This window comes from Armigeres subalbatus, chromosome 1, assembly GCF_024139115.2.
Source record: "Armigeres subalbatus isolate Guangzhou_Male chromosome 1, GZ_Asu_2, whole genome shotgun sequence".
Taxonomy (NCBI): domain Eukaryota; kingdom Metazoa; phylum Arthropoda; class Insecta; order Diptera; family Culicidae; genus Armigeres; species Armigeres subalbatus.
In genome coordinates this window covers 112,215,261-112,351,933 of record NC_085139.1, presented here as the reverse complement: position 1 = coordinate 112,351,933, position 136,673 = coordinate 112,215,261, and the positions used below count along the sequence as shown (strand labels likewise).

The window sequence follows — 136,673 nt, the reverse complement described above, 5'->3', positions numbered from 1 at the left end:
TGGCGCAACTTGCACTGCATCCGGATGGATCCCAATATTGGTTCAAGTACGGTTCAAGAATTATTCCAGATTCCGTTGGGGTAAGTTGTCCCGGAAAAAGTGGTCATTTACAAACTAAAGACAAATCAGGTCATGTGACACCTTCAACTTAATGATTCCATAAAGCAATAATGGGAATGATATTTTCAGGGTTCCTGGGCAACTCGGGTTCAAACCGATCACCAACATTGAGCCCAATGAGGACATTTACGGAATTGAACATATTGGTGCCGTCCGACGGCATAAAATTCGGGATTTTTCACGAATAAGCGATTGGATGTCATGCCAAGTACTTCCATGTGAGTTTGGTCAACTTCACGTGATAAACCTGGAGCCGGTTCCGGTAGGAGCCTAAAGAGAACATTTACGGAATTAAACATATTGGTGCCGTTTGATAGCTTAAAATTAGGGATTTTTCACAAATTAGCGAATGGAACTCATGCTAAGTATTTCCGAATGGTCACCTTCAGGTGGTCAACCTGGAGCCGGTTCCGGTGGGAGTCCGAAGACGACATTTACGGAATTGAGCATATTGGTGCCATTCGACGGCTCAAAGTTTAGGATTTTTCACAAATAAGCGAATGGAACTCATGCTGAGTACCTCCAACCCTCAGGTGGCCAACCTGGAGCCGGTTCCGGTGGAAGCCCAATGAGGACATTTACGGAAGGCTTTAGGTGGCTTTAGGCGAAGACTCTTATATACCGCACAGGCCACTTCGGCCTTAGTCTGAATAAATAAATAAATAAATTTAGGTGGCTTTTGAGGAATATCACATGAGTTTTAAAAGAAATTCTCGAAGTGCAGGAGATCACGAAGAAGTTTCAAGAGTAACTGCTAGTGGAATTTTTGGAATTTAAAATAATTTTCTGCAGGAATTTCGGAAAATTTCTTGAAAATTTTTTCGGAGGAATACCTGCAAAAACTTTCTGAGCTAATCTTGGAGGTTCTGGAACAATTTACGGAGCAGTTCCTGGGAAAACACAAGGAGGTATTGGTGAAGTGTTTAATGCAAGAATTTTCGAAGGAAATCGTTGGAGGCACTTTTGGAAGAACTTCCGAAGGAGCTCTTGCAGGAACTTCAGAAAGAATTCCTACAGGAACTTCCGGAGGAACTCCTAGAAGAACTTGCAGAGGAACTTCCGGAGGAAATCCTGGAGGAACTTCCGGAAAAATCCCTGGAGGAACGTCCGGAGCAATCCCTGGAGGATTGTCCAGAGCAATTCCTGGAGGAGCTTCCGGAGCAATTCCTGGAAGAACTTCCGGATGAATTCCTGGAAGAACCTCCTAGAGGAATTCCTGGAAGATCCTCCTGGAGGAATTCCTAAAAGAACCTCCTGGAGGAATTTCTGGAGGTACCTTCTGGAGGAATTTCTGGAGGAACTTCCGTTGGAATTCCTTGAGGAACTTCCGGAGGAATTCCTGGAGGAACTTTTGGGGGAAATCCTGGAGGAACTTCCGGAGAAATCCCTGGAAGAACGTCCGGAGCAATCCTTGGAGGATTGGCCGGAGCAAATCCTAGAGGAACTTCCTGAGCAATTCATGGAAGAACCTCCTGGAGGAATTTCTGGAGGAACCTCCTGGAGGAATTTCTGGAGGAATTTCTGGAGGAACCTCCTGGAAGAATTTCTGGAGGAACTTCCGGAGGAATTCCCGGAGGAACTTCCGGAGGAATTCCTGGAGGAACTTCCGGAGGAATTCCTGGAGGAACTTCCGGAGGAATTCCTGGAGGAACTTCCGGAGGAATTCCTGGAGGAACTTCCGGAGGAATTCCTAGAGGAACTTTCGGAGGAATTCCTAGAGGAACTTCCGGAGAAATTGCTAGAGGAATTCCTGGAGGAACTTCCGGAGGAATTCCTAGAGGAACTTCCGAAGGAATTCTTAGAGGAACATCCGAAGGAATTCTTAGAGGAACTTCCGGAGGAATTCCTAGAGGAACTTCCGGAGGAATTCCTAGAGGAACTTCCGGAGGAATTCCTAGAGGAACTTCCGAAGGAATTCTTAGAGGAACTTCCGAAGGAATTCCTAGAGGAACTTCCGAAGGAATTCCTAGAGGAACTTCCGAAGGAATTCCTAGAGGAACTTCCGAAGGAATTCCTAGAGGAACTTCCGAAGGAATTCCTGGAGGAACTTCCGAAGGAATTCCTGGAGGAACTTCAAGAAGGAATTCCTGGAGGAACTTCAAGAAGGAATTCCTGGAGGAACTTCCGAAGGAATTCCTAGAGGAACTTCCGTAGGAACTCCTAGAGGAACTTCCGGAGGAATTCTTAGAGGAACTTCCGGAGGAATTCCTGGAGGAACTTCCGGAGGAATTCCTGGAGGAACTTCCGGAGGAATTCCTGGAAGAACTTCCGGAGGAATTCCTGGAGGAACTTCCGGAGGAATTCCTGGAGGAACTTCCGGAGGAATTCCTGGAGGAACTTCCGGAGGAATTCCTGGAGGAACTTCCGGAGGAATTCCTGGAGGAACTTCCGGAGGAATTCCTGGAGGAACTTCCGGAGGAATTCCTGGAGGAACTTCCGGAGGAATTCCTGGAGGAACTTCCGGAGGAATTCCTGGAGGAACTTCCGGACGAATTCCTGGAGGAACTTCCGGAGGAATTCCTGGAGGAACTTCCGGAGGAATTCCTAGAGGAACTTCCGGAGGAATTATTAGAGGAATTCCTAGTGGAGCTTCCGGAGGAATTCCTGGAGGAACTTCCGGAGGAATTCCTAGAGGAACTTCCGAAGGAATTCTTAGAAGAACTTCCGGAGGAATTCCTAGAGGAACTTCCGAAGGAATTCTTAGAGCAACTTCCGAAGGAATTCCTAGAGGAACTTCCGAAGGAATTCCTAGAGGAACTTCAAGAAGGAATTCCTGGAGGAACTTCCGAAGGAATTCCTGGAGGAACTTCCGAAGGAATTCCTGGAGGAACTTCCGAAGGAATTCCTGGAGGAACTTCCGGAGGAATTCCTGGAGGAACTTCCGGAGGAATTCCTGGAGGAACTTCCGGAGGAATTCCTGGAGGAACTTCCGGAGGAATTCCTGGAGGAACTTCCGGAGGAATTCCTGGAGGAACTCCGGAGGAATTCCTGGAGGAACTTCCGGAGGAATTCCTGGAGGAACTTCCGGAGGAATTCCTGGAGGAACTTCCGGAGGAATTCCTGGAGGAACTTCCGGAGGAATTCCTGGAGGAACTTCCGGAGGAATTCCTGGAGGAACTTCCGGACGAATTCCTGGAGGAACTTCCGGAGGAATTCCTGGAGGAACTTCCGGAGGAATTCCTAGAGGAACTTCCGGAGGAATTATTAGAGGAATTCCTAGTGGAGCTTCCGGAGGAATTCCTGGAGGAACTTCCGGAGGAACTTCCGGAGGAATTCCTAGAGGAACTTCCGAAGGAATTCTTAGAAGAACTTCCGGAGGAATTCCTAGAGGAACTTCCGAAGGAATTCTTAGAGCAACTTCCGAAGGAATTCCTAGAGGAACTTCCGAAGGAATTCCTAGAGGAACTTCAAGAAGGAATTCCTGGAGGAACTTCCGAAGGAATTCCTGGAGGAACTTCCGAAGGAATTCCTGGAGGAACTTCCGAAGGAATTCCTGGAGGAACTTCCGGAGGAATTCCTGGAGGAACTTCCGGAGGAATTCCTGGAGGAACTTCCGGAGGAATTCCTGGAGGAACTTCCGGAGGAATTCCTGGAGGAACTTCCGGAGGAATTCCTGGAGGAACTTCCGGAGGAATTCCTGCAGGAACTTCCGGAGGAATTCCTGGAGGAACTTCCGGAGGAATTCCTGGAGGAACTTCCGGAGGAATTCCTGGAGGAACTTCCGGAGATATTCCTGGAGGAACTTCCGGAGGAATTCCTGGAGGAACTTCCGGAGGAATTCCTGGAGGAACTTCCGGAGGAATTCCTGGAGGAACTTCCGGAGGAATTCCTGGAGGAACTTCCGGAGGAATTCCTGGAGGAACTTCCGGAGGAATTCCTGGAGGAACTTCCGGAGGAATTCCTGGAGAAACTTCCGGAGGAATTCCTGGAGGAACTTCCGGAGGAATTCCTGGAGGAACTTCCGGAGGAATTCCTGTAGGAACTTCCGGAGGAATTCCTGGAGGAACTTCCGGAGGAATTCCTGGAGGAACTTCCGGAGGAATTCCTGGAGGAACTTCCGGAGGAATTCCTGGAGGAACTTCCGGAGGAATTCCTGGAGGAACTTCCGGAGGAATTCCTGGAGGAACTTCCGGAGGAATTCCTGGAGGAACTTCCGGAGGAATTCCAGGAGGAACTTCCGGAGGAATTCTAGGAGGAACTTCCGGAGGAATTCCTGGAGGAACTTCCGGAGGAATTCCTGGAGGAACTTCCGGAGGAATTCCTGGAGGAACTTCCGGAGGAATTCCTGGAGGAACTTCCGGAGGAATTCCTGGAGGAACTTCCGGAGGAAGTCCTGGAGGAACTTCCGGAGGAATTCCTGGAGGAACTTCCGGAGGAATTCCTGGAGGAACTTCCGAAGGAATTCCTGGAGGAACTTCCGGAGGAATTCCTGGAGGAACTTCCGGAGGAATTCCTGGAGGAACTTCCGGAGGAATTCCTGGAGGAACTTCCGGAGGAATTCCTGGAGGAACTTCCGGAGGAATTCCTGGAGGAACTTCCGGAGGAATTCCTGGAGGAACTTCCGGAGGAATTCCTGGAGGAACTTCCGGAGGAATTCCTGGAGGAACTTCCGAAGGAATTCTTGGAGGAACTTCCGGAGGAATTCCTGGAGGAACTTCCGGAGGAATTCCTGGAGGAACTTCCGGAGGAATTCCTGGAGGAACTTCCGGAGGAATTCCTGGAGGAACTTCCGGAGGAATTCCTGGAGGAACTTCCGGAGGAATTCCTGGAGGAACTTCCGGAGGAATTCCTGGAGGAACTTCCGGAGGAATTCCTGGAGGAACTTCCGGAGGAATTCCTGGAGGAACTTCCGGAGGAATTCCTGGAGGAACTTCCGGAGGAATTCCTGGAGGAACTTCCGGAGGAATTCCTGGAGGAACTTCCGGAGGAATTCCTGGAGGAACTTCCGGAGGAATTCCTGGAGGAACTTCCGGAGGAATTCCTGGAGGAACTTCCGGAGGAATTCCTGGAGGAACTTCCGGAGGAATTCCTGGAGGAACTTCCGGAGGAATTCCTGGAGGAACTTCCGGAGGAATTCCTGGAGGAACTTCCGGAGGAATTCCTGGAGGAACTTCCGGAGGAATTCCTGGAGGAACTTCCGGAGGAATTCCTGGAGGAACTTCCGGAGGAATTCCTGGAGGAACTTCCGGAGGAACTTCCGGAGGAATTCCTGGAGGAACTTCCGGAGGAATTCCTGGAGGAACTTCCGGAGGAATTCCTGGAGGAACTTCCGGAGGAATTCCTGGAGGAACTTCCGGAGGAATTCCTGGAGGAACTTCCTGAGGAATTCCTGGAGGAACTTCCGGAGGAATTCCTGGAGGAACTTCCGGAGGAATTCCTGGAGGAACTTCCGGAGGAATTCCTGGAGGAACTTCCGGAGGAATTCCTGGAGGAACTTCCGGAGGAATTCCTGGAGGAACTTCCGGAGGAATTCCTGGAGGAACTTCCGGAGGAATTCCTGGAGGAACTTCCGGATGAATTCCTGGAGGAACTTCAGGAGGAATTCCTGGAGGAACTTCCGAAGGAATTCCTGGAGGAACTTCCGGAGGAATTCCTGGAGGAACTTCCGGAGGAATTCCTGGAGGAACTTCCGGAGGAATTCCTGGAGGAACTTCCGGAGGAATTCCTGGAGGAACTTCGGAGGAATTCCTGGAGGAACTTCCGGAGGAATTCCTGGAGGAACTTCCGGAGGAATTCCTGGAGGAACTTCCGGAGGAATTCCTGGAGGAACTTCCGGAGGAATTCCTGGAGGAACTTCCGGAGGAATTCCTGGAGGAACTTCCGGAGGAATTCCTGGAGGAACTTCCGGAGGAATTCCTGGAGGAACTTCCGGAGGAATTCCTGGAGGAACTTCCGGAGGAATTCCTGGAGGAACTTCCGGAGGAATTCCTGGAGGAACTTCTGGAGGAATTCCTGGAGGAACTTCCGGAGGAATTCCTGGAGGAACTTCCGGAGGAATTCCTGGAGGAACTTCCGGAGGAATTCCTGGAGGAACTTCCGGAGGAATTCCTGGAGGAACTTCCGGAGGAATTCCTGGAGGAACTTCCGGACGAATTCCTGGAGGAACTTCCGGAGGAATTCCTGGAGGAACTTCCGGAGGAATTCCTGGAGGAACTTCCGACGGAATACCTGGAAGAACTGCCGGAGGAATTCCTGGAGGAACTTCCGAGGAATTCCTGGAGGAACTTCCGGAGGAATTCCTGGAGGAACTTCCGGAGGAATTCCTGGAGGAACTTCCGGAGGAATTCCTGGAGGAACTTCCGGAGGAATTCCTGGAGGAACTTCCGGACGAATTCCTGGAGGAACTTCCGGAGGAAATCCTGGAGGAACTTCCGGAGGAATTCCTGGAGGAACTTCCGGAGGAATTCCTGGAGGAACTTCCGGAGGAATTCTTGGCGGAACTTCCGGAGAAATTCCTGGAGGAACTTCTGGAGGAATTCCTGGAGGAACTTCCGGAGAAATTCCTGGAGGAACTTCCGGAGGAATTCCTGGAGGCAGTGTTGTCCTATACTCAGTGCAAAAAAATCTGCTCTTTGATTTTACTCCATCTAAACGATTTTATTGCCTTAACTAAGTAAGTTCAACAAATAGAAGGATATTTGAATTTTATAAATGTCATGTCAAACTGTCAAAAAAATGCACGCCAGAGCCACAGGAGCGTGCGCGCTGAAAATACACTCCAGTGAAAACACTGCAGTGTATTTTCAGTCCGCGCGCTCCTGTGGCTCTGGCGTGCACTTTTTTGATAGTTTGACATGACATTTAGAAAATTCTAATATCCTTCTATTATTTGAACTTACTTAGTTGAGGCTATAAAATCGTTTAGATTGTGTAAAATCAAAGAGCAGAATTGTTTGCACTGAGTGTAGGACAACACTGCCTGGAGGAACTTCCGGAGGAATTCCTGGAGGAACTTCCGGAGGAATTCCTGGAGGAACTTCCGGACGAATTCCTGGAGGAACTTCCGGACGAATTCCTGGAGGAACTTCCGGAGGAATTCCTGGAGCAACTTCCGGAGGAATTCCTGGAGGAACTTCCGGAGGAATTCCTGGAGTAACTTCCGGAGGAATTCCTGGAGGAACTTCCGGAGGAATTCCTGGAGGAACTTCCACACGAATTCCTGGAGGAACTTCCGGACGAATTCCTGGAGGAACTTCCGGACGAATTCCTGGAGGAACTTCCGGAGGAATTCCTGGAGGAACTTCCGGAGGAATTCCTGGAGAAACTTCCGGAGGAATTCCTGGAGGAACTTCCGGAGGAATTCCTGGAGGAACTTCCGGAGGAATTCCTGGAGGATCTTCCGGAGGAATTCCTGGAGGAACTTCCGGAGGAATTCCTGGAGGAACTTCCGGAGGAATTCCTGGAGGAACTTCCAGATGAATTCCTGGAGGAACTTCCGGAGGAATTCCTGGAGGAACTTCCAGATGAATTCCTGGAGGAACTTCCGGAGGAATTCCTGGAGGAACTTCCGGAGGAATTCCTGGAGGAACTTCCGGAGGAATTCCTGGAGGAACTTCCGGAGGAATTCCTGGAGGCAGTGTTGTCCTACACTCAGTGCAAAAAATTCTGCTCTTTGATTTTACTCCATCTAAACGATTTTATAGCCTTAACTAAGTAAGTTCAACTAATAGAAGGATATTTGAATTTTATAAATGTCATGTCAAACTGTCAAAAAAATGCACGCCAGAGCCACAGGAGCGCGCGCGCTGAAAATACACTCCAGTGAAAACACTCCAGTGTATTTTTGTGGCTCTGGCGTGCACTTTTTTGATAGTTTGACATGACATTTAGAAAATTCTAATATCCTTCTATTAGTTGAACTTACTTAGTTAAGGCTATAAAATCGTTTAGATTGTGTAAAATCAAAGAGCAGAATTGTTTGCACTGAGTGTAGGACAACACTGCCTGGAGGAACTTCCGGACGAATTCCTGGAGGAACTTCCGGACGAATTCCTGGAGGAACTTCCGGACGAATTCCTGGAGGAACTTCCGGACGAATTCCTGGAGGAACTTCCGGAGGAATTCCTGGAGGAACTTCCGGAGGAATTCCTGGAGGAACTTCCGGGGGAATTCCTGGAGGAACTTCCGGAGGAATTCCTGGAGGAACTTCCGGAGGAATTCCTGGAGGAACTTCCGGAGGAATTCCTGGAGGAGCTTCCGGAGGAATTCCTGGAGGAACTTCCGGAGGAATTCCTGGAGGAACTTCCGGAGGAATTCCTGGAGGAACTTCCTGAGGAATTCCTGGAGGATCTTCCGGAGGAATTCCTGGAGGAACTTCCGGAGGAATTCCTGGAGGAACTTCCGGAGGAATTCCTGGAGGAACTTCCGGAGGAATTCCTGGAGGAACTTCCGGAGGAATTCCTGGAGGTACTTCTGGAGGAATTCCTGGAGGAACTTCCGGAGGATTTCCTGGAGAAACTTCCGGAGGAATTCCTAGAGGAACTTCCGGAGGAATTCCTGGAGGAACTTCCGGAGGAATTCCTGGAGGAACTTCCGGAGGAATTCCCGGAGGAACTTCCGGAGGAATTCCCGGAGGAACTTCCGGAGGAATTCCTGGAGGAACTTCCGGAGGAATTCCTGGAGGAACTTCCGGAGGAATTCCTAGAGGAACTTCTGGAGGAATTCCTGGAGAAACTTCCAGAGGAATTTCCAGAGGAATTCCTGGAAGAATTTCTGGAGGAACTTCCGGAGGAATTCCTGGAGGAACTTCCGGAGGAAATCCTGGAGGAACTTCCGGAGGAAATCCTGGAGGAACTTCAGGAGGAACTTCCGGAGGAATTCCCAAGTCTGTTCCAAAACTCCCAAAAATGTTCCAAAAGTCCCAAAAATGTTCTAAGAGAAAAAATCGATTTTTTTCAATTTTTTTTAAGTAGCATCAGATCTTGACGTTTCATGCATTTTTAGGTTATTTGGCATCAAAAACAAAAATTCTATTTTCGGCTTTTCCCTTGATCCCCCCCTTGGGAAAATTTTCATGGGTAAAAATTTCAAAACTTTGATGAATTTTAGGCACCCCTAAATCATGTCCGATTGAGCTCAAATTTTGCATGGGGTCATATTTCGGGGTAATGAAACTTGTGAGCAATGTCGTTTTTTGAAATTCGATGACAATTTTTTTCCCATACATTCCATTGGCACCCTATAGAGCAGGTGCAGACGTCTATTCGCGTGAGCTGAGATTGGAACAGTCACACTCACTGGGTGAACACTGCACTGTCTTTCAAGCGGAAATATTTGCCATCATGTGTGGAGTGCAATCTGCACTGCAGCAACGCATTATGGGCAAAGTAATAAACTTCTGTTCAGATAGCCAAGCAGCTGTTAAAGCTCTCGCTTCGGCCAACTCAAGGTCGAAGTTAGCAATCGCATGTCGAACTCAAATTGAGGAACTGAATTCAGGTAACTCTTACACCTTATATGGGTACCTGGTCATTCTTCCATAGCTGGAAACAAATTGGCTGACGAGTTAGCTTGAAATGGAGCATCACATGACTTTATTGGTCCTGAACCAGCTACTCCAATATCCAAGTATTGGGTGAAGCTTTTGATCAACTCTTGGGCTGTCACTCAGCACAAATGGCATTGGAGTAGTCTGGATTCATTTCATCAAACAAAATTGTACATTCGGGAATCATCTCCGGTAGTAGCAAGCTATTTAGATAATCTGTCTAAACAGAATTGCAGTGTCTTAGGCAAGGCTTTGACAGATCACTGCCAACTGAACTATCACCCTGCAAATATTCAACGAGTTGAATCATCTGCTTATGATACTTGAGTCCGATTATGATACTGCTTATCATCTGATATGTAACTGCCCAGTATATGCGCAATTGCGTTTCCAAATATTTGGTAAACACTTACTTAGTGAAACTGACTTCAGAAACCTGAACCATCAGAGTATTTTGTTGTTCATGACCTCTTCAAGAGCCCTTTTCTAGACTTCCCCCATTGTTCTCCCATCCACATTCCTTTCATTTTTGTCGACTTCCTTTTCCGTCAATTGTGTGATGAAAAAGGCTGTAAAGGCGATGGCACAAATCTCCCAAATTAAGGTAAACGTGCCCCTGGAGCCAACGTTCTGATACCTGATTCCGGGAATCATGTTCTTTCTATAAAATGTTTGGTTTTGGAGCGAACGTATAGCCTTTACGTATACTTTGTATACGAGAAAGGCATAAAGAAAGAAGAAAGAAATATGAAGAGAAAAGAAGAGGGAATACGGAAAAATAAATATGAAAAAAGAAGAAGGCAGAATGAAAGTTGAAAAAAGATGAAGAAAAAAACAAGTAGGAAGGAAGAAAGGAAAAAAGAAGAACTGACTTCTCACTCCCCATTTTTCACTTACCGTTTGGTCTAATAACCGTTGGTCCTAATAACCATTTAGCCAATTGACCTCCGGCCTAATGGCATGCTACCGTACCCTGATATAGAAATCACAAACGTAGTCCTACGTCAAAAAAGATCCTACCAAAATTAAAAAAAGGATCAGGATTTAGTCTCTAATTTTCCCAAATATTATAGTAGCCTGGTAGTCTACGTATATGGTTCATACAACCAATAATAGGTCTGCCCCCTCCAGTTTTGTTCGATATTGCACCTGAAGCCGAATGTGCAATCAGAAGAACTGGCGTTCAAAGGAATGCTGCTATCATATCATCACATGGCCGCAGATGTTCCTGGGCTCGCAAGGCAGTAGTTGAGACTTTTAATACACTGAAAAACAAGACAACACGGATAGTCGCCACCATTATCTCTACGAAGACAACGTACATCTGGGGTCCCGTAGCGTAGTTGGCTACACGTTCGCCGTATAAGCGAACGGTCATGGGTTTGATTCCCAGCCCCTCCACCAAACCCTCGCCAGTCACCGGATCCACAGCCCACACGCTGGCGTTTTGGGGTACGCGCCTTACCATCACGCCTGCCTGTTGACGACTGACAACTTTTTCTTCTCGGAGGCATTCTTTCAACATTACCCGGATTAATAACGCCAAACAAACGCCAAACACACGCGACGCGACAGTCGCGACGCGATTCAATCGCTTGGCGACAGCGATTCTGTCGCCGGTGGTATGGAAGCGTAAATAGTACATTGCCTTGAAGAGTACGGTCCCTGCTTTTCTCACTTTTCCTTCGAATAGAAATACATCGACGTTACAATCCTACACTGTTATTCTAGAATACCACAACGACCTTCCTCCATGTGTAAACAGAAGGGAACTTTCCTTTATGGCACTTCACACTTTTCAATGGGAACACACGTTCACCTTCAGGCATATGAACAGGCAACTTCCGTCGTTGGGAACTAAAACTACCAACCGACACCACACTCTAAAACTAACTGACCCCCTCCGACTCTTCGAAAGTTCCTTAAATAACTTTCGAAATCAATAAGTTCGGTTCGATAATTTCTCATTGCATCAGCATACAAAAGAATTGCACATTTTGTATGCTGTTGCCGACCACTATGACCACCGCAGCAAATAATATGCCTCGGTCGAAACACTACACCGTCACCGGGTCATCGTGCGCGGTGCCGATTTGTTCTATGCCCCGCAACAGCGGAGACAGAAGAATTGAATTGAAGCGAATAAAAATCCCGACTCATGGGGTTTTCGTATGGTTGCCCCCAAGGCAACTATACTGCACTCCCAGCACGAATGCAACACTTGTTTCAGAACAAGTAGCATTAGGCATGAAAAAATGGACATAATTTTCATTAAGAAAATTATGAGACATTGCAGCCTGCAGCGACCCAACGATAGAATCGCGGCGACTAGTTGTCGCCGTCGTGGCGATGAAATCGCTTAGGTCTGGGGGAGCCTTTAAATGGCAACCGAACAATGCAACGATCATTGGATACACGACATGCACAAACGGACACAATGGACTCACGAAAAGATTAACTGGCAACGACAACTATAACGAATAATGGATATCTAAAAATATATTCTGTGTGGATTCTGTACAGCAGAATACCATAGTATATCACGGCACAGTAGCGGTTAAGAACACAGAGTGCCTTCCAAATGAACACAAAAAGAAAAAAAAAATAAAACAACGTACATGGTTGCGCGGATTGATTCAGAAGTAAGCATATGCGGTATTTCGAAAAATTTCGTTTCAGGTGGTTCGAAACGAAATTCCGCGGAATTTCGCGGAATTTGAGCATGGCGAAATCTGATTTATTGATTTCGTTTCGTAAAATTACAAAAATTTCGCTTGACTAGCTCATAAGGAAATTTAACGGAATTCCGCGGAATTTCGAAACAAATTTAGACTCAAACCATACTGTCTCGAAGGTCGTGCTTTATCAAAAATTTTGGCTGCGTTGCTGACAAAATCATAAAGCTATTTTCAAAACCTAATGTTATACAAATTGTTCTATCACCGCCTACTACAAAATCCCATTCAGAGTCGACAAATAGGTATTCAGTTTTCTTCTATAAAACGTCTCTGGTGTTTTGTTAGAGATGTCCAACAGAAAACGAAAAATATCTTCTACTATTCTATCCCATTTTTTCAAAAGTGTTCCTACTCAATATTTAAGACGTCAGGGTCAGAGTGTAAATGTAATAAGATATGAATCAGATCAGTACAAAGAGGCAAAGTCGAGGAGTGGATTTCCGAGCCCCTTGTGAAGTATTTTTAGAACGTCTCTTTTTTTTAGTAAAGGCCAACTTCTTCACCTCTTATGGCTCAAACCAGATTTGAGCGCATGACTAAGCGCCGCTCAGGGGTTAGGAAGTTTCTAAGGAAAATATTGAACGAAGCACATGATTTTGTGTTGGATTGATTTGAACCACGATTTTTGTCTTCGAGTTTTCAAAATCACTTCGTTTACAGTAAACATTTAATCGCTTACCATCAATTACCTTTTCAACAAATCAAAGATTTCTTTTCCGTGGCGCTTACGGAGATACAGAGCATTCCTCTTATAATCTTATAATAATGAGTATCAAAATAATTCTCCTCTCCTAATCCTAAATTGACTGTAAGGGCGTAACCGGCTCATACTGCTCGAGCAGCTGTTTCTTACTCAATTGAAGTCGGTTGAGGATGAAAATTCGACAACAATTTTTGCATGCCTCATATGCACAAACACATATACAAGGACAAAAAGACAATAGCTTGGTTCATCGAGTGGATTGTATATAAGACTATGGGTTTCCGAGCCTCTTATAAAAAGGTTGAAGGAAGGAAGGAAATGGTAGCCTTTTGGTACAACTTTTTGTATGAAAAAAGAAAAAAATATTTTTTTCATACCTGGCAACTGCTGCCGTAAAAACTTTGCGATCACATTTCTGAAATGCAATCTGAAAGACATATCTCGCTTAACTTTTCAAAAGGTCCTAAGTAACATTTTTTTCATGAATTAATTTGAATAGTGCAATCAATAGCTTTCATGTTGTTCTGTTGATTGCGCTATTCAAATTAATTCATGAAAAAAATGTTACTTAGGTCCTTTTGAAAAGTTAAGCGAGATATCTTTGTGCATTTTAAAAATGAGCAGAGGATTTATCTAGCGAGCAAATGTATGTTATTAACAATTCTCTATCTGCGCAGACTATGTTCTTATATTCTGGTTTTGATTTAGCTCAATACCATAAAACTACGCTGATTAATGAATATGAAGTATGCTTCAGCATAATCACATAAGTCTTCAATGGAATAAGGTTTTAAATAGAATTTAAATTAGAAAAAATTCCCATATTTTTATATACACACTACCCATATTTTTATATACTACACACGGGAGCACCTACTTCTGGGGTATTGTTTTATCGCTAATGGTAAACGGGAACACGGCGATGTATCACAGACTGCTTCTTCTGTTACTATAATTCAATTGGTCGCAAAGCAGTTATTTGACTTTGAGAAAATGAAATCAGAATTGCGTACATAATGTAAAATCAATACAATGAAAATTCCGCGGAAAAAAATTAAAATTTCGTTTCGTTTCGAAAAATTTCGAATTAAATGGACGTTGATTTCGTATCGTTTCGAAATTTCGAAAGTAAATATATATTTCGTTACGTTTAGTTTCGAATCAACACAGACATTTGAAATTTCGTTTCGTTTCGTTTCGTTTCGTTAGGAAAAAGTGTCTTATCGCATACCCTTAGTCAGAAGTAAACGTAGTGGCTTTGATGCTGAGGTAGTGCTTCGTGGGGATGTGTCTGGATTTGTAGACGAATTGGTCTACCTTTAAACGCTTGTGACACGTAACGTATCTTGTGAAGTAAAAAGACGTATTGTTATTAACGCTTTTGCCCAAAAGTACACGCGGTTCTCCTAATAAGACCCACCGCGTTTTTGCTTCCCGTATACTCGAGTCTTATGGGGGTACCGGTACCATTGCGACGTTTCCTAGGATGCGTTTGTTCCTTTCTAATGTGAAACGCCGCGTGGAAGCTTGTACAAAAACCGTTTTGCAAATATTACAACAACCGTGCGGCGTATAGTATTGACAGCACCCCAGAATCACACTCAGTTTTTATTTCTGCAGCTCGGCAAAAATCCGCACAGCCGTGTGCCAGCAAAATAAATAACTGATATTCCGGCAAAAATAACGTTCGTTAGCTGATTTTCGGCAAATTAATTGCTGATTATCAGCAATTTTGACAGAAATCTCGGCAAAAAACATGTTTGCTGGGGCGCGGCTGTGCGATTCTCGCTAAAAGTTCAACATTTTGCTGAGATCCCGGTAAAAAAAATTAAGTGTATACTAAGGCTTTTTTGGCTTACGTAACAAGCTTTATTCCAGTTACATGCGAATGTAAACCAAATCTGCTCTGTATGACACTTTGATTTTTCCTTTGGATCTTTACGGGGATATTGTCGCGCTTATCTTTTTTTAGAGTGCTGCGGCGGTCTTACGCTCGCAGGCTCGACTGCGAAGGTAAGCGTCAAGATAGCCGCCGTGTTAAAAGATAGGCAGAATTTTCCCGCTCAAAACAAAACCACGTGCTTTTCGCGAAATGACAGCAATGTTCGATTGTATTAGTGAGATGCAACCGGAGTCACTGAGTAGATGGAGAGTGTTTATCATGGCAAGTGCATACGGTGGGTGCGATTTTCATTGACTCTGTTGTTTTTAGTGACCGTTGCGATTACCTGTTAGGCAACCAGCAGGAAGCCGCAGTATTCTATTTTATCTCGAGATGCATAATAAGTAGGGAGTTTTTCCCAACACTAGTACAAAGTAAGGGCTGCTCCACGAATACACTGTCTGCAGACGATGAAATGGGATGCGAGAGCCCTAATAATTCTGGAAAAATTGAGAAACACTATCCAAGACTGTCTGTTTGAGTATTGTTCTTAGGAATGTTATTTATTTGGTACCAAATGAAAGTTCTTTCATACTGATTAAATTTAAACTAATATACTTCTGATGACAACAGAATATAGAGAAACATTTATATTTCGTAGAATTTTCTAGTAAGTGTAAGTCTTTGTTAGATTGTGTAAATTGAGTCCTACTAAGAGTAATTAATTGCAGTGTAATTTGAGTGAAGGCACAATTTGTTTGTCTTTCTCTACAGTACTCGCTAACGTCCAAATTGATTATTTTTTCAAAGATGCACTTTTTTGTGAACCACTGGGTCCTGCTTCCAGCCAGAACGTTTCCATCTCTCCTTTTCCCTAAAACGGTGAAATTGCGTTTAGTTTGGTCAAATGCTCTATAGAACTACATCCCCACTGTCTCACCTTAACAGACACTTTTCCACGGAAGCTTAGTGCATATCCATATTTCCTCAACTTGTTGGCAGTGAATCCGGAAACCTGGATTTTGTTGGTGTCGCTACTACTCTCCATTCGGGATGCCGTATTAACCGTGTCCCCAAATAAGCAATACCGTGGCACCTTCAGTCCAACAATTCCAGCCACGATCGGCCCTGTATGAAATCCGATTTTCACTCCAACTCCCGGCAGATTCAAGTCGTGGATGCTCTGGAGCATCCCTATTGCCAGATCGGCCGTGTGCTGTACGTGGCAAGGGTTCGCATCTGGCGCTCCGCTGACCGCCATATAGACCTTGCCAACTGTCTCGACCTTGTATGCCATCGGTGACTGTATCAACTCGTCGAACGCGGAGAAAGCCGCGTTCAGCGTGTTCACCGTCGTCATCGCATACTTAATCGAGTCATCGGACATAAGCGATTCCTGAATTTCTGCAAACAGGACAGTCACTTCCTCGAAACTGTGGCATGTCTCCAGAGGATTCTGCCCTTCTCGAAGCCGTTCGGCTATCGATCTCGGAATCATCGAATACAACAACTCGTCGCCCTGGCGTTTCCACGAATCAGCCAAGGCTAAAGACGTTTCCAGTTCCTCAGCTCGCTTTTCCTCACGTTCGCACATCAGATCTAGCCGGGAGTTGTGTGAAAATCCGGAAAATACCATCTCCCTGCTAAGGCCGTGGGTGTTCAAATCGTTCAAATACAAACCAACTTCACGAAGCTCTTCCAGGTTGTTGATTCTGGAACGGAAAACAAGAATTTTATATATCAATCTACTCTAACTTACTATAACAAAAGTTTACAGAGGACTGCAAAGGAAAACCAATGAATTAATGTCTTTAATGTAGCGCATCTCCCCTTTCAGTAGGATACTTCTCAATCCTTGCGAACCACGTCGTGCGATCGACATCAACTTAGTCGGGTCCTCGCTATCTGCGAGTGTAGGTTTCAAGTCCCCTCCGGTGCCGCTCGCTTCAGCGGTTCCGTTGACTGCTGCACCTTTGAGCAGCTGAATGTCGAAGTTCACCGTCTGGAGCCGCTTCATCTGAAATCAATCATGGATTTAGTTACCATGTTCTCGATGAAGCACAACCCAGAAAAACAACGTACATTCTCCCAGGTGAAAGTAATTCCAGTCGGCCGCCGAAGCTTGAAGTGGTCGGTCACCTTGGCACCCATCAGTTCCATTGGTGAACGGCTGGGGTTGTTGAGCATCCACGATTCGATGAGTTTTTCGCCTGCGGCGGTGATCCGCATCTGTTCGTTCAAAATAAGTGCAAACGGGAACAGCTCCAGCAGAAGGCTACTGCTGACGGGTTCCAGCTGCAGCTGTGACGGATGCGCTGTGATGTGTACACGTCTTTGCATCTGTGGAAAGAGGAAAGGGGATATCAACGGTCGAAAATCTGAAGATTGAGATTAAGGTTTTCAGAGGTCACTAATGGTGGAGTAGGTGAAATTTTATTAGGGTAGATCTACCAGTCGTGCCTACCCAAGAAACATTTTTAGTTTCAAAACGGTCATGAAAACCATTATTTGCTTAACATGACTTTGATAAAACCAGCATAAAACCAAAATGTTACTAGGGTATAACACCAGTTGTTGCACAAGTGCATTATACACCACGTTTTCTGATCTGTAAACCATATTCATATGACACCATAACACCATAAATCTCCTCCAAATCAAACAAAGCACAATTGTAAAAAAATATTTTAGCTAATTTTTGTTGTTCTTTGCACCAGTTGTCGAACTAGTGGTCCCATTATGACCAATCCAATAGGAAAACAATGGTATTTGCCATAATAGAAACAAAAATTAAGAATAGTGCCACAACTGATACGTTCCTATTATGAATTAAGCAATTTCAGATACAATCACGAATTTGAAAGCGGTTTTCAAATTTGTTCTAAGAAGCAAGAAAGGAAACCTTTTGCTTGACATTTGGATTTGGATTGGATTGGATTTGGATTGGATTTGGATTGGATTTGGATTGCATTTGGATTGGATTTGGATTGGATTTGGATTGGATTTGGATTGGATTTGGATTTGGATTGATTTGCATAGGATTTGGATTGATTTGGTTGGTTTGGATTGGTTTGGATTGGTTTGGATTGGTTTGGATTGGTTTGGATTGGTTTGGATTGGTTTGGATTGGTTTGGATTGGTTTGGATTGGTTTGGATTGGTTTGGATTGGATTGGTTTGGATTGGTTTGGATTGGTTTGGTTGGTTTGGATTGGTTTGGTTGGTTTGGATTGGTTTGGATTGGTTTGGTTGGTTTGGATTGGTTTGGATTGGTTTGGATTGGTTTGGATTGGTTTGGATTGGTTTGGATTGGTTTGGATTGGTTTGGTTGGTTTGGTTGGTTTGGATTGGTTTGGTTGGTTTGGATTGGTTTGGTTGGTTTGGATTGGTTTGGATTGGTTTGGATTGGTTTGGATTGGTTTGGATTGGTTTGGATTGGTTTGGATTGGTTTGGTTGGTTTGGATTGGTTTGGATTGGTTTGGATTGGTTTGGTTGGTTTGGTTGGTTTGGTTGGTTTGGATTGGTTTGGATTGGTTTGGATTGGTTTGGATTGGTTTGGTTGGTTTGGATTGGTTTGGATTGGTTTGGATTGGTTTGGTTGGTTTGGATTGGTTTGGATTGGTTTGGTTGGTTTGGTTGGTTTGGATTGGTTTGGATTGGTTTGGTTGGTTTGGTTGGTTTGGATTGGTTTGGATTGGTTTGGATTGGTTTGGATTGGTTTGGATTGGTTTGGATTGGTTTGGATTGGTTTGGATTGGTTTGGTTGGTTTGGATTGGTTTGGATTGGTTTGGATTGGTTTGGATTGGTTTGGATTGGTTTGGATTGGTTTGGTTGGTTTGGATTGGTTTGGATTGGTTTGGTTGGTTTGGATTGGTTTGGATTGGTTTGGTTGGTTGGATTGGTTTGGATTGGTTTGGATTGGTTTGGATTGGTTTGGATTGGTTTGGTTGGTTTGGATTGGTTTGGTTGGTTTGGATTGGTTTGGATTGGTTTGGATTGGTTTGGATTGGTTTGGATTGGTTTGGATTGGTTTGGTTGGTTTGGTTGGTTTGGATTGGTTTGGATTGGTTTGGATTGGTTTGGATTGGTTTGGTTGGTTTGGATTGGTTTGGGTTGGTTTGGATTGGTTTGGATTGGTTTGGATTGGTTTGGTTGGTTTGGATTGGTTTGGATTGGTTTGGTTGGTTTGGATTGGTTTGGATTGGTTTGGATTGGTTTGGATTGGTTTGGATTGGTTTGGATTGGTTTGGATTGGTTTGGATTGGTTTGGATTGGTTTGGTTGGTTTGGATTGGTTTGGATTGGTTTGGATTGGTTTGGATTGGTTTGGATTGGTTTGGATTGGTTTGGATTGGTTTGGATTGGTTTGGATTGGTTTGGATTGGTTTGGATTGGTTTGGATTGGTTTGGATTGGTTTGGATTGGTTTGGTTGGTTTGGATTGGTTGGATTGGTTGGATTGGTTTGGATTGGTTTGGATTGGTTTGGATTGGTTTGGATTGGTTTGGATTGGTTTGGTTGGTTTGGATTGGTTTGGTTGGTTTGGATTGGTTTGGATTGGTTTGGATTGGTTTGGATTGGTTTGGATTGGTTTGGATTGGTTTGGATTGGTTTGGATTGGTTTGGATTGGTTTGGATTGGTTTGGATTGGTTTGGATTGGTTTGGATTGGTTTGGATTGGTTTGGATTGGTTTGGATTGGTTTGGTTTGGTTGGTTTGGATTGGTTTGGATTGGTTTGGATTGGTTTGGTTGGTTTGGTTGGTTTGGATTGGTTTGGATTGGTTTGGATTGGTTTGGATTGGTTTGGATTGGTTTGGATTGGTTTGGATTGGTTTGGATTGGTTTGGTTGGTTTGGATTGGTTTGGATTGGTTTGGATTGGTTTGGATTGGTTTGGATTGGTTTGGATTGGTTTGGATTGGTTTGGATTGGTTTGGTTGGTTTGGTTGGTTTGGATTGGTTTGGATTGGTTTGGATTGGTTTGGATTGGTTTGGATTGGTTTGGATTGGTTTGGATTGGTTTGGATTGGTTTGGATTGGTTTGGTTGGTTTGGATTGGTTTGGATTGGTTTGGATTGGTTTGGATTGGTTTGGATTGGTTTGGTTGGTTTGGATTGGTTTGGATTGGTTTGGATTGGTTTGGATTGGTTTGGATTGGTTTGGTTGGTTTGGATTGGTTTGGATTGGTTTGGATTGGTTTGGATTGGTTTGGATTGGTTTGGTTGGTTTGGATTGGTTTGGATTGGTTTGGTTGGTTTGGATTGGTTTGGATTGGTTTGGATTGGTTTGGATTGGTTTGGATTGGTTTGGATTGGTTTGGATTGGTTTGGATTGGTTTGGATTGGTTTGGATTGGTTTGGTTGGTTTGGATTGGTTTGGATTGGTTTGGATTGGTTTGGATTGGTTTGGATTGGTTTGGTTGGTTTGGTTGGTTTGGATTGGTTTGGATTGGTTTGGTTGGTTTGGATTGGATTTGGTTTGGTTTGGATTGGTTTGGTTTGGTTTGGATTGGTTTGGATTGGTTTGGTTGGTTTGGATTGGTTTGGATTGGTTTGGTTTGGTTGGTTTGGATTGGTTTGGATTGGTTTGGTTGGTTTGGATTGGTTTGGATTGGTTTGGTTGGTTTGGATTGGTTTGGTTGGTTTGGACTGGTTTGGATTGGTTTGGATTGGTTTGGATTGGTTTGGATTGGTTTGGGATTGGTTTGGATTGGTTTGGATTGGTTTGGATTGGTTTGGTTGGTTTGGATTGGTTTGGATTGGTTTGGTTGGTTTGGATTGGTTTGGATTGGTTTGGATTGGTTTGGATTGGTTTGGATTGGTTTGGATTGGTTTGGATTGGTTTGGATTGGTTTGGATTGGTTGGTTTGGTTGGTTTGGATTGGTTTGGTTGGTTTGGATTGGTTTGGTTGGTTTGGATTGGTTTGGATTGGTTTGGTTGGTTTGGATTGGTTTGGATTGGTTTGGATTGGTTTGGATTGGTTTGGATTGGTTTGGATTGGTTTGGTTGGTTTGGATTGGTTTGGATTGGTTTGGATTGGTTTGGTTGGTTTGGATTGGTTTGGATTGGTTTGGATTGGTTTGGATTGGTTTGGATTGGTTTGGATGGGTTTGGATGGGGTTTGGATTGGTTTGGTTGGTTTGGATTGGTTTGGATTGGATTGGTTTGGATTGGTTTGGATTGGTTTGGATTGGTTTGGTTGGTTTGATTGGTTTGGATTGGTTTGGATTGGTTTGGATTGGTTTGGTTGGTTTGGATTGGATTGGATTGGTTGGTTTGGATTGGTTTGGATTGGTTTGGATTGGTTTGGATTGGTTTGGTTGGTTTGGATTGGTTTGGATTGGTTTGGATTGGTTTGGATTGGTTTGGATTGGTTTGGATTGGTTTGGATTGGTTTGGATTGGTTTGGATTGGTTTGGATTGGTTTGGATTGGTTTGGATTGGTTTGGATTGGTTTGGATTGGTTTGGATTGGTTTGGATTGGTTTGGATTGGTTTGGATTGGTTTGGATTGGTTTGGTTGGTTGGTTTGGATTGGTTTGGATTGGTTTGGATTGGTTTGGATTGGTTTGGATTGGTTTGGATTGGTTTGGATTGGTTTGGATTGGTTTGGATTGGTTTGGTTGGTTTGGATTGGTTTGGATTGGTTTGGTTGGATTTGGATTGGTTTGGATTGGTTTGGATTGGTTTGGATTGGTTTGGATTGGTTTGGATTGGTTTGGATTGGTTTGGATTGGTTTGGTTGGTTTGGATTGGTTTGGATTGGTTGGTTTGGATTGGTTTGGTTTGGATTGGTTTGGTTGGTTTGGATTGGTTTGGATTGGTTTGGATTGGTTTGGATTGGTTTGGTTGGTTTGGATTGGTTTGGATTGGTTTGGATTGGTTTGGATTGGTTTGGATTGGTTTGGTTTGGATTGGTTTGGATTGGTTTGGATTGGTTTGGATTGGTTTGGATTGGTTTGGATGGGTTTGGATTGGATTTGGATTGGATTTGGATTGGATTTGGATTGGATTTGGATTGGATTTGGATTTGGATTGGATTTGGATTGGATTTGGATTGGATTTGGATTGGATTTGGATTTGAATTTGGATTTGGATTTGTATTTGAATTTGGATTTGGATTTATATTTGTATTTGGATTTGGATTGGATTTAGATTTGGATTTGGATTGGATTAAGTAAGCCGCGTTTTAACCAGGTGCCTATCTGGCCCTGATTAATATTTCGACGAATGAATAACTGATACTACTATATCAAACTTCATAAAAATAAAGTGTTAAATTAGCAGGCGCATGTTTCATTAATTTATAATTATCAGGGAATCAATATTCGGGTAACGCCTAACAATATACTCTTTGTCGTCAACAGAGTTTGTTACTGACAAACGCACCTAGCGACAAACCTTTATCCGAACCCGAACACAATATGACAAGAATCATTTGCCTTGCATGCTCTTATATTTCCGAAAATACGATGCTAATTTTGTAATCATTGTTCGATTCTCCAATATTTCCATAAAAGCAGAAACTATGATAGCATAAAACCGAAATTAGCTGTAGAAATAATGCAAAATAACGGGATTTAAAAGTTAGCGACAAGATTGTCTTCTTTTTTGTTGCTGACAAAATTTTTCGGATCTTTGTCATTATTATCACCGACAAAAACAAAGCTTTTGTCGTTGGTTCGCCTTTGTCGCTTGTTTCGCACGCGCATTCCAGAAAAATTGATTCCCTGATAATTATTATTATTGAGGTTTCTTTTATATACTCACATACTCTCGATTATCGAAATCCAACCGATACTTGACAATCACCGTTTTGAGCCCTCCCTGAATCGATATAGGACCGGCTGTTCCTCCCGGAACATCATTCTGACTCTCCAGCACCTTGATTGTCACATCCATGTTGTACAATTGCTTCGCAATTTCCATCAGCTGGCCTCGCAAATATTTGGAAAACCCAGAACGAGTGCTCCTATACACCAACACGGCACCGTTCTCATCCACCTCGATCAGCTGCATCGAAGGGCTTTTCATCTTTCGGTACGTGAAACGCATCTGCAGATGGATATTATCCACCGAATGGAGGAAATCGCAAAAGTATCGCCCCGTGGCCTTGATCAGCTCATCGTAACCGAAATTACTGAAGAAGCGTACGAAACATCGCCCGAAGAAAACCATAAACTCGTCGATGCTTCTGCCGGTAATGGCCGACAGAGCCGCTGCCAGGTCTGGTATAAGGCTGTCCGGATATTGCTGTTGTGAGAAGACATTGAGAACACAAACAGAAAGTAAGAGTTGTTATACATATGATTATTACACCTACGGGCCATTTATGCGCCTGATCCATATGCAAGTACACTCTCGAAAGCTCACTCACCTGGTACGTGTTGAACACGGTGTGCTTGCATCCGGTCGTGTGTAACGCCTGCTTCCATACGAGTTCGCCATACTCGAGCTTGCCGAAGGGGGAAAGTCGTCATCGTCATCAGTTGGTTTTATTGGAGAATCGAAGAATGATAAAAAGGAAATATTGTTAATTCAAGTCGTTCAAGCTGCATATAAATCAAGCACTAAAGTGCAATTCAAAGCTTGTGAGGTCACGCATGTGTGTTGGGGCATTAGCCGTCGTATACCCTTGTCTGAACTGGTCCGAGCAGTATTCAGAGTAAAGAAAGGTGCGCAAACACGGTGGGTCAGTGGTTTTCAATCTAAATGCGGATGTGAATCATTCGTTATGTTTGGGACAACGAATTTTCTCAATGATATTAAAAAATATTCCTATGATTGGTTTGTTTCACTTGAAACGAAGCGTTTTAGCAGTGGATGCGTTAGTGCTAGATTGATAATGGCGCTGTATTTTTTTTAATCAACATGTATCAGACAAGTTAACGCTTGGTGTGTCAAATTTACTTATTTTCCACAGTGGATGAATTTTCATGCTGGAAAAGAAATAAACCAAAACATAATCTTGACATTGGTGGGTAGTTCTTGCCTAAGCCGTTTAGTATACCTAATGCCAGTTGGAATAATAATTGAAAAGTGGATGATTAATCCTTCAAAATCCTCATTTGGCTAGAATAGAGCTCAAAAATGCATGGATCTTTTTTATTATATATATTCAAGATGTCATTCGTTGGTGATTTTTGATCTCTGCTGCTGAAAATTCCAAAAATATAGGAAACTAGAGATTTTATTGCGAATGACTGTTTTTATTTCATAAATATTCTGGAGTCTTCAATAAAAGTAATCCATTTTCTTTTCTAGCCTTAAATCCACCAAGAATAATTTACTTTCGTTTCTCGCTTTTCATTATTCCATCTCATCCATCTCTTACCCAAGTCATATCATGGTTCCACCTGTCCCACACTGAAATCACTGTTGACGAAGGCATTTGACAAAAAAAAGATATTTATATGTGCATAGGTGAGAAGCGTGCTATGATGAGTGATGTTCGTCACGGATAATTGACTTTCAGCACTGATCCAGAGATACTGACGCACCTTTTTCTATCCGCAAGGAATCCGATTGGGAATAAATTCCAACCCATAACTGACATCTGGGCACGTTTTATTCTGGCTATAAAGGGTCAAGGTGCTGACGAAGCGAAGTGGAGCGACACTTTACTACCACCCACCTACCGTTCCGATTCATATTTTGGACATCCTCACACTACATCAATTAACCAAAGTTTGAAACGGAAAAACTCATTTTCATTAAAACAGTACTTTCCTATTGTGGTGGATATTAGGATGTTCAAAAAAATAAATGAGAAATGATTCTGAAATATGGATTGAAACGGTAACTTTAGCAAATAAAAGTAACAATAAAATCACACACTCGCTTCTGATTGTCTCGCTTTCAGGACAGTTGTAAACGTACATATAACTCTCACAGATGGACTGAACTGAATTCATAAATAATGAATCGGACCCGGTCGGAGGCAGCGGTGCCTCTTTGGAGATTCATAACTTAATATGACCGAAGGCGTGTACATCCAGTTGTAAGATTGTGGTTTCGAGAAGGATTTGCTCCACCATCGTCGTCGACCGCACAGTGCTCTTGTACGTTCGGTGACCAATTGCGTGGAAAAACAGGACCACAGGGAAGGTATATTAAGAGAAAACCGGTGAACAAGCATTTTCCGAGATTGATGTTGGGCAGTGGATGGTTGCCGCAGGAAATGTGTAGCTGATCGAAACGGATGCTGGAGAAGTAAAGGTAAGGTTTTTCTATGCTTTACAAAGGAGGACAATAGAATTGTTAAAAATAATTCGACACAATCTGGTAGAACATAATTTTTTTATTGATTTCAAATGTATTTCAGACACAATCAGCCTAATCCACCAGTGAAACTAATTATTGAACAAAAGGGAAATCAATTGTCCCACACCTATAACTTTTCTGAATTTCATGAGTTGCCGAGCAATTCTCGTAGCTCCGTTTTGAAATGGAATTGGTCATTCGCCCTCCGGAATTTTATAAGAAAACAGAAAAGACTCATAGTTTCTTCTTTTTGGAGTCGAACAAATTATTCAATGACCACACAGCTGGTTCCAGAACACAACAGAATCTCCAGTACAGGAGGCTCTCTCACGTGACTGCTGATAGAGAAGAATGTACCTTCTCGCCTCTATGCATGAGATCATCTGAGAGAAGAAGACCTGACCTGAGCCTCAAATCCCTCACGCGATTAGCTCAATTCACGCATTCGTCAATCGAAATCTTCACTACCACTTAGAACTTAGTTCGAGTCACTATCTGGAAGAAGTTGCAGTTGGTTTCTTGATCAATCGGCGAATTCACAAACAATGAGACTACCATGATTTTAACTAGCTCCAATGCCAGCAGTGCGTAGATTTTAAATATTGAATACGAGGTGTTTCTAGAGACGGCTGAGGACGCCAAACAATACACTCAAGACACACTCAACAAAGAAATGATTGGTTGCGTAAAGTGTTCAACGCCAGCATTACCATCGCATTAGATTGCCTGCGCTAAGGACTGAGCGCAGTCGCATTACCAAAATCATTAAAAAATGGTATGGATGTAAGAAATAGGGGTTTACCCAATACAGATAGCGAAAGCATTATTCCCCGGTTTATTCCGTTAGACAACATTGACTCGCTTTGTAGCTCTTGCTGAGAAGGGTCTGAGAACTCTCTAAAGAGTTGGAGAGCAGTGCTGACGAATTTTCGGACTATATCAGACTACCGTCGTACGGGGCTTCTTTTGACAAATCGGGGGCTACTTTGAACATTGTAAAACAAGAATTGTAACGTAAACTAATATCAAATCGACATTATTACCATTCGGGTGTCTTGTTGATAGTTAGATGCTAACTTTTTGTTTCAAATTTGGAATTTTTCTCGCTTAATTTTTTCAGAAAATTCAAAGTTGCCTCTGAGGTCAAAAGAAACCCACTCGACGATATCTCAGAACATAAAGTCCCAATATGTTAATAACATGAAGACATCGCACTGACCTAGTGTACCAAAAGTAATGGAATAATCTGCCCATCTATTCTATCTGTTTACTTCTCATATTCCAACACTCCCAAGTGACGCCACTCTGTCTATTTTCTATTTTTTCCAACATCCATCGTTTGTATCGGAAAGGTAATCAGAATTCTCATAAAAAGCTCCACATAGGCCTGAAATTCATTACTCAGGGGCCCCTGTGAGGAAGTTGAACGACTGTTGGACAGTACAACTAGTTCACAAACGTTCCGACTTTACTCCGACCAAACCGATTTTTGTTGGGGCGGAGTCAATGTTGTACAACATGTCGGAGCGTGTGTGGGGTCCCTTAGACATCCAAATTACATGGGCTTAGGGCAAATGTTTGGTCCATATGGCCAGAGCTATCCTACACTCCTTTCAAGAGGCCCGACAGTCTCCTTTCAAGAGGCCCGGAAGCCTCCTTTCAAGAGGCCCGGAAGCCTCCTTTCAAGAGGCTCGGAATCCTCCTTTCAAGAGGCTCGGAAGCCTCTTTTCAAGAGGCTCGGAAGCCTCCTTTCAAGAGGCTCGGAAGCCTCCTTTCTAGAGGCTCGGAAGCCTCCTTTCAACAGGCCCGGAAGCCTCTTTTCAAAAGGCCCCTAAGCTTCATTCAGTAGGCCCGGAAGCCTCCTTTCAAGAGGCCAGGAAGCCTTCTTTCAAGAGGCCCAGAAGCCTCCTTTTATAAGGCCCGGAAACCTCCTTTCAAGAGGCCCAGAAGCCTCTTCCCAAGAAGCCCGGAAGCGTCATTTAATGTGAGCCAGAAGCCTCCTTTCACGAGCCCGAAAACCTCCTTTCAAGAGGCCCGGAAACCTCCTTTCAATAGGCCCGGAAGCCTCTTTCCAAGAGGTTCGGCAGCCTCGTTTCAAACGTCCCGAAAGCATCATTTTAAGTGGGCCGGAAGTCTCCTATCAAGAGGCCCGAAAGTCTCCTTTCAAGAAATCCGGAAGCCTCCTTTCAATAGGCCCGGAAGCCTCTTTTCAATAGCCCCGGAAACTTCCTTTCAAGAGGCCCGGAAGCTTCCATTCAAGAGGCCCGGAAGCCTCCTTTCAAGAGGCCCGGGAAGTCTCCTTTCAAGAGGCCTGGAAGCTTCCTTTCAAGAGGCCTGGAAGCCTCTTTTCAAGAGACCCGGAAGCCTCCTTTCAAGAGGGCCGGAAGCCTCCTTTCAAGATGCCTGGAAGCTTCCTTTCAAGAGGCCTGGAAGCCTCTTTTCAAGAGACCCGGAAGCCTCCTTTCAAGAGGGCCGGAAGCCTCCTTTCAAGATGCCCGAAAGCCTCCTTGCAAGAGGCTCGGAAGCCTTTTTTTTTCAAGAGGCCCGAAAGACTCCTTTCAAGAGGCCCGAAAGCTTCCTTTCAAGAGTCCCGAAAGCCTCCTTTCAAGAGGCCCGGACGCCACTCTGTCCATCTTTTTTTTTTTTCATTTTTCCCAACATCCATCGATTGTATCGGAAAGATGATCAGAATTCTCATAAAAAGCTCCACATAGGCCTGAAATTCATTACTCAGGGGCCCCTGTAGGCAAGTTGAACGACTGTTGGACAGTACAACTAGTCCACAGACTTACTTCGACCAAACCAATGTCGGAGCGTGTGTGGGGTCCCTTAGACATCCACATTGCATGGGTTTAGGTCAAATGTTTGCTCCATATGGCCAGAGCTATCCTACACTCCTTTCAAGAGCCCCGAAAGTCTCCTTTCAAGAGGCCCCGAAGCCTCCTTACAAGAGGCCCCGAAGCCTCCTTACAAAAGGACCGGAAGCCTCTTTTTAAATGGCCTGGAAGACTCATTTTAAGAGGCTCGGAAGCCTCCTTTCTAGAGGCTCGGAATCCTCCTTTCAAGAGGCTCGGAAGCCTCCTTTCAAGAGGCTCGAAATCCTCTTTCAAGAGGCTCGGAAGCCTCTTTTCAAGAGGCTCGGAAGCCTCCTTTCAAGAGGACCGGAAGCTTCCTTTCAAGAGGCTCGGAAGCCTCCTTTCAAGAGGCTCGGAAGCCTCCTTTCAAGAGGCCCGGAAGCCTCTTTTCAAAAGGCCCGGAAGCTTCATTCAGTAGGCCCAGAAGCCTCTTTCCAAGAAACCCGGAAGCGTCATTTAATGTGGGCCAGAAGCCTCCTTTCACGAGGCCCGAAAACCTCCTTTCAAGAGGCCCGGGAACCTCCTTTCAATAGGCCCGGAAGTCTCTTTTCAAGAGGCTCGGCAGCCTCGTTTCAAATGTCCCGAAAGCATCATTTTAAGTGGGCCGGAAGTCTCCTATCAAGAGGCCCGAAAGTCTCCTTTCAAGAAATCCGGAAGCCTCCTTTCAATAGGCTCGGAAGCCTCTTTTCAATAGCCCCGGAAGCTTCCTTTCAATAGCCCCGGAAGCTTCCTTTCAAGAGGCCCGGAAGCCTCCTTTCAAGAGGCCCGGGAAGTCTCCTTTCAAGAGGCCTGGAAGCTTCCTTTCAAGAGGCCTGGAAGCCTCTTTTCAAGAGACCCGGAAGCCTCCTTTCAAGAGGGTCGGAAGCCTCCTTTCAAGCCTTTTTTTTTCAAGAGGCCCGAAAGACTCCTTTCCAGAGGCCCGAAAGCTTCCTTTCAAGAGTCCCGAAAGCCTCCTTTCAAGAGGCCCGGACGCCACTCTGTCTATCTTTTTTTTTTCATTTTTTTTCAACATCCATCGTTTGTATCGGAAAGGTGATCAGAATTCTCATAAAAAGCTCCACATAGGCCTGAAATTCTATACTCAGGGGCCCCTGTTGGCAAGTTGAACGACTGTTGGACAGTACACCTAGTCCACAGACTTACTTCGACCAAACCAATGTCGGAGCGTGTGTGGGGTCCCTTAGACATCCACATTGCATGAGTTTAGGTCAAATGTTTGCTCCATATGGCCAAAGCTATCCTACACTCCTTTCATGAGCTTCGAAAGTCTCCTTTCAAGATGCCCCGAAAGTCTCCTTTCAAGAGGCCCCGAAGCCTCCTTACAAAAGGACCGGAAGCCTCTTTTAAAAAGGCCTGGAAGCCTCCTTTCATGATGCCCGGAAGCCTCCTTTCAAGAGGCCTGGAAGACTCATTTTAAGAGGCTCGGAAGCCTCCTTTCAAGAAGCTCGGAAGCCTCCTTTCAAGAGGCTTGGAAGCCTCCTTTTATAAGGCCCGGAAACCTCCTTTCAAAAAGTCCGGAAGCCTCTTTCCAAGAAGCCCGGAAGCGTCATTTAATGTGGGCCAGAAGCCTCCTTTCACGAGGCCCGAAAACCTCCTTTCAAGAGGCCCGAAAGTCTCCTTTCAAGAAATCCGGAAGCCTCCTTTCAATAGGCCCGGAAGCCTCTTTTCAATAGCCCCGGAAGCTTCCTTTCAAGAGGCCCGAAAGTCTCCTTTCAAGAAATCCGGAAGCCTCCTTTCAATAGGCCCGGAAGCCTCTTTTCAATAGCCCCGGAAGCTTCCTTTCAAGAGGCCCGGAAGCCTCCTTTCAAGAGGCCCGGAAGCCTCCTTGCAAGAGGCCCGGAAGCCTCCTTTCAAGAGGCCCAGGAAGTCTCCTTTCAAGAGGCCTGGAAGCTTCCTTTCAAGAGACCTGGAAACCTCTTTTCAAGAGACCCGGAAGCCTCCTTTCAAGAGGGCCGGAAGCCTCCTTTCAAGATGCCCGAAAGCCTCCTTGCAAGAGGCTCTGAAGCCTTTTTTTAAGAGGCCCGAAAGACTCCTTTCAAGAGGCCCGGAAGCTTCCTTTCAAGAGGCCCGGAAGCCTCCTTTCAAGAGGCCCGGAAGGCTCCTTTCAAGATGCCCGGAAGCCTCCTTTCAGAAGGCCCAGAAGCCTCCTTTCAAGTGGCTCGGAAGCCTCCTTTCATAAGGTCCAGAAACCTCCTTTCAAGAGGTCCGGAAGCCTCTTTCCAAGAAGCCAGGAAACGTCATTTAATGTGAGCCAGAAGCCTCCTTTCGAAAGGCCCGGAAAACTCCTTTCAAGAGGCCCGGAAGCCTCTTTCCAAGAGGTTCGGCAGCCTCGTTTCAAATGTCCCGAAAGCGTCATTTTAAGTGGGCCGGAAGTCTCCTATCAAGAGGCCCGGTAGTCTCCTTTCAAGAAATCCGGAAGCCTCCTTTCAACAGGCCCGGAAGCCTCTTTTCAATAGCCCCGGAAGCTTCCTTTCAAGAGGCCCGGAAGCCTCCTTTCAAGAGCCCCGGAAGCCTCCTTTCAAGAGGCCCGGGATGTCTCCTTTCAAGAGGCCTGGAAGCTTCTTTTCAAGAGGCCTGGAAGCCTCTTTTCAAGAGACCCGGAAGCCTCCTTTCAAGAGGGCCGGAAGCCTCCCTTCAAGATGCCCGAAAGCCTCCTTGCAAGAGGCTCGGAAGCCTTTTTTTCAAGAGGCCCGAAAGGCTCCTTTCAAGAGGCCCGAAAGCTTCCTTTCAAGAGGCCCGAAAGCTTCCTTTCAAGAGTCCCGAAAGCCTCCTTTCAAGAGGCCCGGAAGCTTCCTTTCAAGAGGCCCGGAAGGCTCCTTTCAAGAGGCCCGGAAGGCTCCTTTCAAAATGCCAGGAAGCCTCCTTTCAGAAGGCCCAGAAGCCTCCTTTCAAGAGGCCCGGAAGCTTCCTTTCAAGAGGCCCGGAAGCCTCCTTTCAAGAGGCCCGGAAGGCTCCTTTCAAGAGGCCCGGAAGGCTCCTTTCAAGATGCCCGGAAGCCCCCTTTCAGAAGGCCCAGAAGCCTCCTTTCAAGAGGTCCGGAAGCCTCTTTCCAAGAAGCCAGGAAGCGTCATATAATGTGAGCCAGAAGCCTCCTTTCGAAAGGCCCGGAAAACTCCTTTCGAAAGGCCCGGAAAACTCCTTTCAAGAGACCCGGAAGCCTCTTTCCAAGAGGTTCGGCAACCTCGTTGCAAATGTCCCGAAAGCGTCATTTTAAGTGAGCCGGAAGTCTCCTATCAAGAGGCCCGAAAGTCTCCTTTCAAGAAATCTGGAAGCCTCCTTTCAACAGGCCGGAAGCCTCTTTTCAATAGCCCCGGAAGCTTCCTTTCAAGAGGCCCGGAAGCATCTTTTCAAGAGGCCCGGGAAGTCTCCTTTCAAGAGGCCTGGAAGCTTCATTTCAAGAGGCCTGGAAGCCTCTTTTCAAGAGACCCGGAAGCCTCCTTTCAAGAGGGGCGGAAGCCTCCTTTCAAGAGCCCCGAAAGTCTCCTTTCAAGAGGCCCCAAAGCCTCCTTTCATGATGCCCGGAAGCCTCCTTTCAAGAAGCCTGGAAGACTCATTTTAAGTGGCTCGGAAGCCTCCTTTCAAGAAGCTCGGAAGCCTCCTTTCAAGAGGCTTGGAAGCCTCCTTTTATAAGGCCCGGAAACTTCCTTTCAAGAGGTCCGGAAGCCTCTTTCCAAGAAGCCCGGAAGCGTCATTTAATGTGGCCAGAAGCCTCCTTTCACGAGGCCCGAAAACCTCCTTTCAATAGGCCCGGAAGCCGCTTTCCAAGAGGTTCGGCAGCCTCGTTTCAGAAGGCCCGGAAGCGTCATTTTAAGTGGTCCGGAAGTCTCCTATCAAGAGGCCCGAAAGTCTCCTTTCAAGAAATCCGGAAGCCTCCTTTCAATAGGCCCGGAAGCCTCTTTTCAATAGCCCCGGAAGCTTCCTTTCAAGAGGCCCGGAAGCCTCCTTTCAAGAGGCCAGGAAGCTCCCTTTCAAGAGGCCTGGAAGCTTCCTTTCAAGAGGCCTGGAAGCCTCTTTTCAAGAGACCCGGAAGCCTCCTTTCAAGAGGGCCGGAAGCCTCCTTTCAAGCTGCCGGAAAGCCTCCTTGCAAGAGGCTCTGAAGCCTTTTTTTCAAGAGGCCTGAAAGACTCCTTTCAAGAGGCCCGGAAGCTTCCTTTCAAGAGGCCTGGAAGGCTCCTTCCAAGAGGCCCGGAAGACTCCTTTCAGAAGGCCCAGAAGCCTCCTTTCAAGTGGCCCGGAAGCCTCCTTTCATAAGGTCCAGAAACCTCCTTTCAAGAGGTCCGGAAGCCTCTTTCCAAGAAGCCAGGAAGCGTCATTTAATGTGAGCCAGAAGCCTCCTTTCGAAAGGCCCGGAAAACTCCTTTCAAGAGGCCCGGAAGCCTCTTTCCAAGAGGTTCGGCAGCCTCGTTTCAAATGTCCCGAAAGCGTCATTTTAAGTGGGCCGGAAGTCTCCTATCAAGAGGCCCGAAAGTCTCCTTTCAAGAAATCCGGAAGCCTCCTTTCAATAGGCCCGGAAGCCTCTTTTCAATAGCCCCGGAAGCTTCCTTTCAAGAGGCCCGGAAGCCTCCTTTCAAGAGGCCCGGGAAGTCTCCTTTCAAGAGGCCTGGAAGCTTCTTTTCAAGAGGCCTGGAAGCCTCTTTTCAAGAGACCCGGAAGCCTCCTTTCAAGAGGGCCGGAAGCCTCCTTTCAAGATGCCCGAAAACCTCCTTGTAAGAGGCTCGGATGCCTTTTTTTTCAAGAGGCCCGAAAGACTCCTTTCAAGAGGCCCGAAAGCTTCCTTTCAAGAGGCCCGAAAGCTTCCTTTCAAGAGTCCCGAAAGCCTCCTTTCAAGAGGCCCGGAAGCTTCCTTTCAAGAGGCCCGGAAGGCTCCTTTCAAGAGGCCCGGAAGGCTCCTTTCAAAATGCCCGGAAGCCTCCTTTCAGAAGGCCCAGAAGCCTCCTTTCAAGAGGCCCGGAAGCTTCCTTTCAAGAGGCCCAGAAGGCTCCTTTCAAGAGGCCCGGAAGCTTCCTTTCAAGAGGCCTGGAAGCCTCTTTTCAAGAGACCCGGAAGCCTCCTTTCAAGAGGGCCGGAAGCCTTCTTTCAAGATGCCCGAAAGCCTCCTTGCAAGAGGCTCGGAAGCCTTTTTTTCCAAGAGACCGAAAGACTCCTTTCAAGAGGCCCGAAAGCTTCCTTTCAAGAGGCCCGGAAGGCTCCTTTCAAGAGGCCCGGAAGGCTCCTTTCAAAATGCCCGGAAGCCTCCTTTCAGAAGGCCCAGAAGCCTCCTTTCAAGAGGCCCGGAAGCTTCCTTTCAAGAGGCCCGGGAAGTCTCCTTTCAAGAGGCCTGGAAGCTTCCTTTCAAGAGGCCTGGAAGCCTCTTTTCAAGAGACCCGGAAGCCTCCTTTCAAGAGGGCCGGAAGCCTTCTTTCAAGATGCCCGAAAGCCTCCTTGCAAGAGGCTCGGAAGCCTTTTTTTTTCAAGAGACCGAAAGACTCCTTTCAAGAAGCCCGAAAGCTTCCTTTCAAGAGTCCCGAAAGCCTCTTTTCAAGAGGCCCGGAAGCTTCCTTTCAAGAGGCCCGGAAGGCTCCTTTCAAGAGGCCCGGAAGGCTCCTTTCAAGAGGCCCGGAAGGCTCCTTTCAAGATGCCCGGAAGCCTCCTTTCAGAAGGCCCAGAAGCCTCCTTTCAAGTGGCCCGGAAGCCTTTTTCATAAGGTCCAGAAACCTCCTTTCAAGAGGTCCGGAAGTCTCTTTCCAAGAAGCCAGGAAGCGTCATTTAATGTGAGCCAGAAGCCTACTTCCAAGAGGCCCGGAAGCCTCCTTTCAAGAGGCCCAGAAGACTCTTTTCAAGAGGCCCGGAAGCTTTCTTTCAAGAGGCCCGGAAGTCTCTTTATAACGACGCGAAAGCCTCATTTATAAAGTCCCGGAAGCCTTATCTCAAGGGGCCCGAAAGTTTTTTTTTCAATAGCCTGGAAGCCGCTTTTCAAGAGGCCCCAAAGTCTCCTTTCAAGAGGCCCGAAAGCCTCCGTTCAAGAGGCCCAGCAGCATTTTTTTTAAGAAGCCCAGGCCCAGAAGCCCTTTTCAAGAGGCTCGGAAGCCCTCAATAGTCATAAATGTCCTGTAGGAAGCTGTAAGCCTCCTGTAAGATTTTTATGGTAAATAAAAGTCGCTTGATCGAAAAACACGAGCAAAAAAATGTGTAAAAACAGAATCCTGCGTATATGATAAAATTGGAGAGAGTACCTTGTAGGCGGTATCAAGGAGTGTCTTACCTCGATAGTTAGCACAATCGAATCTTTGCCCTTTCTTATAGATAGGCCATATGAGGTCGTCAAGCCAGCACGAAGGTATTTCTTTTCACTCCCAAACCTTTTAATAACTTGGTGGATTTATTCATTCAGCAGGTCACTTTTAGAGGCTTTAAAGTGACCTTACCGTTCTCACTTCGTCTAGCGATGATGGCTCCACTGCTTGTCCATCATCCTTAATCCTGATTTTATGCCCCCTCCATCCGATTGTCCATTCAACAATAATTATTATTGAGAGATTGAAGCATCATTTAAGTTAGAACATGTGCCCCCTTTCTGCCTTTCTTGAAAAAGAATCACCTGCTCAGCTCCTTGTTTCACAAAATAAGCACGTTAAAAAGACCTGAGGTGTAATGCTATAAAGAAAAGAAATATAACCGATCTGTCGAAGCGTCTTATCTATCGTTCATAAAAATTGCGTTTGGAGAAATTAACGACTTTCAATATAATGATGATGTCGAGACTGATGAAGAAAGTGATAAAATAGCTGCGGGTTTCTTTAATCGAAGAACATTATTGACTTAGCTATAATGTATCTTTACTAGCTATCTGGATGGATATAGCGTGGCTGTACTGAAATATTACCACACTGTTGAGGAGATGGAAGATGAAAGAATAATATAATTTTATCTTTTCACGTTTAGTCATACTTGGACGACAAAATTGTAATGAACAGAACTGAATACGATTTGATACAGTTCGTCGTCATATCAGTACAATTTAATGTCATACATTTTTTATGTATTCAACATTAATTGCAATAAAATGGATCTAACGGGAAAATTAAAACATTGTTTCTTATTGAAATTGATTTACTATCAGTTCCCATACATTTCAAGATATTTATGTACTATAGGTCATGTATACAGATCATTTCGAATTCCGAAATTGTTTTTGAATTCTTTAAGCTTGTCTTTTATTGTAGTTTCGGAATACTCCTTTCCCTGTCAAGGATTGAACATTCCCTGAAATCCGTCGTACGTAGAAATTTAAACATAATCAAACTACAAACGCTGTAGTTAGCTCAATGTCCATCTTGTAACATAAACAATGACATGATACAAAACAGAACTTTTAAACTCGGACTCTCTCTCCGGGGAGCCCTATTATTAATGATAGAACACGCCATCAAATATCACAATTGATATTTTACCTCTATAGCAAATGCCTAAGTAAACTTACACCCCTGATCGCTCCTAGATCCCCTCATTGTCTTACACTTTTTCATGATGATTAATGGCTTTCCCATCAAAAGTCAATCGACCGGGTAAAGGAAGCGATAGATAACTAATTTAGATAATTTCTTCCCCGTTAGATGAATTGTTATTGACTTAGGGTTGACCTTCGCTCCCCTCCCGTACTGGTAATTTCGGCCATTAAAATTCGTACGAAACTGTCTTTCTTGAGACGGTATCGGCTATCACCAATTTTCAGGGCAAATAGCGCATTTTGCTGCCATCGCGTTATTACCCTCTACCGCGTTTGGTAGCAGTGCCAGCAGCAGTACTCTTTTATTGATGTCGTTATTGTACCATGCTCTCTGGCAACGTGGCATTGAAGAAAAAAGCCTCTTCCTCATGATTGTCACATCGTGGTGGTATCGGTAGTCGTCGTCATCGTCGACGACTACGGCGGGGGGCTTCGATCACGCAAACCCATTTACGCTCCGTAAATGGTGCACCCAACAACGCCTCACGTTTGGAATGTGGACAATAAAGCAATAATTAGTTTCCATGTCTCGATAGTCAACGTCCACGCAGTAATGTGTAGCACTAGTCAATGGAGTTCATACTTAATTAATTCAAAAACTAGGCAGAAGAATTCATATACCCAGACTACAAACCAAATTATGAAATTGACCGAAAGAAAGATATTATTATTCAATATTCGCAGTACATGATGATTTTTTAGTTTAGGAAATCGCAATTTTTATATGGACTTTCTGAATTATTTTGTTATCAAAGCACTGTGAATTATTTCTACAGCCTAAAGGATTTTCTAGCTGCAAATTAACAATTAATTCTACTAAAAGCTATCACAAACTGACATTTTGTGAACGATAAATTAGCTAAGCTCAAAATTGATGAAAACTTCTTATGTTACAAATATGTGAGGCGGTTGAAAAGTATAATAAATTAAGCCAACCAACACTAAAAACTGATCTTCTCCTTATTAGTGTTTCACCAGAGACTAAATTTTCCAATGCATGTTGTTTTTTAGGCCGATTATTATTTCCAGCAAAAAGTTACTTTTGCGCACTGGTAGCTTAGGTAGTTTCGATACCTACCAAATCTTCTTTTCCTGATTGATTTCAAAATCCTATAAAAGCAGTCTCAAAAAGTTTCAACTGAGTTAAGATTCTTCGTAGAAGTGAGGGTGAGTGAGAACGAAACGAACCGAATACCGAAAATGAGCCCATGCAAAGCATACCGACAGAAATTGAGGGATCAATCTCCAGAGAATTGAGCCGACGACGACGTGGTTGTACACTGCTGTAGGACTTCAATAATGGTGGGGATTTTGTTATTGTGATTTTACCAAAGTAATGCCGGGGAGTTCAGCTTGGCGAATGTTCTTTTAATGCTTTCTATCGATAAAAGGTGAAAATTGCGATACGGGCCGATTCGTTTGCATCTACTTGATTCCCAGATTGGAGGGAATACACGGGTCAGTGTTTGTTCATCCGATTTGCAGGAAAAGTTTTGGGATCAAAGCTTTCACACCACGTCCGCAAGAACTGAGCCGTTTCTGATCCTTTGTTAGAAAACACGAGTGTGGGGAACGAACAAACGCTGAAAAAACAAGTTCCAAGGATACCAAGGACGGAAAACGGCAGATTCAAATCTTGGATAATTTACATATACAATTGAGCTTCCAAATTTGGTAAACATGCTCTTTAATCTCTGCACCGTATACAGCAACCTGTTTAGCATAACAAAATCATCACCAAACGTTATCATCACGTATCATCGTTTCTCAATCTGAAAGCCAATTTTCAGTGCTACGGAATGAGGAGAATATTACACGGGTGGTGCTCCCCGCATCTATTACTGCACGTTGTTTAGCGGTATTTTTAACGAAGAAAGAATGAACAGAACACAAAATGAAATCAACACAACGCATCAGCCTTTGCGGGAAAACGAAACAAGAAGTGTTTTCCATTTCCACAATGGTCGGGAAAGTAATAAAGTGAGAATAAATATAGGTAATAGCAATATTAATCTTAAAATGCCATAAAAATAAATCGAATGCCGATAAAAAGGTATATTCAATACCATAATAGATATTTGTATTAGTCAATTGTTCAATTGTTGCAACTCCGATTTTACCCATGTCTTTGACTCGATTTTGTCACCCAAAACTTAGCGAAAAATTTAGTCGTTATTTTTATTGATGTAAATAATATAGCAAACTGTAGGGAAGCAGTATAATAATAATAATAATAATAATAATATTAATAATGATAATATTTAAATTAGAATTAAAATTATTCCATCCTTTTCATTGGAGTAAAACATAAACGAAATACGCCATGTGAGAAAGTAAGATTATATATGTAAGAAAGTATGAATATTTCACATTTCGATAATGTTATCTAATTCATTAGAGTGTTTAACTTCATTCATATTCAAAAAAGTGTTAGACAATTTATTAGGGTGTTGGTCCCCAGGAAACACTCAACGAGAGCGAAAGATTGTATTTTGAGCGGAGAGCAGAATCGGGCTGACTTGAACAGTCTCTCGAAAAAAAGAGCTCAGTTTTGTGACGAATGGTGTAGAGTACGGTTGGAAAAAAGGAGTGCGAAAAAAAAATGTAAAAAAAAAGTGAAAAGAAGGGATTTGAAAAAAATATACAGAATGCTATTGTAATTTGTGTTTAATTGTTAATATATAAAGAGAAAACCCGACAATGGCCAAGTCGGTAGTGGATTTATGCTCCCTTATTGTGTTTTCGTGGTTTTGTGTATTCGTGTTTGGCGGCCATGTTATTTTGTGTTTTCACCGCTGGCGCTCCGGAAAATAATGTTGCTGCATAATTCGAGTAAGTGCCTTTATTAGCCCATATGAATAAACCTGAGTAAATACTCTTTACTCAAATCTCTGTGAATATTCACAGAGGTCGAAGTGTAAATATTCACAGAGATTTGAGCAAAGAGTATTTACTCAGTTTATTTTTAATATTTTTTCTTTTAATCGGAATGTGCTGTAAATAAGCGTGTTGATTTGCCCTGATATTGGTACTCGATGTGCTGACAAATGATACAGGGCTGTAAAAGATTTCTTTCATATTACGATAAAACAGGGCTATTGAAGAATATTTTTTTATATATGCAAACTATTTTCTGTCGAAGTTGAGTAATTTTAGATGAATTTAACACAACTTATAAACAAAAACCCAGATTAATCCACCTAGCGATGGTGATACCCTCTCGTGCATCGTGAAATGTATTGAAAAAATCACATAAGAAAGGTAAAAAAAAAGCAAGTAGATTGCATTTTTTATATAAATTTGTATGTTTTTGCATTAATTACTGGGCTGTCCAACTTCTGTTGCTGTAAAGGCAACATTTCAGAATTAATGAACCACCAGTCCAAAATGTCATGCCCATATTTTAACTGTCAAAGGTTGAATCAAGTGCCCTGCGGTGTTTTGCGTTTGAATCATATTATTCCATACAAGACCAAAAATGTCGAGGAAGCATTTTGCATCTGTTCTTAAATTTCAAATTAAACAATGTTCTTTTTGACTTTTGAGTCGGAAGAAAAACTGATTAACTTCACCGTTCCCTGAATGAAAATCGAATATCAATTCTAAAACAAAACGATTTAAAAAAATCCAAGGAAAGAAAACAATGATTGATTTTTCGGTACATAATTCCGAAATGAAATGTCAGATCGGGCCAATTTTCATTAGAAAACAATGGGATCGCATTACTCGTTGAATGCAACAAATCCAACTAAAATGTTGGTACGTCTAGGCGAGTGGGCGTCGAACTCGAGAGGGTCGAGTTAAAAAGAAATCCAACTGCAATGTTGGTACGTCCAGGCGAGTGGGCGTCGAACTCGAGAGGGTCGAGTTAAAAAGAAATCCAACTGCAATGTTGGTACGTCCAGGCGAGTGGGCGTCGAACTCGAGAGGGTCGAGTTAAAAAGAAATCCAACTGCAATGTTGGTACGTCCAGGCGAGTGGGCGTCGAACTCGAGAGGGTCGAGTTAAAAAAAAAGAAATCCAACTGCAATAATATTATTATTATTATTATTATTATACTGCTTCCCTACACAAACAACAATGATTTTCATGAAATAACTTTCACCGCATGTGGTTTATTATGAATCGTTACCTGTCAAGAATTTTCGACAAGAAGTTACGGGTCCCGTTCACGTATTTTGCCTTTCAAAGGCATAAACTATTCATATTTGAAAAACAAATTAAAAAATTCAAAATTTTCTATTTTATCACCCCAAAATTTACCAGGGGGTATTACTGAACAATTATCATGGAGCGCGTGGTCATGGGCCGCCCATATAGGCTCGTTTATGCTGTGTATCGCAGATGTTGTTTTCTCACTGCTGTTGACACAACTATGGAGAGCATGTTTCAGATGATCGTGTGGTAAGACTAGACTATGTTTTGCACATGAGTTACACAGCAAATAATTTTGAAAATTCAACGACGTGTAAAATTGCAGCTCATCCCATCAATCGAATTGAGATTCGATATTCAATTAAATTTGACTGGATTTTACAAGCAAGCACAGTTTACATTTATTTCGATTTAAGAGGACAGTGAGATCGATTGAATGTTACGTTTATTTGCATGCTCCAAATATGTGCATGAAAATACATTTAAAATCACAACATATTTTTATCTGTGTAGCTGTAATTTAATTAAATCCAAATAATTACAATTTTTGTTTGTAATTGTGTTGTTACATACAATTCTAGACCTTAATCCTTTCGGTACGGTGGGTCATATTTTATGCCCAGCGGATCAGATTGGCTGTGTGAAATCACAGAAGAAGGCTAGGTCCCCACTTTCTTGAGCAAAGTTGTTCATCAGGATGTTAGCTTTACAGAAAACATATCGGAGGTCAAGTGTGACTATACCCTGAATACCCAGATATCCGAAACCTTGGGAAGATGTCGCTTCTGAGAGCAAGCAAATTAATCTGAAATGTTGGATTCCTGTGCCTATTGAATCCTATACCGTGCGGGAAATCCGTACACCTCATGAGATATCAACAAATTAAAGGTGGTTAAAGGTAATTAATGTAGAAATAATTAATCTTATCCTGTTCAGATTCTTGGCAGTAAGCTTTAAGGGCATAGAATTGGAAAGAAGGATTTGAAATTAAAACAACAAAAATCAAAAACAAATCTCCACCCTCCAAACGCGGAGTTTGTGCCGCCATTTTGTTTTCGGGTAGAGCATAATTGCACCAAAAGTAACTGTGTTTTAATTGCTAATTGCGAATATTTACATAAGATAAGCGGAATACAAATCGAAGAGATCGCTTCTCAAGGTGCGTATCGAACTATTTACAGTGGTAGTTTAGTCAATCAGACTGTTTCAATTTAAATATTCAGCTAAAAAATAGCTGTACGGATTTTGATCCTTTGATTCGAAATCCGTCCATGGTGGACGGATTTCGAGTCAGGAGTAGTTGATTTAATTCATTATTTTATCATGTTTTTGGTAGTTTTTATTGAGTAAATGTGAAACACTTCAAAAGTAGAAGCCTTCATGCTCCTGTGTCGATGACAAACGTTTTATTTACATTCGATTCCTATTTTCTAATGACTTTTTTAAATACTAAGGTGCTTACGTGTACGGATTTCGATGCCCCACGGTACTATATTGAATACTCGATCATGTTTAGTCATCCTGAACGTCAGCGATCAATTTTCAAAAAAACGAGATGCTAAAGGTTCTCCAAAATGTTCTCGAGTTCAGTTCACGATATCTACCATATCAATAAAGTCTTTTGCAATGTCCTCATCGTCGGTATAAGCCCTATCTGGCTCAATAAAAATATGTGCATCATGTGAACCCAATTTTCTTGAATACGAGATGTTCAAGGTCCAAAACGTTCTGGAGTTCAGTCCACGTTATCTACCAGATCAACCAAGACGTTCGCAATGTCCTCATCGTCGGTACAAATCCAATCCAGTTCAACAAGCTTATGCGCCTAAAAAAAAACAAATACGAGGCACTCCAAAATGTTTCCGAGCTCAGTCCACGTTAATTACCAGATCGACTACCTCAACGACCAATTCAACGTCCTCATCGTCGGTATAAACCATATCCGGTTCAATAAGCATATGTGCATAGTGTGAACCCAATTTTCTTGAACACGAGATGTTCAAGGTACTCCAAAACGTTCTCGAGTTCAATCCAAGTTATCTTCCAAATCAATCAAGCCTTTGCAATGTGCTCATCGTCGGTATAAACCCAATCCGGTTCAATAAGTATATGCGGAGCATGTTAACCCGATTTCTTGAATACGAGATGTTTAAGGTACTCCAAAACGCTCCCGTGTCCAGTCCACGTAATCTACCGGATCAACCAAGCCCTTTGCAATCTAACAGATTAATCAGAGATATTTTTAAATTATCTCTTTCCTATCCTATCGCCTCAATGGATCTGTTGAGATGTTTAGAGCTGAACTAGTACATATTTCATGACTTGGTTGATTGTGTAGATCTATTCTGAATACCAGGACGTTTCGGAGGCCCTGGAATAGTTTACGTTTATTCTAAACTCGTTTTTATGTATTAGGATCTCGTGGATATTATGGACACTCATCTAAGCTAAAGACATTTTGTTTCGAAAATATGTACTACAGAAGAGTTTGCAGGGTCTAGGACATCCGATTAAAACATTTTAGTTCTTTCTATAGTAGTTTTGTCAAAATCGAGCGAAAAAATAAAACGTACGTTAAATATGCGTAAAAAACAAGCAATCCTAAAAGGATTAAGGTTGTTTAGTGGACAAATTTCATGACAAATTATTAATCAATTCAGAAACAATTTTTTAACTGATTTTATGTCAATGTTATGTGTTCTAGCCGTAACATTTTAACTTGTAGTGAATAATATAACTTGTAGTAGGTAAATAAAAGAAACCTATCACATGACAGTATAACTCCGCTAGTACTCAACACCAGGAAGCAGTTAGGGGTTAGTGCTTCGGATTCTTGGGAGTCGATTGGCAGGTAGGTGAGTGGTCTCAAATTTACTGGCACATCATCCTCGCTTTAGCACGTTTGAAGGGTTTCTTCGTCTGGCTTGCCCCGAAGAAAATTGACGAAAACTCGCCTTCGACCGACCAGAACATGTGTTCAAATGAGCTCCTTGACACACGCTGAAGGCATTTAACTCAAACCACATTCACCTTCTTCTCTCATTAAAAAACGCAATACAAAATCTTCTAGCTCAATTGGCAGTCTCATGCGCAAGAATAGAACTTTCATATAAACGCTTGATAATCTAGTTTTATTGATTGTAATTATCAATACTGAATGATGTTTTGCTGCCAAACTTTGTCTCGGGCTACGAAATGGTGAGTTGACATCCGGGAAGAAGCGCCTAACATAGCTCTGGTCCTCACATGATCCAATACTCACGCTTCCACGGGTCTTCCGATGAGCGATGACAATTGACTGCCAGCTAAGGGTTGCGTACTTAGCTGGTAGTGTAGCCTGGGGACTGTTGTCCTTCTGACATCAGCTAGAGTGAGAGGGTGCGTCATCTGGGGTCTGCCTAGGATGTGCTAGGGTTCGACAGTGGGCTCTGTTGAACTTCTATAAAAAGCTGCATGTGTCCCCAAGCAGGCCCTATAAAAGCAACCGTGTGCCGCTCAAAGCGCACTAGCCTAGTCCTGGTGTTGGGTGGGACTTTAAACAAATTTGACCCGACTGACCGAGCATCTGTTCACCAAGGAGGTGTGGCTCCAACAGCGTCTGTTCTGGCATCCAGCGGCTGAGTATGAAATGCTATTCCCCGGAAGCTATACCTAAGATGGCAGCCCCATCCCGGTGGATAGAGAACTTTGGGCCAACAACCTACTGTTCCCGAAATATCAATTTGTTCGGGAATCCGATAATACTGAGGCGACGACTCTTAGCGCGAAACAACGGACACGAACATGAAATGTTTTAACCCTAGCCCAGCAGGGTAAATTGGCACAACTTGCCAATGAGGCACGCTGCATAAAGCTTGAGGTCCTGGGACTGAGTGAAGTTCGTTGGCCAAACTTTGGAGAACACAGAACGCCATCGAGACAAGTTCAGCTATACTCTGGTTTACGAGGTGAACACGCTCCCCGGTATCGCGTAGTTGGCTTTCTACTAAGCGCTCAGGCACACTCTGGATAGATGGATAAGAAGCGGGCGCCGGTTAGTTGTAGTTGCTCTTTGGTATAGATTAAGAAATATTGTTATGGATGTATTGTATATACCTATTGTTGAATAAAGAGAACTGCAGCTGCTGGCAGAAGTATCAGTCAGTAGCCTTCCGTGGTGTAGAGAGGGAACTCTAGTTGTTATTCTTTGTGAGGGGATTCCCTTACCCTACCCAACAGGTTATGGGCCCAGGAACGATTCCCGTTCTCCATCTTAGTGGGATGTTATTGCCGTCGACGTTATCGCAGTGGGATCATGGATCGGCCGCATAAGTCGCGTGGCGCAGTGGGATCATGGATCAGCCACGTAAGTCTTGGGTAGCGCCGGACGGAATTCATCAGGAGGTTGGGACGTTCGGTAGGATGCTGGCTGGTCAGCAGTAGAGTTTCCATCCCGGGACAAGAAATCCCGGGATTTAGGAGAATTCCCGGGATATTATTTTTGAATCCCGGGATACCCGGGACCTAAAATACTGTTTCATTTCCGGTTCGCAAACAGTGTAAATTTTTTTCTTACAAAAGTTATTTGTTTTGAATGCGAAACCCAACTTAGGTGATAAACTCATATCATATTTTAATACCTCCCATCAGACATGATTTTTTTCCAAGTTCGTTTATTTGGTAGGCTCAAGCATGTATACGGAGCCAAGGTTATTTGTGATGCACAATCGATATCATCTTATTATTAAATTAGTAAGAGAGGAACAGACATGAAAATATCGGGGATAGTTAATAGAACACCTTTACAAAAAATATTAGATTCCCCTATACCACTCAATGGAGAGCTACTGGCTGATACTTTTCCCAGCAGTTACAGTTCTCTATTAACCTTCTGTCTGTGCTAAAAAAACTTACGTTGTCTGTGCTCTGGGGTCAAATTGACCCCAAATTGAAATTGCTAGAACTTTTTTATTGTTTGGACGATTTTGGAGTTTTGGGGCTTTTTCGAAAGATAATTTATTCATCTTTCAGGTCGTAACCAAAGATTGGCTATTGGTGGGCGAGTACATCGCGGGGAGGGGTTTTAGTGAACAAGGGTACAAAAACAGTGATTTTTGATGATTATTTTTCTTATATCTGAAAATCCTACCCATTCTGAACTGCACCTTTTTCAAAAAGGTTATGCAGCGAGGCATATGCCTTGGCATGAGGCGTTGATATGTTTAGAACTTGGCCGCCAGGTGGTAGTATATTTGAATTCATTATTTTAGACTACTCAAGATATTCCGATATATAGAATTCTCCTTAGTGTAAATATTCTTATCGCAAAAATTTAAAATTTGTTAAAATGACGTCTTGATCGAAAGTCGTCTAGTGGATATGGACTGTCTTGTGACGGAAGTAATAATTGGGAATTTTACAAATAGGCGGAAAATCGGCTGATCTTTGGTTACGCATGTAGACCCAAAGGCCTTAATTCCAGGGTTTTTTTTTGATGACCTAAAACATATTCTGTGAACACATTCTATTATTTGCAGCATTGGTGGAGCAGGTTGAATACAAAGAAAACATTTGATGAACTCCACAACATTCATGTTTACCAAAAATGTTACAAACAAAAATACATCAGATCTCACATGGAACATTATACTCAAATATAACAACTCACTAGCTCACTAGCCGCATCTTGGGAGAAGTGCCAACTTTGTGCTCGCTTTGTAGTGGACATCCTGAACAATGTTGCCGAATACAACTTGGGTGTAGGTATGAGGGATCTCAAGCTAAAGCAATATTTCAAATATGCAAAAATATTGCAAGTACACTAGCGCCGCCTATTTGTAAATTTCTTAATTATATATTCCGTCACATGATAGTCCATTCCCACCAAAAGACGTCATCTTTACAAATTTCAAATTTGTGCGATAAGAATATTTACAATGAGAAAAATTCCATATAACGGAATTACTTGAGTAGTCTAAAATAATGAATTCAAATATACCGTCACCTAGCGACCAAGCTCTAAACTAATCAATCATGCCAAAGCACACGCCCTCCTGCATAACCTTTTTGAAAAGGTGCAGTTCAAAATGGGTGGGATTTTCAGATATAAGTAAAATAAGCATGAAAAATTACTGTTTTTGTACCCTTTTTTACGAAAACCCCTCCCCGCAATGTACCCGTCCACCTATAGTCAATGTTTAAGAACAACCTGAAAGATAATTAAATTATCTTTCTAAATAGCCCCAAAAATCCAAAATTGGACAAACATTTAAAAAGTTATAGCAATTTCGATTTGGGGTCAATTTGACCCCAGAGCACAAACAACGTAAGTTTTTTGAAAAAAGTACACTGTAGCGCATATTTTCAAGATTTTTCAAGCGAATTTGTACCTAGGGGACAGATCTTGGCGAGTTTTACCAAACTACCAAAAATTAGGAGAATCGGTTGAAAACTAAAAAAATGGCAGCCACTCAAAGTGGCCTGGGGTCATATTGACCCCAGAGCACAGACAAAAGGTTAATTAAACGACAAGTATCTACAGTACAAGATCAGCTACATCTATTTGGCGCCTGCTTCCTACCCATCTCACGTCTACAGCGAGGTTGTGTACACTAGCTGATATTCGCCTTGCTAATCTCCTCGCGCCGCCCAACATCGAGTCTGTCTTCCTGAGCTTCATGCCTCCAAAACAATTCTTGATCCAATTCATGTCCTCCCAATCGACGTTCGTACAACAAACTTTCCAGCACATGCGCAAGTATAAGTGGTCCGACCCCGGTGCTCTGCCTATTTTTGTTTGCTGCTGATCAGCTCCTGACCAAAGCTTCGCTTGGACTCCTACTGACCACCGAAAGTTCGAATCTCCCACTAAATTCTGTACGGCGCTATCCGTGACTTTCGCAGCCAATGCATGATCCCACGATGCCACGAGACTTATGCGCCCGATCCATGGATCCCGGACTGCGATTACATTTCTGTAGATAATCCATCGACACTATGTTTAAGATCCGAAATCTTCCTGGACCATAATCTGTTCCAGGGTTGTTAATCGATAAATTATCGTCGTTAATTTAACGATAACTTCGATAACGATAACGGTTGTACGATGATGTTTCGTTGACGATAAAGTTAGCGTTGATTTAAAATTGTCGTTATCGAGTACTCGTTGATTTATCGATAATTATGGAGTTAACTGTAACGTATACTACAGTTAAAAGTACAACTATGCTCAAGTTTGTTTTACAAAACCTATTTCAAGCATTGCATCACATTCAAATATTCAGAATCTCATTTAAATCGTGGACTTATTTGGAATTCGAGAAGGTCACCGAATTTACCAATCATTAAATTTCTTACAGAGTCTTAGTTTTCCATAGTAAATAATCTGAGAGTATTTTTAATGTCTTAACTGTTCAATCTAGTATGATTAACAAAACTTCTTTTTTGAAGATGCAAAACACCCAGTTAAACGAGTATTTTATGACCAACAGTGAGGACAAAATTCCTCAGCCTAACCAAATCATACTGAATAGGGGACGAGGTTAATTCACCAATTCATTAAGAGTATTTTTACTCGATGCTAGAATGCAGTAATGCAGGTCGCTGCATCAAATATTGATTTAGAGCTTTCTAAAATATGAAATTTACCCCTGAACCTTGAATAAAATCGTTTTAAAATCAAAAAATAAGTTTTCTAAGGAAACTTCGAAAAATCCCGGGATCCCGGGATTTCCCGGGATATACGAACAAGTCCATCCCGAATCCCGGGACAACAAAAATGGCCGGGAAATGGAAACTCTAGTCAGCAGGAGTCCGAGAGGAGCGTCGGAACATTCAGGAGCTGGTCAACAGGGTGCTGTGCAAACGTCAGATAGAGGCCATTTGTACGGGCAACGGATTGGGTATGGAGGAATTGTTCAACGAAGAGGAGCTCTGGACGGGAGGCTCGGTGTTAGGAGGAGCTAGGAGAGTTGCGAGGCGTGCACACTAAGGAGGAGTGTTGGAATATCAGGTAGTGTGCGACGCTTCGCTGTAGATCGAAGATGGATAAGAAGCGGGCGCCGGTTAGTTGTAGTTGCTCTTTGGTATACACGTGATTCTTTTTTTACACGGGTGGGTTTTAGTTGATTACGACCTGCCGTGGTGTAGAGAGGAAACTCTAGTTGTTATTCTTTGTGAGGGGGTTCCCTTCTTCTGGCCAACAGTAGATAGAATTCCGGAGGGTGTGTGTGTGTGTGTACAAACTAACCCCCACTGTCTGGCAGCGATGTTATGGAAGAAAGCTGACTGTTTTACATATTTTTACAGTCAGATTTAGTCCGGGAGTTAGAAAGTGCTAGCTCTACTGCAGCTCCAGTGACCCATTTCAGACTGCCTGGTATTTCATGACCAGTCCGAGGTCACTTTTGCTAACAATAAGCCCCGCTTGTTTATGCTACCATTATCAATTGGATAATGGATCCATAAACAAACTTCTGGATTAAGCAATCCAGCGCGTATTTAGTTTTAGTCATTAAAGGCACAGAAGAATACATTTTGGAACTATCTCACCAAATTCGCTCATAACCGGAGAAAAGACGCTTCACGCTTGAGCAAGAATAACTGTCACGTATTTTCTCCCCAGGTACGCTTTCACACTTCCGTTGGGTTTGTAAGGTTCTTGATTAACTCGATTGATTCTTGATCCATTGAAGCCCGCCGTACAGCAACTGTTGAGAAGTTCACTTCGAGATTACTTGCAAATTTTTTCTCGACATTGGTTCTTGTTGTTGTTGTTGGAATTTGGCGCTACACTTCCAAGGCTTCAAAACAACGATAATTAACACTACTATAACATAGCCACACAATCATCTTTAATAAACGCAATTATGAAAGATCCGGAATCAATTTACTCAAAATCAGAAGCGAAAATTGAACGAAAAAATATGACACACTTGTCAGCCGCAAAAAAAGCGACCGGTCACAACCCAGTAGATAGAATTCCGAAGGGTTATATCAAAATCTGCTTGGGCGACTTCAATGCAAAGATCGCCCAAGAATTAGGGCAGATTCCTATGTGTGGCCGATGTGCTCTGTCCACATCCCGGCGGATACGCAATCCAAGACAATGAATTATTGGCAGAGGCTGATTTTCTACTCGCCGCCGTCACATCCAGGCGCTATAGTATATGCGCAAAACAGCCAGCAAGAGTTAACCGCCAGAAATTTGTATGGCGAAAGTCATCTAACGCGGGTTTTCTCAAAATAAGAAACTTTTCATGAAAAACTATTTGGTACCGATTATGCAGGAAGGTGTCCGCTACCATGCCTACCAAATATTTTTTTGATGAAAGTGCTTATTTTTGAGAAATCGAGCCTTAGATGCCTTTCGCCATACTGATTTCAGAAAGTTAACTCCTAGTGTGCCGCTGAAAGCACGCTCAAAGCAGGCGATTCATTGAACGACAGCGGAAATCTCTCTCATTAAATAACGAACAAGGATAAAAGAAAGGCAAAAATTGTTACGAATCATAACAAGCCATGATAACCCAATTCAATAGGCCCAAAAGAAACATTTCTTGCAAGAACAGCAAGGGGCGATTCAAATTAAACGTCCGATACATTTAGAGCTTTTTCGAAACACACCCCACCCCCGCACTCGTGTTCCACATGGGTTACGACAACTCATATGTGATTATATTTAGTCACTATGAAGTTGCTGCAACCATTTTTTTCGATTTTCGATTTCGTCACCACCGATGCAGTGGGTGGGGGGCTCACATTATCTTCTCTTGAAGCTCTTCCTATCATGTACTTTGTCTTCGACGTGTTGATGACCCAGTCCGATCCGCTTAGCTTCCCTCTTCAGTCTGATGTAGGCTTCCTCCATCTTCTCAAAGTTACGTGCCATAATATCTATGTCGTCGCCTAAGCCAAATAGCTGGACGGACTTATTGCAATTTGTACCACTCGTGTTAACCCCTGCTCTTCGTATTACCCCTTCCAAAGCGATGATGAATAGCAGACACGAAAAACCATCACCTTGCCGCAACCCTCTGCGCATTTCAAAGGGACTCGGGAATGCCCCTGAAACTCGAACTACGCACATCACCCGATTCATCGTTGCCTTCATCAACCGTGTTAGCTTATTTGGAACCTCTTCCCCCCTAATATCTTGGACATCATTTTTGAACGATCCCCAAAGGTCTACCTTATACAGCCTCTGCATATGAATTATTTCATTTATATGAATTATACAAGTAATGTTATCTTTGCACCGCCAGTCCATTGTATAAGATTGTTTTATTTGTTTTATTCAACACCTTGTCCTTCACTTCACTTCACAATTTCTTATGAATTTAATTGTTCTTTAAATCAAAGTGTGGTAGACTCAGGATCAGGAGTCCTTAATGTAGACCATCGATGAATGCATGTACGTATATGCAACTGCGCATATGAAGCACTGTTGGTAGAATAAATAGTTCGATAGTTCGATAGTTCGTTAGTTCAAAAACTCATAAGGCACAACTTATGAATTTCGATAGCCAAGTTCACTGAGTGTTGAGTATCCGAAACGACCACACGTAAAACATTTGTGTTCAGTGGTGAATAATTATAGACGACTTATTGGAGTTTCTCCTGTGTCTAACGATGGCTTTCAATCATCGCTCCTATAAGTGGCCGAATTGGACTGGGCGACTAGTTTGCTGTGTGGATGCTCGAAGCAGGTTTAGGTTCAATTCCTGGTCAGACCTTAATAAACAGGATGCAATCAAAATAAATTTACTGCATGACGAAATACAACAATGCAAGCTTAAATACTCTTCAAATTCTCACAAGCAATACACAGTGCACTGCGATTAAGCCTTATAATCTTTTTGCATATAACGAGTTCTTATACAGAAGCTGCATGTGAATAATGCACAATTGTATTACAATCTATCATCCTCTGTGCCGTTGTAATAATATTTCAAGAAAGGAATTTCCTGAAGTGGCAGCCGTAAAAGAGGCGGCTTTGCGGCCGATGACCATCAGAACCCGATGTCGGAAAGGAAGAATGGAATCAACGCATGCAGCTTCAATGTCAATTCCAAGCAACCGGTCAATCTTCCGGTTGGAGATGGCTTCCGTGCCGAGCTTTATGGAAGGTCCTGCAAACTGGTGCCGGCCACTGCAGATGTGCCCCGGACAACGAATGTCCAGGTCCTGCTAAAAGCCTTTACAATATCAAGTGATACAAGGTCACCACCCACGCCTTCCTCCTACGCTTTTTGGAACACACTGCCTAGGTTGGCCAAATATGTGCTGGTGCTATAGTCTAGGTGAAAAGCGTGATGACGGTGACCGAACCTTCCGTTGGCTTCAAATTTCTCCCTGAGTCGCCGATTGACCATCCTCTCGATTTGGGCGCACAAGAGGTTAGGGAGATTGGTCTAAACTTGGATGCATCTCGGCTTGTTACGCTGCTCTTCGGGATGGGCACAACGGAACTTTTCCTGCAATCGTCTGGAAACGCGCGGTTTCCCCAAAGCTTTAAGCATGGCCACATCCGGCCCGGATGAGTTTCCGTTGCCCTTAGCAAGTGCGTGAGCCAACTCACCAGCTGAAAAAAAGAAAGGTGGTTCAATAGGCAGTCATGGGAGTCCGCGGGAATAAAGGTGGTGTTTAGATGTGGACCACGAGAAGCAATGGTCCTTTGGAAATAAGAAGGGTGATGGAAAGTGGATTCCAGGGAGGCAAAGTAATCATCGAGAGCGTTGACAACATGGGCAGGGTCGGTTGCCCTGATCGAGGTGAATGGGAACAGCTCTCGATCTGCAGCTGATTGCGTTTACCCGCCTCCCCAGTTCGGCGGAATTCTGAGACGGATTGATACTGTCGATGAAATCTTCCCACAGCTTAGACTTTGCCTCCCTTGCACTGTCAGTGCTCTCCCTTGTAACATTGCAGGGCGTCAGGTCTGAGAGGGTAGTCGGTGCTGAGCTTTCTTAGTCCGTGTAAGACCTTGCGGTCCACCATCGAAGTGCACGACGGCCAGGACGACCACTGGACTGAGAAATACCTCACTGAGTGGTAGCGAGATTCGTGTCGTGAAATCGGTGAAGGACGAGGGAGGTTGGTTCCCGCAAGCGATCGACAATCCGGTTCACTATATTTCCAACGGCGTCTCTTGATGTCAACAGGAGGAGGAGCGTTGGTGGAAATCTGCACAGGGTAGTGATTGCTATCGTACAGATCGGTACCGGCTTTCTAGGAGAAGCGTGGTAGGACGGATCTCGATACCGAGGTAACATCAAAGGATGTGGCTGAGTGCCCGTTGAAAAAGATGGAGGAACCGTAATTGAGAATGACGAGATCACCTTCCTGGAACGCTTCGACTAAAGCAGTGCCTCGAGGGTCGCCCCTGGACCCTCCCCACATAGGCGTTCATATCCTCAAGGTGGAGCACGGGGAGTAGCGGGTCCGGTTCATGATGGTGTGGTAAGCTGTAAGCTGTGGTGCACCAGCTGCGCGAGGTTCGGAAGGTTAATCCGGAACCTATTAATGTTCCATTTGAGACAAAACCTGACCTCCAGCGGAAGTGCCGGGGTTTGCAGGGGTAAGTAGGCCCTAGAGCTAAATTTATTTCTGTCTCTACCAATATTTTTTGTAATTGAATTGAAGGCTTCCAACATGTCTACTCTTCAACAACGGAAGCATTGAATGATGTATCCGTGGTGAATGTTCTGAAATACTCTGTATGTATGTATGCGTTAACAATTTTGCTGAACTAGCGCTGTTTTAGTTCCTACTTGCCCCAGGATACCTTATGTAGTTTTCAAACAAATTATTCAATTGCATTTTGTGCCGTTCGAAGGCTTATCATGTTTTGGTGTTCTCGTTTCGGCTAGATTTTAAGAATACGTCATCAAACCGAGGTCGATCGACATACCACCGATGAAGTACTCTAGCGATGGGACGTCTCTTAATGCTATACCAGTGAGAGTTCAGTGTCTGTGAGTGGGCTAGCGACTCGTTCGTATTATCCAACCGTCAATGCATCACGCATTGTTCCGGAACCCATCGGTTAGTCATCGGTCGACAGTGGTTTCGCTGTCGGATGCAACAAAATCCGGTAGGAAAATCCACGGTTATGGACTCATTCAGGTAACTAAATTTTAAATTGTTTCATCACCCTCTGTTTCGGATTTCATGTCAATGTTTCATTGCTTTTTCGAATCTGGCAAACTTTGTTTTTTTCTCCGTATCGTATCGTATAAGCAAGTGCGTGGTAGCAAGCAATAACGGCTTCTGGATTGCCGTCGTGAGTGAATCATGTGCGTGATTTGGTGGCTAAGCATTCTCGAGTGGAAGATGTCACTCATTTTGGGTGTGTCGCTTAAAATTTTCAGAATTTTGATTTGCAAAGTCAATCGAGTTGTCTCGGAGTGGTTCAATTAATATTCAACTAACCAACATTATGTTTTATAAAAAAAGCAACGTCGCACACTTTCTCATATTTAGGCTTATACGAAAAAACAGAAGCACACGTGCTACAAGAAAAACGCAATCACAAAGTTAGGCGCAAGATGATACGACACGATTAGACGACTCAAATGAAGTAACAAAAATACGCACGATCTTTACTTTTGCACCTCAAGCGACAAAGGTCAAACAAACCAAGCGAACACATGTACGGAGTTAGAGGCAGATGACCATCTATCAAGATTGGGTCACGAATGCAAACGTGATTTATGAAAGCATCGATTGTTTTGATCGCCCAAACAAGCACACACATGACTCGTACAATGTAGTGTACGATAAAAAAATAAGCAGCAAGTAAGCACACACGCACACTTCGTGTACTTAATTAGCAAATTTAAGAACAGTTCAAAGCCGTTTACTTACCAGGACGGCATTTTTGATGCCATCAAGTATTAAACCATACATGATTATATTGGATTTCTTCAAACTATAACAAATTTTTTTAGGAACAACCTCACGGCTGGTTTTGACTTCAATTTGATTGCTTCACCACTCTAAATTGCCAAACCGATTGAACTAGAATCTCATATCTGGAAAAGTATTTTTCAATAACAATAAGAGAAAGTATTCTGGTATCAATGCCAATAATATGCTTTGAGCTATGTTGCTGCACAAATTTTATTCCAATTTAGTCAGATTTCTTGAGCCTAAAATAAACTTTGTATTTCCTCATTAACTTCTCTAAAGCCCCGACATATTCAAGCATTTACTGCCCTTGAAAGTTTATTTGGTCGATGTGTTGTATTTAAGCCTATTTTAAAAACCCAAGTGGATATAATCCCTGAAATTATCGAACTAGCCTTCAAAATATTTAAGGAACCATGCTCTTCAACGTACATAACGCGTTAAGAGGAAACTGTGTTATGTAAATTTCGTATGGGCCATACTGAAAAAAATAACTAAATTCTGTTAGGGGAGCAAGGAGGGGACGGGTTTTGAAAACCTCGCAAAAACACTTACGAAATAAGTATTCCAACCCAAAAATAATTTATTCTTTTATATTTCTAAGGTACTACGAAAGAGAAATGAGTAAACTAAGGAAACAATATAGGTATTCAAGATATAGAAACTTTGTTTTGAAGAATCAGTCATGTTTTGCTTCATATTTTCCATATTTAAAGTATTGTCACTTTTATGTTCAATAAATCGTGGTGTAACTAACAACATATTTCACAAAAAGCAACAATGCCGCATATTTTATCAATTTATGATAACATAAAAAATAGTCCACGTGCATCAAAAACAACACAAATTACAAAGTAGATGCAAGACGATTCAAATGAAATAAGCTACAAAAATACGTATGGTCTCTTACTTTTGGACCTCGACGAAAAAAGACCGAAAAACAAATGAACACGTGCTACTACATATCAGGTTTGGGTAAAATCGTCACGAATACAAACGTGATTGATGAATGTTTTGATTGTTTTGATCACCCAAACAAGCACATACACATCACTCGTATAATGTAGTGTACGGGTGAACAGCAAAATAACAATAGACCACACACGCACACTTTGTGTACTTAGTTGACGAATTTGAGGATGGCTCTGGGCCATTTACTTACCAGGACGGCATTTCTGACCCCAACAAGTATTATACCGTACATGATTCTGTTAGTTATACTTGGTGGTCTTTCAATCTATAATAAACTTTTTACACAAAAGTATTCACGGCTGGTTCTTGACTTCAATTTGATTGCTTCACTATAACAAACTTCTGAGTTGCTTTAATTGGAATTGCTGATCTGGAAATGCATTCTAGTCTCAATAACAACAAGAGAAAGTATTCTAGTATCAATAAGGATGTTATGTTTGAGCTATGTTGAAACAAGATTTGTAAATTTCATCAATATGGCACAATAATATGATTAATTCAAGCGAAAATCTCATATGATTGTTTTCTTCCAGCTTCATTTAATTTTCCAGACCTCAAAATTATGGATTTTGTTTTGAACACACTTTTTTTACGCGATCTTTTGATTTACGCAGATTCAGTTTTTTAGAGAATAAGTGTGCGTGGGGGTCTTCTTTTTCATCAAATGTTTATAAGTTCCCTGGTGTGACTCAAAACAAAGGAGGCATGCATCAATTCACCTTACTAATAACATGATAATCGATGAAAATCCACGTTGATGATATGGAAATTTGACTAGGATTGGATTCCATAGAATCCATTGCCGAAGTCGTAGATCATTAAGCAAATCTAGACATGCAAATTGAGTTTACAAAACCACATCAGGATTTTTTGGGAATGTATTCTGCTCATTGAACCGTATTATACAAAACAACGTCTGTGATTACTCAAATTTTACATTATCACATCAAGAATGCGAGTGCCTGTAAAAAGTAGGGGAAGAGGTTTGGTTAGAGCACTCTTTTGTTTTTGGTCCATAACTTTGGCCCTAGTTTATATTATGCCGACATTTGTCTACCAATGGAATGCTAGACGAACACTTTTTACTACTAGCGAAGAAATCAGGTTGATTTCATTGATTTAAAAAAAAACTATAGACAATTTATGCAAATTTGACATTTTAATTTTGTGGTTCGGTTGTGAGCACCTTTAAAAATCCTGCTAAAAATGGAGAAAAATGAATGAAATCTGCCCAGTATTGAAGGAAATTATTTAATCATTAATCATTAATCATTATATTTAGCCATGAAGCACTAACTAACTAAAAAAACAGATTAACCCACCTAGCAGTAATGGAGAGAACGGTTTGAAATAGCGCATTAATGGGGCCGTACACATATGGGCTGCAAAATGGTGGGTTGACATCAAGGAAGGAGCGCCCAACAGAGCTCTGGTTCCCACAAGTTCCTATCTCACGCTTCCACGGGTCGTCCGATGACAAAAGACCGCCAGCTAAGGGTTGTGTACTTAGCTGGTAGTGCAGCCTGGGCACTGTTGTCCTTCTGACATCAGCTAGAGTGAGAAGGTACGCCTCGATCGAGCGTCTGTTCACCAGGAGGTGCGGCGCAAGTAAACAATAAAAAAACAAAAAAAGTAGATCAGAAATACTGTTTTTGTAAGGTACACCCTAATCCAATAAGGTAAAATTGCTCTAAATCAGCCAACTTAAGAGCTACAGAAAAAGTTTTTTTAGCAAAATTGATTGGAATTTGGAATAAGCTGCGCTACAACTTTGTAGAACATAACATGTCAATATTCCAAAATATAAAAAAATATTTTCTATTTTTTTTTGTATGATGGGCCACCCTGTTTTTTGGTTGCACCATAATGATGGCCTTACTATTTCGAACAATTTTGTAGAACAACAGTTTTTTCTTAAAAATATAGTTTTGGCGTAAAATTCATCTTTCCGCGTAAATCTGTATCCTGGATCATAGTGCAACGTTTACGCACCGACAAACGATAAATAAGACGACGACATTTGTCTACCCACGCTCGCTTGTCCCGTCGATATGAGCGTTTCACTTCCTTCTCAAGAGCCGCGTATCGTTGACGGGCTAAGACTTTGGCTTCTCTTCGCTCCTCTATCTTTCTCCAGGTCTCATCGGTGATCCATTGTTTTCTCTGGGTGCGTAGTTCGCCCAGATTGTTCTCGCTGGTGGCGATGAAGGCATTCTTGATGGCGGTCCATTGGTCTTCCACGCTGCCACCTTCCGGAATATCTGCAGCACGCGTCTCCAGTTCTTCAACGAAGGACCGTTTCACCGTGGCATCTTCCAGTCGGCGTGTGTTAAATCGTCGTCCAACTCTTTCCTCCTACCGACGAATCCGCGCAATGCGCAGGCGTATTTCGCCGATGAGGAGGTGATGATCAGATACAGAGGCGAGCCAGGACGGGTTCATTCGATGTGGAGTGTCAGAGAGTAACAGACGAGAAGAACGTTGCCAGAAGCCGGATGTTGGTGTCGGGTACACGATCGAATAGAGATCGGTACAAGGAAGCAAGAGCAGCCGAAAAACGAACCCACCGCAGGAAGAAGAAAGAATTTGAAGAACAAGTGATTAGCGAGGCGCAGGAGAAAATAGATCAGAACGATATGCGGAGGTTTTATGAGTCTGTCAATAGCGTGCGGAGAAAGACAGCGCCATCTCCCGTCATGTGCAACGACCAACAAGGGAATTTTCTGACAGATAAAACTGAAGTGGCTGTCAGGTGGAAGCAACACTTCGAGACTTTGTTCAATAGTGGAAGTGACGGTGCATCCGTGAATGAAATATATATATTAGCGATGATGGACTAGCTGTGGAGTCGCCAACACTAGATGAGGTTAAAAAAGCTGTTAAAGAGCTGAAAAACAATAAGGCTGCGGGGAAGGATCAGCTACCGACTGAACTTCTCAAACATGGCAGTGAGCAGCTTTATGAAGTTCTGCACCATATTATGTTGAAAATGTGGGAAGACGAGGAAATTCCAGCTAGTTGGACGGCCTCATTTGCCCTCTCTTTAAGAAAGGGAACAGACTGGAGTGCGCCAATTACCGAGGAGCGAGGAATAACCCTCTTTAATTCGGCGTGGAAAAAACTTTTTCCAATTTTTTTGATAGGCCGCCCTCTTATTCGGTTCTACTGGATGCACTAATTTCATTTTATTTTTCATTTATTTAGTCTACATCTAGACAGATAACACTGAATCAACAATTTGACGCCACAATACACGGTTCGAGGCCGCATCTCTCCATCCTCGAATACGCCCCACGCTCGCCAAGTCGTTCTGCACCTGGTCTGCCCATCTCGCTCGCTGCGCTCCACGTCGTCTCGTCCCTGCCGGATCGGAAGCGAACACCATCTTTGCAGGGTTGCTGTTCGGCATTCTTGCAACATGCCCTGCCCATCGTACCCTTCCGGCTTTAGCTACCTTCTGGATACTGGGTTCGCACTGATGCTCTGGACAAAATTTCAGCCAAATCGGTCAACGTTTGGCGTGGATTTTTCTGCATACATTTTTACATATAAACTTCCAACGAGTTTAGCACCTGACGAACGTTGACCGATTTGGCTGAAATTTTGTCCACAGCATCAGGGCATCAAATAGAATCGAATAATAGGGCGACCCATCAAAAATTTGAAAAAGTGTTTTTTGGGCCACCCTAGTGGTGGTAGTGAAATGGTGCTGGATGGTAAAAAATTTGAAGTGATAGAAGAATTTGTGTATTTTGGAACATTAGTGACTTACGATAATTACGGACGTCGTAACCAGTTAAGTCCCGTAGTCTGCAAACGAAAACAAAATTCGCGCTGTATACTACTCTGATTCTTTAGGTGGCTTTAATCAGCCGATTGGTCCAATTTCGCTCATCCGAGCTTGCATTTCCGTCGCTCCCGACGACAGTGGTGGGCAATCAGCCGATTGGTAAAGTTCCGCTCTTCCGAGCTTGCATTTTCCGTCGCTCCCGGCGACAGTGGACAATCAGCCGATTGGTCCAGTTCCGCTCATCCGAGCCACTAGAGGATTCCAGCCGTGATTACCTCAACTTCGAAACTGAGTTAATTGAAATGATTTTCTTCTGCGGAAAGTTTGTTCCCAGTTCCGGTGTTCTACGAAGTGAATCCGTTAATAGTTCGCGTCATCGTGGTCACCGTCGCGAGTGTTAATAGCGACACAGAAGTGTCCGAAGAAAACAGCAGTGAAATGAACTCTTTTAAACTGAAAGCGATTGATACCAGACAGTTCTAGAACATTTGAGTAAACTTGTCCGGTCGTGCTTGTGTTTGACTGACGTAAGTAAAAGCGTGTTGTGAACTATTTGTCGATAGGCATCGGAAGGCGATCGAAGAGGCTGATGCGGCTGATGCACAGTATGATGCCGCTCAGCTGAAAGTGTTGTCTCGAAACCTGGAAAATCATTTCCAAGAGTATTTGGCACTACACCACCAGGTCATGGCAGCGTGCCCTCCCGAGAGAGTCGAAGAGCAGGACCAGAGATACCTTGTTTTTTAAACCCAATACAACGAGACGTGTGTTCTTGTCGAACGAGCAGCCCAAGTATCTCGTTTTGTTCCCGTTGCACAACACCAACCAACTGCTGAAAATCCACGAATCATCGTTCAACAGCAGCCATTGAAGGCACCGATTCTGACCTTCGATGGGAAACCAGAGAACTGACTTCACTTCAAGACTATGTTTTCTGACTCGGATTGCATTAAATTGTACCATCTGGAGCGTTCATTATTCGGAGCGGCTTCCGGTATAATCAACGCTCGCACCCTTAACGACAACAACTACACACACGAATGGGAAATTCTCGAGGATCGATTCGAGAATAAACGGGTCATCCAAGGGCTGCTAAACCTCAGGCGGATGAGCCGAGAAAACCCGAAGGAACTACGAGAGCTTATCGATGAAGTGACAAGACACATCGATGGGTTGGTTCTGATCGAAGATGAGCTGGATGGAATCTCCAAAAGATTTGTTGTCAACCTCGTGTCCGGAGCCCTCGAAAAGAGTGGGAAGCAACCATCCCACATAAGGCGATACCAGCCTACGATGACGCTGCGAGGAATCATCGACATGTCCGATCAATGTGAAACCGATTGGTTCCAATAAAGAATCCTGCCAACCCGGTGAGAAGATCTCAAGCCAAAATGTATGCTATCATTGGAAGTACCGAGGCAATCTGCGAGCTGTTGCAAGATGAACATCCCAACTTCAAGTGCGAGATCTTCCGTGCGATGTCCATTCCTGAACGTCATGCAAAGATTCGAGAGCTGAGGCTTGCTACAACTGTCTACGGAAAGTACATCCGAATAGTTCATGTAGATCCCCGCGCACCTGCTAGAAGTTTCAAGGTAAGCACCACACACTATCGCACTTTGAAAACCCACCACATGTGAATGCACAACCCCTTGATATTCCTCCGGCAACCGCCCAAGCTCTTGATATGAACCAAAATTCTCCGATAGCTACCACTTGCTCAGTAAGCGAATTTCCCCGTCTTGACAACAGTCTTTAGATGACCGCTGTTATAAATATTTTAGATTGTGGGTCCCAGGCGCACCTGGTAACGAAAAGGTTGATCAATATGTTGAATCTCTGGCGCCTTCCCGCCAAGATCGAAGTTGTTGGGGCCAATACAAGAAAGACTACTCTTTTGGAAATGGTCCAAATACAGATTAGCTCCAAACATTCTAATTTCCAAGCACATTTGGATTGTCTCGTAACAGATCGAATCACAGGTGTGATGCCGTCCCGTAAGTTTGATACTCAATCATGGCTTCTTCCATCTGAACTACAACTCGGCGATCCATCTTTCCACATTCCCTGGGAAATAGACCTCTTGATTGGAATTAAGCTGTTTTTCAAGCTTCTTTTGCCTTGTCAGCTAAAAATCTCAGATGAACTTCCCGTTTTCCAGGAAACTCGCCAAGGGTGGGTTATCGCGGGTGCTGTTGATGACGAATCCCTACTCGATCAGCAGCAATGCCATGCTGTTGTCCTAGAACCGTTAGCCGAATCTATGGAAAAGCTTTGGTCCCTGGACACTGTTGAATCATCTCCAGTGCTAACTAACGATGCGATGCAGCAGTTTGAACCCTTTTTCCTATACAATGATAAGCACCAGTTGAATAAACCCTATGCCGTTACAGACGAGGATTTCCCAGAATGGAATCCAGCTAGGATTACAACACCCGTTGTTTATCCATATGCGTTTCCTTTCATGGCAAAAGTAATATGTTTAGATTCCGTTCAAAAAACTAAAGTACGCGACAAACAAGCTTTGAAATCTGGACAATTTTTCCGTTGGCTTGTTCCCATCATCTACGACGACCTTCAACAGGTCGGTGGCTTGTTACATAATTCCCAATTTCTCTATAATGTCAAACACAGAGGGGCGCAATCCGAGAAGAATCAGATTACCGAGCATCTTGATTCCTTCCGCACTAATCGCCGACCACTTCAACCACCAATGGGCGATCTACAAGAAAGGAGAGTTACTTTTGAAGGCTTTGAAAGTTACCAGGAGGCTAAAACTCGAGGCTCGTTGGTTCGCCACTATTAATCGTCAAGAGCACAAAAGCAAGATTCTGGGAAGTTGTAGTAAAACGCATACGGATGCATCTGCAGAAGATTCTATGCAATACCGTATTGGTGTATGAGGAGTATTGTTTCATTGGAGTTATCCATCCAATTGCTGCCATCTTTGGGCCTACCTTAGAGGAGATCCCGGTGTATCGTTTGCCCCGCCGTAAACATCTTCAACAACTGTGACACCGCTTTTGAAGACGATGGTCTAGGAACTATTTGAACAAACTGCAAAACCTTAAAGCGTTGTTGAAATTTTGAGTAAGGTCATCCCAGGAGTAGTGGATTTATTGAAGAGGACAATATGTCACATCAAACTTGGATGCTTGGTAAAACTGTGATATAACTCCATTGTTCGCGCGTCAGATGTCCAAACAATCACCCGTCTGTATTGTCATCCAGTATCTGAATTGGCCCCATTTCCATTCGAGTCAAAAACCCACAATCGAACAACGCTTCTGAGCTTTACCCAGGGGGTGAATGTTCGCAACCAACATTGCGAAAATGAAATTTTTACCTTCCATCAAAGCCCATATTCCCGAACCCCTTTGCGAACGTCAAATCCAAAGTGCAAATGTGTGTGTGTTGTGCATTTGATTGGCCCAAAATGCATGAAATCCTGAATTTCAAACCTTGCACCCTTAAATGACAGTTTGGGGGTCCCAGAAGCTCCCCTGAAAATTTCAGCTCATTTGGTCCAGTGGTTGGCGTGCGCAAATGGCTCAAAGTTTGTATGGGAAAAGTTATCCAAATGTATGGTGAAACGCAACCGTTTCAGTTTTTTGCTTCTAGGTGGCGTTGTAGTCGACGGATTCCTGTTGTGGACAAAATGTAGAACCTTTTTTATATAAGGAGGCGACTGGTGAAGACCGGATGTAAATCCCTTTGAAATTTGCCAAGTTATAAGCATCCAAAGTCGAGGGTGTCGAGCGTGTCCCCCAGGGGTGTTTAAAATGAGAGCAACGTACCACCGACCATTGCGGCGGCGATGCAGGCGTATTCGGTGCCGTGTGAAATTAAATGGATGATTAACACGCAATCTCGCGAATTTTTATCCGATTGGTAAATATTTTCCGTACTCTGTACAGTAGTGTAGCTAGAGAGGGAGGGGGTAAATAAGAGGGGGCAAGGGGGATGGATCTTTTTTTTTAGTAGAAATACACATCCGGGATAGTGTTCGATGTTTAATCTCGCCATTTTCTGGCGTCGTTCTATCTTCGAGCTAACACGCTAAAAAAATTTACTCAAAATTGACATAAATTGAAGAACTCAAAATTTGGTCAAGTTTGGTTTATGCTATAACGATATAACGTAACTAATTTTTCACTCTTCAAATCGTTGTATCTCCAAAAACACTGGTCCTGCAAGAAAAATGTGCTTCTTGCTTTTGTGAAGTGATATTTGATCGTGCAAGTGGAATACATAAAATGGATTCAAAATCTAAGGAAGAATTAAGTAACTTGTTGTCCCAATTGAAAGTTTTAAAGGTGTAAAGTTGCCTTCAAACGGTGATGTGCTTGGTCGGATGCGTTTTATAATGAAAAGTCTAGTTTCATCAATAATTTGGATCGATTGTTTGACATTACTCGACGAAATGCATTAAATTTGATTAAAAACGATAAGGATAAACAGTTCCTTATTCTGCAAAGGGAAGTTGGAAGGCCTTAGCGAGAGTTAAAAAAGGCAAAATCGAAGAAGAACCAACAACGGAACCATAGCCTTCCTTGGAATCTCAATCAGCTACCAGCGTTTTTACTATTGATGGAGGAGGTAAGAATATAATGAAATAAGATGGTAATTTCTACTATATGTCAATATTTTTATGTCTTGCTTCCAGATGAGAAACCCTCCACTAGTAGAGCGTTTTCCGATTGAAGTAAATCAAAAATAATGACTCCTATACTAGCTGCCACCCTAGACCGTATTGGACTAAGCGACCGAAATGTAATGTATGTTATTGCTGCGGTTTTAACAAGTGCTGGACTAAACTTAGGTAAGTTCACCTTAACAGTACTTTTATTGTATTGATCTTTCTCCTTGAGTTTAATTTTATTATATTGATAGTATCTTGTAATTTAAACAAAATCTTTATCAACTTTATCTTTTTTCAGACGATTTTACCGTTAGCAGATAAACAATCTCAAGGGCCCGTGCAGAATATCGTGAAGAGATTGCTCAAAATATCCAAAGCAATTTTGATATAAATGGACCACTTGTTGTACATTTGGATGAAAAGCTGCTTCAAGATCTCACAGGTAATATATTTGAGTATTTTTTATAGCATTAAAATGTGTTATTCTGTGTTATGATTTTTGGATATCTTCTAACTAAGCATGATTTGAAGTAATCGATAGGTTTTTTTGTTATTTGAAATTTCTTTCCTACAATTTTAGATTACATTTTGAAATATTTGTTTTTTTTAAAGAAGATATTTGTAACATATTTTTAACTATTTTTTTAAAGAATCTATCTGATTTTTTTTTTCTTTTCCGGTACTGACAAAGTAGAAAGATTGCCAGTTTTGGTATCTTCTGGGGCAAATGTTCAGCTGCTTGGAGTCCCAAAATTGTCTTCTGGAACTGGTGAAAGACAGGCAAACGAAGTTTGCAAATTGATGAATGCATGGGAACTAAGCGATCGCATCTGTTCAATGGGATTTGATACAACAGCAGCAAATACAGGAATCAAAAAAGACGCTTGTACCCTAATCGAGAAGCGGATTAGCAGAGATCTTTTATGGCTGGCGTGTAGGCATCATATTGCCGAAGTTTTGATGACAGCAGCTTGGGAAAAACTATTTCCTTCAAAAGGCCCTTCTTCAAGTATTTAAAAAAAAATTAAATCGGCCTGGCCTACTATGGATCAATCCTTTGATGAAAATATGGTAGACGAAAACATTATTGAGATCCTTGGTGATGAAACACAACATTTGATTGAATTTTTGAAAAACCAACTCAATATTCAACAGCAACGACAAGACTATAAAGAGTTGCTAAATTTATCTTTAGCATTTCTTGGTGCGAAAAGAATTAAATTTTCGCCACCAGGAGCACATAGCAATGCCAGATGGATGGCGAAAGCAATATATTGTCTTAAAATATGGCTGTTTAGAGGCCAATTTGACATGACCGATGATGAAAGGCGAAAAATTCCAGTAATGTGTGCTTTTATTTTACGAGTTTATATTTGGTCTTGGTTTAAAGCTCCTTTACCCTCATCAGCAGCACGAAATGATCTAAACCTGGCAAAAAAATTGATAACTTTACGAGATGCTTTCCCTGATCAATCAAGAAATGTGTATATGGCTGCGGCTTCAAGATTTGAAAATCATCTATAGTACTTGAGTGAAGAACTAGTCGCACTGGCTTTTTTCGCCCCAGAAATATCTACTGATGAGAGAAAAGAAATGGCACACAAATTAAAATCTCGTAAGGGTGATGAAGTTAGAAAAATAAAATTGAAAGTATCTACGATCGATAAGTTGACTTCATGTACGCTTTCGGATTTTGTTTCTCAAAATACGATGATTTTTTTTTAAATTTCTTGAATATCTGCAAATTTTCTCAAAGAAGATCCTAGTATATGGGATGAATTGGAAGAATTTGTTGAAAGTAGAAATAAAATTAATTCATTTTTGGTAGTGAATGACTGTGCTAAAAGAGGAGTTAAACTAGTTCAAGATTTTTGTGGAAAACTGACAAAATATGAAAAACAGCTTCAATATCTTCTCAAAGTTGTTCAACAGCATAGGCAAAATTTTCCAGGTTGCACTCGCTCTGTTATAAAGGAAGACCTAGCAGTTGAAATAAATAATTAATATAGGTATAAGTGTTGTTTGTTGATAACTTTGTAGTTTTATACAGTTAATAAATTATGCTATAAACATTAAAACTGTTGTTTGAAAAATATAGAACTTATATAATATCCCAGGTCTCTCTGTCTTTCTGTCCTTCTGTCCCTCTGTCTGTAACGATTATATCGTATCTTTCTAAAATAATGCAACGGGCATCACGATGTCCGAAAACAACTCGTTACAAATATTTCATGAATTTTGTCTCCCCTTAAAAACTTCAGCTCGTTGGCTTCAGTGGTAAGTCACCCCCTCCCTCTCTAGCTACACTACTGTACAGAGCACGGAAAGTATTTACCAATCGGATAAAAATTCGCGAGACTGCGTGATAATCATGCATTTAATTTCGCACGGCACCGAATACGCCTGCATCGCCACCCCAATGGTCGGTGGTACGTTGCTCTCATTTTAAACACCCCTGGGGACACGCTCGACACCCTCGACTTTGGATGCTTATAACTTGGCCAATTTCAAAGGGATTTACATCCGGTCTTCACCAGTCGCTTCCTTATATAAAAAAGGTTCTACATTTTGTCCACAACAGGAATCCGTCGACCACAACGCCACCTAGAAGCAAAAAACTGAAACGGTTGCGTTTCACCATACATTTGGATAACTTTTCCCATACAATTTTCCCATGAGCCATTTGCGCACGCCAACTACTGGACCCAATGAGCTGAAATTTTCAGGGGAGCTTCTGGGACCCCCAAACTGTCATTTAAGGGTGCAAGGTTTGAAATTCCAGATTCCATATAAGCTTGGGCCACTCTAGCATGGCAGCAGCGTTCGCTGGCCGGCGATGGTCTATGCGAAGTTTTCCCTCCACAACAAAGGCAACACAGCATCGTGACGGCGTCACTGACAACAGTGCGCTGATTGGTTTGCGCCAATTCCAGAGAGGCAACCAATCACCGTCCAGATGAGAAGCGGAAGAGAAGGAATTCAGCTATAAATATAGATGCCCTAAGCAAGTATTGTCATTACAGTCCACACTTTTGTACAATAAACATCGCGAAATATATTCGAACTCGTGTTTTTTCCTTCTCCAAGTCAGCGCGAAATCCAACCGGTCTTTTTTCAAGACCAAAGAGTTACCGAAATAATTTTCTTCCGAGTTTGAGCTATCACTTCATCGAGGGATCCTTCATCCGAAGGATCTGCCAGTTCCTGCAATGGTCTAGGATCGACCACCACTTGATTACTGAAGGAATTTGGCTATAACAGCAAAAAATAACGAAAAAACGCAGACATTTTTTATTCTTTTGAGCGCGGAGAGGGGTCTTAGGTCAAAAGAAAGCCCTAATCCCCTTTGAGAAAAGGCGGTGGTCATGAAAATCGGTCAGCGCATTATTAAGAACGAGCACTTTGAACGAAGTGAGTGTCGTCCCGGCCTTTTGAGGGTGAACTCCTTGAAAAAGGTACAATACATGTGACCAAAACGTTGGATGAAAACATAAAAGCCCGTTTTTGATCCCAAAAGACTGAGAGCTAAATCCTCAAACGTCGCCATCTTTGTCAAATCAATAAAGATAAAATCTAGACCAACATTTAAAAAGGGCGTAACAGCCAAAAAATATTCCGTCTGATTCTTTGTCCACATATATAGCTATTAGGGTGGTTCAAAAAATTGATTTTGCTCCACAGCGCTCATTTGATTCTTTACCATGCTCTGAGTGTCCTCTGAAAATTTGAGCTCATTTGGATTAAAACTGATTTAGCACAAGCCGTTTTAAGTTTGCATGCGAATTAGTATGGGGAAATTTATTTTTTCATTATTGGAACGATTAATTGAGATGCGATTTTCACTAAGTGAAAGCTGTTGAGTATTCCTTTTAGCTATGTAGGTTTTCTTTTAACCTGCGCTTAATGGAGGAACGTTATTAACAGTATAATGAAAAACTAAATTTCCCCATACTAATTCGCATGCAAACTTGAAACGGCTTGTGCTAAATCAGTTTTGATCCAAATGAGCTCAAATTTTCAGAGGACACTCAGAACATGGTGAAGAATCAGATGAGCACTGTGGAGCAAAATCGATTTTTTGAACCACCCTACTGACCATCTACAAAACGCTTATTAGACCGGTAGTTCTCTACGGACACGAGACCTGGACGATGCTTGTGGAGGACCAACGCGCACTGTGAGTTTTCCGAAAGGAAAGTGTTGCGTACCATCTATGGTGGGGTGCAGATGGCTGACGGTACGTGGAGGAGGCGAATGAGGCTGCAGAATTTCTCAATCGATTGATGAGAAAATCTCGAAAATGCAAAGGAAGATATGATATGCAAAATCTTCGGAATTTTCGGAATTTGAGCACGGAAAATCAAAATTCAGGCCCCATTTAAAATGCACGGAGCCCGAAATCCGGCGGAAAATTGTCCCGAGGTACCTTTACCTTGGAACTCATGATATCGTCCAACTTTTACATTTTTGTAACTTTGCCAGCGAAATGTTATATATTTTCATGAAGGGGAACGGTTCGGCACTTCATCTCATAGCTCCCATTTTCATCCCATCAAAAACAAAGCAATGAAAAATAATTTGATTTGTTTCTTATTTTTGTGATTTTTTCAGCAGTAAGCACGTATGTTAGCAAAAAGAAGCAACGATATTGATGCTGTATTTCTTTGTTTTGCGATGAGATCAGTATATGTTCGACGCAGCGGAGAACAACGTCGGGGTATGTGGGACGAAGTCGACGGAACGATTGGTTCGACGAAGAGTGCAAAAGGATCCTGGAAGAAAAGGATGAAGCGTGGGCGGCCATGCTGCAGCAAGGGACCCAGCATAACGTGGAACATTATGAACGGAAGTGGAGACAGCGGAGAAGAAACGCCGCCTGGAAGAAGCGAAGTGTGAGGAGGCACGCAAGTTCTATCAGAAGCTCAACGCATCCCGCAAAAGCTTCGTGCCGCGAGCCGAGATGTGCAGAGATAAGGATGAAATAATCTTGACGGATGAACATGTGGTAATCGAAAGGTGGAAGCAGCACTACGAGGAACATTCAAATGGCGCTGAGAGTACAGGCAGTGAAAGCCAAGGCAGCGGAGGAGATGACTACGTCAGTTTAACGGACGATGGAAGCCAACCAGCCCCCACCTTGAGGGAAGTTAAGGATGCCATCCAACAGCTAAAGACCAATAAAATAGCAAGATGCGCCCGGAAAAGCTGACCATTTGCCTGTCAAAATCTGAGAAGGCAAGAAAGGCATATACAACAACAACATAGACAGCATATAGCTATTATGGATGGGAATAGCTTTCCTGGGAAGCTAACCAGACTGAGCAAAGCAACGGTGGATGGTGTGCAAAACTGTGTGAAGATTTCGGGCGAACACTCCAGCTCGTTCGACTCGCGCCGGGGACAAGGTGATGGACTTCCGTACCTGTTGTTCAACATTGCGCTAGAAGGTGTAATGCGGAGAGCCGGATGTAACAGCCGGGGTACGATTTTCAACAGATCCAGTAAATTTATTTGTTTCGTCGTACAACCGCCTGAAACGTGAAGCAACAAAAGTTTGACTGACGGTAAATACATCGAAGACAAAATACATGCGACAGCGCCAACCAGGGAAGCAGTGTTACGATAGACGGGGATTCCTTCGAGGTGGTCGATACATTCGTCATGTACAAAACGCTGATAAGACCGGTAGTCCCCTGCGGACATGAAACATGGACAATGCTCCAGGAGGACTTGCAAGCACTTGAAGTATTCGAGAGACGGGTGCTTAAGATCATCTTTGGCGGTGTGCAAGAAGACGGTGTGTGGCGGCGAAGAATGAACTACGAGCTCGCCCAATTCTACGGCGAACCCAGTATCCAGAAGGTAGCTAAAGACGGAAGGGTACGATGGGCAGGGCGTGTTGCAAGAATGCCGGACAGCAACCCTACAAAGATGGTGTTCACTTCTAATTCGGCAGGTACAAGACGGCGTGGAGCGCAGCGAGCGAGTTGGGTTGATCAGCTACGGAATGACTTGGCGAGCGTGGGGCGCATTCGAGGATTGCGAGATGCGGCCTTGAACCGTGTATTGAGGCGTCAAATTGTTGATTCAGTGTTATTTGTTTATATGTAAGCTAAAAAAATAAAACGAAACATATTAGAACTTTGAGTGACTAAAAAATCTGGTTTTGTGGCTGTATCGCAAGTCCTGATCTCAAAGATAGTTTGCATGACTCAGGATATCCCAAACTCATCTTATCATGTCTGTTGATCTTCTGAAAGATTTTGTGGATATGATTGAATATATATCCAAGCTTTGAGTGATGAAAAAAGTTAGCATCGTGGCTGATAACCGCAAGTTTTGGACTCAAGCATAGTTTGGATGGCCTAGCAAATTTTCTTTTCAATTAGTTTTATCATTTTTTCAATATTAACCACAAAAACAAATGGAGTATATCAAATATACTGTAAAATACCACTTGGAAAAATTTGAGCCTGAAAGGGTACCCCACTGTAATACAATCGGCTCTTTATGAACTCAATGGCAAGAAATCGATTCAAGAAAGCATGCCATTTTCTTTCTTGGGAGTCTAATTTTGATCATTTGCCGCTCGGTACACTTTTTGCATAAAATTTCAAGCCAGAGACAAGGGTGTTGTTACTGTCAATATCAAATCATGGGAATTTCACTGTTCTAGAGGAACACTGTTCTATTCATATTATTGACAACGTACATAATACTACAATTAACAGTCCAATACAACAAAACCGCGATAGAAACGAGACATTGCATCTGCGGCTTTAGAATCCAAATATTTGTTTCTATTCTAAGAGATGTCTTTTTTTAAGTATTTATCAATCTGATTGAAAATTGTTAAATTTCTATAACTTATAAAAATTGAGAACATGCTCATTAGCTCAGATAAAAATATTCTTTACGTTTATTTATCCTTAAACTGAAAACGTATTGCGGTATAATAGAGACATTGAAACCACAGAAAACAAACGAAAAAAAAAACAAATGACTCAACATAGCTCAAAAACATTTTTTTCGACTTAAAGATACTTCGAATACTTCATATTAAATTTGAGAACAAAGACTGTTTAACCCTTGTTCAATGGTTTGTTTCTTCTTCTTTCATACAAACCTTCCCTTCTCAAGTTGTTCTTTAAGACCGGAAAAATTCAAAATCAAAGTCAATAGCCGTTAACACCGTATCTCACACCACAAAGAAAAAAATCAATCATATATATATGTCGTTACACATGCCACAATGCTTCCGCCAAACTGCCTCGTCTGATCCAGTCCACTTCCGACGGCAGTGAACTTGGTAGAATACTTAGCAGGCACGCTCACAAGGGCCACCGAAAAAGATATCGCCGTCTGCTCTTCAGTTCCTCTGTGGAAGCCAATTATTGGGAAAAAGAGCACATGTACAAACACAAGACTTTCGGGTAGGTCGTTTCTGGGTACGGCACAGTTCAGCAGAAGGACGCACATGTATTTACATTTATATTTACGCACCGCTAGACGTGTCTACTGGTCGACGCTTCCGTCACAAAACACACAATCCAATCAATCAGTGTAAATTGGATGAAATAGGCATTCGGTTTATCCTGCGGGTCGCGAGTTTCCATGGAGTCGTACCGACTTTGTATCGAACATATGCAAAAGCTATCTTATTGCAAGCTTAAGGGTTGTTCAAGGGTTGTCTACTTTAATAAAATGGCTCAACACTTTTCTGATTCAACCACTTTCTTCTATTTTTAATCACTATCAGGCGCCAATTCATGACTCTAAAAACTATAACTTAATTCAATTTATAACACGGTTGACAGAGTGCCAAGACTGGTCACCATGATGGCCGACATACCTCCACCTAAAAACATCAAAAACACGCGTCGTGGACGATGCATTTAGTAGTGATCTGAAAATGCTAACTCGCAGCATGCATTAAGGAGCATATACAGCCTTCTACTCTGAACGGATCGCCAGAAGAATGCTTGAGAGAAGCGAGAAGAAAGTTGAACTGAAAAGTTTAGCTTGAACGACCCAAATAATTACTGAATTTATGCTGAACGTCCCCATTAAATCAAATGCCTATTTTGCACTGTTTGTTATCACAGTAAAAACGGGAAGCACCCGGTGTGCGTGGAAAGCAGATATCTCGCGCTACACACAAACCATATAAGTTCCACATTTTCTACACACACCGTGTGCTGTAAGAACGAACGCCTCCTGGCTACATTACATCACATTACATAAATTTTACTAATTTCACACAAAAGTTCTTCGCAACTTACCTGCACAAAGTGCTGCACGCTCTCCAGCAGCATACCGTACATGATGATAAGACTTGTAGTCGACTTCGTCGACGGCCGGCAAGAGCACGACTATCCTAAAACGACAGATTGTTCCGTCCTACGTAGGTACGACAGCGTTGCAGATTGGTCCCGGTGGTAATTGAAATGTTTGTCGGTCGCACCGGTAAGCACCACTCTTTTCTATTCAAACACAACGTTCACTCTTCACTGAACAACCATCACCATAGTCATTGGGCCGGAAATCACCGTCACCGTCGGATTCGTTGTCATCAACATCATCATCATCATGGGGAGGAATTGTCCGGTGGAAGAAAAAAAATGTCGTTTCGGTTATTTTTTGTTACCTATGCTCCTCACCGGTTTGCAGGACCGTGACCAACCGGTCATCTGGTGCTTCTGCTTTCGATTTAATTTTGCAACCTGCTCAACATTCTAAATTTAGTGTACACGGTCTGTGGAATTTCTTCCCAGAATAGATCCCCTTTGTTTTCGCGGCGTTCCATTGATGTCACTCAAATTACAATCATATTATTTTTTTGTGGCGCCGGTAATCGTCAGTTTTTCATCAAATTGAAGACCTTCTTCTCGTATTGTTGCTCCGGTTTATGTTCATCGTGGTCGGAAGGAAACATGTAAGCATCAAGCAAAAGACTTTCGACAATTCAATTCAAGGGGTAATGAATTCAGTTTCCTGCATTTCTTTTCATAAGATATTTAAAAAAAAAAACTATTGGAATTGTTACAGGAAGAGATCTCCAGCATATTTTTTTTCGAACTTCCTGAAGGAGTTTTTTTAGTTAGGGAAAATTTAGAATAAATTCCTACACAGCAAAAAGTACGGGAAATTCAACGACATACAAAAAAGCAGCTATCGTTAATAATTTCTATTTAGAGAGTGTTCATATGCCACGTAAACTCTCAAGGAGGAGGGTAGAAAAGTCTACGTTTATCAATGAAGGGTAAGGGTGGGGGGTGCGGTTATACTAAGATTCTACATAGACCTTTTTTGGGAAACAATCTTTGCAGCACCTATGCGATGGACGCAAAAGCAATAACAGAAGTGTTCTGGAGTGATTCAGGACTTGTGGAAACCGATGAACTTGAGTACAGGAACAAGAAGGAATTCGAGGTGTGCGCCGGTATGAAAATCGACGGGGCGGTGGCATTTTCGGCATCACGCCGAAGCCATGTTAGCCGGAGGCGACAGGGGAGATCGTTGTCATGATGTTTTATTGCCTTTATAACTTTAATTTTTGCCATTCTCGTATACTAAATATACGAAAAGCTATATCATCACTCCAAAACCAAACTTTTGATAGAAAACTCGGAGACCCATAGTGTTATATACCAATTGAATGGACTCAGCTCGACGAATTGAGATGATGTCTGTTATGTGTGTATGTGTGCATGTGTACAACATTTTGTAGACACACTTTTTGGAACTTATCTTGACCGAATAACTCCATTCGACGGGGAATCCTGTCCCATTGTTTGCTATTGAAAATTAGCCAGATTGGACTATGGGGTCATAAGATATGGTCAAAATACTATATTTTATGAGCAAAACACGCTAAAAACATTCACTCATATTTTTCAGTATTTTTTGCTTGAGAAACGCACCAACACCGCTAGGGAGATTAATCAGGGTTTTTTTTTCAGGATTTTTGTTTTCGATTTTTTTTTTGAATGACTTTAACGGAAGAATATTTCAAATTTCTCAAAAAAAAAATCTAATGAATCTCACTAGAGTAATATTATGAGTTTGCAGTAACCATCGAAATGATAAAATATCTGTTTGGTGTTCGGTAAATCAGTTGATATGCTTTTGATCGTCTTCCTGCTCGGTGTTCAGGTAGTTAATTTGTTCTGCTTTGTGCGACCGAATCATGGTTAGTTAAAATCATTGTGTAAAAAGATTGGATTTCCCAGGAATTCCTCCGGAAGTTCCTCCGGAACTTTGGAATTCCTCAGGAAGTACCTTCAGGAATACCTCCGGAAGTTCCTCCAGGAAATCCTCCGAAACATCCTCCAAGAATTCCTCCGGAAGCTCTTCCAGGAATTTCTTCGAGAGTTCCTCCAGGAATTCGTCCGGAATATCCTCCATGAGTTCCTCCATAAATTTCTCCGGAAGTTCCTCCATGAATTACTGCAGAAGTTCCTTCAGGAATTCCTACAGCAATTGCTCCAGGAAGTTCCTCTAGGAATTCCTCAAAGTTCCTCAAAGAACTCCTGCGAAGTTCCTCCAGGAATTTCTCCAGCAGTCCTCCAGGATTTCCTCTGGAAGTTCCTCCAGTAATTCCTCCAGAAGTTCCTTTAGGAAATCTTCCGGACGTTTCCCGAGAATTCCTCCGGAAGGTCTTCCAGGAATTCCTCTGGAAGTTCCTCCAGGAATTTCACCGGAAGCTCCTCCAGTAAATCCTCCGGAAGTTCCTTCAGTAATTGCTCCAGGAATTCCTGCATAAGTTCCTCCAAGAATTTTTGCGAAAGTTCCTTCAGTAATTCCTCCGGAAGATCCTGCAGAAGTTCTTCCGGGGAATTCCTCCGGGAGTTCCTCTAGGAATACTTCCGGAAGTTTTCCAAGAATTCCTCCGGAATTTTTGCGGTAGTTCCTCCAGGAATTTCTTCAGAAGTTCCTCCAGGAATTCCTGCAGAAGTTCCTCCAGGATTTCATCATGAAGTTCCTCCACGAATTCTTCCGGAAGTTCTCCCAAGATTTTCTCCGAAAGTTCTCCGGAATATCTTCCAGGACCCAAGTAACACGGTTTGTTCTATAAGTGTAAAAAATACATCTTTCGAACATATAGTTTGTTACGTTTTGGTATGAAAAACTGCTTCGATTACTTTCACATGACCCAAACAGCGCAAAAATTATCGATATTTTCAACATCTTTCAGTTGCAACCTTGTTTTTGATTGCACATTCACAAAACTAAACTTAAGTACTAAGGATGTTTTTAGTAACCGACTTCCAACATGGTTCTGTCAAATTGAATACCAAAACAAACATGCTGACCAACACGTTCAAAGAAAAAAAAAATGCATTGGCGTAACTAATGAAAAATTCTAGGGGGGGTTAACTTTGTTTTAAACTTTTCTTCAAAAGTTCCTCCAGGAATTTCTGCAGAAGATCCTCCAAGAATTTCTTCGGAAGATCTTCCAGGAATTGCTCCGGAAGTTTCTCCAGAAATTCGTTTCGAAGTTCCTCCAGGAACTCTTCCGGAAGTTCCTCCAGAAATTTCTTCAAAAGTTCCTCCAGGAATTCCTGCGGAAGTTCCTCCAGGAATTCCTCATGAAGTTCCTCCAGGAATTCTTCCGGAAGTTCTTCTAAGAATTCCTCCGGAAGTTCTTTCAGGAATTCCTCCGGAATATGCTCCAGGATTTCCTCCGGAAGTTCGTCCAAAAATCCCTCCTGAAATTTTTCCACGAATCCTTACGGAAGTTCTCCCAGCAATTCATGCGGAAGTTCATCCAGGCATTTTTCAGGAAGATCCTCCAGGAATTTCTTCGAAAGATCCTCCAGGAATTTCTCCGGAAGTTTCTTCAGAAATTCGTCCGGAAGTTCCGCCAAAAATTCCTCCGAAATACACACAAAATTCATTGCAATCAATTTCACCAATATTCTATCAACTCTCGCTTAACTTTTCAAAAGGACCTAAGTAACATTTTTTTCATGAATTAATTTGAATAGCGCAATCAACAGAACAACATGAAAACTTTTGATTGCAGTACTCAAATTAATTCATGAAAAAAATGTTACTTAGGTCCTTTTGAAAAGTTAAGCGAGAACTCTTGAGTGATATTTGAGATCTCTCCAGGAGGCAAATAAGATTTTCCGTTGATTGATTCGCATTTTTTAAGTATTTTGGGTGAAAATCGGGCAAAATGGACTTTTTCGTAAATCTGCAATCTCGAAACGATTAGAATATGTCTATCTGTATATATATCGAATAGATTTGTAACAGCAAAGATCAGTTTCAACATGAGAAATTACTTTCCCTCAGCTAATTTTGCCAAATCTTAAGTTTAGGGGGAAATTGGGCAAAAAGGCTAATTTTGTTATATGTCACGTTCAAAACTCAATGGTATCCATTTCACCAATATTCTATTGACACTTGAGTGATATTTGAGTCCTCTCCAAGAGTGGCAAATAAGATTATCGTTGATTAATTAGCTTTTTTTTTAATATTTTGGGGAAAAATCGGAGAAAATGTATCCTTTCGAGAATCTTCAATCACGAAATTATTATAATCTACTGTTTAGTATTAGTATGTCAAGTACAAAACTCAATGCAATCCATTTCACCAATATTCTTGAGTAATATTTTAGTCCTCTCCGGGAGCGGTAAACAATAAGTAATTTTTTTTTTCATTTGGCCTAAAGGGTCTTTCGGCCTAATGGGTCGTTCGGCCTAGTGGCACTCGCCCGAATGGGTTTCGGCCAAACGACCCTTCATCCATTTACACAAATAGGATAGAATAGTCAAAGATAATTTTTGTTTTCCGTGAGATATTTCTAACAAAATACTGAAGACGTTTTATAGAAGAAAACTAAATACGACTAAAACTAAGTCGACAGAGATTATTTGGTAAGCGTCTCAAGTAGCCTTGCAAGCAAAGGTGTAGGAATGCCAATCCGGAGATGGCGAGTTCGATTCAGGCCAAGTTGTAAAGCAGACCAATTTTCAGTTGGAATGTAGAGCCATTGAAGAATAAGAAGTAAGCGTTAAAGGAAAAATTTGTGTTACATAAAATTTTGAAAACACTTTTATGATGGTTCAGCGGCGCAGCCAAAATTTTTGATAATATAAAGTGTAAGTTAAAATTTGTTTCGAAATTCCGCGGAATTCCGTTAAATTTTGTTAGAAGCTAGTTTTTTCTAGCGAAATTTTTGTAATTTTACGAAACGAAATTAAGAAATCAGATTTTGCCCTGCTCAAATTCCGCGGAATATCGTTTCGAGCAAGTTCATGGAAAATTTCATCAGATTTATTACTTTTTTGTATTTTTATTGGGGAAAATTTTTCACTTTCTATTGCCCTTTATTGATTACTAGTTGACCCGGCAGACGTTGTCCTACATAGTAGGCGAAAAAGGGCGCTGTAAACTTCCCATGCGAAATTTCCATACGAATTTAAATTTTAGTTTTTGATGATTTTCTCCACTTTATTCGTGATTTTCGAATATAAGTAAATATCAATATAGTTAGAATGTAGAGCCATAAAAAAAAGAAAGCATCTTTAGAGCAATATAAAGAGGGAACTTTTCAAATGTAGCGTTCCAAAAGTATCTTTCCTGAAGAAATATCGGAAGAAACTGATCAAGCAGCACCCAGACAAAAATTTGATGGAACATTTTCTTTTCTTTCTCGTATACAAAGTATACGTAATTTTTTGATAAATATCGCTTTATAAATTATAAAAAACAAAATATTTTGGAGTACTCCTGAATTAACTCACATTTTCAGTAGCACATTAAAAAAAATATTTATTTTCAAACATTTAATAAAATCATTTTTAAAAAATATCGCTTTATCTATACATAAAAATGAATTTCTGTCTGTCTGAACCTTATAGACTCGGAAACTACTGAACCGATCGTCATGAAAATTTGTATGCAGAGGTTTTTGGGGCCAAGGAAGGTTCTTTTTTATTTTCGATGGTTTGATACCCCTCCCCGCTTTGGAAAGGGGGGCTCCCATACAAATGAAACACTTATTTCTTCAAAACACGAGAATTGATCAAGCAAATGGAACCGAATCTGGCATGTGGAGGTTTTGGAAGCGAAGATATGTTTCTGCTGTGGTTCGAAACACCTCCCCCTTCTGGAAAGGAGGGCTCCCATACAAATGAAACAGAAATTTCTGCATAACTCGATAACTAATCAAAGAATAAATCAATTTCAGGCGAAACGAAGTTCGTCGGGTCTGCTAGTAAATTATAAAAAAAACTTTATATTTTGGAATAGAGACACGGCAGGTATTTCCGTTCATCGTTATAGGGGCTAAAACTAACGAAAGCAACGTCCATTTACTAGACCTCCACTATGGCAGAACGTTACTGCTGAGCTTACGATTGGGTAAAGATGAGTTTACTAAAAAAAAGTGTCTCTTTTTTTGGTTTTCGAGACTATGACGAAAAGACGAAAATGCCTGCCTTAACCCTACTCCTGAATTAAATCACATTTTCAGTAGAAAATTTATTTTTTTGTAGTTGTTACTTGGATCTCAAGAAAATTCTTCTAAATGCTCTCAGTAAGAATTACAAACAAAAAAGACAATGGAGTTTTTCATGAACCAAATCAGTTAGCACAACCACCAATTCAACATCAATAATGTATTTAAAATCAGAAATAAGAAACATGAATTGTTCAATTGACAATCAATTAAGATCGCATGAAAAAACAAGGGTTAAAAATGACGGACTAGATTTACATTTCGACGGAATTTATCAGCACTTGACGGAAGCCCGCAAATAAATTTGAAAATGGAATAAAAAAAAAGTCCATTCAGAAAACTATTTTATTGGGAAAAAGAAAAGAAAATTCTTGCACAGCAGACTGCGGCTGCTTAAGTGGCTGCTAACAAATCGAGTTCATGTGATTTTCCACGCAAATTTATTACGCTTATCAGTTGAAGAAGTCCATGAATCTAGCGTAATGTAACTAAAACAAGCTTTTTTTCAAGGAGCAGTGATATCTCTAAAAAACGATGTATTATCGCTGAATTATTGATTAATTTGCGTGTTGAGCCAACGTTACATCCTATAGGCTAACATTACCTCCCGTTAACCTACTACAATCATACGCTAAATGTAAAACTCATGTTTAAAAAAAATCAGCTTTTTGCAACTACATAGTTGCACAAACTGTTAGTCAGATACCGTGCGGGACCGAAATCCGTACAGCACCGAAATCCGTCCACCTCATGAGATATCAATAAATTAAAGGAGGTTAATGGTGCGGTAAGATGCGCGGCTACAAAGCAAGACCATGCTGAGGGTGGCTGGGTTCGATTCCCGGTGCCGGCCTAGACAATTTTCGGATTGGAAATTGTCTCGACTTCCTTGGGCATAAAAGTATCATCGTGTTAGCCTCATGATATACGAATGCAGAAATGGTAACTTGGCTTAGAAACCTCGCAGTTAATAACTGTGGAAGTGCTAATTGAACACTAAGCTGCGAGGCGGCAATGTCCCAGTGGGGGATGTAATGCCAATGAAGAAGAAGAAGAATGGTAATTAATGTAGGAATAATTAATCTTATCCTGTTCAGATACTTGACAGTAAGCTTTTAGGGCATAGAATTGGAAAGAAGGCTTTGAAATTAAAACAATAAAAATCAAAAACAAATCTCCACCCACCAAACGCGGAGTTTGTGCCGCCATTTTGTTTTCGGGTAGAGCATAATTGCACCAAAAGTAACTGTGTTTTAATTGCTAATTGCAAATTATTACAAAAGATAAACGGAATACAAATCGAAGGGATCGCTTCTCAAGGTGCGTATCGAACTATTTACAGTGATATTTTAGTCAATCAGACTGTTTCAACTTAAATATTTAGTTCAGAAATAGGTGTACGGATTTTGATCCTTTGATTCGAAATCCGTCCACGGTGGACGGATTTCGAGTCAGGAGTAGTTGATTTAATTCATTATTTTATCATGTTTTTTGTAGTTTTTAATGAGTAAATGTGACACACTTCAAAAGTAGAAGCCTTCGTGCGCCTGTGTCAATGACGAACGTTTTATTTACATTCGATTCCTATTTTCTAATGACTTTTTCATATACTAAGGTGCTTAAGTGTACGGATTTCGATGCCTCACGGTATTACAATTTACAGATATTTAAAAAAACAAAGTACTATCAGTACTGATTCAGGGCACAATTACTGAATGCCGCATTCAATAGCGACTTTGCAAGGATTATTATTCAAAATAGAAAAGAACTTACGAATATAAATTGGAATATTTACATTTTCAGACCAGAAACGGATCATCACTACTTCAACCGGCTACCGTTCAGCCTTGCACAGATAATGGCTTCTGTGGAAATAAGAAAAAAGCAACAACCAGGTGAAAAAACGAAGAACAGGATATCTGAGAAAAGAATAATGAAATGGGCTACCTTCGAGGGCAGCTGGGAAAACCGAATAAAGTTGCACAAAAAGGTTTCGAAAAGATACAATGGAAAAATTGACCGATTGGGATAACTGCTGGCTGGACGGGGGAAAAAAACTTCGTTGACAAAGATGTCACTACGCTGTTTTGACGTGCTGTGCAACCTTTATGTGAAAAAAAAATTAAATGTGTTATAAATTGTGGAAAAAAGAGTCGAAAGAATAATAAACTAAGTTGAAAGGGTATCGATAGGTAGGGTAAAACGGTATAATATGCCCCCCCCCCCCTAAAGCAACTCCTTGATAACTTTTTACTTTTCAACGCGATTTATGCAAACTTTGTGTTATTTGGTAGTCCAGGAAGTCGCAAATGCATTGCCCGTGAGTAGTCATATAAAAATATTTCAGTTAACACGTAATAAAGCTTTTTTGAAAAGTCGTGAAAAAATGAATTTTAAAAAGTGCCTGGGCAATACGCCCCACCTCAACCAAAGACGTTTAATTACCCTTCATTAGTATTTTATCATTCCCATAATAAAAATGCTACAAATCCTTATGCGCTTGACATTAAAAAACCAACATAGGTCCATTCAAGCAGGTGTGAATTACATTTCAATATTTTCCATACAATTTGGAAGCAACTGCTGCGAGCTCGCTGCGCTTGTGTCCAGTTGTTAAGGGCATATCGTCCTGCCTACACTGGGGCGTTTTGGCCAGTGAAACATGTTTTCGAAAATCGTTACATTTTTGAAGATGGAAGCAATTTTATATTATATTAACCACTGAGAAAAGTTATTTTGTTGCCCAACTGAGTGTTCCAGTGCAAGTTTTGCGGACAGTATGCCAGAGTCGCTCCAGAATGTTGAGCAAACAAACATTAAAAGTTACATCAAAACTATAACTTTTTGGTATTTTGCTATTATTTTCATTGTGTAATACAAAAATACTTCCACATTCACATAGTATGATGGGTTTACAAATACTTATAGGTACCAACTGTCTTTGACCCTTAATTAGTTATAGTTTTCTAGAAATCAAAGGGGGGCGTTTTGGCCAGGTGGGGCGCATTATACCGTCTTACCCTAATATTAGCCCTGGATGTAACGTTGGCTCATTACGCAAATTAAGCAATTATTCATATTTATCACTGCTGCTTCAAAAAAGTGTATCAAGCATATTTTGTTTACATTACCCTATATTCATGCACATCTTAAACTGATAAACGCAATAAACATGCGTGACAAACCACTTTGAATCCTTCTCTTAACAGGCGCTCAAGCAAGCAGGATGTGCAAGAGTTAAATTTAAGTGATAATGGACGGATTTTTAGGAAATTTTAAAGTAAGGAAAGTAAAACCCAAAAGTAAGCAAGCTGCCTGGTAACATAATTTTGGTTAGAGTTTCAATACATGAAGATTTACAGCGATAAATGTGCTCAAGCACAGTAAAATATGCTAAGGTTTGAGCCATAATTCTAGTTTTCAACTAACAAATTATGATTTACTATCTTATTTTTCAATTTCTAGATTTTGTCTATCACATCGTTTGCAAGTGCTTAGAATAACCCATGCGATCACTGGACGTTGATTGCAGCTGGGAAGCACACATTATTCGTTCGCTTAGTTTGGAAGTTGAATGACTCGAAAGCTGTGGATGATTTCGTACCCACTACTGGCCGCAACCAGTAAAATAGTATAAGCGCATAGTAAAAGCTCTTCGAAACTCTTAAGTTCCAGACAAAAAGAACACCGAACGTGTATGGACTTCATTGGTAGTCCTCTTTTTACCCGGAATGAACTTGATTCTATCAATAAATAATATGGTTTAATATTAGAAGTAAACATGAATATTTGTGCTCTACCAATCCTTTTTTATTCCACCATGCTTCCACAGGATTGTAACAGGAGCGCTTCTTTCAAATGTTGATCATCCCATCTACATCCATCAGCCGTTCAGTTGAAATTAAAAGCAGCATATTCATTCATTACAAAACAGCTTATCTCATCGTTCCGTAATAAATTAAATGGGGCGTTCGAAAGCCCTCTCCCATTCACAGATTTGGGATTTTCCTTTGGTGTTCACCTTTCAGGCTCTATTTCTTCGGAAGGATTGGCTTCCACCAGGACTCGAGGGAAATTATTTGCTAATTCAATAGTAATCCATACTCTGCGAATCACAGAGGAGCTTGTTTTTTTGTTTTGCCCGCCAGGAATGTCCATTCCGGATGGTGGCGAAAAAACCGAAAGGTTGTTTACACCTCATTACGTTGGGCAGATACGCGGGTGGAATATAAGAGAAAACCGTTTGGTTAGACTTCCGCGAAAAAAGTAATCTGAGCCTCCATTTATCAAAATGTTCACCAAGGGACATAGGGTGAAGACAGATGATCCCGTCAGGGGTTCCATTTCCGACATGGTCTAATAAAAATGACAACAGTACCTACCAGTCGAGAGTTATTATGCAGCGCGTTAAAATTATAAGTTTAGTGGAACATTTCTGTTTTAAAGAGTAGCGCCGAAAAAAAGTTCCCAACCACGAAATATTTATTGGTTTTATCTTTCTAAGTTGCTGACTGGAAACTTATATCCTAGAGAAGCAATAGCTGCATTATCAAGTTATTATTGCACACAAACCATGTAAATACATCCATCAATACTTGGCAACAAAGGTGCAACAAAATAAAAGTTCACTTCTAGGATGGAAACCAAACAAAAACAGGCAGTTCACGGAACCAGAGGCAACAGAAAGTTGAACCTAACGGCAATCAATTTTGTTTCCAGAATCGCTATCGCCCTTGCCACTATGCTCTGACCAGTCGTAACCTGCGACTACGACTAGCGATAATAAAGCGATATATTTGAAATAATTTTGCTTCAGTATGTCCTTTACTCCTTTTCTGCCTTTATTGGACAACAAATACCTACCAATTCTACACCAATCCGTTAAGTAAATTAATTAAATTCTTATCTGTTTATGCATATGTATTTTTCTAACTTCACACATTGTACAAACCCGGCTATAACGAAAATCTTCAGCTAACAAGGCAGAAATGATAGCCATTATCACACATGTTGCAGATATTATAATAAAAACTATTTACAACAAATTTCTATCACATTGATGATGTTGCAATCGAATTGCTAAGCATAGGACCTCCTTAACCGTGCGGTAAGATGCGCGGCTACAAAGCAAGACCAAGCTGAAGGTGACTGGGTTCGATTCCCGGTGCCGGTCTAGGCAATTTTTGGTTTAGAAAGTGTCTCGACTTCCCTGGGCATAAAAGTCTCATCGTGGTAGCCTCATGATATATGAATGCAGAAATAGTAACTTGGCTCAGAAACCTCGCAGTTAATATCTGTGGAAGTGCATAATGAACACTCTGCGAGGCGGCAATGTCCCTGTGGGGTTGTAATGCCAAGAAGAAGAACGACTTGAAGAAGATATTAACAAGCTACGTTCCATGCGAATATCCAACAATTTCGTCACGAATAAAACGCCATTTTCAACCCTTTTTCTTTCTGTATCACACTTTTAGTATGCGATACCTAGCAAATTTGTTTAAGCCTCTTTCCATCCAAGAAGCGTGACGTAATTTTTAAACGTATCCCCTTGTAAAATGAATGATAAGATAAGAACAAAATGACACTAAATTCAACTGGGAGCATCCCTAAATAATATTTACTTTAAAAAACAAGTAAGTAATGGACACTAGTTGTGTTAAAAAATAGATGGTAATAAAAAACGTCACGACCTTCGTTCGAAAACGGTACGTCATTCACGACTTCGCTCCCACCATATCTGCGAGAGATCCCCAACAGTAGTAAAAGGGTAGTAAAATCTCGTTACAGAACACAATAAGCGCGTTTTTCTTTTTTATTTTCTTCTGCAGGATCACATTTTGCCGTCGGCACTATACAGTCTCGCTTATTGGGTCACGCAATTTGCCGACATCGACCGCAGCGACATTCTGCTCTCGTATCGTAACCAGCAACGGCGCGACGACGACGTGGTTTTCGGTGCACGTTCGCTGGAGCATCGAAAATGTGGTGGAGAGACGGATGCTGTCAAGAAAACTGAACCTCTTAGCCGAGATCAACTATGTGCCGTCCCACCACTTAGGTCTCACCTGGTTGCTGGGTGGTTAACGGTATAGAATATGCGTGTGCAAAGATAGAAAAGCCATAATATATTTCTGTCGCTTCCTTCGGGCGGAAGTGGAAGGCATATGAATGAACGTAAAACTAATAATTTGTTTCTTGAACTGTGACTGGCAGTTGGAGAAATGAAACGGCACTTTGCAAAAATAACATCAGTTTCGATAGTGATATTTATGACACGACACTTGAGCCAGATGGCCAGACCTTACAACCCAGCAAGTAATTTTCTTACTGGCATTACATCCCACAACAGGGATGTCATCACTTCCCCGCTTAGTAATCAATGAAAACTTTCACGATTAATATCTACGATGTTCCACAGGCAACCAATTTATTATTCAATAATTCGTATATTATGTGACTTGTAAAAATATTTGTATGTTCATAAAAATGGAAAGTTTAGAAAAATGGAGAAAGTTTCTACTACTAAATTTACCAATCCATTTCAGTTTCAGCATTTCGGCCAAAAGAATAATCCCCATTTCAGCCTAAAAAATAATGCCCAGAAGGACAACCATCCTAAATTTTATTAGCTTTAAAACATCCCAACTCCCTTGACTGACACCGATAAGAATAAACTTTGATAATATACAAGTTAAACGCAGAAAATAAAAAGTTATCATGGCTATATGAATACTAGTACGAGAGCCATCAGCATTTCAGTTCTTTTTAAATAAATTCATTCCTTTTGATTATTCCACAATCTAAGCACAAACCATCTTGCTATCACAAACCTAGAAGAGCTGTCGCCTGTTATATATTAAGCTGCAAGATGTAATGATTGCTGTCTCAGCGGCTCCTTTTAGACGCAAGAAGGATCGTCTCATCGAAAAGGCAATGGAAAAATCGTTAATAAGAAGCATGGTGATATCGAGAACTAATTGCCACTACTGTCAACTACCCTAGCAGCACAATTCACATTGATTTGGTTGAAATAACTCATATATGACCAAATTTAGTCGTATATGAGTATAATGGACTGATTTACAACATGTGTGTTGCTCGGGTAGTTTATGAAGGTGGCTTTCTCAGTCTGAGGATAATCAAAACGGCTAGATTTTGAAATTACCCGACATTTCGACCGAATGTATTTGGCCTTTCCAAGGGAAATTACTGGAAACATATTGCACAATTATGTAACATAATATTGAACAGGTATTGAACATAGACATACTTTGTCAACCGTTTTTCGTTTGCGAATTAATGCCTGTTGCATGTTTTGGGCTTCTTGTATGCTACCAAATGAACATAAATAATTATAGGGCGAACTACGGAACATTAAGGGTATGCGATAACACAAATTTTCCTGACGAAACGAAACGAAACGAAATTAGAAATGCAACTGTTGGATCGGAACGAAGCGAAACGAAATTCAAATTTTCTTCCGAAACTTCGAAACGAAACGAAATCCGGGTCCATTTAATTCGAAATTTTACGAAACGAATCGAAATTTATTTTTTTTCCGCGAAATTTTTATTCAATAGTTTTTTTTAGCATTATATAAATAATGCAAAAAAAAAACGAATAAAAAAAATCCGCGGAAAAAATAATTTTGTTTAATATTTTTTGAGTCAAAGTCGTAGATTTTTTCTCTCAAATAAAATGTTGATGCGACAACATTAAAAAATTCGGAAATTTATTTGTTTTGAAATTTATAAAGCATGTGTTGGGGAAAACAGCGAGTTCGTTCTATTTTGTTCCAGATTCGAACTAGAATAGTGATCGAACATTTCAAATGAAACTGAATCACTACTTGTTACCCAAATGCCGTAGGACTGGCTTAATTTTACAAAAGGACATAGGTAAATAACAGATCACTTTGGATCTATTCACCATTTTCAAAAGTATGCCCCTCACCATAAACAACGTGAGAATATTCATCGCTTAATATCGCTCAATATTCCCAACAAATTTCATATTGATTAGATCTGTTCACCATTTTGAGAGTATTACAGATTCAAAGCGCCACCCCTCCATTTCAATTAACATTTTATATAAAATCTCCAGGTAAATTTTCGACCAAATTCATGAATATTTATTGAATCTGTAAAATTTCCCAAAATGGTCTTTTCAACAGATCTAAGCAATACAAAGGGGGCCCTCCTTAGCCGTGCGGTAAGACGGGCGGCTACAAAGCAAGACCATGCTGAGGGTGGCTGGGTTCGATTCCCGGTGCCGGTCTAGGCAATTTTCGAATTGGAAATTGTCTCGACTTCCCTGGGCATAAAAGTATCATCGTGCTAGCCTCATGATATACGAATGCAAAAATGGTAACCTGGCTTGGAAACCTCGCAGTTAATAACTGTGGAAGTGCTTAGCGAACACTAAGCTGCGAGGCGGCTCTGTCCCAGTGTGGGGATGTAATGCCAATAAGAAGAAGGAAGAAGAAGAAGCAATACAAAACTCGACTGTTTCAAAATTTTTACTAAGGTCTGTTGGAAATATTTATTTTTAAATTGAAAGTAATTTTTTTACGTTGTTGGTTTTTTTCTAATGAGGAGCATTTTTCATCCATCACTTTTTTATGGAGTTAGCCTTGGAAGATAAACGAAAATCGTGACTGCTAGATGAAAACCTTTTTTTGTTCCATGACTTTTTCACAAATTCTTTGGTGCGTGGGATGCGCTGACTCTAGCAACACTTTCAAGCTACATGCATTCAAGCTAGGCATTAGCTTACAGTGGCTAAACGTCCCGGATTATGTGGAACAGATTACTTGCCTCGCATTTCCAGGTGCCCCGGAAACGTTCCGAATTCCATGATGAATCTGTAAAGCCATTATTTCTGCAGCTCAGCAAATTAAAGAACAAATTTCCGTAAAAATACGGTTATTAGCTGATTATAGCAATAAAATGAAAGCTAGGCAGAGTCGTAGCGTAGACTTCCAGCGCCCTTGGCGAATTGTTTATTAGGCGCCCCTCTTCTACTAAGAGAAATCAAATACGTAAATTTTACATTTGGAGAACAATTTGAATATCAATACCTAAAAAATGTTTAATGGTTTAAACATACTTCAAATAGCATTCAATATTCAGAGATGTATTAGATGCAGATACCTGAAATCCACGAAGAAGGATTGAATAAAATACCCTTAAATTATTTGAAATTTTGTTATACTTTTTTACGCACATAATGTAAGGAAACTTACAGAGTCGGGTTAGAATCTCATAATAAGGCTACGTTTTGTTGTAAAGCCTCTAAATCCCTGAAGAAGGTAATGAAATATACACCGACACGTCGGAAAATAGACGTAACAACGTTTCAGCTGCTTTATAAGGCTGAAAGAGACGATAATAGTCATACAAAATAGAGCATAACAGTCGGAAGCATCCCATTAAAAAGATAAACTTTTATATATTTAGACAGATACATATCGCGACGAAGTGGTCGAGGGAAGGAAGTTCAAAATCAATCATTTTTGCGTGATGCACTAAATGAATACTCCCTTTATGGTTTTTGCAAGCATCTGTAATCTGTGTTCGGAAATAAGATTGCCAGAATTGCTATTTGAACTAGTCGAATTATGAAGAAAAGTTACACTAAAGTGGATTGGTTGAAGGCCGGAATCGCCATCTGGAGTAAGCCCTTGGATGGTTTTTAGATGCCACTGGACCTAGTTGGGTCAATGAAATAAGGTAGGTTTATCGGTGTTCGGAGTTGGTTGGAATCACTATTAGACCTCTTCAATCAAGTGGGTTGGATGGTGGATGAAATCAACATCGGATCTATTCAGACAAAGGAAAATCCTATTCTGGACTCGGGCTGTTGCTGGTCTCGAGGCTCTTATACACATAGTTTGGTCAATAGAATCCAACTCTGAAACAATTTAGTCGATGGCCGGAAACGCCATCGGAAGCAGGAGGACGAAGGAAAATTTCCAACTCTCGATTTGATTAATATTAAAAAGAAGAAAATTTTTCTTGCAACAATTCTAACAAAGCAAATATTTAGGAGTTATCGATATTCCTCGATACAGCCGCCGATATAACTCAATGTCATTCAGACTACTAAATTAAACAAGCAAATTGATATCAAATCGCAAAACCAAACCACTACCACTACAAACCTAGGAGCAAAAAGACCCTTCGAAATTTGGCTAATCGCTTGTTTATGAATGTATTCCTTTGAAGAAATCTTCATGGAAAATCTGAATCATTTCTTCACTAATCATTCCTCACTGCTGAAACATTACGGTTCCGGAGGACTCTCGATGGCCGTAATAGTGAGCTTGAGCTTGAGCTTGATTGACTGCTCGTAGTTGCTACTCCATTATGACCAGATCAGCTGTTCTTGCACAGGGAACCAACAGATGTTTGCTTGGGACTAGCACACATCTTCAATGTTCAAGTACTGGTGATCTCATTTGTTAGGTCATACTGGCGCCTGCCACGTCAGAATGCAAGTCAATGTAGGGAACGGGGAGGAAATGATGATGCAATCACTCGCCCACTGCAAGCCGAATATACCTCTGCACTTGCCACGAGTTCATGCGAAATTTGTTGGAATTTATGGGTTAGGTTGGAGAGGCAAGGGTCCGTCTTGGTTAACGAGCTGCCAATGTGATAGATAGGAGAAGGTAACTGATGGAATTTCTAATTGGATGTAGGAAACGAGCTCTATAGTTCATTTCCAATTCTAGCAGATTACTGATAGAATACTCAAGTTGGAGGTATAGGAATAGTAATGGAAACGGTATGGAAGTCCATTTCCAGTTCTAGCGATTGCTAGAACATGAGGAATAAAGAGAAAGATACAAAGTAGGAGAATGGAACGGACCTGGGATTTAACCCACGACCTCCTGCGTATGAGGCAGAAGCAGTAGCCATATGACTACCCAGCCCGCTTCGAAACAAGTATCACGCACGCAGAACACAATAATTCGGCCGACCGCGCGATCGTTCTGCTGTCCGAAACATGAGAGATCACGCACTGAACTGATTAATTTTATTACCGGCCGCGCAATGCAAAACACAATAATTCGGCCGACCGCGCGATCGTTCTGCTGTCCGAAACATGAGAGATCACGCACTGAACTGATTAATTTTATTACCGGCCGCGCTATGCAGAACACAATAGTTCGGTCGACCGCGCGATCGTTCTGCTGTCCGAAACATGAGAGATCACGCACTGAACTGATTAATTTTATTACCGGCCGCGCTATGCAGAACACAATAATTCGGCCGAGCGCGCGATCGTTCTGCTGTCCGAAACATGAGAGATCACGCACTGAACTGATTAATTTTATTACCGGCCGCGCTATGCAGAACACAATAGTTCGGTCGACCGCGCGATCGTTCTGCTGTCCGAAACATGAGAGATCACGCACTGAACTGATTAATTTTATTACCGGCCGCGCATTGCAGAACACAATAATTCGGTCGACCGCACGATCGTTCTGCTGTCCGAAACATGAGAGATCACGCACTGAACTGATTAATTTTATTACCGGCCGCGCATTGCAGAACACAATAATTCGGTCGACCGCACGATCGTTCTGCTGTCCGAAACATGAGAGATCACGCACTGAACTGATTAATTTTATTACCGGCCGCGCAATGCAGAACACAATAATTCGGCCGACCGCGCGATCGTTCTGCTGTCCGAAACATGAGAGATCACGCACTGAACTGATTAATTTTATTACCGGCCGCGCTATGCAGAACACAATAGTTCGGTCGACCGCGCGATCGTTCTGCTGTCCGAAACATGAGAGATCACGCACTGAACTGATTAATTTTATTACCGGCCGCGCTATGCAGAACACAATAATTCGGCCGACCGCGCGATCGTTCTGCTGTCGGAAACATGAGAGATCTCGCACTGAACTGATTAATTTTCTTACCGGCCGCGCTATGCCGAACACAATAGTTCGGTCGACCGCGCGATCGTTCTGCTGTCCGAAACATGAGAGATCACGCACTGAACTGATTAATTTTATTACCGGCCGCGCATTGCAGAACACAATAATTCGGTCGACCGCACGATCGTTCTGCTGTCCGAAACATGAGAGATCACGCACTGAACTGATTAATTTTATTACCGGCCGCGCATTGCAGAACACAATAATTCGGTCGACCGCACGATCGTTCTGCTGTCCGAAACATGAGAGATCACGCACTGAACTGATTAATTTTATTACCGGCCGCGCAATGCAGAACACAATAATTCGGCCGACCGCGCGATCGTTCTGCTGTCCGAAACATGAGAGATCACGCACTGAACTCGGACTCTCGATGGCCGTAATAGTGCCCAAAAACTTTGCCAATCGCAATGTGGGTATCAACCATTATAAGTTTCAACTTTATAAGATACTATCAGATTTCTTCTTATTCAATTGCCTTTTTCAACCCGGTTTCAGAAGTCCCTGAGAATCCTGAATAGCTTGAGCTTGAGCTTGATTGACTGCTCGTAGTTGCTACTCCATTATGATCAGATCAGCTGTTCTTGCACAGGGAACCAACAGATGTTTGCTTGGGGCTAGCACAGATCTTCAATGTACAAGTACTGGTGATCTCATTTGTTAGGTCATACTGGCGCCTGCCACGTCAAAATGCAAGTCAATGTTGGGAAGGGGGAGGAAATCACTCGCCCACTGCAAGCCGAATATACCTCTGCACTTGCCACGAGTTCATGCGGAATTTGTTGGAATTTTTGGGCTAGGTTCGAGAGGCAGAGGTCCGTCTTGGTTAACGAGCTGCCAGTGTGATAAGATAGGAGAAAGCAACTGATGGAATTTCTAATTGGATGTAGGAAACGAGCAGATTACTGTTAGAATACTCAAGTTAAAGGTATAGGAATAGTAATGGAAACGGTATGGAAGTCCATTTCCAGTTCTAACGATTGCTAGAGCATGAGAAATATAGAGAAAGATACAAAGTAGGAGGATGGAACGGACCTGGGATTGAACCCACGACCTCCTGCGTATGAGGCAGAAGCAGAAGCCATATGACTACCAAGCCCGCTTATTCAGAAGTCCCTGAGAATCCTGAATAGTAGTCAAAACTAAAACCAACACATATAACATCAGTACATTCAAAGTTAATTGCCTATATGCCGGGTATTAAGCCACCCGGAGTGGAAATTAATTACTATGTCTGAAACTTGATTATGCATATGTACAACATGTGATAGATTTAGTTCGGAAAAGGTATTGGAGGGTAACCGTCCCTTCGGTGGGGTTTTATCCCACGACCCCAGTTCGCATGACAGGTGCTTTCCCGAAGGGGCGATTACGAACTAAATCTATCACATGTTGTACATATGCATAATCAAGTTTCGGACACATATATCATGTGGATGTGAAATAATGAAAAAAATATTCTTTGTTTGCTCTTTAGATTACTAGATTACACATCTCTGCTATATACCCACTATATACCCATTGATTTTGGCGCCCCCCTTCAGGCTGGCGCCCTTGGCCCTCAACCTGGCCAACCACACGCTACGGCGCTGAAGCTAGGACATGATATAACAATTCAATTGAGACTGCCTTGTTACTTTTCAGTCGGTAGCTCTGAAGAGGTGATCGCCAGTGTAACCTAATTAATTTGACACAGATCTTCCAAATACAGGTCGGGCTCGATTATCCGGATTATCGATTTCATTTTCACTCCGGATAATCAAATCCTCCGGATAATCGAATCACCATAAAAAAATAAATCTGCAATTAAAAATAATTATGTTTTATTTGACTTGCAGCGGTGTAGTCAAAAATCATTTAAAAAAAAAACCCTGAATAATCCTCCTGCGGTAACCTTCTGATGTATTATGGAAAAATAGTATTTTTGCCATAACTTTTGATTCCATAGTCCGATCCTGCCTACTTTCAATATGAAATTTCCATTTGATTGCAACTTGTTGGTTGAGAATACATGCAAACAAATTGCTGGACTATTTACGCGCTTTTTGTACAAAAAAATAGTATTTTGGCCATTACTCATTTTATGCCAACAACTCGAACGCAGACCTTTTCGATTATTGCTAAATATTAATTGTTAAAAGCAGCAGCACGTCCAAACTAACAACAAATTGCCCTACGGTAAACACACGGTACGGTGTGTTGGTACGGTGCACGATTGTGACAGAAAATCGGTACGATTTTGAAACAATTGAATAATCTGGATCTGAAGGATCAAAATGTGAGAAAATTATAGATTTCCATAATGTACGGAATCAAAAATATCTGAATCTCAATCGGAAAGATATGAATCAGTTCCAGAATCCGAAATAAATGAGATACCAGAGAATGTCTCAAATCTGGAGCATTCTTAAATCTGCAAATATCTAACAATCTACTAAATCAGGAAAACTTCTGAAACGTCACCATCTCCATTTCATTGCTTTCAAACAATGATTGTTTAAACTGAATACTTTCAAAAGACAACGGAAAACGGACAATACTCAGTAGTCCAGTGAGGATTATTTCGCTTATCGAAGAGTTTCTACAACTAGAAGAGCAGAAATCGAACAAGCGCCTCATAATACATTACATATTTCATACACAAATCAGTTAATTTAAATAAAAATATAGCATACCAAAACGATGAGATCTACAAATTATTTTACTTCACTGAACAATATTATTTAAATTAACAAATTGAAAGCTAAATGCGTTTTTGCTGAAGATACAGAATTGTATTACGTAGTGAGTTTAAGTGAAAAAATTTATATGTATGAAATATTGAGTAGAATTTGAATGGTTTTATTCAGCGGCGCAGCCGATTTTTTTTTATTTTATGGAAATTGGAATTATTAAAAATTAATTTCGAAATTCCGCGAAATTCCGTTTAATTTCGTTAAAAGAAAGATTTTTCAGTCGAAATTTTTGAAATTTAACGATACGGAACGAAATCAGAAAAACAGATTTCGCCATACTCAAATTCCGCGGAATTCCGCGAAATTTCGTTTCGAATGCCCTAAAACGAAATTTTTCGAAATACCGCATATGCTTACGGAACATTATTACATTGGACTCACAATTATACACATTAAAACATTAATTATGATGTTATAATATAAAAACAGTACGTATGCTGGTATTTTACACACTGCTAAAAACGGTTGTATACTATTTCGCCGAAAAACACTTCGCGGATTTTTTTTCGCGGAACGACATTCCGCGGAATGTATCAACTCTCCGAAACACGTTTCGCGGAATGCACCTTTTTTCCGAAAAACATTTCGCGGAATGTACCTTTTCACCGAAAATCATTCTGCGGAATGCCATTTGGCGGAATTCAGCTAGAATAATTATCATTGAAATAATTATGAATTTCAGCTTAATTACATGCTACTAAATAATTTTGGATTGTGATTTAATGCAATGAAAGAAGGTAATGCCTTCTTTGAATGACCACCTTCGGTCGTTATAACGTAAAGTGAGGGAACAATGCCTTCTTGAAAAGGACACGTTTGCTCGGTATATAGAAGAGAAAGAAGGTAGTCCCTTCTATGAATTAACGCATCTGCTCAAAAATTATTTAAGTTACTAGATAAAGATTGTCGCTTCGGCTCCCTTTTTTCTGCTGTCCGGAACATGTTGGGTATGAAGCTGTCAAATCGTATGGATTTTCCTTCTTTGACATTTAGCTCCCCTATCCTCGCCAACAAAAAAGATGTTCCGGACAGCGATGACAGCGACAATCTTTATCAGGTAACTAAAATATCTTTTATCTGCCCGGTAAAGGGGAAAAGATAATGCCTACTTTGAATGGGTGCGTCTGCCCTAGAGATGGTCGGTTTCACATTTTGCAAACCCGAACCCGACCCGAAACATATTTGTAAATATCTTTCAAACCTGGACCCGAACCCAGAATAAAAAAAATAAACCTGAACCTGACCCGTACCCGAGAATTTTTGCATTCGTAAGCCCGTACTCGACCCAAACCCGACACGATTTAATTATTTATAAACCATAGATATTTTCGGTTTATTTTTTTAAATAAAAAAAAATGTAAAACCCAAATAACGAACTAGCCTCACAATTAACAAAACTGAATAAAATACCCTATACCCTACCCGGACCCGATTTTTTTATCTCACAAACTCGTACTCGACCCGAACCCGATTTTTTACTAATTTTCCAAACCCGAAACCAACTCGAACCCGTCGGGTTTAGGCTGCTCGGTGAAAGGCGAAAGTAGTTGATAATCTCTTTTTAAAAGAACTCGTCTGCTCGGTAGAGGGTGAAGGGAGGGGTAATACTTCCTTTAAATGGATCCATCTGCCCGGTATAAGACAGGGATAATGCCTTCTTTAAAAGAACGTGTCTGCCCGGTATAAGGCGAAGGGAAGTTTAACGCCTTCTTAAAATGGATGCTTTTGCCCGGTATAAGGCAAAAGGAGTTGATAATTCCTTCTTTAAAAGAACGCGTTTACCCGGTATAAGATGAAGGGTAGGTGTAGCGCATTCTTTGAATGGATGCATCTGCCCGGCATAAATCGAAAGGAGTTGATAATGCCTTCTTTAAAAGAACGCGCCTTCTCGGTATAAGGCGAAGGGAGGGGTCATGCAACCTTTAAATGGATGCATTTGCCTGTATGAGGCGAAAGGAGTTGATAGTTCCTTCTTTAAAAGAACGCGTCTGCCAGGTATAAAGCGAAGGGAGGAGTAACGGCTTATTCATAAAAACGTCTATCCGTAACAAGGCAAAGAGAGAAAACTACTTCTACATATTCTGGGAGGCCGTCCTTAGCCGTGCGGAAGGATGTGTGGCTTCCAAGCAAGACTATGCTGAAGAAGGAACTTCTGGTCCGGTCTAGGAAATTTATCGAAAATGTTTTTTCGACTTTTTTAGTTAAAACAGTTTTAACGTGTTAATCTCGGGCTGAGTGCTGAATGAACAATAAGCTATTATCATATATATAACAGCCCTGTTTGTCTGTCCGGTGACTAGCCAATCAGACGCAGCACGCGGGGAAATTCTCACAAAAAATAAAATATTTGACACAAAATATGTTTACTATCAGATGCAGAAAACAAAACCAGTGACAACCTTAGATAACCAGATACAGCATTTGATGAAAAAAAAATCACAGACAACAGACGTTGAAAAATTTGATTTTTTTAAATGCATGAAAAAATCTATCACTCTTAACAATTGAAAAAAAAAAAACACTTGCCACGGGCGCTATTGCGTCTACAAATAAACTAGTTAATAATATTTCGCGAAATGGTGCATTCCGCGAAATGGTACATTCCGCCAAAAGTCATTCGGCGAAAAGGTACAAACCACCAAATGTCATACCGCGAAATGTTACAAACCCCCAAATGTTATTCCGCGAAATGTTCGACCGCGAAAATGAATTCCGCGAATTAGTTTTCGGTGAAATGTTATACAATCGCTAAAAACTACTCGTGTCCGCGGACTAAATTTGTTAACGGATAAGGATTGTTGACGTACAAATAAAATAATTTTGAATATTTGCTTTTGTTCTGCACACATAACGTTGGTTTATCACGCAAATTAATCAATAATTCAGCGATAATACATCGTTTTGTATAGAGATATTTATCACTGCTTCCTTTAAAAAACGAGCAATGGGTAATGTTCTCAACATAACCGCGAGTATACGTAGGACTTGTATAAACGTAACGTATTTACATTTAACTTCTAACTTTTGGATCTATAGAGTTTGATCATAGGTATTGATATTGGAAACGACAACTTCCATGCTGTGTAGAATTATAAGCAATTTGTTTATTCAAAACTTGGGGGCAGCAGGGACTATGTCCAAGGGCTGGACGACCCCCTCCCCAGGCCATCGGCGAGTTGTGGCGCCTGCCTAGGATGTGGTGGGGTTTGACGATGGGCCCCGTTAAACCTCTATAAAAAGCTGCATGAATCCGCAAGTAGGCTCCGCCAAAGCGACCGTGTGCCGCTCAAAGCGCACAAGCCCAAGTCCTGGTGTTAGGTGGGACGCTAAACAGCCCTGACACGACGGCCCTCCGACGAGACAGGAGGTTTGCGCAGGCCCAAAGAGCCGCCTTTAAAAACAACTATTACGAACGACATAAAAGATAATACGACTCGATACCATCGGCAACGACCTAGGCGACGAATATAGGATCACGATTGGAAGCTTGGAACTGCAAGTCGCTAGGCTTCGCAGGTTGCGACAGGATAATCTACGATGAATTACATCCCCACAACTTTGATGTCGTAGCGCTGCAGGAAATCTGCTGGACAGGACAGAAAGTGTGGAAAAGCGGGCATCGAGCGGCTACCTTCTACCAAAGCTATGGCACCACCAACGAGCTGGGAACCGGCTTCATAGTGCTGGGAAAGATGCGCCAACGCGTGATTGGGTGGCAGCCAATCAACGCAAGGATGTGCAAGCTGAGGATAAAAGGCCGTTTCTTCAACTATAGCATCATCAACGTGCACTGCCCACACGAAGGGAGATCCGACGACGAGAAAGAAGCGTTCTATGCGCAGCTGGAGCAGACATACGATGGATGCCCACTGCGGGACGTCAAAATCGTTATCGGTGACATGAACGCTCAGGTAGGAAGGGAGGAAATGTATAAACCGTTCATTGGACCGGATAGTCTGCATACCGTATCGAACGACAACGGCCAACGATGCATAAACTTTGCAGCCTCCCGCGAAATGGTAGTCCGAAGCACTTTCTTCCCCCGCAAGAATATCCACAAGGCCACATGGAGATCACCTAATCAAGTAACGGAAAACCAAATCGACCACGTTCTAATCGACGGTAAATTCTTCTCCGACATCACGAACGTACGCACTTACCGCAGTGCGAATATTGAATCCGACCACTACCTCGTTGCAGTATGCCTGCGCTCAAAACTCTCGACGGTGATCAACACGCGTCGGAGTCGTCCGCCGCGGCTTAACATTGGGCGGCTACAAGACAGTAGGTTAGCCCAAGACTAAGCGCAGCAGCTGGAAGTGGCACTCCCAACGGAAGAGCAACTAGGCGCAGTATCTCTTGAAGATGGCTGGAGAGATATTCGATCCGCCATTGGAAGCACCGCAACCGCTGCACTAGGCACGGTGGCTCCGGATCAGAGAAACGACTGGTATGACGGCGAATGTGAGCAGTTAGTTGAGGAGAAGAATGCAGCTTGGGCAAGATTGCTGCAACTCCGCACGAGGGCGAACGAAGCACGGTACAAACGGGCGCGGAACAGACAAAACTCGCTTTTCCGGAGGAAAAAGCGCCAGCAGGAAGATCGAGACCGTGAAGAGACGGACGAACTGTACCGCGCTAATAACGCACGAAAGTTCTATGAGAAGTTGAACCGTTCACGTAAGGGCCACGTGCCACAGCTCGATATGTGTAAGGACATAAACGGGAACCTTCTTACAAATGAGCGTGAGGTGATCCAAAGGTGGCGGCAGCAATACGAAGAGCACCTGAATGGCGATATGGCAGACAACGGTGGCGGTATGGTAATGAACCTAGAAGCACGCGCGCAGGACATGCGACTTCCGGCTCCGAATCTCCAGGAAATCCAGGAGGAGATCGGCCGGCTGAAAAACAACAAAGCCCCTGGAGTTGACCAACTACCAGGAGAGCTGTTTAAACACGGTGGTGAGGCACTGGCTAGAGCGCTGCACTGGGTGATTACCAAGGTTTGGGAGGATGAGGTTCTGCCGCAGGACTGGATGGAAGGTGTCGTGTGTCCCATCTACAATAGGGCGATAAGCTGGATTGTAGCAACTACCGCGCAATCACATTGCTGAACGCCGCCTACAAGGTACTCTCCCAAATTTTATGCCGCCGACTAACACCAATTGCAAGAGAGTTCGTGGGGCAGTACCAGGCGGGATTTATAGGTGAACGCTCTACCACAGACCAGGTGTTCGCCATACGTCAGGTATTGCAGAAATGCCGCGAATACAACGTGCCCACACATCATCTATTTATAGACTTCAAAGCCGCATATGATACAATCGATCGGGACCAGCTATGGCAGCTAATGCCCGAAAACGGATTTCCGGATAAACTGATACGGTTGATCAAGGCGACGATAGATCGGGTGATGTGCGTAGTTCGAGTTTCAGGGGCATTCTCGAGTCCCTTCGAAACGCGTAGAGGGTTACGGTGAGGTGATGGTCTTTCGTGTCTGCTATTCAACATCGCTTTGGAGGGAGTAATACGAAGGGCAGGGATTGACACGAGTGGTACGATTTTCACGAAGTCCGTCCAGTTATTTGGTTTCGCCGACGACATTGATATCATGGCACGTAACTTTGAGAGGATGGAGGAAGCCTACATCAGACTGAAAAGCGAAGCTAAACGGATTGGACTAGTCATCAATACGTCGAAGACGAAGTACATGATAGGAAGGGGCTCAAGAGAGGTCAATGTAAGCCACCCATCACGAGTTTCTATCGGTGGCGACGAAATCGAGGTGGTTGAAGAATTCGTGTACTTGGGCTCACTGGTGACCGCCTATAACGATACCAGCAGAGAAATTCGGAGGCGCATAGTGGCTGGAAATCGTACGTACTTTGGACTCCGTAAGACGCTCTGATCGAATAGAGTTCGCCGCCGTACCAAGCTAAGCTAAGCGCCGTTAATGTTTTCGTAAAGACTGGAAAAAACTGACGGAACACTTTACTGCCGCGAATCGCAAGTCAATCTCATCTGTATATGGATGCAATATACAGATGGGACTGACTTGCGATTCACGGCAGTTTATCTCGTGTATAGAAAAGTCTCAACTGGTACAGATCTATGAAGCGTGAATTCCAATATGCTAATTTTAATCTTTTTACGATTGCAAATTTATAAATTTGGCCATTTTGCCAATATTCCTTTCTTAATTCATCAAATCTTCTAGATATATATAAATGAATTTATCTCTGTCTGTCCTATTATATACTCGGAAACATCTGGACCGATCGACGTGATATTTTGTATGCAAAGGTTTTTGGGGTCGGGGAAGGTTCTTATGATGGTTTGAGAACGTTCCCTTCTGTGAAAAGGAGGGCAGCCTCCTGTACAAATTAAACAGAAATTTCTTCATAACTCAGGAACTACTGAAGCAACTGGAATCTTATTTGGCATGTGGAGGTTGTTAATGGAAGGAAATATATTGATTGATTATGCTGCCGCTAACCGCAAGTCGAGCATATCTGTATATGGGCCTCCATATACATATGTGCTCGACTTGCGGTTAGCGGCAGTATGATTGATATGTGTATCTTGATATGGGGCCCAAACAACAGAACCCTTTCCTTCTAAAGGGGGTGGGCACTCATAAAAATAAAGCATAAATTTATGCATAATTTATGCATGCATTTTAGAACCTTCTCTCTCTCTCTCTTGGAAAGGGGCCTAAGTGCTAGTTAAATAGAAATTTCTGCAAAACTCGAGAACTAATCAAGCAACTAGAATCAAATTTGGCATGCAAGAAAAGCTGCTTTGGTGGTTCTATGTGGGTTCCAATACAATTGAAATAGCAAGAAGGAAGAAGGAAGAATGAAGTAAAGAAAAAAGGAAAAACAAAGAAGAAAAATGGGAGAAGGATTAAGGAAGGAAGGAAAGGAAGAAAGAAAATGGAAGGAAGATGAAAGTAGGAAAAAAGAATAAGGAAGAAAGTGAAAGGAAGTAAGATTAAAGAAAAAAGACGGGAGAAGGAAGAGAAAAGAAAGAAGAAAGATGAGAGAAGGAAAATAAAAGAAGTGTGATGGAGAAATAAACAGGAAGAAGGAAAGACGATGACGGATGATGGAAGAAGGAAGATAGAAGTAGGAGGATGTAAGAAGAAAAAAGTATGATGTAGAAAAAAGAAAGAAGAAGGAAATAGAATGAAGGAAGATGGAAGAAGAAATAATGAAGAAAGATGTCACTTCCGATCTTTAGTCCCTTTCGATATTTTGCCTCTTTCGACGTTTTGTCCTTTCGACCTTTTTTCCCTTTCAAACTTTTGTCCTTTTTGACCATTTGTCCCTGCGGCCTTTTGTCTTTCGACCATTTGTCCCTTCAGCCTTTTGTCTTTCGTCGTTTTGTTCCTAATCCCTCAAATGTAACTCGAATATTGAGAACGTATTGGTAAAATGGGTTGCATTAAGCTCTATACATAACATGCCTCGCAAAAGCACATTTGCCCAATTCTCTTCTAAATTTGCAATTTAGTTTGAAAAATCTTGTCGACTTATTATTAAATTATTTCTTGGATGTAAAATAATAACAACTGGTTCAAATCAATTTAAGGCATGTTCAGACACGCAAATTTATATTATTTTGTGAAATTAAGTTCTCAAAAAAAGTTCATTTTGCCTAGAGCATTAGTGATTAATCAATATTTAATCATGATAAATGAATTATGGGTTATTTAATCATTCATTATTCATAATCATATTAAAAATATATGTTATCACGTCGAAGTAGGATTAAGAAATCACGGATCTTTCAGCAGTTCAGTGTTGTGTATTTTGTACGCTTTAAAGCTGGAACATACATAAAACATGTTACATATGTGCATATTGTTGTAGATGAGTCTGACTTACAATTCCGGTGACCCTAATTATCTCCTCTACTTCTGGTCGATAACTAATGTAATCGGGTATGGTCCTAATAATTTATATATCTTAATTAGCTTCACTAAACTCATAGTGATGAATTTATAATCATGTACTTACTGTTAACGGTAATCAAATTCTGGTGTCTCTACCGACTCAGTCACCAACTTTTACAGCATTACAATTTTATCGATCTACCTACAATTTCATTTCACAAAATTCATTTGTAATACAAATTGGCGATACATAGTTGAAAGGAACTTACGTTTCCGTATCTAATATTCTAATGCAACAGCTTATATATTTCAATGTAATTATCTGGAATTATCCAATTGCGAGTACCAACAATAACTTTGTGTTTTGGCGAATACCTTTTTATCTATCATATTCTGCTGACTCATATCTACCTGACAGTTATCATCCTCTAGTCCTCTTCAACTTCGACATTCGTGTTATCACTCAATGTAGTAACTCTACCGCTGCCGGGTGACCGATCCCCCGTGGAGCTTGAGGTAGGTTTAGTGCAGCGCGTAACGCTTAGGCCAACATTCCCCAGCCCGTAAAGATGGTCCGGTCCTCCAGCTTTACTTTCCGGAACTACGTCCATTACGGCTAACTTTGAAACAGATCTACGAAGCGTTCCAGAAGTGGTACGTACTTCTGCTTGGCGAATACGGCCGTCTTTACCTGGAAATACCGCTATTACTAAACCTCGAGTCCAGCGATTCCTCACATTTCCATCTACAATGAATACGACATCCCCTACTTCAATCGCTTTCGTTTCCGCGAACCATTTTGTTCGTCGCGCTATAGTCGGCAAATACTCCCGAATCCACCTTAACCAGAACTGATCCAAGATATGTTGACAAAGTCTCCAGTTGCTGCGTAGAGCGGATTTTTCTTCCACAGGTTGCTTCTCTGGTTGCTTTACCCCATCTGAGCTGAGCAAGAGGAAATGATTAGGCGTCAAGGCCTCTTGATCCGAACCTTCTAACGGTATATACGTTAATGGTCTTGAGTTGACCATGGACTCGGCTTCGCACAATACTGTCAAAAACACTTCCTCGGTTGGAGTTCGCGGATGGTCAATAGAGTTCATTGCTGCCTTTACCGATCTTACCATCCTCTCCCATGCTCCGCCCATGTGAGGAGATGCAGGCGGTATGAAATTCCACTTCGTATTAGTGTTCGTGAAACTTTCCGACAGTTCTCCGTTAATATTCTGCAGCTGTCTTGCCAATTCCCGTTCCGTACCAACGAAATTGGTTCCGTTGTCGGTGAAAACTTGCTCAGGAGCCCCTCGTCTGGCGATAAACCTGCGCAGCGCCATCATGCACGACTCAGTTGAGAGAGATGCGGCAACCTCTAGATGTACCGCTCTAATTACTAGGCATGTGTAGAGTACAACCCATCGCTTTACTAAACTCCTGCCGATTTTAATCAAATACGGACCAAAATAGTCGATTCCGACTTTAGAAAATGGTCTCACAAACGGTGTAAGCCGTTCCTCAGGCAGTGGGGCCATCCGGGGAACCATTGGTTGAGCTTTGTATATACGGCACCATTGACAACGTTTGTTCACTTTGCGGACTTCGGCCCGCAAGTTCGAAATGTGATATTTCTGTCTTATTTCATTTACCACAGTTTCGCCATTTTGATGCCCGTAACGTCTGTGATATTTGTCAATAATAAGGTCGGTGACCCTATGACCCTTAGGCAAAATAACAGGATACTTCGCATCGTTTGACGCAAATTGCGAAGCTCCAATGCGACCTCCCATGCGAAGTACGCCGCCTTCACCGATGAAAGGAGATAGTTTCCTCAAGGGACTGTTTTTCTTATCGATGCTCGCGCTGCTTTCGTTCACAGCTTGGATCCGCCTCAGTGAGCTGCATTCTTCCGCATAAACATCCCATTGAGTCGAGCGCCATATTGCTTGTTCAGCGTTTCTGAAGTCCGACTGATTCAACTTTGCTATTGTTGTAGAAGCTCTTCGACACCGCCTAATGAATAGGTATACATACGCAGCAGATCGCAGTAGACGTTCCCATTTCGAAAAACGGCTGGAATCGATGAAACGCTCTCTGACTTCTTCGTAGTGTACCTGAACCGTGCGCATTTCTTCCTTAGCTTCAACCAAATCCATTTTCTGCTTGGGCCAATCGTGTTCCATTTTGTTCAAAAAGTCAGGACCCTTGAACCATCGACAGGTTGGCCGGAGGTTAGGAAAGCCCTTCCATTTCGTTGCATCATCGGCGACATTAAGTCCTGACGGTACGTACCTCCACTCTTGCACTTTGGTGTCATCTAAGATTTCACCTACGCGTACCGCTACATATGGTCGATACTTTCTGGCATCTGACCGTATCCACGACAAAACAGTGTTTGAATCTGTCCATATATATCGTTTCTTGATAGCTATAGAGTGACTGTTGACGATAGCTTTCATTAGTCGACATCCTAAAACTGCTGCCTGTAACTCCAGTCGCGGAATTGAGAGTGGCTTCAAGGGAGCAACTTTAGCTTTCGACGCCACTAACGAACAGCGTAATAATCCTCGGTCGTTTATTCGAAAAAAGGCCACGCAAGCCATAGCGGACAGGCTTGCATCCACAAAGACATGGAGTTCTAATGATTCGTAGCTACCCTGACCATATCCGGGAAAGTAGCAGCGTGGTACGTGGACTTGGTTTAGCTCGCTAATAACGTTCACAAATCTTCGCCAAATTTCGTCGACTTCTTTAGGGATTGAATCATCCCATCCGACTCCACTTCGCCATAAATCTTGGATAATAATTTTTCCGTGGATAAGAATATACGATATTAGCCCGAGTGGATCGTATAGACTCATGATGAACCGTAAAATCCTCCGCTTTGTGGGTACAGCGTCTCCCAGTACGAGGCATTGCAAAACATCTGGTAGAGAAAATCTAAAGGTAAACTCATCCCTTTCAGTGAGCCAAGTCATACCAAGTACACGTTCGATATTGTTAACTTTGTCGTTGGTAAACTCCTTCCATTTGGTTATGCGTTGCTCTCCTAGATCAGCCAGAACTTCCTCCGAATTAGACTGCCAATTCCTTATTTCGAATCCGGCTTTTGCGTGAACCGTTCGAACGTCTGCTGCTAGTTTAGACATTTCCTTTGCCGTGTCCCTACTATCTAAGTAGTCATCCACATAGTGGTTTTCTATTAATGCTACTGCCGCTTCTGGGAATTCGGTGGCCCAGTTCTTAGCGTTCATATTCTTAATAAACTGAGCCTGACATAACGAGCACGTTGAACCGAAAGTCGCTGCATCCATAACGAAAATATCCGGGGACTGCGCCGCAGCAGAGCTCCACAGGAAACACTGGGCCGAGCGGTCGGATTCGCGAATAAAAAACTGATGATACATTTCACGCACATCTCCTACTACCGCCACCTGTCGTTGGCGAAACTGGAACAACACTTTCGGCAACGGTGTCAGAAGATCTGGACCCTTCAAAAGCATCCCGTTAAACGAGACTCCACCTACTTTAGCGGCTGCATCCCATATCATCCGGACTTTCCCGGGTTTCCTTGGATTAATGACTACTCCCAGTGGTAGAAACCAAGTTCGACTGGGATTAAATTTCTCAAATTCATGCTTCGACACTTTGTGTGCGTAACCCTTCGCCTGGTAATCCACAATCTGTGTTTCCAAAGTTGTTAGCAACTCCGGATTGGATTTTAGTCGGCGATGAAGGCAAGATAGTCTGCTCTTCGCCATAGCATAGCTTGAAGGAAACTTCACATCGTCGTTACGCCACAGCAACCCAGTCTCATAGCGTCCGTTGTCTAGTTGCACCGTGGTGTTTTCTAAAATTTCTCTTGCCCGTCGATCTTCATCGCCTTCTAGCGTACGTTGAACTGATATTCCAAGATTTTCCTCTGCAAAAAAACTTTCCACCAGCCCGTGAAGTCCTTCAAGATTAGCACACTCGCAAATATGGAACGACGGCGACACATCTACTTCTGCAGGATCTCCAACACAGCCGAATATGGTCCATCCTAGTCTTGTCTTTGCTGCAATCGGTTCTCGAACTCCTCTTTCCCTTCTTCGTAGTGGAATAGCCAAGTGAACGTTGTCCATGCCTATCAGGATTCCTGGAACAGCTCTCTCGTAGTCTTGAATAGGAAGACCTTCTAGATGCGAATACTTCCTCGCCAGGTCTCGATAACGTAGCGATTGTGTTGGTAGAGCCAGCCCAGCCACAGTGCGTACATCGCCCAGAACGAACTTTTTTTTGTTTGAATAACCCGAGATTTGCAGGCTAACTTGCTGTGATTCTTTTTCCCTCCGCTTAACGTTCCCTGTCCACGTTAAGCACAATGGATGGACTTCTCCGACGATATTCAACTGTCTGGCGATCTCGGCATTCATCAGAGTCAAGGATGACCCTTCATCGAGGAAAGCAAAGGTTGAAACTTGCGTCCCTTCACCATACAAAGTCACTGGGATGATGCGGAAAAGAATCGTATTCTGTAGTTGGCGATGAACAGAAACGACGGCTGGTGAGCTATTCCCAGGTCGGCCACGTAACTCTTCTGGAAAACCGGGATGCAACAGTGTGTTGTGTCCCTTCGAGCAACCCCCTACATTACACACTTTATTGGACTTGCAGGGCCACTTTCCATGTGGCACCAAACATATTTTACACAGCTGATGAGTGCTGACGGCTTTCCAGTGGTCCCCAAGTGAAAGCGACTTAAACATAGTGCAGTCCCTAATTCTATGCTTGAGGCTTTGACAAGTGTAACACGGCCTAGCTGGATAATCTACTTGCTTACCTCCGGTTACCTCTGACTTACGTACTACTGGAGAAGAGTGGTTGTTCATGTACGCCTTCTCCTTTGGTCGTTGTCTCTCGTATCGGTAATCTCGCTGGCAGTCGCGAGCAGTCGACTCACGTCGAAGTAGGATTAAGAAATCACGGATCTTTCAGCAGTTCAGTGTTGTGTATTTTGTACGCTTTAAAGAATTCCGTTCAAGACGCTGTTGATCGGTGATTTCGTCGTCGTGCCATCGGAGAGACAATTTGAAGATGTCAACGAGCTCGGATAAGCAGCATTGTATTGCCTGTAACAAGCCGGATCGGGAAGAGAACTTGGTAGCCTGTGATGCCTGTAAGGATCGGTACCATTTCTCATGTGCTTCGGTTGACGACGGTATCCGAGATAGGTGTTGGTCATGCAGCAAATGTGCCTCTGCTATAGTGGTTGACGATGTATCCAAGTCCGGGAAATCACGTCAAAGTAGTCGCTCTACAAGAATTCAACTGCAGCTGATGCAGCTTGATGAGGAACGTAAGGCAGAAGAAAAGTTGGTATTGGAGCGGCAGCAACTTGAACGTGAACGCCAGGAGAAAGCTTTGTTGGAGAAAGCAGCTATTGAGAAAAGGTTTCGAGAGGAGAAGTACGCTATACTTATGGCCGAAGCAAGCGAAGAGGACGTCGAGAGCGTCAAGAGCCAGGGCACCCGAGTAAGCAGCAAAAATAAAGTTAATCAGTGGATTTTAGATCATGCTGGTATAATGGCTAATAGAGGCGACCAACCTGTTGATCGAGTTATACAGGTAGCTAGTGCAGGCAGTCATCCAGTACCACCTGTACTACCTGGACCACCAAATGGTACAAAGGTCGATGGAGAGAAGGGCCAGAAAACTCCATTGTCATCTATGATGGAAAAAGCAGCTAAATCGAAAGGTGCGATACCGAAAGGATACGAGTTGTCTAAACCTTCAACACACACGTCGACTCCTAATCAGCAGAGTCGTATAGGACCGCCGGAATCATTCCTGCAGATGCAACGTGGTACTGAACACCAGCCACTAGCCCCTCCGATTCCAAAACAGTCACTGGCCGAGACTGAAGCGCAAAAAGTATTTCATCACACGGTTCCGCAGTTCCCTACAGTGGCTCCCCAACTGATATCGCAATCAGTCCCACAACAAATTACTCATTCTGTAGCATGTCCTCAGAATCAGCCATTGGGTCCATGGCTACTTAGCTCGAAACCACAGTTAGTTCCTCCGAATCAGCAATCGATTCAATGTCCAGCAAATCAACAAGCAGGGCAGACCTATTTGAGTCCGTTGCTACAAACGCGAAATCAGCAACCAGTGATGGAGCAAGCCCAACCACCTCTTCAGTACCAGCAGTCCGTTGGCAATTTGAATCCGCTAAATATTTCGCAATCGTTTCAACCCGATCAGTTGCAAGTACCGTGGGTACAATTTCAGCAACAGTTAGCTGCAAGACAGGTCGTACCAAAAGAACTCCCGATGTTCACGGGTAATCCTGAGGATTGGCCATTGTTCGTGAGCAGCTACCGGAACTCAACCGCGATGTGTGGCTACTCAGATGCGGAAAATCTCATGAGACTGCAAAGGTGCCTGAAGGGAAGTGCGCTGGAGGCTGTCAGGAGCAATCTACTGCTGCCTACGTCAGTTCCTCAAGTGATGTCAACGCTGGAAACACTTTTCGGGAGCCCGGATCGCTTGTTGCAGACTATGTTGAACAAAGTGCGCAATGTTCCGGCGCCTAAAGCAGAGCGGTTGGAAACTTTAGTGAATTTTGGCATCACCGTGCAGAATTTAGTTGGGCATCTGAAAGCAGCGAATCAGCAAGCTCACTTGATGAACCCTTCGTTGCTCAACGAATTGGTGGAGAAATTACCAGCGAATATCCGATTAGATTGGGCGCTACACAAGCAGAGAGCCGGATTTGCTGACCTTGGTACGTTTAGCGAGTACATGGTGGCGATAACATCGGCAGCCAGTGACGTGACGCAGTTCAGCGAGCGCGACTGCCAGCGAGATTACCGATACGAGAGACAACGACCAAAGGAGAAGGCGTACATGAACAACCACTCTTCTCCAGTAGTACGTAAGTCAGAGGTAACCGGAGGTAAGCAAGTAGATTATCCAGCTAGGCCGTGTTACACTTGTCAAAGCCTCAAGCATAGAATTAGGGACTGCACTATGTTTAAGTCGCTTTCACTTGGGGTATCAGGTATCAGGTATCAGAACGTCGGCTCAGGAGGCACGTTCCCCTCAATTTGGGAGATTTGTGCCATCGCCTTCACTGGCCTTTCTCATCATTTACCTGACGGAAAAGGAAGTGAAAAGGGGAAAGGAAGAGGAAGTGAAGTTGGAAAGGAGAATGGAACCATTTATAGGAAAGCCAATTATGTAGACTCACACGCATTCAGCTAGAGACTAAAGAGAGGTCACAAAAACACAGAGGATGTAACAATGGACGAACGTCAAAGACGAAACACAGAGTGCACTGTGAAAAACGCATAATGCGAATAATATAAGTGACAATCACAAAGTACATTGTAAAAAAAAAATGCATAATGCGAATCCATATAGGTGGAAATTTGTTGAAAAACTAAGTAAAACACATATTCATAACCCCACACTCACGTTGAGGATGAACAAGAGTAGCCAAAGCCGAACGTCAAAGACGAGACACAAAGTACACTGTGAAAAACGCATAATGCGAATCCATATAGGTGGAAATTTGTTGAAAACTAAGTAAAACATATATTCATAACCCCATTCTTATTGAACCTCACGTTGAGATTGAACAAGAGTAGCCGAACCCGAACGTCAAGAACGAAACACAGAGTACACTGTGAAAAACGCATAATGCGAATCCATATAGGTAACATACACAAAGTACATTGTAAAAATGCATAAAACATAAAACGCATAATACACAAAGTTTATTGTAAAAACGCGAGACACAGAGTACACTGTGAAAACCGCATAATGCGAATCCATAAAGGTAGCATACACAAAGTACATTGTAAAAAAACGCATAATGCGAATCCATATAGGTGAAAATTTGTTGGAAAACTAAGTAAAAACATATTCATAATCCCACCCTTATTCAACCTCAAGTTGAGATTAAACAAGAGAAGCTGAAGCCGAACGTCAAAAACGAAACACAGAGTACACTGTGAAAAGCGCATAATGCGAATCCATATAGGTGACAAACACAAAGTACATTGTAAAAAAAATGCATAATGCGAATCCATATAGGTGGAAGTTTGTTGAAAAACTAAGTAAAACACATATTCATAACCCCACATTCACGTTGAGGATGAACAAGAGTAGCCAAAGCCGAACGTCAAAGACGAGACACAGAGTACACTGTGAAAAACGCATAATGCGAATCCATATAGGTGACAATTTGTTGAAAACTAAGTAAAATACATATTCATAACCCCACTCTTATTTAACATCACGTCGAGATTGAACAAGAGTAGCCGAAGCCGAACGGCAAGGACGAGACACAGAGTACACTGTGAAAAACGCATAATGCGAATCCATAAAGGTAACATACACAAAGTACATTGTAGAAAAACGCATAATGCGAATCCATATAGGTGACAATTTGTTGAAAACTAATTAAAACACATATTCATAACCCTACTCTTATTTAACCTCACGATGAAGTTGAATAAGAGTAGCCGGAGAAGTCGGAGAAGTAAAAAGTCAACTACGCCATAGCTCCGGTTAGCGCAGCGAGGGCTAAAATACTGTGAAGGGGGCCCTGGTGCTTCAGAGGCTCCGTTTGCGGTTAGGTTCTTATTAGACCCCTCTAACCATTCATTCGTAGGCACGGTAAGCATAAAGCCGCATCACACCGAAAATTAGGGGTCACCTGTATGGTGGACTTTTACCACTGGAACAGGCAATCCGTAATGTTATTCTTAGCCAGATAACCAGCTGCCGACACCACACGGCTATCTAGGCTGTTCATGGAGAGAAATTGACATTGACTTTACGTCAACTCTCAATGTGGCAGAACAGCCGACCGGTACAGCGAGAACAGCGAGATTACCGATACGAGAGACAACGACCAAAGGAGAAGGCGTACATGAACAACCACTCTTCTCCAGTAGTACGTAAGTCAGAGGTAACCGGAGGTAAGCAAGTAGATTATCCAGCTAGGCCGTGTTACACTTGTCAAAGCCTCAAGCATAGAATTAGGGACTGCACTATGTTTAAGTCGCTTTCACTTGGGGACCGCTGGAAAGCCGTCAGCACTCATCAGCTGTGTAAAATATGTTTGGTGCCACATGGAAAGTGGCCCTGCAAGTCCAATAAAGTGTGTAATGTAGGGGGTTGCTCGAAGGGACACAACACACTGTTGCATCCCGGTTTTCCAGAAGAGTTACGTGGCCGACCTGGGAATAGCTCACCAGCCGTCGTTTCTGTTCATCGCCAACTACAGAATACGATTCTTTTCCGCATCATCCCAGTGACTTTGTATGGTGAAGGGACGCAAGTTTCAACCTTTGCTTTCCTCGATGAAGGGTCATCCTTGACTCTGATGAATGCCGAGATCGCCAGACAGTTGAATATCGTCGGAGAAGTCCATCCATTGTGCTTAACGTGGACAGGGAACGTTAAGCGGAGGGAAAAAGAATCACAGCAAGTTAGCCTGCAAATCTCGGGTTATTCAAACAAAAAAAAGTTCGTTCTGGGCGATGTACGCACTGTGGCTGGGCTGGCTCTACCAACACCATCGCTACGTTATCGAGACCTGGCGAGGAAGTATTCGCATCTAGAAGGTCTTCCTATTCAAGATGCGTGGTACTGGATGACTGCCTGCACTAGCTACCTGTATAACTCGATCAACAGGTTGGTCGCCTCTATTAGCCATTATACCAGCATGATCTAAAATCCACTGATTAACTTTATTTTTGCTGCTTACTCGGGTGCCCTGGCTCTTAACGCTCTCAGCGTCCTCTTCGCTTGCTTCGGCCATAAGTATAGCGTACTTCTCCTCTCGAAACCTTTTCTCAATAGCTGCTTTCTCCAACAAAGCTTTCTCCTGGCGTTCACGTTCAAGTTGCTGCCGCTCCAATACCAACTTTTCTTCTGCCTTACGTTCCTCATCAAGCTGCATCAGCTGCAGTTGAATTCTTGTAGAGCGACTACTTTGACGTGATTTCCCGGACTTGGATACATCGTCAACCACTATAGCAGAGGCACATTTGCTGCATGACCAACACCTATCTCGGATACCGTCGTCAACCGAAGCACATGAGAAATGGTACCGATCCTTACAGGCATCACAGGCTACCAAGTTCTCTTCCCGATCCGGCTTGTTACAGGCAATACAATGCTGCTTATCCGAGCTCGTTGACATCTTCAAATTGTCTCTCCGATGGCACGACGACGAAATCACCGATCAACAGCGTCTTGAACGGAATTCTTTAAAGTTTTGTTATCACGTCGAAGTAGGATTAAGAAATCACGGATCTTTCAGCAGTTCAGTGTTGTGTATTTTGTACGCTTTAAAGCTGGAACATACATAAAACATGTTACATATGTGCATATTGTTGTAGATGAGTCTGACTTACAATTCCGGTGACCCTAATTATCTCCTCTACTTCTGGTCGATAACTAATGTAATCGGGTATGGTCCTAATAATTTATATATCTTAATTAGCTTCACTAAACTCATAGTGATGAATTTATAATCATGTACTTACTGTTAACGGTAATCAAATTCTGGTGTCTCTACCGACTCAGTCACCAACTTTTACAGCATTACAATTTTATCGATCTACCTACAATTTCATTTCACAAAATTCTTTTGTAATACAAATTGGCGATACATAGTTGAAAGGAACTTACGTTTCCGTATCTAATATTCTAATGCAACAGCTTATATATTTCAATGTAATTATCTGGAATTATCCAATTGCGAGTACCAACAATAACTTTGTGTTTTGGCGAATACCTTTTTATCTATCATATTCTGCTGACTCATATCTACCTGACAGTTATCATCCTCTAGTCCTCTTCAACTTCGACATTCGTGTTATCACTCAATGTAGTAACTCTACCGCTGCCGGGTGACCGATCCCCCGTGGAGCTTGAGGTAGATTTAGTGCAGCGCGTAACGCTTAGGCCAACAATATAATTTAATCATTAATCACCAATCATATTCATAATTGTCCACGCTGGGGAAGGAAAGTATCTAAAACTGATCAAAACCAGTCCACGTGGTATATGGACAAACCCTTGTTGCGAACAAATCGATTAAGGATAAGTGCTTAAAAAGAAAGCAGAATTTTTCACTCGTTTTTATCTAAAGAAAATGTATTTTGGATTGAGGCACACATATACACATACACACACCACCTCAATTCGTTGAGCTGAGTCGATCGGTATATAACACTATGGGTCTCCGGGCCGCCAATAAAAACAAATATTTGTCCCGAGCTAACGAGTTGTTTGGTACTTTGGTGTAAACCGAAATTAAGCGGTTTGAACTCCGATTACGATACTAAATCTGTAGTTAATCCAGAATCGATTAGTGAATGCATGAACCCAATTAGTACTTCACGAAACAAAACAACACACCACTTCACGTAGGAAATTGAGATTGACGTTCATATCATGAGAAAAATCCTACTTCACTAATAGATTTTTCCAAAGTTCAGTTGAATTGATAATAAGAAAAACACCATGCATATTGATGTAACAAAAAATAAACTCTGATAGAGATAATACACAACAGAAAAACAAGAGAGCTTTCCTTCGCCAACCACCAAAGATGGAGCACGATAGAAGGCCCAAGTTGTTGATTCATTTCTTGCCTGCGTATATTCAAATTCTTGTTCATACTGAATAAACATTCGATTTATTCATAACACGCTAATAAGCTAAACATTACTTTCTCCGACAAACTTACAGACTGCATGAAAATTTGGAAAAATTCAATATTTCTTTGATGTCAGTTTTTAAACGATTCTAGTTAAACTGTGCGAAATTACATTCTGGCGAAGCCACGTACATCATTAGACTTTCTCTAAACAGCTTTTATTTGAAATTGATCACGAACAAGAATCAAACCGCAACATCTTCCGTAACCAACAGAATAGAACTGAAATAATGAGTAAACTTTTTTCGCCCTGCTCCGGATCGTCACTGTACTCAATGTGTCTGCAGAAAAGTTCCACTTATTTTCCATCCCCTAATCTGCGGGTGGAAAAATCTTTATCGCAATGTGCTCAGCAATCTGTACAAATTCATACAATTACGGTTACAACTTACGGGGGCCAGTTCAAAGCAAATCCATTTGTCTGGCAAGTCGATAAAGCAAATTTCGCCGTAGAACTCGACTTCTGGACCGTTGCTGATGGTTGGCATGTGACGCCCAGGGTTGCCATTATACCAGATATATCTGGCACTGCCAGACTTTTTGGCAGCAAAAAGAGAAAAATAGAAATCACCCACAATGCCAGACTTTTAAAATTGCAGACAGATTTTTTGAAAAATTCTGCCTGCATAAATATATTTAAACATTTCTAATAAGTCATTCAGTTATTACTTTTATATTCATTCAATAACTGAAATTCATATTTATTAATGGCAACCATTGAATTTCGAGCATACCGTATGAGCATACATGCCGTATGTATTTATGTGTTCACTTTAAGACAGCTTCACTTCTCAAGAACAATTATCACCCCATTAGCCCAGAAATGATTTGTTACGCTCCGGAAGATCAAAATCCTCTGTTATTATGGACAATTCATAAAAAATATGAAGGCACTATTTCTTTTCACAAAAAATCGTTGTTAATAGATCAAATTACAAATGGTTTAAACGCCATTTGGTGTTACTTAGAAATTCAAATTAAAAGCGAACCTCGTTGTTTTAAATGAAGTCAAGTTTCAATAATAATTATTTATATTCTTTTTATAATTTTCGAAACTGTCAGAGCTTAGATTTCATTCAATTCAATCTGAATTTTTTTTAATTGCTTCAAATGTTATGATTTCTAGGAATCTCATTTTCACGGATATCGAATTGTTCCAAGAAATATCTTCGGCGGAAGAAGACATTATTTCAGAAAAATAAATTTTGATAAACATAGAGCAAAAGCTAAAAGAGGTTCAAAACAGAGAATTTTGTAATATTGGTAATAATAATTAGATCACATTTTTAGTTAGAATATCTTAATTTTTTTTAAAGTGTATCATTTATCATTAATATTTTATATTAATAAGACACCCAAAAAAAAAGACTAAAAAAGATAAAGACGAAGATTTTCACCAGATTTTGCCAGATTTTTCATGTGTAGCATGCCAGACTTTTTCCAAAAAGTAGTGGCAACCCTGGCGACGCCACGACGCCGTCTGTACGAAGAGCAATTGCTGCTCATTCCGTTAGCTTGGAACCGAATCAGGCAACAGTAAAGGCACAATGGTCCGCATTGAGATAATGAGGGTAAAAGTGCGTTGTTAGGAAGAAAAGATATGTGAGCAAGTGGAACAATTGTACTGCATCCATGAGACGAGAATGCTGTTTCAGAAGCGTAATATATCAGGAAAGGTTTCCAAACTTCGTAGTACCTTAGCGGCCTTGAAGAATAATAAACTGTGGTCTACCTTTCATTACCAGCAATGCCTTTAAAACGAAATGTTTCCAGAATATTCTTAAATAGATAGCCAGAAGCGCTGGTATCGTGTAAACTTCTTCTTCTTCTTCATTGGCATTACATCCCCCACTGGGACATTGCCGCCTCGCAGCTTAGTGTCATTAAGCACTTCCACAGTTATTAACTGGGAGGTTTCTAAGCCAAGTTATTATTTCTGCATTCGTATATCATGAGGCTAACACGATGATAACATGTAAATAACGATGTAAACAATGTATTCAAATATCTAATGTACCAAATTGCAGTGTGAAGGCATATAGGGTAGAGAACCATTTGGGCAGCACCCCCTATTCCCGTCAATAAAGTTCATTCCTCGCTCACATTACAACCGAATTACTTGTTTATGTACTAAACATTATTAGTTTCCGTTGATATGTAATGATGTACAAACAATCAAGTCATTTGGTTGGAACGCGGTCGAGTTATTAAAGTAGCGGACGGGAATAGGGGGTGCTGCCCAAATGGTTCAGCTCCCTATTTATGAACAAATACATAAAAAGGGGGTCTCCAGTAGCCTTGCGAGCAAGGGCGTAGGATTGCCAATCCGGAGATGGCGAGTTCGATTCTCGGTCCGGTCTAGGATGTTTTCGGGTGGGAAACATTCTCGACACCCTGGGCATAGTGTATCCATTGTACTTGCCACACAAGATACATACTCATGCAATGGCGGGCATAGAAAAGCTTTCAATTAATAACTGCGGAAATGCTAATAGAATACTAAGTTGAAAAGCAGGCCAAGTTCCAGTTGGAATGTAGAGCCATTGAAGAAGAAGAAGAAGACATAAAAAGTAATATTGAAACAATGTTCTATATTTCTTTTAGTCTGCTTATATAGGATAAAACGAAAGGGCTGCTAATTCTACTGAAACGATCAACGAGTCACATTTTTAATGAAATTTTTTTTATTTGACAATAATTGTATTGTATGCTTTTAACTACTAATAAGGATACGAATACGTTTACATTACATTTTGGCGCTTATAGCGCCGCAGTATAAATTAACTATGCAGACAGATAGACTGGCCTGAATCTCATCATTATTCATGGCAGCAACGAGTTAGATACTTTTATTGACAAATTTTTCTTCACTCTCCCATCCTTCATGGGATACCAAAGGCAGAGAAAAAACATTTCATGGAGATTTACAGATGAAACCTGTGCAACAAAAAAAAACAACGCTGCATATAACACATCATTATTCTGAGCGCTTGAGATCGATAACACTCAGATTAGAGGTGTGCGCTATTTCGTGATTTCATGAAGTTAGTTCATGATATCATATACTATTTTCAGGTAACGCATTCAATGCGAAAAATAAAAAAAGGCTCAGCATGAACTATAGTCCACGGAGTGAGAGCACAAGGCGCTGCTTCCCAGCCGTCCTTGCTTCTTGGAAACGGAATAATCAAAGTGTAACTGGTTTTTCATTTTATCGACTGTAAGCATTGTAGAGTGAATAAAGTTCCTGAAATCATGAACTATAGAGTAGAGTGGGGCAAAGGTGTGCGTGAAGTAAGAGTATTGTTTCGATTTTTTGAAGTTTTAAAAAAAGATAAAGTAACAGCACTGCATCAGTTTGACAGTATTCTGACCAGCTATTGTCATGTGTAATTGTAAACGATTTGAATGAGCAACAAGGGAGATAAGAATATGCAACTAGTATTCCAAAAAATTGATTTTGCTCCACAGTGCTCATCTGATTTTTTACCATGTTCTGAGTGTCCTCTAAAAATATAAGCTTATTCGAATTAAAACTGATTTAGCACTGGCCGTTTCAAGTTTACATGCAAACTAGAATGGGGTAATTTATTTTTTCATTATACTGTTAATGACATTTGCCCATTAAGCGCAGGTTAAAAGAAAACCTACATAGCTAGAAGGATTACTCAACAGCTTTCACCCAACGAAAACCGCATGTTGATGTTGTTAAAATCAACAATTAAAAATAATTTAGATGTCATCCTTAGATTTAAGTAACGGATGTATGGCGGATGTTTTATATAACATTTGATACAAAAAATTCTCGATGCATAAAAAATCTAATCTACTAACATGTTTCTTTGCATAGAAGTTTATGAAAGCAAAACATCATTAAAATGAACACAGTAGAGCAATACACAGCTGACAGAAATTATGTTACCATATGTGTCCCAAAAAAAATGATCTATCGATTCGAGTTTTTTTAACGTCATAAACTAGATTTAAAATATCAAAATGATAAGAGAATAAAACATCATTTCGCAAGAGACCTGTCTATCATCTCTAAAGAAAGGGAAATTCCTAAAAATGCAAATCTGGGCAGTATAATTATTATTTAAAGAACTGGATCAATCACTTCGTAATATTTACGCTGTCTACGAATTCGACTCGATGACGATGACCTTGAAAGTAACTTGCGAGAGTACTGTCTCTGACAGATCGTTTCGCGGAATTATTGCTCCGGTTCCTTATGTGAGGATCTAAGCCCATTGGTCATTGACAACTTTGAGAAGCTGCTGAAAAAAACCCTCAATCTCGATTCATGAGTATTTAACTTCTTAGAACCCTTCAGTTCCTCTGTAACTTTTGATCTGTCCATGAAGGTTCATGGAATATCAGACTTCCTTTGTGAAGGTCATAACTCCATTATTTACAAGCATTTGTAGTCTAAGTTCATTGGAAGCTGATCGGTCAATGAAACCGGTTAAGCGTATCTCAGCGTATCTTCTGAATGGGATACGGAAAGTTTTGAGTGCTTTATCAAAACGGTCTTACACAATCACCGTGGTCTGGGTCGCTTCTCATTCTTCGAGCTCAGGAAATGAGAAAGCGGACTCTTTGGCTAAGGTGGGCGCTGTGGAAGGTAATATTTACGATCAAAAAATCATCTTTGATGAACTATTCATATTGATTCGTCAGGAAATCTTGATCAGCTGGCAGCAGAAATGGTCTAATGAAGAGTTGGGTAGATGGCTGTATTTAATTCGCCCACAGGTGTCGAAGCAACCATGGTTGAAAAAAATGCACATGGGACGAAACTTCGTTCAAACCATGTGTCGTCTAATGTCCAATCACTCTCGGAAGCCAATCTCTGTGTTTGCGGTGACGATTATCAGGATATTGATCGCATCGTGTGGGCGTGCGTGGAGCAGAACATTTAAAAGAACATTCCGGGTCCGAGGAAAACAACCAAAGCCTATTAGGGCAGTGTTGGCGGGTCTTGATCTTGAATACATGTCTTGTCTTGTCTTGTCCACCAATTTTTGAAAGTTTCTGATATAAGATTGTAATCATCTCGTCTGTCGTACCCCATAATGAATATTTTCCTAAAATAAAAAAATGTATTACAAACATGATTTCGGCTCCGTAGCCCTTCTCGGCAAATGAGCCTTCCAAATAGACGATAGATAAAGAAAAATTGTAATTATTTGAAGAGCCCCACGAATAAGTATCAAGTCTTTTCCGTGAGAAAAATCAAATACAACATTCTTTAAATATAAATCATTAATTAACGGCCACGTAGCCTAATAAGACGTTTCGACACGGGATTAGTGTCTTCTTCAGGGAAAGAATAATTTGTTCGTTTATTTTGTCCTCTGTTTCGTCTATCTTTAATCGTCTGCTTATTATGTTGTCGGTACATACCTGCTCTCGAAATGTGCTTCGGCATAATATGTATTATAGCTGATTTTGTTTCACAAATATGAGAAATCAGGAAGAAATGCGCATTATTAGGTTTTCTGGTTTCAAATAAGCCTTTTCATTCGGTTCCACATACTTTTTACCGTTCGAAAAAGCCTTTGTTGATTGATTTGAACCGTTTGATTCGAATTCCGAAAATGTCTCATAATCCGAACACTCTTTACTTTATTCGTGTAATATTCTCCTTAGAGTTTTTAATTTGTTTGTATTCTTATGATCAGTACTGAAAACCGATGAAAATTTTAGTTTTTGGGGTCTTAATCGCGATTGTACCCTGTTTGGCATAAAGTCGTTTGGCATAATGGCCGTTTGGTATGATGGCCATTTGGCTTAACGGCCGTTTGGCATATGGTCGTTTGGCATAAGGTCGTTTAGCATAATTGTTATTTAAGCTGTGTAATGGATAAGTAAGATTTGTTGAGCCATTCAGTAACGTGGTTTCCTTCATATGGGCAATACATGATAACTGGGAAAGGATTTCCCATTTCGACTCTAGGACACTACCCATAATTCCATAACCCATAATGCTATTACCCCGAATGCCATCACTCCGAGTGGGACACTACCCCGAAAAAGCCAGTACCCCGAAACAGTTCTGATTTCAAGTTTATAGTTTATTTCAGTGAAAAAATTTTAATCGATTCAAATTTATGTTATTACTTGTTTTACGATTTATTCAATAGCAGGGCGACTCCAGTCGAGTAAATTACACATTTTTTACTATAGTTATTATCATTGATCCGTACTTATTTTCCCATCCGATAGTCCTTTTACAAGGTTCACCATGTTGGACTCGCGATTCGTGTCATAAAACTAAAACTGTTTGAATAGTTCTCGTTCAAAAACTCCCATTACATATCATGTGCTACCTTTGAAGACTGTTAAAGCTAAGGTGATAATTTGGCAGCACATTCGAATGCTCAATGCAGGGAGCTGGAGGAAATTTCAGCCCACGTCAAATGGGCTTGAGACGGCTCGCGAACATCTATTCAAATAGAATAAAGGGGTAGAAAAGTTGCTTCAAAAATTTGGCGGCGATAAACCTTACTGTGACAAGAAGGGCATGGCGACCCTAGAATGAGAAAATCTCTTCTGTTCGTCGAATATGCTTGTTCCTCCCATGGCAAGCAACAGGCATAGTTGCGTTATACCTTGCAAAACCGATCATTTAAAGAAGGTGTAATCTCTTCTGTTCGACTCATACCGGGCAGACGCGTTTTTAATAGCAAGCATTTTCAACTTTGTTCGCTTTGAACCGAGCAAATGCGTTCATTAAAAGAAGGTATCATCTCCTATGTTTGCCTTAAATCGGGCAAATGTGTTCATTAGAAGAAGCCATTATCAACTATATTCGCCTTATACCGGGCAAATGCGTTCATTAAAAAAAGGTATTACGTCCTATGTTTGACATAAACTGTTACCGTTTATTTAAAGACGGCATTATGTCCACTGTACTCCTCATATATGTTAGTAGAAAGAAGGTGTTATCTCCTCACTTGCATCATTTCGAAGGAAAGAACTTTTCCAGATAATAATGGAGTAGAATGATAATTTAAGTTAATTAGACGAAAAGCTAAAAATGTTTATTAAACAGAAGCTGTATTGCGTTACTCTAAGTAACTCTATGTATTATATACTTTAAATCTAAACAAATTCTTTTCAAAGATTGTCATTTTACGATTCATCGGTATCTGTGGCTGTTAAAAATAGTAATAGTAGCAAACCACAGATTCGAAATGTATTCGAAGCTCGGGGACTTTCGGGGTAATGGATCTCGGAGTAGTGTCCCATTCAGTCTGATAGCTTTCGGGATACAAGAGTGGAGTAACCATCCCAAGCAGCACAACTTGTTTCACTACTGAACATTTCACTGCGTTGCAACTATTCGAAAAGAAACAATCTTTGCGTATGTGCCATCAAATAAAACTCTCTTGCAATCTAAAAAGCGCAAGAGGCGGAGCCTACGGAAACATCCTTCGATTGCAGTAAACTTGCAATAATTTTGCAAAATACTACAGAGGAAAAAAATAAAATAAAAATATAAAACTGGATTCGATTCATGGATCTTGTGATTGATAGTCCTTCACTCTACCACAGCACCATACGAGTCGAGTCGTCAAACAATGTCATGCGACGTATCAAACTTCATAATTTTACTATACCAGTTCATTGCTGGCAATTTCGTATATTTTCTGTCTACGTCCATCTGGTCACACCCCGGATCAGGTGGCCTGGGGGATGTGTTCACTTATCAATCCGAACCAAACAAAACCATAAAAAATTTCACTTGTGTGCATGCATTAGGGTAACTCGCCAAATGTTGAACGGCTAATTTCTTCGCCTATTGTTGAACGCACGTGCATTTCTTATGGGCGTTCAACAATAGGCAAGAATTTTAGTCGTTCAACATTTGGCGGTTTCCCCTATTTAAAAAAAGAAAAAAGGAGTGCCATTTTATTTTGTCATATGCCGGAAAAATGCATCCTTTGAAAAAAGAAGCATATACTTTTTAGACTTATGAACGACAAAGTATGCTTTTAAAGAGATGAATATATCTCATGCAGAAATAACTTCATTTGCTTTTTATTGCCTTTTTTGTGTAAAATTGTTTTTGCTCTTGAGCACTTACATTTTTTTCTATTTGACTTTCCGTATTTTGTAGTTCGTTTTAGTCAAAGACGATCTTGTTGCTGAACCCGAGGTAAAAAGATTTTAAGTGGCCTAGTTGGCTACACATTCGCCTTATAAGCGGATGGTCATGGGTTCGATTCCCAGCCCCCCCCAACTACCTTTCGTCAAGTCGCTGAAAGGTGCAGCGTGAATAACGACGCTTTGGGGAACGCTTGTGATCACAATCATCGGACAGCGACTGACAATGACCCTCTTTACAACACACGAATAATGGATACCAGACCCCCCACAGCAATGAAAAACGGACTCGACAATGGACTTGAATTGAACCACCGCGCGCACCTCTGTTACAGCGTCATGGACTTCATCGATCACGTCGATAAAGCAGATGTGGACGCAACAAAAAAAGGCGAAAAACAGAAGCAGCAAAAAAAAAGGAAAAATGATATATAATTAATTGACTCTGTGCTACAGTGTTGTAAAGCCAGATGTCGCTTAGAAATACGCTCACGCTGTGCCCAATAATGGGACGAATGAGCTTGATAGCCGGAAGTAAATTAAATTTAAAAAAAATCATTATAAATAATTCAACATATTATGCATAAGTTTCGAAATTGATGATTACACAGCTTTTACGCCAAATGATCATTATGCCAAACGGCCATTATGCCAAACGGCCACTATGCCAAACGAAACTACGCCAAACGACCTTTATGCCAAACGCCGTTACGCCAAACGACTTTATGCCAAATGACCTATCACCCTTAAGGGCACTCCTCACGGAATCCAAGTTTCAAAGTGCTCGCGTTTTCGGGGGCACACCACTCGATACGGAGGCAGCACACAACTCTCGCTTAACTTTTCAAAAGGACCTAAGTAACATTTTTTTCATGAGTTAATTTGAGTACTGCAATCAAAAGCTTTCATATTGGTCTGTTGATTGCGCTATTCAAATTAATTCATGAAAAAAATGTTACTTAGGACCTTTTGGAAAGTTAAGCGAGAACTGTCATTTTTGTTGATTCAGCTTTGCTGCGTCGCAGCATGCGTAAAAAAAATGACAATTGTGCGTTGCTTCCGTATCGAGTAGTGTGCCCCCGAAAACGCGAGCACTTTGAAACTTGGATTCCGTAAGGAGTGACGTTCAGAATATAAGTAATGTTCGGGATTTGAGTCAAAACGGCACTAGTATTATAACGAAAAACCTTAATAAATTGCTTTGAAAAATAAATAAAAATGATAAATTTGGGTAAAACGGGCTTGTTGCTCATTCGTGCGGTCCTTGAAACCATTCTTATTCGCTTCCTTAGGCATTTTTGCGTCTGGATCACTATTTTTTTTGATCAATTTCACTTCAATTTCATCCTTAGAATCACAATTCTTTGTCGCTATATAAACTACTTTTCCAACTGTACAACGTCTTGTAGTATGTGGGCTCTCATGGATTTAATGTACCTATATTATTGGTATACTGTACCGTAATAGTGAGACACAGGATCATTATGCCAAATGACCCACAATTTTGTTGCAGTTAAAAAATATGCCAAATGTCCGTTATGACAAGTGGTCTTTACGCCAAATGGGTCAAGTTCATTCTAAAGAATTTCCCGTGGAAAATCTAAATATGTTTTCTAGGAAAACTATAAATTATTTGCCAAGGAAGTTCCTAATACTTATCCGTGAAATCACAAGAAATTGTTTATAGAATGTTGAAGAATTACCATTGCGAAAATCAAAAATATTTCCATGCTAATTGAAATAACTTCCTGCGTAAATTTACAAAATTCCAAAGCATATTTCATAAAAATATGAAATTCGAAAAAACCGGAGACATGCAATAATCGCCACACCGATTCACGCCGTTGCCGAAAAAAAATATACGATTTGACGATGATTTTTAGTTCAGCTTTACTATTGAAAGTTTAATAAATAGATTACTCAAATCCGAAATACATCGAAATTTCCCCAATGAAATTATCGGAAACAAGACAATTGGAACAATGCACAATCAAATTAAACAATTAGAGCTGCTTAGGGTGCTTAGGGCGTTATTCAACAATCGAAATAGTTAATTGAGATCGATGAGCTGATGACATATGACAGCAGGCTTGTTTTTTGTTGTTGTTGTTTTTATAACACACAGTAATGGTACAGTAATGACTTCACTACCCCCACGGTTATGGAACGCTTAAGGACTTTCTCAGTATTCAATTACTTCTAACACGCCATAAAATCAACCAATTGCAGATATTAACACATGAAAACCATTACTAGGATCTAACCCTTCGGTCCGCTATGTGATACCCATCTAAAATAGGTTTGATTACCACTAAACTATTCAACTTCAAATCAACTGCAAATAACCATATTATGGAACACTTCGAGTTCAAGATGGCAGCGAAAGTTAAAAAGGTCGTTTTAATGCAAATATTAGCCACAAACTCATTCATACCGTCAATGTTATTGCTGGAATATAACACTAACCTACAATTATTGCTTACGATTGTGGATGTCGACACAAAAAATGATTGAGAAGCGATTAATACAAGAAATACTAAACTGTTCCATAACTGTGGGAAAACTTTGCCGTGGTCACAATTATGGAATACTGATCAATTCAATTGTTTTCGAACAAATCAAATTTAGAGCATTTTGAGCACGTGAAGCAGTCAAAATCATGATGGATTGCTAGGTAGATATCTAATATTGCTGGTAGAAATTTGGTTGTAGTGAATTTGATTGGGAAATTATTACTTTTTGGCAAAAGTGTTCCATAATTGTGGGGGGAGTGTAATTTGGTTGCCGCAGCTTTTATGTCACTCGATTTGTTCGTATTTGAGTCACAGAAATTCATTTATAACAAGTGTTGCTTGGGTATCCTCGTATTGGAAAAATCTTTTTTTTTCGTAGCTTAAAATTCCTGCTGTAACTTGGTCTGTTCTTCAACTCATAATATCGTTTCAATTTTTTTTATTTGAAACCTTTCATTGTAGTTTGAAACTTTAAATTTGTCCAACAAATATGCTATGTTAAAGGAATCAAAAATGTATCTAAAGGAAAAAACAACCTCCTATACTGAACCGAACTTCAAACTTTCCGTCTCTGTAACGGCATTTGTTGACCTGTACTCGCAAGATTAACTGGAGACCTTCTACAAACGTAATATTATTATTAACAATTAAGGCATATTGAGTAAATAAACGCCAAAATGAAGTAAAATAATAATCGCTGAATACACACAGCTGGTAAATAAATATTTCAATTTCCGTTTCCACAAATCTCATTGAATATTCGTATTAAACTACTATGAACAACAGATGGCATTACTAAATTAGACAAACAAACAAGATTTGATTATCCGCCCATCCGTTTATTCCTTAACCGACAGAGAACTCGGATTATTACCACCTTATAGGACACAGCACTCACCACACAAATAATTTCCTCCTCACTTTTCAATCATCGCAACGTGCTGTTTAAAAACTCAACCGCAATCGCCTATCCCCAAATTAACAGCAGCATCCACCTGAAGTTAATTGAAACGAATAGCGCGAAACACGCGTTTGATCCTGGGAAAGCCACAAAACTCGAACTTCGCAGAAACAGAACTTCACAACAGAGAATGGAGAGCGGACCAACGTCCTTTCGCGACGGCTGCTCACTGCCGACTGGATTGTGGTCCTGGCTGGGAGCTCATTTTTTATAGAACCCAATGCACGCGACGGATGTCCATCCATCCATCACATGTCTTCCTGTACGAGCGTAAGAGTAGCGCCATGCAAAAGAGTCCATAATCATGGTGCTCCCATCTGTGTGCTTTCACCCGTCCGTTTCCGAAGGTGTCTTTCAACTCGAGGGTACCCTATTTCGGCGGACAAATGATGTGGATAATTAGTCAGTCCACAATGATGGTGTAAAAGGGACGATGAGGTGCTCGTTTATTGGAGTTTTGAAATACAGAAGCCATTATACCGGTTACAATATAGCACGAATGATGTAATGAAATTTAGAACGCATCCTTTGCCATTCAAGTCTGGTAAGAAGGGGTAAAACATTATCGATAATCGTACTTCAGGCTTCAGTAAACCTAAAATATTTAACTTGAAGCCATTAATTCAAAATTGAACTCTTTTCTATTTATTATTTTAAATTCCTGCAAAACATCTCTCATCCCCAATCAGGTCTATTAGACCTTGAAAAATATTTTTCATCTGCAGAAAGTCAGCTCAGACAATTCTATTCAACTTTTTAAATAACTACATGTCTTTAAAAATGGGAAGATTGATTATTTGATGTTGCCTGACCCTAAAAATAGATCTAAATCTGTCTAAATCTGCTATTAGTTAAGACAAGCATCTCCTATCAACAAACCAAATACCAAAACTCTCTTCCACAAATCACTCTGAATATTTGTATCAAATTATTCCACGATTTTTGACACCAAAGAGCAGACTCATATAAAACGACAAATCTGATTTATACCTCCACTCCCTCTGCTCCCACTTGATCAAGAGCAAACCAAATGCTTGGATTATCATACCATGAAACACATCACTCACCGCAGAACCATTCTCTTCTCCTCTTTCCATCCATTACCTGGTGGTACTTTAAAATTCGACCGCAATTGCCAGCACCTAAATGCAGAACAACATCCACCTGGAGTTAATCGAAATAAACAGCATGAAGCATACGTTTGATCCTATGTGCCACAGGAATCGAACTTCGGAGAAACGAGATTTTACGATGGAGAGCGAAAAAGACCGACATCTATACGCGATGGTTGCTCGCTGCCTACTGAAGAACTCAGTGCACGCACCGGATGTACACCCGTCGTCTTCGCAATGCAAAGGAATCAGTAACCATGGGACTCCATGTTCCCCCTTTCGCCCGTCCCTTTCAGACACTTTGTCTTCTAGCTCCAGGATATGATAAAATATGTTTGGTGGAGTAGTGGTACACGTCTAGAAGATGATCATACTGAACATTTCATCCCTATTGGTTCATTTAATTCTTCACAGATACTCTCAAATTTGAATATTTACATAATCTCCTCCATAACAAGCAAAGCATAATTGTAAAAAATGATTTTGCTTAATTTTTGACATCCTTTGCACCAGTTGTCGCACTAGTGGTCCCTATTTGCCCAATCCCAAGCAATGGGATTTGCCAAATAAGGAACCAAAATTAAGAATAGTGCCACAACTGGTGCATGCGTTCCTATTATGGATTAATCAATTTTGGGGATTATAACAAATTTTATTGTGGTTTGTTAGGATGACAGCTCAATCTCTTCGCTTAACCGCTGCTTTCAGCATGTTTTAGCTCTCGTCCAAAGTGATGAAATGGCGACAAATGAATTGAACATTATCTGACTGTCCGAAAATTAACGTGGACAGGCTTTATATGACCATGAGCCATGAAAATGGACTTCAGCGAGAATGTTAACAAAAATTCACATGCGACGAGTAGCTGTTTTGGGACCAAATAACCTCGGAGCATCCCCAATCAATTAAATAGCAACAGTTGATTTTCAAGGCCGTGAACTAAAAAAGGCAGTTCTCGAGCTTCCAGAATACTTACACTGTCAACCATCTATAAATTTGTAGCCAATGAAACACAGTCAGCTTACCTGGTTTATTCGAGTTGTTTAAGGCGTACATTCGACTACGTAATTGACTAGGGAAGTGAATGAGTACGGGAATCACATTATCCACTCATTACCAGAACCTCTGCTATGCACGAAGGCAACATGTGGTGGAGTATACTTGTAATGGTATACTTAAACGTGTACTCACTTTTTCTTTTTATATTTGACGTGTCGAATCAGGATCTAAAACATGAAGCTCGTCATGAAATACGTTCATAACACCTTTATCGTTCGACAGATTCAATAAATTTATACATCAATCAACTCGATAAAACAAACCCTCTATCAATTATTCTTTGGCATTATTGATTTAATTTTCGAAAAAATCAAAATTCTAGGCAAACTCTGTGAGAATATCAGTATCAGCTAATCCCGTTTATGTATCTCCAACACGGACATCAGATTGATGCAACTTACTGGTGTGCATAAAATGGATGGTCCATGTCATGCGAGCGTGTCGTTTTGTTCGAGATTTCGCGGAGAGCAAACGATAGCGTCCGTTAGCGGTCTCAGCGGTCAGACATCAGCAACGACCGCCGAAAACTCAAAACCAAACTCAGCAATGACGATATGATAACGTACATTACCTGCCCAACACAAAGCACCTATGCTAGCAAATAAGTGCACAAGGTGGAGGAAATATAGTAGCATATGCATATGCCTCCTGTGATTTGGTCTTAGTGGCAAAGCAAGAATGGAAATCCCTGCTGGAATCCAGTGAGGAGGCTGAGACAAAAAAATTCGACTCCTTACTGAGAAAAATGTGTTGGCAGTACGCCAGGTTTCGGAGTTGCGACGACGCATGGCCACCAACGTTGCAACTCCTAAGCTGAGCAAAGTCATACAGATTGCCGACCCGAAGGAGAGTACCGTCCATAGTCGCATAGAAGGCGGCTGAAAAAGCGACTGCGGCTAAGAAGGGAGGTGTCCGTAGAACTAATGGCACATCATCCAGTGAAGGCAGCAAACCAAAAGATGGAGGCGAGGAAATTATCGTACAAGCTGATGGTAAGAGCTACGCTGAAGTCTTGAAGGATATAAGAGGTGAAGAGAAGATCTCTGGCTTAGAAAATCTGCATTCGTCGAACGCAGAAAGGCGAGCGTCGTTCTAAAGCGGAATGCTGCATGGAAGTACTGGATGAAATGGTCGATGGGGTTAAGTCGTGTAGTGCTTGCTGGAAACATATCTATTCCCTCATCAAGTGCGGCTCTAACTGATGGAACGAACTTCTTGAACATGACTCATGAATATTTGAATGAAAACTGACATCGTAATCAGCATGATCGTATTTTGGATCTTGTCTTCTGCTCGAACAGTTTTAAACCCAACAATCCAACATCAACACGGCGGCCGTTCTACTGTTGCCTATCGACTTGCATCACCCTCCGTTAGAAATGATCTTTCCTATTCAACGTTTTTTCCGCTCTGACGATATCCATCCAGTGGATTACGAACCGGTTCCCGACTGCAATAAGATCCATTATGCAGCCTTATCTGATTATGTTCATATATTTGATAGTGGCTATCTGAGTGGTTGCCAAGATGTTATTGATATGGCGGACAGTTTCTATAGTATCGTCCAGCAATGGCTGCAACTTAACGTGCCTCCAAAACGTCGTCCACTTTCGCCCGTTTGGAGAACACCTTTGCTTCGAAACTTGAAACGTATTAAAAATGCCAGTCAACGGAAGCATCGTGCAAAACAGTCAGCTGAGAGCAAAATCAACTTCCAGTGCGCCAGTAATGCATACCGTCGTTTGAATTCAACTTTGCATAAGGCACATGTTATAAGGGTACAAACCAGTTTAAGAAAAAACTTAAGAAACCGAAATCCAAAGTATTTTTGGAAATTTGTCAATAGCAAAAGGAAACATTTGTCCATGCCAAGCAATGTGAAGTACGATACCGACGAAGCAAATACACCTGTGGAACGATGTGAAATGTTCGCCATTTTTTTGCATCAGTGTTCGAGTCAATACAAGCAACAGACGCCGAAGCTATACCTCTGGACCTTCTCAATTTAACAACATTCGTGGTTACTCCTGGATTGATTCTCGCTACTGCCAAACTCTGTCAAAAAGCTGAAAAGCTCCTTCTCCTTTGGTCCTGATGGCATCCCATCTGTTGTGTTTTGTAGATGTGCTGCAGTTTTCGCTGAGCCACTTTCCTCCATTTTTAATCGATCATTTGACACGGCATTTCTTCGGACATTTGGAAGCAATCCTGTATGTTTCCGGTCTACAAAAATGATGATAGAAAGCATGTTAAGGACTATCGTGGAATAACCAACTTGTCAGCTGCGTCAAAGTCATTTGAAATAATTGTCAGTGATGTTATTCTTAGCCAATCGAAGAACTACATCTCTACCGATCAGCATGGTTTTATGCCGGGTAGATCAGTCTCTACGAACCTGCTCAACTTCACTCACACTTGTATTACTGTTATGGGGAACAAGGCTGACAGACTGGCAGAAAATTCCGTATGCAAATTGACTCGTGCGTTTCGTCCCCTTTCAGCAATTTATCTGGCGTGCCACAAGGAAGCAATTTAGGACCTGTTTACACTGCTGTTTACACTCTACTTCAACGACGTTGCATCAAAATTAGGTTTGATGACTGTTGATGACTGTCGTCGCCTGTAAAGTTTGCTGAACGCAGTCATTACCTGGTGTCATCAGAATATTAATATATTGAGGGGGCAACAAAAATAATTTGGATGATTTTGAGGAATTTCAAAACATTCTTTAACAAAACCGAGGAGTTTTTTGATTTTTTTTTTCTTAATTTTAATATTTTTTTTATTATCACCCCCCCCCCCTTGACCTTTTGGAGACCAGTAGGACATAACTTTAATTAAATATTTGTAACGGTCTTATCGGTTGATAACCGTATAAATGTAACCACACTTCAAAGAGTTACAGAGGTTACGGCTCTTGGAGTTGTGTTGGATCCAAAACGAACGTTCATCGCCCATTATACGTCGATAATTTCCAAGGCAAACCACCAACTGGGTTTCATATCAAAAATTGCGATGGTCTTCACTGATCCGCACTGCTTGAAGTCCTTGTACTGTGCGCTGGTTCGACCTATCGTGGAAACCGCTTCTATTGTCTGGACTGCGAATGACGTTGTATGGAACTTGAGAATTGAGCGTGTCCGAATGACCCTGCGTCACTTACCATGAGATCCACGTAATCTTCCTCCATACCCTGCTCGATGCAGATTGCTCAATATGAATACCCTCGAAAGAAGGCGAAAGCTGCAGCAAGCGACATTCGTGGCTGTGCGGAGAAATCAACTCTCCACGGTAACTCGGGATACTGGATATTCGTGCCATTCAACGACCTCTTCGACAACGATCACTGCTGCAGGATCGATTTGATTGCACGTTCTCAGGACACAATAAACCAGTCTCTACATTCATCAGGATATTTACAATGGTTGAGGAGCTGTTTGACTTTTGCGAAACCCGAGCGTTTTAAAAATAAGGTTAAGAGGTGACTACTATTATAGTTTCATTCATTAAGACTACGTTGTCAGATGAATTATAGTTGAATAAATAAATAAAATCAAAGCACTGTACCCGGTATAATTAATCCAGTGTAAAGGACCGGATGAGATTATCGAAACGTGATGGTCATTATTAGAGTATTTTTTCTAAGTTTTCTTGGAGGAAATTCTGGAAAAACTGTCGGGAGAGTTTTTCGACGAACATCTAAAGCATGTTTTAGGAAAATCTGGAGGAATTCCTATATAAGTTCTCTGAGCTCGATCAATTAAAGTTATTTGTTAGCCTTATCGTTTGTAGATGGAAATGACTCATAGCACCACTATATTTATGAAGCTTTACAATTAATTCCAACTTTAACACGCAAAACAAATAATTTTCATTGAATTACAATTCAAGTCATATTGAGCTGGTAGTCAAAACTCAGTCCACTCGCTAGGAATCAAGACCTTGACCCTCAAACATAACCATTTGTGTATAAAAATCAATGCTTGACTTGATACCTGGTATTATGATTATTTCCGACTTGACTTTCGTTATTAATTAATTAAAATAAGTACACGCCGCCGCCGAATGTATCCGACATGACGCCGCCGACGTGCCTTCTACTATATGTAAATGATCTCTTACACCTCTGCCGACAATATTTGAATCGACGCGCAGGTCCACTTCCGGGTTGTCGCGAAAGTGAGGCTGTTAAACCCTTACAAAAAGCTACATGTGTCCGCAAGGAGGTCCTATCAAAGCGACCGTGTGCCGCTCTAAGCGCACAGGAGCCCAGGGTGTACTAATTGACACATCATGATTAATACCAGTGAGATCCTGTTTATGTCATTCTGGCCGCAAGTTAACGGACCTTGTTTTGGATATTTCCGGATGATACCGGAACGGCGAGTAGGATATTGGTCTTCCGTCCGATAAAACTGTGGCGGGCCTTGTAGCAGTTGTAGCACGCTATCCAATCCTGACACTCAGTTTTGCCTACTGGGTATCCTTCCCTGACTTGCGTTTATCCGGCTCTTAACTCGTGAGTGGCAACCCTCGCATGGCCTCCCTTCATCCCGCAACCATGGGATCATTAAAGGCGACTACTCCAGTAGGAGGCGAAGTAGGCGGAGTCTCCCCTGTGGTGATAAGTAATAGCCCTAACAGTACGCTAGGTGGGCCACTACACGGGATGCGGGTCGAGTAGCTCGATAACATCATCAAATTTGCGAGCGTTAGAATGAACATCAGTAAGTAGCTGAAGCAAAACATTTTGCTACTCCACCAGGCTCCAAGTCGTAAGACAAGAACAGGAAACGTTTACTTATCATGCGGGTGGTGGGAAGTGATAAGGACGATAAAGGTGCCCAAACTCCTATGGAGGTGCTACGATGTCCCAAGGGGCGATTGGCTTCACCATGACGGCCAACGAAGAAGAAAGGACGGTACATAACCCTAAATGATTCTAGAAGCGATTGAAGGCGTTGAATGCAAAGCCGTGCGACCATGAAGTCCAAACGTCGTTTGGACGGAGCAGATCGGAGCTCGAAAGTCGTCAACCTGAGAAGAAAACTTCTCGGCCTAAAAAGGTGGAAGGCATCAACACGACGCTAGTTGCCGGGCCTCAACTGATTAGTAGGACAAAGCGGAAGTCTAATGCATCCCGACCAGCTTAGAACATCAAGGACAGAGGTGAGGCCTTGTTGGTTAAAAACGACAAGGGAAAGTACGTCGGGGCCCACATACTTTCGGCTCTGGAAGGAAATGTGCGAAGCCTCAGACGCTCCAAGACCGGAGAACTGATCTTGGTACTGGAAAGTAGAGTACAAGCGAGCAGTATGGCTTACGGGCCCAGGAGGTCCTGAGTGACGGCGTCGATCAACTACTTAAAATTGAGTCAAATGCGACTAATTTTCATTAAAAATGGGACAACTCAAAATTTGAGTTAGTATCTATTACTTAAAATTTGAGTTGACCCGTTTTTAAAGAAAATAAGTCGAATTCGACTAAAAGTATTTCATTTTCGGCGTGTAGTAAGCGTGATGCTGGTCGGGCTGGTCATCCAGGAAGACGAGGAGTGCTTCGAGCTACGTGGCCCGCGAACGCATGAGAGTAGTAGCTTCATATCCAATCTTATTATTTAACGCGCTAAAATTTGGATAGTTTACTCTCACTTGAAATCTGTAATCCACACAATACGAAAGAGCAAAGATTAAATCTGTAAGCATCTGGATTGGAATCAAGCAGGAGCTCGTGGTAAGCATAAGTATGCGGTATTTTGAAAAATTTCATTTCAGGTGGTTCGAAACGAAATTCATTTCTTTGAAGTGGTGAAACTGATCAATGTTACCCCGGTGATCAATGTTCCCCCGGATTACGGTACGTATTTGCTTACGTTTTATTAGATATGTTTACCAAAAAAAAGAATCTTTAACGAAATTTTTGAGATATCCTATTTTTAACAAATTTATCCGACGATATTTTAGAAGTCGGGCTTAGAGTGTTAATGTGATCACATGCTCCACGATGAATTCATTTGAAATCGCTACAAATGCTGGTGTATTGCCTTATCGCCAACATCATATAAACGGAAACCCGGTGATTTATCACACCCTACTTTTTCTTTTACTATAACCCTATTTTGTCGCAAAACAATTATTTGACTTTGATGATATCAGAATTGCGTACTTTATGTAAAACAAATTGAATAAACATTCCGCGGAAAAAAAATAAAATTTCGTTTCGTTTCATAAAATTTCGAATTAAATGAACCTTGATTTCGTATCGTTTCGAAGTATCGCAAGTAAATCTATTTTCGTTTCGTTTCGTTTCGAAAAAACAAAAATCATTTTAAATTTCGTTTCGTTTCGTTAAGAAAAGTGTGTTATCGCATACCCTTAGCTCGTGAGCCGTGGCGACGTGGCCCAAGTTAGAGTTAAACTGCCGCAAACTGACAAAGTAACGTATGTGCAATATTACAACAAACAAACTTACCATTTATCTGTTAAAGAGTTCGATGACTCATCGACGATGAGTACTACTCGTTGAAATCGTTATTGGAAAATGGCGTATACGTCACTTTTTGAAATTACGACAGCCACCAGGATGAAAATCTTAACTTAACTGACAATAAAATAACAACTGTTGCTTTATTTTTTTAAATTTTTGCTCAAAATAATAGCACGTTTTTTTCAAGGCATTCAAATTCATCTGTTTTTTTATCGGTGACTATTTGGCGCTTACGAGGAGAGGAGAAGAATGCAGCATAGGCGAGATTGCTGCAACACCGCACAAGAGCGAACGAGGCACGATATAAACGGACGCGGAACAGACAAAACTCGATTTTCCGAAGGAAAAAGCGCCAGCAGGAAGATCGAGACCGTGAAGAGACGGAGCAACTGTACCGCGCTAATAACACACGAAAGTTCTATGAGAAGTTGAACCGATCACGTAAGGGCCACGTGGCACAGCCTGATATTTGTAAGGACATGAACGGGAACCTTTCTACGAACGAGAGTGAGGTAATCCAAAGGTGACGGCAGCACTACGAAGAACACCTGAATGGCGATGTGGCAGACGAAAATGGCGGTATGGTGATGGACCTGGGAGAACGCGCGCAGGTCATAATTCTACCGGCTCCGGATCTCCAGGAAATCCAGGAGGATATTGGCCGGCTGAAGAACAACAAAGCCCCTGGGGTTGACCAACTACCAGGAGAGCTTTTTAAACACGGTGGTGAGGCACTGGCTAGAGCGCTGCACTGGGTCATTACCAAGATTTGGGAGGAGGAAGTATTTTTCCGCCGGAGTGGATGGAAAGTGTCGTGTCTACAAAAAAGGCGATAAGCTGGATTGAAGCAACTACCGCCCAATCACATTGTTGAACGCCGCCTAAAAGATACTCTCCCAAACTCCCAAACGCCGTCGACTAGCACTAATTGCAAGGGAGTTCGTGGGGCTGTACTAAGCGGGTTTTATGGGCGAACGCTCAACCATGGACCAGGTGTTCGCCATTCGCCAAGTTCTGCAGAAATGCCGCGAATACAACGTGCCCACGCATCATCTATTCATCGACTTCAAAGCCGCATATGATACAATCTATCGGGACCAGCTATGGCAGCTAATGCACGAACATGGATTTCCGGATAAACTGACACTGACGGTTGATCAAAGCGACGATGGATTGGGTGATGTGCTTAGTTCGAGTTTCGGGGGTATTCTCGAGTCCCTTCGAAACGCGCAGAGGGCTACGGTAAGGTGATGGTCTTTCGTCTTCTCACTCTATACAGGTAACCAAATAAAAAGTACATTCCCGTAACATTAATTATCCTGCGCTCTCAGGTAAATCAAACGTAAATTTACAAAATAATGTTATCCGTATAGCCCCCCACCGTTCCTATCGCTTATTTCAAATTCAAAAGCCATAAAGCCGCTTACAGTCGTATTAAATAATATTCATTCAATTGGGAACCGTGTTTGTGCAAGATGCCATTGTCGAGAATATTTGTATTCACGCTAATATGGAAAAGCATGAAAGGATCTTTTTTCATTATTTTAATGTTTAAAACAAAACTCAATCGCAAGGATTATCATGGATGTGAATTGAAAATTTTATCAAGTTATTCTACAGTATGCTTACAAATATAAACCTTGTATGGAACTTATTTAAAACAAAATACAATTATTTTAAATGGTGGTCTTCTCACTAGAATGTAATGAACGCGCAATTTATATTGCATTGTCTTTTGCTCCATCGTTCCACCATGATAGCAAAGATTGCATTTACATACTACACAACTCTAGCCATCCATCGTCTGTCGTTTTATTCACTCAGCTCAGACATCTTGATGGAGCATTATTAACATTACAACACATTTTCTTTTACTTGCTGCCCATCTCAAATGACCGTAATATATTATTTCTTACTTCACTCTGGTTGAATGCCACCGCATAACACATAACACCCTGGGTGGTAAAATATAATTCTTAACAATTTTTGGTTATCATTTCAAAGACTTGAGTTGTATTTAAATCCGCTGTTTCCGTTGACTTGAATTTGTACTCATAACTTTGATCCTACAGTTAAAATGTATATCTCTTACAAAGCGCACCGACATTTCCACAAATAACCCGCCAACATGTCAAAGCTCACTTCCACAAATCACGCTGAGTTTTCATAATCATATTTTTCCATGCAGCTCAGCACCAAAGGGTGGCTTTAAATCGGAAACAACAAATCTTGTTTGTTTCCCGCCCCACCTGTTTGATCCTGATGGCTTGACTACAGGCCCTTGCTTTTTCATACTCCGAAGCACCCCATTCAAAACACAAATCCTTCCCACTACACTTCTTCACCATTACAGGGTTCCACCCAGTAATCCACCCACACTTGACCAACCCAAAAATTCACACAGCAGCATCCATCAGGTGTTTGATTTGAATAAACGGAACTGAATAACGTGAAACATGCGTTCGATTGAGGGAGTCACTACTGGACAACTGGACAACAACAGGAACCCACGACGAAGAGCGGAAACAACCAACAACGGCGTCTGTTCGCGACGGTTGCTCACTGCCGACTGGATTGTGTTCTCGGTCGTGAGCTCAATTTTTATAGAACTCAATGCACGCACCGGATGTCCGTCCATTGGGAGAGCGAAAGCGCATGGCGTTGGAGTAAACTGCCATGCGCCCCCATTTCGCCTTACGTACCAGAAGATGTCTTCCAACCGCAAGAAGGCTATGGATGTTCCAACCGGACGAATAAGCAATGATGACGGGTAGAGTTTAAGTTTATTATACTTTTGGAATAGCCAAACCGCCACCGTTATCAGTCAGTTAGGATCTTTTAATAGTAGTCTGTTAATGTCACGGCATGCACGTCCTCGCAAAGAAAGATAAATCTTGGAATCCTGCCCTGCATCCAGGTTAGAAATTCGCTTATCCACTGCAAGAGATAAGAACTTATTCTGAAGTTGAATAGATTTAAAATTCTCTTTAGCGGATACCTCCACCTGATTTAGTCAAAACAATGCAATTGAACGAATGGTTTGATTCACTTCTACTCTGATTTTGTAGTTTATATGAACTATGATAATTTTCTTGGATCGGTTTTACCAAAAATCAAACCAGAAATAGTGTAATGATCCACAAACAGCCTGTGTTGGCCAAATACAAAAAAGTTTTAATTCATACAAGTCTGTGTTTTGGCAAAATAAAAAAAAACCTACCAGGTGTTAGAAATTTGATCTCATCAGTAGCCTCCTGAGCTGCGGAGGACGATGGAAGTCCTTCGCACCTTAGTAGGGGGAGCACCTGTCTAGCGTACTGTTTTCGTGGGATCAAACCCCACCGAAGGAAGTGGTTACCCTCCAATACATTTTTCGAACTAAATCTTTCACATATTGTGCAATTGTACAAATCGAGTTTCAGAATTAGAATTTCCAAACCCATTTTTGTTATATACCTTGATCCACTCAAATTATCAATCAACCACCAAACTGAGCAGCAACCGAAATAGAAGCAGTACTCTTTCGCATTCGACGTAAATCAATGGCCATGTAGGTTATGGTCAGCAGAACCAAAGTATAGTTATTAGATTGTTAGAGAGATAGACGCCGATAACTCGATGTTCAACAGCAGTAGTTCAATTCCCAATAAACCAAGGACGGGAATGTGTTGCTTTGCCCGTTGGCTATTTTCCTATTTGAGCGGATGGAATAAATTTTAATTGATTGCGGAAAATACTCATTTTGTGAAGAGGAATTCCTGGAACCTATCCGAAGAAAACTGATTACGGTGAAAGGTGTCAAGTTCGTCAGAAGGGCCTGCACGGAAGCAATGGATTTTTTTAAATGGCATTGAATTGAATTGATTTTACAAGTGAAAAAGCCTAGTATAGGAGTGGATGGTATATTGTATTGCGGTTGTGTTTCTTGCCCATAGCATCTTCGTTGACCGACGAATAGATAGCATCCAAGTGAGTGTTTACACCATTTCTTGGGAACTGTATCAGTGGAAGTAATTCCTCTCTCGGAATCCTAGAGGTCCTAGAAGGCCCCATCATTCGGTCCTTTGAAACGGATGGAGGTGCGGTGAGTAAGCCATTACAATTTCGATTTCGTGCTGGATGCAATGATGCAGGTTTTTGGGTCCAGCCTAGCTATTTTATTGGATGCCTGACCACCTTTGTGTGCATCCTAACTCACCATTCTGAAGGCCTGATTGTATTCGCGGCAACGGTGTGCCTGAAGCGAGAGTTTTGGAAATTCCTGGGAACTTGAAAAGATTGAAGGCCAATTAAAGCAAACATTTTCCTAATTAATTGCATGTATGTTGAGGTGGTGGTGAGTGGGAAGTCAAACGCGTACGATCGTGACGGGAAGGATTATTCGTGCGATTTATCGTATCAGCCTAGGTCGTTTCGCGAAAAGTTTATTCCCGCGACGGGAAGGAGCTAATTATCGCGATTGGTGTCATCTTTCGCGTCATGTAGAACGGTTCGTCCGGGAAGGAGACCATTTACGATATACGTGCCGTTTCCGACTTTCGATTCCGTTTCGATTTCGTTTTGTGGTGGCATTGTAGTGCAGTGTTGAGACAGATGACAATGAAATAGGAGAAAATGCTGGCTGAGTGTGAAATGCACAGCAATTTTCATCAGATGGAGAAGTTCGTGA

At 41.7% G+C, this 136,673-nt stretch overlaps 2 protein-coding genes across 9 annotated transcripts; both read right to left on the bottom strand.

Annotated features, from left to right (window-relative positions):
• Window positions 1–15,560: 15,560 nt before the first annotated feature.
• LOC134205455 (soluble guanylate cyclase 89Db-like) lies at window positions 15,561–134,569 on the bottom strand. Of its 8 annotated transcripts, none has more exons than XM_062680712.1 (8): window positions 134,393–134,569; window positions 71,261–71,488; window positions 23,306–23,383; window positions 22,699–23,181; window positions 17,013–17,270; window positions 16,706–16,947; window positions 15,871–16,642; window positions 15,561–15,804 (listed from the first exon to the last, which is right to left on the bottom strand). In XM_062680712.1, the coding sequence occupies exons 2-8, from the start codon at window positions 71,300–71,302 to the stop codon at window positions 15,727–15,729; spliced, it is 1,953 nt and encodes a 650-aa protein (XP_062536696.1). In that variant the 5' UTR covers window positions 71,303–71,488; window positions 134,393–134,569; the 3' UTR covers window positions 15,561–15,726. The 8 variants fall into 8 exon arrangements, with proteins under 8 accessions (XP_062536696.1, XP_062536713.1, XP_062536739.1 ...); XM_062680729.1 differs by having other exon boundaries at window positions 71,261–71,483; XM_062680755.1 differs by having other exon boundaries at window positions 134,405–134,569.
• Window positions 100,471–104,784, bottom strand: LOC134206436 (uncharacterized). The gene has a single exon (XM_062682152.1). It carries the CDS (start codon window positions 104,782–104,784, stop codon window positions 100,471–100,473), a length of 4,314 nt encoding a protein of 1,437 aa, XP_062538136.1.
• Window positions 134,570–136,673: the final 2,104 nt, after the last annotated feature.

Bases quoted from the DNA above. Each gene is read 5' to 3' on its own strand.
- LOC134205455 (XM_062680712.1), bottom strand. From the start codon at position 71,302: ATGTACGGTATGCTGCTGGAGAGCGTGCAGCACTTTGTGCAG. The intron at 23,182-23,305 runs GTGAGTGAGCTT...TTCTCACAACAG, and splicing joins CCGTGTTCAACACGTACCAG to CAATATCCGGACAGCCTTAT. The intron at 16,643-16,705 runs GTAAACTTTTGT...TTTCCGTTCCAG, and splicing joins GTTTTCCTTTGCAGTCCTCT to AATCAACAACCTGGAAGAGC.
- LOC134206436 (XM_062682152.1), bottom strand. From the start codon at position 104,784: ATGTTTAAGTCGCTTTCACTTGGGGACCACTGGAAAGCCGTCAGCACT.